The 144,179-nt window shown below is 43.8% G+C and overlaps 6 protein-coding genes across 9 annotated transcripts in view; 3 read left to right on the top strand and 3 right to left on the bottom strand.

Annotated features, from left to right (window-relative positions):
• LOC311101400 (BICD family-like cargo adapter 1) overlaps window positions 1–25,101 on the bottom strand; it is a gene marked incomplete at its 5' end in the record, with an annotated part of 37,483 nt that extends 12,382 nt beyond the window's left edge. The window contains 4 exons of the mRNA XM_084142533.1: window positions 1,083–1,229; window positions 1,599–1,718; window positions 19,048–19,263; window positions 24,850–25,101. Coding sequence (XP_083998659.1) covers window positions 1,083–1,229; window positions 1,599–1,718; window positions 19,048–19,263; window positions 24,850–25,101 — 735 coding nt within the window. The remainder of the gene's footprint in view (window positions 1–1,082; window positions 1,230–1,598; window positions 1,719–19,047; window positions 19,264–24,849) is intronic.
• A 9,624-nt stretch (window positions 25,102–34,725) lies between these two features.
• Window positions 34,726–38,592, top strand: LOC311102206 (coiled-coil-helix-coiled-coil-helix domain-containing protein 2-like). Its single transcript, XM_084143463.1, has 4 exons — window positions 34,726–34,945; window positions 35,452–35,710; window positions 35,936–36,161; window positions 38,452–38,592. The coding sequence occupies exons 1-4, from the start codon at window positions 34,896–34,898 to the stop codon at window positions 38,460–38,462; spliced, it is 546 nt and encodes a 181-aa protein (XP_083999589.1). The 5' UTR covers window positions 34,726–34,895; the 3' UTR covers window positions 38,463–38,592.
• Window positions 38,593–39,438: 846 nt separating this feature from the next.
• phkg1a (phosphorylase kinase, gamma 1a (muscle)) lies at window positions 39,439–51,764 on the top strand. The gene is made up of 10 exons (XM_084143384.1): window positions 39,439–39,696; window positions 41,290–41,432; window positions 45,969–46,147; window positions 46,742–46,796; window positions 47,032–47,097; window positions 47,373–47,536; window positions 48,315–48,405; window positions 48,966–49,119; window positions 49,970–50,095; window positions 50,326–51,764. Exons 2-10 carry the CDS (start codon window positions 41,350–41,352, stop codon window positions 50,590–50,592), a joined length of 1,185 nt encoding a protein of 394 aa, XP_083999510.1. The 5' UTR covers window positions 39,439–39,696; window positions 41,290–41,349; the 3' UTR covers window positions 50,593–51,764.
• Window positions 51,765–51,834: 70 nt separating this feature from the next.
• On the bottom strand, window positions 51,835–60,280 carry LOC311102150 (T-complex protein 1 subunit zeta). Its single transcript, XM_084143383.1, has 14 exons — window positions 60,040–60,280; window positions 59,463–59,526; window positions 59,083–59,217; window positions 58,663–58,836; window positions 55,590–55,693; window positions 55,378–55,488; window positions 54,809–54,968; window positions 54,388–54,470; window positions 54,000–54,096; window positions 53,548–53,695; window positions 52,855–52,988; window positions 52,560–52,662; window positions 52,339–52,411; window positions 51,835–52,226 (listed from the first exon to the last, which is right to left on the bottom strand). Exons 1-14 carry the CDS (start codon window positions 60,174–60,176, stop codon window positions 52,154–52,156), a joined length of 1,596 nt encoding a protein of 531 aa, XP_083999509.1. The 5' UTR covers window positions 60,177–60,280; the 3' UTR covers window positions 51,835–52,153.
• Window positions 60,281–61,473: 1,193 nt separating this feature from the next.
• On the top strand, window positions 61,474–72,269 carry LOC311101438 (phosphoserine phosphatase-like). 4 transcript variants are annotated; one of them, XM_084142583.1, is made up of 6 exons: window positions 61,474–61,555; window positions 68,110–68,253; window positions 68,440–68,574; window positions 68,801–68,946; window positions 71,008–71,156; window positions 71,652–72,269. In XM_084142583.1, exons 1-6 carry the CDS (start codon window positions 61,491–61,493, stop codon window positions 71,760–71,762), a joined length of 750 nt encoding a protein of 249 aa, XP_083998709.1. In that variant the 5' UTR covers window positions 61,474–61,490; the 3' UTR covers window positions 71,763–72,269. The 4 variants fall into 4 exon arrangements, with proteins under 4 accessions (XP_083998709.1, XP_083998710.1, XP_083998712.1 ...); XM_084142584.1 differs by having other exon boundaries at window positions 61,495–61,683; XM_084142586.1 differs by having other exon boundaries at window positions 61,501–61,555; window positions 71,008–71,209.
• Window positions 72,270–76,945: 4,676 nt separating this feature from the next.
• Window positions 76,946–89,961, bottom strand: LOC311101726 (protein NipSnap homolog 2-like). The gene is made up of 10 exons (XM_084142893.1): window positions 89,646–89,961; window positions 87,180–87,319; window positions 86,907–86,952; window positions 86,117–86,211; window positions 82,258–82,328; window positions 81,830–81,970; window positions 81,496–81,527; window positions 78,784–78,878; window positions 78,505–78,588; window positions 76,946–78,409 (listed from the first exon to the last, which is right to left on the bottom strand). Exons 1-10 carry the CDS (start codon window positions 89,765–89,767, stop codon window positions 78,345–78,347), a joined length of 891 nt encoding a protein of 296 aa, XP_083999019.1. The 5' UTR covers window positions 89,768–89,961; the 3' UTR covers window positions 76,946–78,344.
• Window positions 89,962–144,179: the final 54,218 nt, after the last annotated feature.

The following is a 144,179-nucleotide window of genomic DNA, read 5'->3' as shown; positions in this document are numbered from 1 at the left end:
ACACGCAGAGAGGGGCACACGCACATACATCCACACACATCCACACACATCCACACACACACACACACACACACACACACACACACACACACACACACAGAAAAACATACAGAGGGAAACACACACAAAGAGAGATACATAAGGTCTGGTCAGTGTCATCTAAAATCAACCACATTATGCAAACACATTGAGATTCAGACCCCATCAGTTTGTCTATTGAAAAGCAGATCTAGCGCTAGAGACACACAAGTATACATAGCATACAAATGTCATCCATCAATCACATATTACACAATATGTGCACTATATCAACATACAGTGCTATTGGAAAAGCTATGTCAAAAATGTAAACCGCCATTGAACCAGCCTGGTGCAGAAACTCCACTACGGCACATGTGTGGAATCCAGCATTACAAGTTGAAATGACATGTGACAATGGGAGGGATGAGTCTATTTTAAAGCAAAGCTTTCCATAGATCAGGGGTTCCCAAACTTTTTATCCCGCACGCACACGCGCCATGTTTATTTCTATGGGCACAAGCACTGTTCATGACACAAACTGTTCACACCTCTCTTTTTGGTGGAGAGAATTTTGCAGGTTTAAAGCTTATTTCCTGCAATTCTACATATTTTGTCATGTCTAATGTGTATTCATGTGATATTTCAGTGACAAAAACATTACAACAATATCTATGGGCAAAAAAAACTACATAAAAAAGCTGACATGGGCTAGTTGATCTGGACATTTCTGACAAGTTATAAATAGCTCTCTAAGGTATGCAATGACTGACATGACAAGAGGAACTGATGATGCACTACCCAATATCGAAATTGCCCCTTGTGCATTCTACTATTACAACTTTCAAGAGTAAGTTTAGTTCCTTTAAAAAAACATGTTTTTATTTCTTTGGGTGGGAGGGGAGGGGGAACCACTGCCATACTCAGAGAGTGGAAATTACGCTGCTGTTAAACCCCAATTACCAAAGTGTATCTCAGGGTCACTTAGGCAACTGTGCACTATTGACGTGATATTAGTGAGTAAACAAGGAGAAAGATACCAAAACTATATTCTGTGTTTTTACCTGTTGGCTCTGCTGCTGGTTGTGTTGGTCCTGTAGAGCTATGCGTGTGTGTAGGAAGGCCAGGCTGTCTCGTAGGTCTGCGTTCTCCTGACACACACTCTCCAGCCGCTCCTCTAGAGCCTGCTCTTTCTGGGACAGACGCACCACCTGGACCCACACAGGGAGCGAGATAAAGTGTGTGTGTGTTTTTGTTTAACAATCCTTGTGGGTACCAGAAGTCCTCACAAGGATAGTAAAACAAGAAAAATTCTGACAATTGGGGACATTTTGCTGGTCACCAAGAGGAAAAACGCTATTTTAGGGTTAGGGGTTTGGGGTTAAGGTTAGGCTTAGGGTTAGGGTTAGGTTAAGAGTTAAGGTTAGGGTTAGATTTAGGGTTAGGGGTTAGAGAAAATAGGATTTTGGATGGGAATCAATTATTTGTTCCCCACAAGGATAGCAATACAAAACTGTGTGTGTGTGTGTGTGTGTGTGTGTGTGTGTGTGTGTGTGTGTGTGTGTGTGTGTGTAGCCTACCTGCTCCCTCATGGCACTGAGCAGCTCCTCGTCCTGTGGTCTGTTGTGGTGGCCTCTCTGTTGAAGCTCCTGTTTCAGGGTCTGCAGCTCACTGGTCATCGCCCTCTCCACCTCCATCGCCTAGACCGCAACACAGACAGGCACCAGAGACAGGAGAGAGGTATTAGATATACATACAGAGAGACAGGAGAGAGGTATTAGATATACATACAGAGAGACAGGAGAGGGGTATTAGAAATAGTGGTGTGAAAAAGTGTTTGCCCCCTTCCTGATTTGTTATTTGTTTGCATGTTTGTCACACTTAAATGTTTCAGATCATCAAACAAATTTAAATATTAGTCAAAGATAACACAAGTAAACACAAAATGCAGTTTTGAAATGGTTGTTATTATTAAGGGAAAACAAAATCCAAACCTACCAAATCCAAACCCTGTGTGAAAAAGTGTTTGCCCCCCCTGTTATCACACAACTCAACTGTGGTTTATCACACCTGAGTTCAATTCCTCTAGCCACACCCAGGCCTGATTACTGCCACACCTGTTCTCAATCAAGGAATCACTTAAATAGGACCTGCCTGACAAAGTGAAGTAGACCAAAATATCCTCAAAAGCTAGACATCATGCTGAGATCCAAATAGATTCAGGAACAAATGAGAAAGAAAGTAATTGAGATCCATCAGTCTGGAAAAGGTTGTAAAGCCATTTCTAAAGCTTTGGGACTCCAGCGAACCACAGTGAGAGCCATTATCCACAAATGGCGAAAACATGGAACAGTGGTGAACCTTCCCAGGAGTGGCCGGCCGACTAAAATTACCCCAAGAGTGCAGCGACGACTCATCCAAGAGGTCACAAAAGACCCGACAACAACATCCAAAGAGCTGCAGGCCTCACTTGCCTCAGTTAAGGTCAGTGTTCATGACTCCACCATAAGAAAGAGACTGGGCAAAAATGGCCTGCATGGCAGAGTTCCAAGACAAACACTGCTGAGCAAAAATAACATTAAGGCTTGTCTCATTTTTGCCAGAAAACATCTTGATGATCCCCAAGACCTTTGGGAAAATACTCTGTGGACTGACGAGACAAAAGTTGAACTTTTTGGAAGGTGTGTGTCCCATTACATCTGGCGTAAAAGTAACACCGCATTTCAGAAAAAGAACATCATACCAACAGTAAAATATGGTGGTGGTAGTGTGATGGTCTGGGCCTGTTTTGCTGCTTCAGGACCTGGAAGACTTGCTGTGATAAATGGAACCATGAATTCTGCTGTCTACCAAAAAATCCTGAAGGAGAATATCCGGCTATCTGTTCATGACCTCAAGCTGAAGCGAACTTGGGTTCTGCAGCAGGACAATGATCCAAAACACACCAGCAAGTCCATCTTTGAATGGCTGAAGAAAAACAAAATGAAGACTTTGGAGTAGCCTAGTTAAAGTCCTGACCTGAATCCTATTGAGATGCTGTGGCATGACCTTAAAAAGGCAGTTCATGCTCGAAAACCCTCCAATGTGGCTGAATTACAACAATTCTGCTAAGATGAGTGGGCCAAAATTCCTCCACAGCGCTGTAAAAGACTCATTGCAAGTTATCGCAAACGCTTGATTGCAGTTGTTGCTGCTAAGGGTGGCCCAACCAGTTATTAGGTTCTAGGGGGCAATCACTTTTTCACACAGGGCCATGTGGGTTTGGATTTTAATAACAACCTTCATTTCAAAACTGCATTTTGTGTTTACTTGTGTTATCTTTGACTAATATTTAAATTTGTTTGATGAGCTGAAACATTTAAGTGTGACAAACATGCAAACAAATCAGGAAGCGGGCAAACACTTTTTCACACCACTGTACATGCAGAGAGACAGGAGAGGGGTATTAGAAATACATACAGAGAGACAGGAGAGACCAGAGAAAGAGGCACCAGGTTCAGGAGACATGAGATGAAAATACCTGAGACTAAAAATGGTAGAGACATTTAAGTTACTAGATATTAGATCCAGAGATAAATATCTAAAATAGACATAATATGAGGAAGTGTAATATAAAATCATAGATATTAAATAAGTGAATCTGTATTATTGGTTGCTGTGAGCTATGCTGAAAATGGAAAACTAAGATCACATAATACAGTCAGAGGAATGGTTATTGCCTCCAGCACATGTGCTTATGTTTTCGCCATAACAAAATAACTAGAAACTTCTCTCTGTGGGACCGTTGTTCCATTAACTACAAGATGGCATAGTAAGCAATTATTGACATATGCCTACACTACACAAAAAATTGCTATCTAGAACCTAAAAGGGTTCTTTGGCTGTCCCCATAGGATAATCCTTTGAATAACCCTTTTTGGTTCCAGGTAGAACCATTTTGGTTCCAGGTAGAAACTTTCTGAGTTCAATGTAGAACCCTTTACACAGAGGGTTCTACATGGAACCAAAAAGAGTTCTACCTGGAACCAAAAAGAGTTCTACCTGAAACCAAAAAGGGTTCTCCTATGGGGACAGCTGAAGAACCCTTTTGGAACCCTTTTTTCTAAGAGTATACCGAGAGTTTTGAGGAAAACAAAAGTTTTCTCCTTTACTAAAAAGGTTATATGCCATAGGTTTCAATGTAGAACTCATTTTGTGGGCTTGTTAAAAAACAAAATAAAAACATTTCCAAATACAAAAGCGAGAGAGACAGGAATGTATTGGCACTGTGCCAGTTCTTTGGCCCCCTAACCCTAACCCCCACCCCCAAACACACACACACACCCCTGGTCCCCCTGACTCAGCAGTATGGCGGGCCCCTGTCAGCTCCCATCACACACACACACATCACACACACACAATACAGGATGAACGGGCCACAGCAGATGGAGCGACTGGGGAATCTTGGTCTTGGCAGTGACATCACCATGCCATGTTAGGCACAAAACATTGGGGATGTTATTGGGGGGGTGGGGGAGGCTGGGTAGTTGAATGAGCATTGGAGGACAGAAACAAAAACAGGGGGCATGTAGACACACACTATAGGGGGAGTGGCAAGGATGCACGTTTGCGTCAATCAGCCCCAGAGTCCAATCCATGGCTTATCTTGGCCTGACTATGGACAATGGAGCAAGCGGCCCACTAGGAATCCACAGAGGGACGCTCCATTTGTTAGGGACACAAAATCAAACACAACCCCCCCTTGAGCTCCAAGACTTGGCCTTCCCTTGTCTAAACTGTGATGCACATAGCAGATGACTCCTACCGGAGTAGTAGACCCCAAGGGACCTCTCAGAGTGGTGGGACAAAGCATAGCATCCCCCTGGGATGGGAGGGCTCATAGATAGCAGTAGCACAAACATCATGTGAGGAACCCCCTCAATGGAAAGAGTGATAGATTTATATCTTCTACAATGATAGTTCTTCCTAGCGCCTCCCTCTCTAAGCAGTGTAACGCTGTCTGAGTCAAAGGTCAAACAAGGGTGTCTAATTTTACATAAACATAAATCAGGAGTGAGGGATATAACAGGTGCCCTCACCATGGAAATCATCCTGTTGGCCATATCCCAAAGAAAAGTGAGGGTGTTTCAGGTTACAGAGTAATTTTATTGGTGTCTAAATCTAAAGTTGAAAGCCTTAGCTAAACCCTTTGTGGTTTAATGTATTTTTCACCTGTAGAATGGCATGATTCATCACTAAAGTGATAAAAAGCAATTTTACTCACTTCCTTGTTTGAGACATGTGCACTGGTTTCTTTTCTTATGTTGGAAAAATAAATGATTTCCTTGGAGGCCTTTTCCTGTAAGTTAGATTGGACAATAACGTCATTTCTGAAAAGGTACTACCAAACAGAGAGATAGGCTACACATTTAATCAACCAAGGGTTGTTCTCATTTCCATCTTATGAAACTGTAACCGTACTCCCTTCAGAGTAACACGTTCCTTCGCCAAAAATATGTCTACATCATGTTATTTCAATGCAAGTGTTTGACTTGAGCTTCCACAGAAAATCTGTATGAAGTACACTAGAACTAACAGAAGTGAATGCTAGACTCTGGGTGAAGCATTGTTCACAGAGGAATAATTATTAGGCATTCTATGGAACAGTGAGGCCAAGATCCATCAATACTTTTGTATAATTTGCATGTTCAAGTTGAAAACTGCTGACAGGATAGAGAATCAAACAATAACAATGACACTGCCAGGCAGTCATAGATGTCTAAATACAAATTTCATCTCACACTCAACTGTATGAATAACATTTATATATACAGCAAAACCTGATAACGAACCAGTCTCTGACTGGCGAAGATCAACATAGTTTGCACACTTCCTTTACAACCGAGGTGAACAGCAACAGTAAGCATATCTAGTGGTCTCTAGAAATACACTACATGATCAAAAGTATGTGGACACCTGCTCGTCAAACATCTCATTCCAAAATCATGGGCATTAATATGGAGTTGGTCCCCCCTTTGCTGCTATAACAGCCTCCACTCTTCTGGGAAGGCATTCCACTAGATGTTGGAACATTGCTGCGGGACTTGCTTCCATTCAGCCACAAGAGCATTAGTGAGATCGGGCACTGATGTTGGGCGATTAGGCCTGGCTCGCAGTCGGCATTCCAATTCATCCCAACGGTGTTCAATGGGGTTGAGGTCAACATTGTCATGATGAAACAGGAAATGGCCTTCCCAAACTGTTGCCACAAAGTTGGAAGCACAGAATCGCCTAGAATATAATTGTATGCTGTAGCGTTAAGATTTCCCTTCACTGGAACTAAGGGGCCTAGCCCAAACCATGAAATACAGCCCCAGACCATTATTCCTCCTCCACCAAACTTTACAGTTGGCACTATGCATTGGGGCATGTAGCATTCTCCTGGCATCTGCCAAACCCAGATTCATCCGTCGGACTGCCAGATGGTGAAGCATGATTCACCACTACAGAGAACGTGTTTCCACTGCTCCAGAGTCCAATGGCGGCGAGCTTTACACCCCACCAGCCGACGCTTGGCATTGCGCATGGTGATCTTAGGCTTGTGTGCAGCTGGTCGACCATAGAAACCCATTTCATGAAGCTCCTGACGAACAGTTCTTGTGCTGACGTTGCTTCCAGAGGCAGTTTGGAACTCAGTAGTGATTGTTGCAACCGAGGACAGACGATTTTTACGCGCTATGCGCTTCAGCACTTGGCGGTCCCGTTCTGTGAACTTCTGTGGTCTACCACTTCGCAGCTGAGCCGTTGTTGCTCCTAGACGTTTCCCCTTCACAATAACAGCATTTACAGTTGACCGGGGCAGCTCTAGCAGGGCAGAAATTTGACGAACTGACTTGTTGGAAAGGTAGGCACCCTATGACGGTGTCATGTTGAAAGTCACTAAGCTCTTCAGTAAGGCCATTCTACTGCCAATGTTTGATTATGGAGATTGCATGGCTGTGTGCTCGATTTTATACACCTGTCAGCAACAGGTGTGGCTGAAATAGCCGAATCCACTAATTTGAAGGGGTGTCCACATACTTTTGTACATATAGTGTATTTATGAGCTGAAATGGATATCCGTTTTCCTGGCTGGGTGATATATCGGAGATCTCACGCTCTCAGGCTGACTGTGTGGTAACCTCCCCCCCAGATTCCTGTCATGCTCTGGCTAAGCTCACACACTACAGTTAGGCCAATCAGACCCTGGTACTATAGAACCACTTCAACCAGACATACTGTCCCACCTAGACACTGCTGTACACAGACCATATTGATATCTCTCTTTAGGTACACCGATTGTATAGTTATACAACCCCCCCCCCCCCCCCCCCCTCTCTCTCTCTCTCTCTTACACACACTCACCATGCCAGGCAGTGCTGCACACCTGGAGAGAGGGGTACCACCACCACCGTTCACTACCACGTCCGGTAAGAAGATGTCAGCGACCGGAGCGAGTGAAACACTCTTCAAACCTTTCCTCTCCGCAAGAACAGCGTCTGAAGTATTACTCTCTAGCTGTTCTTTTACGTTTACATTTCCAGAGAACTCAGAGTCACCCATGGTGGAAGCCAGCCAGTAGAATGAACCCACTTCTCTCCACTTCCTCCTCCTCCAGAACTCAGATTGAGAGATAGCTCCTGTAAATAGACCTTTTCCTGCCCATTTTGGGGGACTGTGAGTGATAAATAGAAGAGATTTCCTCTACACAGGGTGGAGTGACGGTGATGGTTCCTCTATCTGAACTGAAGACTACTGAAGAGTCAAAAGGAGGTTGTGCTTTTTTCCATTGCCTTATGTCTGTGCACTGGACTGGAGTTAGATATTCAACTTCCATGCTTACGACAGCCAGGTGGTTAGTCATGTGTTTCACTAACTGTACGTTTACGTCACAATCATAACATTCAGCAATACAAAACAACACCCTTGTTGTAAGTTGGCAGAGCACTAGTCTAGCGGCCCACTCAAGGTTGCTAGCCTAGTACACAAGAACCTGTTACTTTAGCCAATAAGTTCTACTGTACCTACTAAACTGATAAGAGACTATAAAATACCTTGTTGATCGCAACGACAAGCTTCCAGTCTTAGGTACATAATTTATAGGGATAACCCAGGACCTCACCTTTACAAACAGGTGTCGTAGTGTTAATATTAGGTATCATTGTGGATTTTTATTTATTTATTTTTATTTATTTTATTTCACCTTTATTTAACCAGGTAAGCCAGTTGAGAACAAGTTCTCATTTACAACTGCGACCTGGCCAAGATAAAGCAAAGCAGTGCGATAAAAACAACAACACAGAGTTATATATGGGGTAAACAAAACAAAGTCAAAAATACAACAGAAAATATATATACAGTGTGTGCGAATGTAGTAAATTATATATATATGGATAAACAGTTGAAGTCGGAAGTTTACATACAACTTAGCCAAATACAATTTAAACTCGGTTTTTCACAATTCCTGACATCTAATCCTAGTAAAAATTCCCTGTCTTAGGTCAGTTAGAATCACCACTTTATTTTAAGAATGTGAAATGTCAGAATAATAGTAGAGAGAATTATTTTTTTCATCTTTTATCTCTTTCATCACATTCCCAGTGGGTCAGAAGTTTACATACACTCAATTAGTATTTGGTAGCATTGCCTTTAAATTGTTTAACTTGGGTCAAACGTATCAGGTAGCCTTCCACAAGCTTCCCACAATAAGTTGGGTGAATTTTGGCCCATTCTTCCTGACAGAGCTGGTGTAACTGAGACAGGTTTGTAGGCCTCCTTGCTCGCACACACTTTTTCAGTTCTGCACACAAAATGTTCTATAGGACTGAGGTCAGGGCTTTGTGATGGCCACTCCAATACCTTGACTTTGTTGTCCTTAAGCCATTTTGCCACAACTTTGGAAGTATCCTTGGGGCCATTGTCCATTTTGAAGACCAATTTGCGACTAAGCTTTAACTTCCTGACTGATGTCTTGAGATGTTGCTTCAGTATATCCACATAATTTTCCTTCCTCATGATGCCATCTATTTTCTGAAGTGCAACAGTCCCTCCTGCAGCAAAGCACCCCCACAGCATGATGCTGCCACCCCCGTGCTTCACTGTCCACTATCGGCATATCTATTTATTGTGGCCATCGAGATGTTAGCTATTAAAATCAGATCCAATAATAATATCAGAGGATTAGAAATCCAGGGCTTAAAAACAAAGGTGTCATTGTACGCTGATGATTCATGTTTTCTTTTAAATCCACAACTAGAATCCCTCCACAATCTCATAGAGGATCTAGATACATTTTCTAACCTCTCTGGATTACAACCAAATTATGACAAATGTACTATACTACGTATCGGATCACTAAAAAATAAAAATTTTACATTACCATGTAGTTTACCAATAAAATGGTCTGATGGTGATGTGGATATACTCGGAATACATATCCCAAAGGAAATAAATGATCTCACTTCAATACATTTTAATAGAAAGTTAGCAAAAATAGATACGATCTTACTACCATGGAAAGGAAAATACCTGTCAATTTGTGGAAAAATCACCCTGATTAACTCTTTAGTATTATCCCAGTTTACCTATTTGCTTATGGTCTTGCCTACGCCTAGCGAACAGTTTTTTAAATTATATGAGAAAAAAATATAAAATTTTATTTGGAACGGCAAGCCAGACAAAATTAAAAGGGCATATTTATATAATGAATATGAATTCGGAGGACAGAAATTATTAAATATTAAAGCATTAGACCTATCACTAAAAGCTTCAGTCATACAAAAGTTATACTTAAATCCGAACTGGTTCTCAAGCAAATTAGTAAGATTGTCTCACCCAATGTTCAAGAAAGGCCTTTTTCCCTTTATTCAGATTAAAACAACTCATTTGCAGTTATTTGAAAAGGAAATCATCTCCAAAATATCATTATTTCTAAAACAAGCCATAGAAAGTTGGTTGCAATTTCAATTTAATCCTCCAGAAACGACAGAACAAATAATGCAACAAATATTGTGGTTAAATTCAAATATACTAATTGACAAAAAACCTTTATTTTTTGACAGAATGTTTAAAAAAGGTATAATCTTCGTAAATGATATCGGTAGGACTGGTGGAGTTATGTCGCACATGCAGCTAACAAAAACATATGGAAATGTCTGCTCTACCCAAAATTACAACCAAATAATTGCAGCCTTACCGCAAAAGTGGAAGAGAAAAGTGGAAGGGGGAGAAAGTAAGGAACTTGTCTGTCGGCCTTCCATTAAAGAACATAATTGGTTAAGGAAAACTGTGATAAATAAAAAAGTATATCAGTTTCACTTAAGGACCAAAGGATTGACAGCCGTCCCATATAGATTGCAAAATAGTTGGGAAGAGATTTTTGACGTACCGATTCCATGGCATAGTGTTTATGAACTGACACGCAAAACGACACCGGATTCAAAAATTAGAATCTTTCAATTTAAGTCCAGGAATGGCTAAAGGATTGCAATATTTACCTGGAGCTAACCTTGCAGATAGCATTACTGGGTGATCTGAAAAGTCATAGTCAATCGATCAATAATATAATAATACTTTTAGCAAAAAAATATATTTTTAATTCACAATCTGTAGAAGCAATGAGAATAGAAAGGTTCAGAACTTTTGTAAAACATCACAGTACGGTTGAAATATATATGGCAAATAGAAATCCTATATGGATGGTGTTAAGAGATAGATGGGAGGTATTGAATAGAGTTGAAGGATGGGACTAATAACAAATAACAACAAATAATAACAAAGATAGCTAATAATGTAAGCATACTGTGTCCATAATAAGTATATAGGTTGTATGTTGGGAGCTTTTGGGAAAGAGCACAGTTAGAAAGATATGGCATATAGAAGCAAACCGGATGGACATCATGAAAATGATTGGAGAGGTTGAGAGTAGAAGAAGTTCAGGAGCAAAATATATATATATATATATATATATATATATATATATATATATATATATATATATATATATATAATATAATTATTGTAAAATTAACTGTGTCCATAAGGTGTAGATAGTAAGTATAGACCGGAAGTAGAGGCCTGGGCATTGTTGTTCACTAATTTACTCCAAGTAGTGAAAGGATGGCGGGGTTGAAAAGCCACCCCCTTTTTCCTCCAAACATAACGATGGTCATTATGGCCAAACAGTTATATTTTTGTTTCATCAGACCAGAGGACATTTCTCCAAAAAGTACGATCTTTGTCCCCATGTGCAGTTGCAAATCGTAGTCTGGCTTTTTTATAGCGGTTTTGGAGCAGTGGCTTCTTCCTTGCTGAGCGGCCTTTCAGGTTATGTCGATATAGGACTCGTTTTACAGTGGATATAGATACTTTTGTACCTGTTTCCTCCAGCATCTTCACAAGGTCCTTTGCTGTTGTTCTGGGATTGATTTGCACTTTTCGCACCAAAGTACGTTCATCTCTAGGAGACAGAACGCGTCTCCTTCCTGAGTGGTATGACGAATGCGTGGTCCCATGGTGTTTATACTTGCGTACTATTGTTTGTACAGATGAACGTGGTACCTTCAGACATTTGGAAATTGCTCCCAAGGATGAACCAGCCTTGTGGAGGTCTACAATTATTTTTCTGAGGTCTTAGCTGATTTCTTTTGATTTTCCCATGATGTCAAGCACTGAGTTTGAAGGTAGGCCTTGAAATACATCCACAGGTACACCTCCAATTGACTCAAATTATGTCAATTAGCCTATCAGAAGCTTCTAAAGCCATGACATCATTTTTTTTTGGCAAGTCGGTTAGGACATCTACTTTGTGCATGACACAAGTCATTTTCCAACAATTGTTTACAGACAGATTATTTCCCTTATAATTCACTGTATCACAATTCCAGTGGGTCAGAAGTTAACATACACTAAGTTGATTGTGCCTTTAAACAGCTTGGAAAATTCCAGAAAATGATGTCATGGCTTTAGAAGCTTCTGATAGGCTAATTGACATAATTGAGTCAATTGGAGGTGTACCTGTGGATGTATTTCAAGGCCTACCTTCAAACTCAGTGCCTCTTTGCTTGACATCATGGGAAAATAAAATAAAATCAGCCAAGACCTCAGAAAAAAAATGTAGACCTCCACAAGTCTGGTTCATCCTTGGGGGCAATTTCCAAACACCTGAAGGTCCCACGTTCATCTGTACAAACAATAGTACGCAAGTATAAACACCATGGGACCACGCAGCCGTCGTACCTGTGATGAGTGTGATTAGAAGGAGTCAGGCGCAGGAGGGTAAATCACAGAATACAGAGTTTATTCCGTCGTACACAGTTGCGCTCTATAGCAACAACAAAATACAGGCACAGGGGAACAATCTACACCGGCAATACAAGGTACGATTAGCTCCACCGAGCTACACTCAACTCACATAAAACAATCAGCCACAAGGACAAGGGGGAAGAGGGAACACTTATACACAGACTAATGAGGGGATATGAACCAGGTGTGTGTAATTGACAAGACAAGACAAATGGAATGATTAGATATGGAGCGGCAGTGGCTAGTAAGCAGGTGACGACGAACGCCAAAGCCTGCCCGAACAAGGAGGGGAGGCAGCCTCAAAGGAAGTCGTGATAGTATCCCCCCTTTGACGGGCAGCTCCAGCAGCGCGCCGACCCCGGCCTCCGACCCCGGCCTCGGGGACGGCCAGGAGGACGCGGAGCAGGGCGAGCCAGATGGTGACGGTGGAAATCCCGCAACAGGGAGGGATCGAGGATATCCCTCACCAGGACCCAGCACCGTTCCTCCGGACCGTACCCCTCCCACTCCACGAGGTACTGAAGGCACCCCACCCAATGCCTCAAATCCAGGATGGAACGGATAGAGTACGCCTGGGCCCCCTCAATGTCCAGAGGAGGTGGAGGAACCTTCTGCACCTCAGACTCCTGGAGCAGACCAGCCACCACCGGCCTGAGGAGAGACACATGAAATGAGGGGTTAATACGGTAATCAGGGGGAAGTAATAACCTATAGGTGACCTCGTTGATTCTCCTCAGGACTTTGAACGGCCCCACAAACAGCGGGCTCAGCTTCCGGCAGGGCAAGCGGAGAGGAAGATTCCGGGTCGAGAGCGGTGACCGGGGCCTCACTGCGGTGGCGGTCAGCATTGGCCTTCTGACGACGCACGGCGCGTTGGAGGTGAACATGGGCAGCGTCCCACGTCTCCTCCACGCGCTGAAACCAGTCATCCACCGCAGGAGCCTCGGTCTGGCTCTGGTGCCACGGTGCCAGAACCGGTTGGTAACCTAAAACACATTGGAATGGCGTTAGGTTAGTAGAGGAGTGGCGGAGAGAGTTCTGGGCATATTCTGCCCATGGCAAGAACACCAACCACTCCCCCGGCCGGTCCTGGCAGTAGGAACGCAGGAACCTACCCACATCCTGATTTACCCGTTCCACCTGCCCATTAGACTCAGGGTGGAACCCAGAGGTCAGGCTGACCAAACGTTCCATGAACGCCTTCCAGACCTTGGATGTGAACTGGGGACCTCGGTCAGACACTATATCCTCTGGTACCCCATAGTGCCGGCAGATGTGTGTAAACAGGGCCGTGGGGAGACCGGGCAGAGGAAGGAGGCAGCAGGCCTTGGAAAAGCGGTCCACAACAACCAGGATGGTGGTGTTACCTTGGGAGAGGGGAAGATCAGTCAGGAAATCAACACTTAGGTGAGACCATGGTCATTGTGGAACTGGTAAAGGTTGTAACTTACCCGCTGGGAGGTGCCTAGGTGACTTACTCTGGGCGCACACCGAGCAGGAGGAGACATACACCCTCACGTCCTTAGCCAAGGTAGGCCACCAGTACTTTCCGGTCAGGCAGCGCACTTTACGACCGATACCTGGGTGACCAGAGGAGTGTGACGTGTGTGCCCAGTAGATCAGCCGATCACAGATAAGAGCAGGCACGTACCGCAGCCCAGCTGGACACTGAGGTGAAGATGGATCTGTGCGTAATGCCTGCTCTATATCCGCATCCATCGCCCATACTACCGGCGCTACGATGCAGGAGGCCGGGAGGATGGGGGTGTTGTCTCTGGGTCTCTACTCTGTGTTATACAGCCGTGACAATGCGTCTGCCTTCACGTTCTTCGTACTCGGGATGTATGACAGTGTTAAATCGAACCGGGTGAAGAATAGGGCCCACCTGGCCTGGCGAGGATTCAGCCTCCTCGCTGCCCGGATGTACTTCAGGTTATGGTTGTCCGTCCAGACGAGGAAAGGGTGTTTCGCCCCCTCGAGCCAATGCCTCCACACGGTCAAGGCTCGGACAACAGCCAACAGCTCCCGATCACCAACGTCGTAGTTCTGCTCCGTTGGGCTGAGCTTCTTAGAGAAGAAGGCACAGGGGCGGAGCTTGGGTGGCGTGCCCGAGCGTTGGGATAAGACAGCTCCTATCCCTACCTCGGACGCATCCACCTCTACTACGAACAGTAGTGATGGATCGGGGTGGGCCAGTACTGGGGCTGAGGTGAACAGACCCCGCAGTCTGCTGAAGGTCAGCCTCAGCAGACCAGGGGAGCTGGGACGGCCCACCCTTCAACAGGGATGTATTGGGAGCTGCGACCTTGCCAAAGCCCCAGATAAATCTCTGATAGTAGTTGGCGAAGCCAAGGAAGCGCTGCACCTCCTTAACCGTGGTTAGAGTCGGCCAATTACGCACAGCTGAAATGCGATCTCCCTCCATCTCCACACCTGAGGTGGTAATGCGGTATCCGAGGAAGGAGACGGACTAGTGGAAAAAAACATACACTTCTCTGCCTTGGCATAAAGGTCATTTTCCAACAGTCGGGCCAGCACTTTGTGAACCAGGGACACATGCTCGGCGCACGTAGCGGAATACACCAGGCCTCCTGTAGCTCAGTTGGTAGAGCATGGCGCTTGCAACGCCAGGGTTGTGGGTTCGATTCCCACGGGGGGCCAGTATGAAAAATGTATGCACTCACTAACTGTAAGTCGCTCTGGATAAGAGCGTCTGCTAAATGACTAAAATGTAAAATGTCATCAATGTATACCACTACACTGCGACCAAGCATGTCCGAAACACCTTGTTCACAAAGGACTGGAAGACGGATGGACCATTCATCAAACCGTAGGGCATCATCAGGAATTCATAATGCCCCGTGGTTGTGCTGAATGCTGTCCTCCACTCATCTCCCTCTCGGATACGCACCAGGTTGTACGCACTCCTGAGATCTAATTTGGTGAAGAAGCGCGCCCCATGCATTGACTCGATCACTGACGGAATGAGGGGGAGAGGATAACTAAATCTGATCATCTCCTTATTCAGTGGTTGATAATCAATGCACGGGTGCAGACTGCCGTCTTTCTTCTTCACAAAGAAGAAACTCGAGGAGGCAGGTGAAGTGACGTATATACCCCTGGCGCAGGGACTCGGTGACGTATGTTTCCATAGCCACCGTTTCAGCCTGCGACAGGGGGTACACGACTCCTGGGAGGTACAGCGTCTACCCGGGGAGGTTTATCGCGCAATCCCCCACCCGATGAGGTGGTAACTTGGTAGCCTGCGTTTTTGAGAACGTGTGCGCCAAATCGAGGTATTCGGGGGGAATGCGCACGGTGGAGGTACTGTCTGGACTTTCCACTGTGGTTGCACCAACGGAAACACCTAGACACCTACCTTGACACTCTCGCGACCACCCCGTGAGAACCCTCTGCGGCCATGAGAAGGTGGGGTTGTGGAGTGCTAACCATGGGATACCTAATACCACAGGGAAAGCAGGGGACTCAATCATTTAAAAAAATGATCTGCTCACAATGAGTCTCCTGGGTAATCATGGTGACTGGTGCAATAACTTCCTGAACAAACCCGGACCCTAATGGTCGACGATCAAGTGCTCTGATGGAATGGAATGGATAGCGGAACCAATGAAATGCCTTGACGGTGTGAGAATGCCCTGTCCATAAAGTTCCCAGCCGCGCCTGAATCGACTAGCGCCTTACACTGGAGAACTACCATGTGATCGGAAAAGTAGATGGGTAGGGTACAGTGTGCAGCAGAGGGCTCTGAACGAGTGTGGGTGTTCGATACCTGGGGTGATGCAAGAGTGCCCTGCCTGCCACCTCCAGACCCAAAAGAGCGTTGACGACAACGTGTGGTGTACTGTCCCTTCGTGCCACCAGAGTTGCACTATCGCTGTCATCCTCCGCTCTCTCGGACGGCGGCACCACCCAGCTCCATCAGCTCGGGATCCGAGTCGGCCGGTGTGGGAACGGGCTGCCAGCAGGTTGTCCAAACGGATGGCCATGTCCACCAGTTGTGTGAAGGACAACATGGTGTCCCGGCAGGCTAGCTCCCATCGGACGTCCTCCCGCAGATGGAACCGGAAATGGTCGATCAGGGCCCGCTCGTTCCACCCAGACCCCGCTGCAAGAGTCCAAAACTCCAAAGGGAAGTACTGCACGGTCCTCGTCACCCTGCCTCAGGTGGACCAGCCGCTCGCCCGCCTCTCGACCTTTGGGCGGGTGATCGAAGACAGCCCGAAAGAGGCGAGCAAACTCCCTGTAGTTCTCCAACGCGGATCCTCCTTCATTCCAAACCGCGTTGGCCCACTCCAAGGCTTTCCCCGAGAGGCAGGAAACGAGGACGGACATCTTCTCCCACTCCGATGGGGCCGGCATGATGCTGGAGAAGTAGAGCTCCAGTTGGAGGAGGAATCCTTGGCAGAGCGCCGCCGTCCCGTCGAACTCCCGTGGTCGGGATATCTGGATCCCTCCGGGTGCTGGTGTGTGGGTGGCTAGATCCCTTTTTTACATTTTAAATTTTTTAGTCATTTAGCAGACGCTCTATGCAGAGCAACTTACAGGAGCAATTAGGGTTAAGTGCCTTGCTTAAGGGCACATCGACAGATTTTTCACCTAGTCGGCTCGGGGATTAGAACCAGCGACCTTTCGGTTACTGGCACAACGCTCTTACCCACTAAGCTACCTGCCGCCCAATTGATCCGGTTGGCCAGCTGGTCTCAACAGATCGGGTCCTCTCCTCTCCAGGCGTTGGATGACCTGAAGAACTCGATCCATCGCTTCCCCCAAGCTGGCCAGCATCGTGGAATGCTCCTGGACCCGTGCCACGACTCCAGGCATGCGCTCCTCTCCCGCTGACTACATAGCGGGTGGGTGATTCTGTGATTAGAAGGAGTCAGGCGCAGGAGGGTAAATCACCGAATACAGAGTTTATTCTGTCGTACACAGTTGCGCTGTATAGCGATAACAAAATACAGGCACAGGGGAACAATCTACCCCGGCAATACAAGGACCGAGTAGCTCCACCGAGCTACACTCAACTCACATAAAACAATCACCCACAAGGACAAGGGGGCAGAAGGAACACTTATACACAGACTAATGAGGGGATAAGAACCAGGTGTGTGTAATTGATAAGACAAGACAAATGGAATGATGATATATGGAGCGGCAGTGGCTAGTAAGCCGGTGACAACGAACGCCGAAGCCTGCCCGAACAAGGAGGGGAGGCAGCCTCGGCGGAAGTTGTGACAATACCGCTCAGGAAGGAGACGCGTTCTGTCTCCTAGAGATGAACGTACTTTGGTGCGAAAAGTGCAAATCAATCCCAGAACAACAGCAAAGGACCTTGTGAAGATGCTGGAGGAAACAGGTACAAAAGTATCTATATCCACAGTAAAACGAGTCCTACATCGACATAACCTGAAAGGCCGCTCAGCAAGGAAGAAGCCACTGCTCCAAAACCGCCATAAAAAAGTCAGACTACGGTTTGCAACTGCACATGGGGACAACGATCTTACTTTTTGGAGAAATGTCCTCTGGTCTGATGAAACAAAAATAGAACTGTTTGGCCATAATGACCATCGTTATGTTTGGAGGAAAAAGGGGGTGCTTGAAAGCCGAAGAACACCATCACAACCGTGAAGAACGGGGGAGGCAGCATCATGCTGTGGGGGTGCTTTTCTGCAGGAGGGACTGATGCACTTCAGAAAATAGATGGCATCATGAGGAAGGAAAATTATGTGGATATATTGAAGCAACCTCTCAAGACCCCAATCATACTTCCAAAGTTGTGCCAAAATGGCTTAAGGACAACAAAGTCAAGGTATTGGAGTGCCATCACAAAGCCCTGAACTCAATCCTATAGAACATTTGTGGGCAGAACTGAATAAGTGTGTGTGAGCAAGGAGGCCTACAAACCTGTCTCACCAGCTCTGTCAGGAGGAATGGGCCAAAATTCACCCAACTTATTGTGGGAAGCTTGTGGAAGGCTACCCGATACTTTTGACCCAAGTTAAACAATTTAAAGGCAATGTTACCAAATACTAATTGAGTGTATGTAAACTTCTGACCCACTGGGAATCTGATTTAAAAAATAAAAGCTGAAATAAATTATTCTCTCTACTATTATTCTGACATTTCACATTCTTAAAATAAAGTGGTGATCCTAACTGACCTGAGACAGGGAATTTTTACTAGGATTAAATGTCAGGAATTGTGAAAAACTGAGTTTAAATGTATTTGGCTAAGGTGTATGTAAACTTCCGACTTCAACTGTATGTACTGCCTGTGTATTACTTACTAGATGCTATTACTATGTATTACCTAATATCTGTGGCCTTGCTTTATACAGCATTAGTCTTTGTACATTACATTTATTTTCAGTAGGTAGATTGGGTAACACCCCACCTTATCTGCTGTTGGCTCTAACCCCAGGCATAGCTTGAGTGGTTAGGTTTCACTAAAGTTAATGTGTTACAGTGGCTGTCTTTTCTTTACTTCTGCCTTAATAGAGAAATATTTTCATGTGTCACTTTATATGGCCAAAATAACAATGGGTCTTATGTACAGCATTCCTTAAAGGCTAGCGTCAAAACATTAGCCTTCTTTGCTGGGCTTATTGCTAGTGGATTAAATTAATTTAGTTTTCTTCCATTTGGTGCTTAATGAACATGACCCAGGTGTGAAGGGGTGGTAGGTACGCACGGTGCTGAGCTGTTCTCTGAGGCACTGGGTGTGTTCTGCGTGTTCCTCCTGGGCCCTGGTCTTGTCCCTGTCTGCGTCGGTCAGGGCCTGGGTCAGCCTGTCCACCTGGCCACTCAGATCCCTCACGTCTCTCTCCAGGTCCCCAACCTGGCTCACCCACCCAGACTGACACCCCTCCAGCTTCACCCGCAGATCGTGCCTGCCCTGCTCCAGCTCCTGTGGGCAACATATAACAAACAGATGGGCACAGTGAATGCATGCCAATGGGGGTCTCTTTGGTCTGTGATTAGGAGACTGATACCACTGCTACAGTGGCTTGCGAAAGTATTCACCCCCCCTTGGCATTTTTCCTATTTTGTTGCCTTACAACCTGGAATTAAAATTGATTTTTGGGGGGTTTGTATCATTTGATTTACACAACGTGCCTACCACTTTGAAGATGCAAAATATTTGTTATTGTGAAACAAACAAGAAATAAGACAAAAAAACAGAAAACTTGAGCGTGCATAACTATTCACCCCCACAAAGTCAATACTTTGTAGAGCCACCTTTTGCAGCAATTACAGCTGCAAGTCTCTTGGGTTATGTCTCTATAAGCTTGGCACATCTAGCCACTGGGATTTTTGCCCATTCTTCAAGGCAAAACTGCTCCAGCTCCTTCAAGTTGGATGGGTTCCGCTTGTGTACAGCAATCTTTAAGTCATAGCACAGATTCTCAATTGGATTGAGGTCTGGGCTTTGACTAGGCCATTCCAAGACATTTAAATGTTTCCCATTAAACCACTTGAGTGTTGCTTTAGCAGTATGCTTAGGGTCATTGTCCTACTGGAATGTGAACCTCAGTCCCAGTCTCAAATCTCTGGAAGATTGAAACAGGTTTCCCTCAAGAATTTCCCTGTATTTAGCGCCATCCATTATTCCTTCAATTCTGACCAGTTTCCCAATCCCTACCGATGAAAAAAATCTCGACAGCATGATGCTGCCACCACCATGCTTCACTGTGGGGATGGTGTTCTCGGATTGATGACAGATGTTGGGTTTGCACCAGACATAGCGTTTTCCTTGATGGCCAAAAAGCTCAATTTGAGTCTCATCTGACCAGAGTACCTTCTTCCATATGTTTGGGGAGTCTCCCACATGCCTTTTGGCAAACACCAAACATGTTTGCTTATTTTTTCATTAAGCAATGGCTTTTTTCTGGCCACTCTTCCGTAAAGCCCAGCTCTGTGGAGTGTATGGCTTAAAGTGGTCCTGTGGACAGATACTCCAATCTCCGCTGTAGAGCTTTGCAGCTCCTTCAGGGTTATCTTTGGTCTCTTTGTTGCCTCTCTGATTAATGCCCTCCAATGCCTGGTCCGTGAGTTTTGGTGGGCCCTCTCTTGGCAGGTTTGTTGTGGTGCCATATTCTTTCCATTTTTTTATAATGGATTTAATGGTGCTCCGTGGGATGTTCAAAGTTTCTGATCTTTTTTTATAACCCAACCCTGATCTGTACTTCTCCACAACTTTGTCCCTGACCTGTTTGGAGAGCTCCTTGGTCTTCATTGTGCCGCTTGCTTGGTCGTGCCCCTTGCTTAGTGGTGTTGCAGACTCTGGGGTCTTTCAGAACAGGTGTGTATATATACTGAGATCATGTGACAGATCATGTGACACTTAGATTGCACACAGGTGGACTTTATTTAACTAATTATGTGACTTCAAAAGGTAATTGGTTGCACCAAATCTTATTTAGGGGCTTCATAGCAAAGGGGGTGAATACATATGCACACACCACTTTTCCGCTATTTATTTTTTAGAATTTTTAGAAACAAGTTATTTTTGTCATTCCACTTCACCAATTTGGACTATTTTGTGTATGTCCATTACATGAAATCCAAATAAAAATCAATTTAAATTACAGGTTGTAATGCAACAAAATAGGAAAAACGCCAAGGGGGATGAATAATTTTGCAAGGCATTGTATATCATTTTAATCCATGAAATGACTGAATGAGAACATCTAAGAGTATTTGTACAGTAGCTGTTACTGAGTTATTACTGTGTACTTATTGAAGCTAGGTGATGCACACTTGGTATTTCACCAGTCGGCCAGTCTGGTACACTCCTGCTATCTTTTTATTGTATCTATAAACCCTATAGAGCACACAGCATCGAAGTCCAGACATGGTGGGTTAGACTATGACATAATCACAAATCTGTTATATACTTTATGTAAGGTAATAGAAACTATAATTATTTCATAATAGTACACCAATAAATCGGTTTGGCGACTGGCCTATATCAATATCCATGTTCTTGCACCTCTGAGGCCTAGACAGCCCTACATTAGATATATCCATCCACACAGACAGCAGTAAAACTGTCTCTGAAACATCTGTCTCCTACTGTGGATTCATCCCTGGCTGCTACAGACACTTATTGGATCTAGGAGAGCAACAGCCCTCTCTGGGAAGGTTATGTAATTCCATACAGTGTAGCAGTAAGAGAAACATTGTAAATCTGAGAGACTGGGTGATAACTGCAACTACATTACTTCATGATGGCCAGTAAATTTCAATGCTGACCTGAGGAAATATTCCTAAAGAAGAGTGATGGTCTCACATACTTATGTGGCTCTTTTTGTGGCCAATATTATACACTGAGCAAGCCAGGGATACTTATAGACGGGTATGTGAATCCTATCCAGATACAGACTGGGCATCTTATGCTTACTGTTTTTGCTACATATTCAGACCTTGTGAGAGTGAAAGGGATACAAACTGCAGATGCTGCATGAGCCATCCCTTGGAGCTTTAAGACAAACACCCTCACATACCTCTAACAAGGCCCACCAGAGACTACAAGTATACTATCTATGTTACTCTACAAGTATACTGACTATGTTACTCTACAAGTATACTGACTGTGTTACTCTACAAGTATACTGACTGTGTTACTCTACAAGTATACTGACTGTGTTACTCTACAAGTATACTGACTGTGTTACTCTACAAGTATACTGACTGTGCTCCTTTTCTTGTTCCTTTGGCGGCTACACTGACATTTTAGGCACAGACTGTGTAACACCATTCCCCTACAAATATTGGATTCGAAGTTACAGTGCCTTCAGAAAGTATTTACACCCCTTGACTTTTTCCACATTTTGTTGTGTTACAAAGTGCAACTAAAATTGATTTAATTTTAATTTTTTATCAATGATTTACACAAAATACTCTGTCATGTTAAAGTGCAAAAAATGTATGACAAATAACCTTTGGCAGCGATTACAGCTGTGAGTCTGGGTATGTCTCTAAGAGCTTTGCACACATGGATTGTATAAGCTCTGTCAGGTTGGTTGTTCATCATTGCTAGACAGCCATTTTAAAGTCTTGCCATAGATTTTCAAACCGATTTAAGTCAACACTGTAACTAGGCCACTCAGGAACATTCAATGTCGTCTTGGTAAGCAACTGTATATTTCGCCTTGTGTTTTAAGTTATTGTCCTGTTGAAAGGTGAATTTGTCTCCAGTGTTTATTGGAAAGCAGACTGAACCAGGTTTTCCTCTAGGATTTTGCCTCTGCTTAGCTCTATTCTTTTTATCATAAAAAACTCCCAATTCCTTGCCGATGACAAGCATACCCATAACATGATGCAGCCACCACCATGCTTGAAAATATGAAGAGTGGTACTCAGTGATGTGTTGGATTTTCCCCAAACATAACGCTTTGTATTCAGGACATAAAGTACATTTCTTTGCCACATTTTTTGCAGTTTTACTTTGTCTCTTATTGCAAACCGGATGCATGTTTTGGAATATTTGTGATCTGTACAGGCTTTCTTATGTTCAGTCTGTCAATTAGGTTAGTATTGTGGAGTAACTACAATGTTGTGGATCCATCCTCAGTTTTCTCCTATCAGAGACATTAAACTCTGTTACTGTTTTAAAGTCACCATTGGCCTTATGGTGAAATCCCTGGGCGGTTTCCTTCCTCTCCAGCAACTGAGTTAGGAAGGACGCCTATATAATTTTATTACACTCCAGTGAGACTCCATAGAATGAATACAGAAATGTCTCCTGCTTGTAAAAGATGTACCTCTGAAAGTGGAACCTATATGCATGTATTTTGGAGTTGTAGAGAGATTACCAGATTTTGTCAATCTATACATACTGCTGCACAGAAAATATTAGATGTACAGTTTGATATGACCCCGTGTCTCTATCTTCTTAATGCCCAGCAGGACTTTGTTCTTGATCCAGACAGAGAAAATGTGTTTATGAGTATCACACACTTTGCTAAGAAATGTATTCTCCTACTGTGGGCTTCTAATTCTTCTCCTACATTTAAAATGTGGATTGACCAGATTGTTGACTTTCTTCCTCTTGAAAAGCTCACTTATGACCTCCGCAAGAGACAGCCCAGGTTTGATAGACTCTGGTCTCCAATCCTCAATTATATTTCAAATTGGACAGAGTGAATGGGATGATTAGGGAAATTAGTGTATATACATGTTGTGTAAGGTGCTGTATAAACTAATTATTTGCTTGTTGTCTGAGCTAAAGCTGGAAATAGCTAACATGATCACATATAGTGCTGCTGCAAATTTGTTTGTTTTGTTTTATATTTTATTATATTATATTATTTATGCCTGCCACATCTGTGAATGTGAAATGTAATAAAACGTCACAAAACTTTAAATAAATAAAAATCCACTTTGATATTATGGGGTATTGTGTGGAGGCCAGTGACCGAAATTATCAATTTTATCCATTATAAATTCAGGCGGTAACACAACAAAATGTGGAAAATGTCAAGGGGTGTGAATATTTTCTGAAGGCACTGTATATACTTGTCCTCACATGGAGGGAGCCATTTATTGAATACATCTATGTGCTGTTCTAATGAGATGTCCATATTAATTGGCAACCCTGTGAGTGAAAGGGAGGGGACCGGGTGCGTGGAACTCAGGCTTATCGCACAAACACAAAAGAGCTTTTCAGAGAGCAGAGAAAGAGTGCATTGTGTGTAATAACATTGGTCTTTGTTTTACGAGGAAGCTCAGACTCAGTACATTCTTATGACATCTCCTTTGAAGAGGGACGAGCTAGCCTCTTTAGCTCATGATCACATGGCGGTAGCCCCCTAAGAATACTAGATCCATCCATCCACCTATGATATCTTAGTGAATATTATCAAAGGTGAACCTGAAGTTTGGTGAAATTGTGCTGCTTTATAATTGCCTACTTATATAGTATATTGTATTATAAATACTTGCATGATGTAAAGACTTGTTTGTTGTTGTTTCCCTTGTTTTATATGTCAACACAGCAAATAAAATAGTATTGGTCGTGTACACGTTTTGCAGATGTTATTGCAGGTGCAGCGAAATGCACCGTATATCAATGGCTGTTAACATAGTCAAAACATTGGTTGATACTGTGACTTGCTCTGTCTGGAATGATTATCAACATGCCAGAGTAGTGAGGTAGTTAGAAACCAGTATCGTACTTAACTATAATGTTATAATTCTCTCAGTGATTAATTGTCACACATTTGCAGTCACATAGTCGCCTGAGAAATGTAAAGAAAATGAGAAAAACCTAGCCTAAATAAAATAAAATAATAAACCCTTTCGAAAGAAATCTTGAACAATGGTTTACAAATTGACTCATTGCGTAGACCTACTTCTCAAGATCTAAATTTGATGCGCTTGTAAATTATGTTTTCATTAAAATGAAGATGGGAACAAGCGCGCATGACACATTCACAAACTTCATCATCTCGTACAACACAAGGGGTTTGTTTTGACACGTCTCTCTTACCTCAAGTTTGTCTGCATACTGTTCATGAAGTGTGTCGCGCTGTTCCTTCAACTGACGATTTTCCAAAAGCAATGCATTTCCCAGCTGGGCCGCCAAAAGGACGTCTTCCTCCTTTTGATTTAAAGCAGCTAAAAGTTCATTGGGGTCTTGATAATCAGATATTTCTTCCGCATCATAATCCAAATAAAAATCATCCTCCAATTCAACTTCCATCTTCTTCGGTTTTAAACTCCATTTACCAAGTCGATCCATAGCTCCTGATTTTATGGAAATAACCTAATAATAATATTTGATATTTAAAATCTAAAAACCTAACATTGTGCCATATTTGTCAACTCAGTCATTCAGTTTCATTGTAACAACTATTTAGCGGTTGCCTAAGCCCCGGTGCGCTTTACCACAGCCTATGTGCGAATGAACCTGTGGTTTGACAAGCCGGTCTCTCCAGTATGATGCGAGTCAAAGTAGACTTGTCCCCAGGGAATCCATTGCACCTTAAACCTGCGCGTCCCGACGCGGCGCTGTGCAACAGTTGCCTTTCGGAAGTATGTTTGTACCACCCTAAACATATACAATTGACACTTCAAATCAGTTACTGTCCGCTGCAATAAAAGTGTGCTAGCCTAACATTTTCATCCCAATTAGAAAATGGTTTATTATTATTATTGTCCAATAACTGACTAAATCAGATTGCTATTCAATTGGCCTAACTAATAGTCACCTATTAGATATAGAGTATTAGACATTTGTTGACCTTCCCTCTCTGTCATCTTCATGATGCCTCTGTCTCAGTCATGTTCTCTTTCATACCAGTGAGTCAGTCCTTGAACAAACGGCACCATGTGTGGACAGATCCAGAGCTAACCCCTGCTGAGTTGCAGTCCAGCCCGTGTCTGCATTGGGAACGTGTCCCGCTCCTTTGTATAAGCACTACCCTGTGGTCAGAGGTCAGCCCCAACAAGGCTTGAGGGAGCAGGGGCCAGCGGCACCACAATAAAAGACACAGCATCCTGATGCATGGCACTGCCATTGTTTCCAGGGCATCTGTACATATGCCACGGAAGGGGGGGCTCACATGGAGACTGTACATCAAGGCTTGTCTGCTCTGAAGCCTATTGTTCCCATTGTCTCTGCGCAATTCATAGGCTCCTGATTAAAGGGATTGTGCCGAAAGCGTGGCAGGGTGCCACACATGGGCCCTAAGCACTAAATAAGGGGACTCAAGGACTAGGCTATACAGAGAGGTATCACAGTATGAGGTCTGCGAGGACACACATATCCTTGCCTACTCAGAGTCAATGGTCTCTATAACAGACAGCACAATCACATTTTTTAAATCTATAACTAACTTTTATTTGAAAGCTAATGTATCCCTGTGAGGTCTCTGATATAGAAGGTTGTAAGTGATTAAGTTGGTGCTATCAGTCTTCCTTGGTTGCTGAACAGTAAATGTAAATGTAAAAATGAACAGTCTAACTAGGCTACACTAGCCTTCTGTATGAAAGATTATGAACTAAGGTTCATAATCCAAGGTTCCCTTGGAGAGTTCATCAATGAGCTTGACGCCCTGATAAATTCCTTTCCTGTGGATGGCTCACCCCTCACAGTTCTGGGTGGCTTTAACCTCCCTACGTCTGCCTTTGACTCATTTCTCTCTGCCTCCTTCTTTCCACTCCTTTCCTCTTTTGACCTCACCCTCTCACCACCCCCCCCCCTACTCACAAGGCAGGCAATACGCTTGACCTCATCTTTACTAGATCCTGTTCTTCTACTAATCTCACTGCAACTCCACTCCAAGTCTCCGACCACTACTTTGTATCCTTTTCTCTCTCGCTCTCCTCCAACACTACTCACTCTGCCCCTACTCAGATGGTAATGTGCCGTCGCAACCTTCGCTCTCTCTCTCCCGCTACTCTCTCCTCTTCCATCCTATCATCTCTTCCCTCTGCTAAATCCTTCTCCCTCCGATCTCCTGATTCTGCCTCCTCAACCCTCCTCTCCTCACTTTCTGCATCTTTTGACTCTCTATGTCCCCTATCCTCCCAGCTGGCTCGGTCCTCCCCTCCTGCTCCGTGGCTTGACGACTCATTGCGAGCTCACAGAACAGGGCTCCGGGCAGCAGAGCGGAAATTGAGGAAAACTAGACTCCCTGCGGACCTGTCATCTTTTCACTCCCTCCTCTCTAAATGTTCTTCCTCTGTTTCTGCTGCTAAAGCCACTTTATACCACTCTAAATTTCAAGCCTCTGCCTTTAACCCTAGGAAGCTCTTTGCCACCTTCTCCTCCCTGCTGAATCCTCCTCCTCCTCCCCCTCCCTCCCTGTGGATGACTTCGTCAACCATTTTGAAAAGAAGGTTAACGACATCCGATCCTCATTTATTAAGTCAAATGACACCGCTGGTCCTGCTCACACTGCCCTACCATATGCTTTGACTTCTTTCTCCCCTTTCTCTCCAGATGAAATCTTGCGACTTGTGACGGCCGGCCGCCCAACAACCTGCCCGCTTGACCCTATCCCCTCCTCTCTTCTCCAGACCTTCTCTCTATACACCAAGTCACTTGGCTCTGTCATATCCATATTTTCTCCTTTCCCCCTTCTGATAACCAGGTGGCGAATCGCATCTCTGCATGTCTGGCAGACATATCAGTGTGGATGTCGGATCACCACCTCAAGCTGAACCTCGGCAAGTCGGAGCTGCTCTTCCTCTTCGGTGACCCGATCCTGCTGGTTCATGCTCTACAACATTCGCAGAGTACGACCCTACCTTACACAGAAAGCGGCACAGGTCCTAATCCAGGCACTTGTCATCTCCCATCTGGATTACTGCAACTCACTGTTGGCTGGGCTCCCTGCCTGTGCCATTAAACCACTACAACTTATCCAGAACGCTGCAGCCCGTCTGGTGTTCAACCTTCTCAAGTTCTCTCATGTCACCCCGCTCCTCCGCACACTCCACTGGCTTCCAGTTGAAGCTCGCATCTACTACAAAACCATGGTGCTTGCCTACGGAGCTGTGAGTGGAACGGCACCTCCTTACCTTCAGCCTCTGATCAGACCCTACGCCCAAACGAGGGCACTACGTTCATCCCCCTCTGGCATGCTAGCCCCCCTACCTCTACGGAAGCACAGTTCCCGCTCAGCCCAGTCAAAGCTATTCGCTGCTCTGGCACCCCAATGGTGGAACAAGCTCCCCCACGACGCCAGGACAGCGGAGTCACTGACCACCTTCCGGAGACACTTGAAACCCTACCTCTTTAAGGAATACATGGAATAGTCTTACAGTAATCATTCTACACCCCCCCTCCCCCAGTGGTGGTTGTCCCACTGGCTATCCTAAGTTGAATGCACCAATTTGTAAGTCGCTCTGGATAAGAGCATCTGCTGAATGACTTAAATGTAAATGTAAGGACTGATCAAATCAAATCAAACTGTATTTGTCACATGAACAGGTGTAGACCTTACCGTGAAATGCTTACTTGAAAGCCCTTAACCAACAATAAAGTATTAAGAAAATAGAGTTAAGAAAATATTTACGAAATACACTAAAGTTAAAAAATTTAAATTAATGTTTAAAAAAAATAAGTTACACAGTAAAATAACAATAAGGCTATATACAGGGGGTACCGGTACCGAGTCAATGTGCGGGGGTACAGGTTAGTCGAGGTAATTTGTACATGTAGGTAGGGGTAAAGTGACTATGCATAGATAATAAACAGCGAGTAGCAGCAGTGTAAAAACAAAGCGGGGGGGGGGGGGGGGGTCAATGCAAATAGTCTGTGGGTCCATTTTATTATTTGTTCAGCAGTCTTATGGCTGTTAAGGAGCCTTTTTGGACCTAGACTTGGCGCTCCGGTATTGCTTGCCGTGCGGTAGCATTGAGAACAGTCTATTGGGTGACTTGGGTAACTTTCTTTGGGCCTTCTCTGACACCGCCTAGTATATACAGAGTTGCAATGATCATGAGAACGGTGAGGAATCAGCCCAGAACTACAGTGGGGAAAAAAAGTATTTAGTCAGCCACCAATTGTGCAAGTTCTCCCACTTAAAAAGATGAGAGGGGCCTGTAATTTTCATCATAGGTACACGTCAACTATGACAGACAAAATGAGAAAAAAAATCCAGAAAATCACATTGTAGGATGGCACCTGTTTGAACTTGTTATCAGTATAAAATTGATTTGCATTTTAATGAGGGAAATAAGTATTTGACCCCTCTGCAAAACATGACTTAGTACTTGGTGGCAAAACCCTTGTTGGCAATCACAGAGGTCAGACGTTTCTTGTAGTTGGCCACCAGGTTTGCACACATCTCAGGAGGGATTTTGTCCCACTCCTCTTTGCAGATCTTCTCCAAGTCATTAAGGTTTCGAGGCTGACATTTGGCAACTCGAACCTTCAGCTCCCTCCACAGATCTTCTATGTGATTAAGGTATGGAGACTGGCCACTCCAGGACCTTAATGTGCTTCTTCTTGAGCCACTCCTTTGTTGCCTTGTCCGTGTGTTTTGGGTCATTGTCATGCTGGAATACCCATCCACGACCCATTTTCAATGCCCTGGCTGAGGGAAGGAGGTTCTCACCCAAGATTTGACGGAACTTGCACAATTGGTGGCTGACTAAATACTTTTTTCCCCCACTGTAGTTCTGGGCTGATTCCTCACCGTTCTCATGATCATTGCAACTCCACGCGGTGAGATCTTGCATGGAGCCCCAGGCCGAGGGAGATTGACAGTTATTTTGTGTTTTTTCCATTTGCGAATAATTGCACCAACTGTTGTCACCTTTTCACCAAGCTGCTAGGCGATGGTCTTGTAGCCCATTCCAGCCTTGTGTAGGTCTACAATCTTGTCCCTGATATCCTTGGAGAGCTCTTTGGTTTTGGCCATGGTGGAGAGTTTGGAATCTGATTAATTGATTGCTTCTGTGGACAGGTGTCTTTTATACAGGTAACAAGCTGAGATTAATGTGCTCCTAATCTCAGCACGTTACCTGTATAAAAGACACATGGGAGCCAGAGATCTTTCTGATTGAGAGGGGGTCAAATACTTATTTCCCTCATTAAAATGCAAATCAATTTATAACATTTTTGACATGCGTTTTTCTGGATTTTGTTGTTGTTATTCTGTCTCTCACTGTTCAAATAAACCTACCATCAAAATAATAGACTGATCATTTCTTTGTCAGTGGGCAAACGTACAAAATCAGCAGGGGATCAAATACTTTTTTTCCTCACTGTATATAAGGTCCCACAGTTGACAGTACATGTCAGAGCAAAAACCAAGCCATGAGGTCGAAGGAATTGTCCGTAGAGCTCCGAGACAGGATTGTGTCGAGGCACAGATCTGGGGAAGGGTACCAAAAAATGTCTGCAGCATTGAAGGACCCCAAGAACACAGTGGCCTCCATCATTCTTAAATGGAAGAAGTTTGGAACCACCAATAATCTTCCTAGAGCTGTCCGCCCTGCCAAACTGAGCAATCAGAAGAGAAGGGCCTTGGTCAGGGAGGTGAACAAGAACCCAATGGTCAATCTGACAGAGCTCCAGAGTTCCTCTGTGGAGATGGGAGAACCTTCCAGAAGGACAACCATCTCTGCAGCACTCCACCAATCAGGCCTTTATGTTAGAGTGGCAAGACGGAAGCCACTCCTCAGTAAAAGGCACATGACAGCCACTTGGAGTTTGCCAAAAGGCACCCAAAGGACTCTCAGACCATGAGAAACAAGATTCTCTAGTCTGATGAAACCAAGATTTAACTCTTTGGCCTGAATGCCAAGAGTCACGTCTGGAGGAAACCTGGCACCATCCCTATGGTGAAGCATGGTGGTGGCAGCATCATGCTGTGGGGATGTTTTTCAGCAGCAGGGACTGGGAGACTAGTCAGGATCGAGGGAAAGATGAACAGAGCAAATTACAGAGAGATCCCTTATGAAAACCTGTTCCAGAGCACTCAGGACCTCAGACTGGGCGAAGGTTCACTTTCCAACAGGACAACAACCCTGAGTACACAGCCAAGACAATGCAGTAGTGGCTTCGGGACAAGTCTCTGAATGTCCTTGAGTGGCCCAAACAGAGCCCGGACTTGAACCCGATTGAACATCTCTGGAGAGACCTGAAAATAGCTGTCCAACCGCTCCCAATCCAACCTACAGAGCTTGAGAGGATCTGCAGAGAAGAATGGGAGAAACTCCCCAAATACAGGTGTGCCAAGCTTGTAGTGCCATACCCAAGAAGACTCGAGGCTGTAATCGCTGCCAAAGGTGCTTCAAAAAAGTACTGAGTAAAGGGTCTGAATACTTACGTGAATGTGATATTTCAGTTTTAGATTTTTAATAAATGTGCTAAAATTTCTAAAAACCTGTTTTTGTTTTGTCATTATGGGATATTGTGTGTAGATTGAAAAGGGAAAAAAAAACAATTTAATCAATTTTAGAATAAGGCTGTAACATAACAAAATGTGGAAAAAGTCAAGGGGTCTGAATACTTTCCGAATGCACTGTAACATAGTAAACGTAAGTCCAGGACACTCAAATTAGTATGATACAGTTGAAGTCGGAAGTTTACATACACCTTAGCCAAATACATTTAAACTCATTTTTTTTCACAATTCCTGACATTTAATCCTAGTAAAAATGCCCTGTCTTAGGTCAGTTAGGATCACCACTTTTTTTTGAGAATGTGAAATGTCAGAATAATAGTAGAGAGAATGATTTATTTCAGCTTTTGTTTCTTTCATCACATTCCTAGTGGGTCAGAAGTTTACATACACTCAATTAGTATTTGGTAGCATTGCCTTTAAATTGTTTAACTTGGGTCAAACGTTTCGGGTAGCCTTCCACAAGCTTCCCACAAGAAGTTGGGTGAATTTTGGCCCATTCCTCCTGACAGAACTGGTGTAACTGTGTCAGGTTTGTAGGCCTCCTTACTCGCACACGCTTTTTCAGTTCTGCCCACAAATTGTCTATAGGATTGAGCTCAGGGCTTTGTGATGGCCACTCCAATACCTTGACTTTGTTGTCCTTAAGCCATTTTGCCACAACTGTGGAAGTATGCTTGGGGTCATTGTCCATTTGGAAGACCCATTTGCGACCAAGCTTTAACTTCCCGACTGATGTCTTGAGTTTTGGAGCAGTGGCTTCTTCCTTGCTGAGCGGCCTTTCAGGTTATGGCAATATAGGACTCGTTTTACTGTGGATATAGATCATTTTATACCTGTTTCCTCCAGCATCTTCACAAGGTCCTTTGCTGTTGTTCTGGGATTGATTTGCACTTTTCGCACCAAAGTACGTTCATGTCTAGGAGACAGAACGCGTCTCCTTCCTGAGCGGTATGACGGCTGTGTGGTCACATGGTGTTTATACTTGCGTACTATTGTTTGTACAGATGAATGTGGTACCTTCAGGCGTTTGGAAATTGCTCCCAAGGATGAACCAGACTTGTGGAGGTCTACAATTTTTTTTCTGAGGTCTTGGCTGATTTGTTTTGATTTTCCCATGATGTCAAGCAAAAAGGCACTGTTTGAAGGTAGGCGTTGAAATACATCCACAGGTACACCTCCAATTGACTCAAATGGTGTCAATTAGCCTATCAGAAGCTTCTAAAGCCATGACATCATTTTCTGGAATTTTCCAAGCTGTTTAAAGGCACAGTCAACTTAGTATATGTAAACTTCTGACCCACTGGAATTGTGATACAATGAATTAATTATAAGTGAAATTATCTGTCTGTAAACAGTTGTTGGAAAAATTACTTGTGCCATGCACAAAGTAGATGTCCTAACCAACTTGCCAAAACTATAGTTTGTTAACAAGACATTTGTGGAGTGGTTGAAAAACAAGTTTTAATGACTCCAACCTAAGTGTATGTAAACTTCTGACTTCAACTGTATGTTACGTTTGGTATGGCTACATAAGACAGAAGGTTACTTAAGGCAAAAACTAAAGTAGGGTGGTTGGTCGGGTTGAATGGGTGGGCGTATAACGCGAACATCTAGCAACCCAAAGGTTGCGTGTTCTAATCTCATCACGGACAACTTTAGCATTTTAGCTAATTAGCAACTTTGCAACTACAGTACTTACTACATTTCAGCTACTTTACAACTACTTAGCATGTTATCTAACCCTTCCCCTAACCTTAACCCTTTCACCTAACTCCTAACCTTAACCCCTAGCATAGCTAACGTTAGCCACCTAGCTAATGTTAGCGTTAGCCACCTAGCCAAGGTTAGCCACAACAAATTGGAATTTGTAACATATCAAACGAATTGTAATTCATAATATATCCTACGAAATGGATGATGGACATTCACATATGAATACATACCATACGAAACGTAACATATCATACTAATTTCAGTCTCTCGGATTTACAATTACTATGTTACGTCTACCACTGAGTCAAGGTTGTTCCACCACCATTACGGTTCAACGTTTTATTTCATTGATTTAAAAACAAATCTTGGCCTTTAAAACAAAATCATTTTAGAGGTATACAGATGTGAATATGCAAACTACTACTTCTTCCATTTCAAGTTAATGACATTGAAAATAAAAATGCACTGTTATACCCCCCACCCCCGTTTCACACTTGCAGAAACTGAATTTCAAAGTCCAAGGGCAACATCTAGTGGAAAAAGAGAAAAACTGCATTTCCAGAACTTCAGTGGGCACTGGAATACAGATTTTTTTAGCACTCGAAAACTTTATATGCTAAAACCACATAACATACACTATATATACACAAAAGTATGTGGTCCCCCCTTCAAATTAGTGGATTTGGCTATTTCAGCCACACCAGTTGCTGACAGGTGTATAAAATCGAACACACAGCCATGCAATCTCCATAGACAAACATTAGCAGAAGAACGGCCTTACTGAAGAGCTCAGTGACTTTCAACGTGGCACCGTCATAGGATGACCCCTTTCCAACAAGTCCGTTCGTCAAATTTCAGCCCTGCTAGAGCTGCCCCGGTCAACTCTAAGTGCTGTTATTGAGAAATGGAAACGTCTAGGAGCAACAACAGCTTAGCCGTGAAGTGGTAGGCCACACAAGCTCACAGAACGGGACCACCGAGTGTAAAGTTAGCCGCCATTGGACTCTGGAGCAGTGGAAACGCGTTCTCTGGAGTGATTAATCATGCTTTACCATCTTGCAGTCCAAAGGATTAATCTGGGTTTGGCGGATCCCAGAAGAACGCTACCTGCCCGAATGCATAGTGCCAACTGTAAAGTTTGGTGGAAGATTAATAATGGTCTGGGGCTGTTTTTCATGGTTCGGGCTAGGCCCCTTAGTTCTAGTGAAGGGAAATCTTAATGCTACAGCATACAATGACATTCTAGACTATTCTGTTTCCAACTTTGTGGCAACAGTTTGGGGAAGGCCCTTTCCTGTTTCAGTGTGACAATGCCCCTTTGCACAAAGCGAGGTCCATACAGAAATGGTTTGTCGAGTTCGGTGTGGAAGAACTTGACTGGCCTGCACAGAGCCCAGACCTCAACCCCATCGAACACCTTTGGGATGAATTGGAACACTGACTGCGAGCCAGGCCTAATCGCCCAACATCAGTGCCCGACCTCACTAATGCTCTTGTGGCTGAATGGAAGCAAGTCCCCACAGCAATGTACCAACATCTAGTGAAAATGTTCCCAGAAGAGTGGAAGCTGTCATAGCAGCAAAGTGGGGACAAACTCCATATTAATGCCCATGATTTTGGAATGAGATGTTCGACGAGCATACTTTTGGTCATGTAGTGTATTTCAGAGGATACTTAGTGTCATGTACTAGCTTTACATACCGTAACGTTTTTTGGCACGGAGTCATGATTATAAAAGGGTACATATTACAAAAGATTCAAAGCGATTCGTCTTCTCACCGGAAGTTACACGCACAATAGATGATGTAACACGGTAGAAACTTCTGGAACACCAGTCCTTTTCATTCCTACGAAGGTCGATTAGACACAGACACATTAGCTACTGTACTGAGTCGCTTTCTTCAAATACGAAGGAGTTTTCTTGTTATATTTCACTAGCTAGCTTTATCAATTGAAAATGCCAAGAGGAAGCAGAAGCCGGACGTCAAGGATGGCCCCTCCAGCCAGGTATGCAAATTGACAAAATCATGACATTAATAACGCATTGACAGCTAGCTACATTAGCTAGTTAACTTAGCATCAAGCAAGCTGCCTGACTTTACTTGCATCCTTTCCCAGTGTTTCCTCAGTCAATATGTAATGCTTGTTAAACGGTGTCTCTTTCAAGGGTGTTATGATAGTCAGCTAACGTTAGCTAGGTAACAAATTGCTAGCTAGCTATAAATATGGTATTTGTAAGCTAGCTAGGTTGCTAGACACTTCTGGTTCTGCTAATGACGTTAGGTGAAACTGATAATAATAATAATAATAAGATAAGAAGGAACTAAATGTACTGAATAGATATATCTGGTAGGCTAATCTTTACACTACACTAATTTACTTTGTTCTATGTTACTGAATTGGCCCAGAATAACTGAGGTTGATGCTGTTAATGGATCAAATTCAAGTTCTTCATTGACACATGATTGAGTTGACACTTGATTGCTCATCTCTCTCTCTTTCTATCAAACCAGGATGGCCCCACCTCCCATGGCCAGGGCTTCACCCCCTCCATCCTACGCCCCAGTGCCCGCCCGTGCCCCTCCGTCCGCTATGGCAGCCCCAGCCGCCGCTGCTCCCCGGCAGCCAGGTATGTTTGCGCAGATGGCCACCACAGCCGCTGGGGTAGCTGTTGGCTCAGCTGCAGGGCACATGATCGGCCACGCAATGACCGGAGGAATGGGTGGGGGTGGAGGAAGCCAGGAGGCTGCCAAGCCTGATGTTACCTACCAGGTAGGTGACCACAGCTTAATCACAGTAGGTGACAGGGCCATGATATTGAATTGGCTTTGTGTCATGTAGCCTAGTTAGTAGTGGTAGTGATGAGAGTATGAGCAAGACAGAGAGAGAGGATAAGCCATGGAGGATTATACCCTGTGCCAGTCCTTAAAGAAAGGGCATCTAAACAGTTGAGAATAACATCAACACTAACCTCAAATGCTTTATTATGTTTCTCAGGAGCAGCCCCAGCAGTACCAGCAGCAGTATCAACAGCCACCTCCCATGTACCAGCCAGCCCAGTATCAGCAGCAGCCCCAGTCTATGTTCCAGCAGGAGCCTGCCCCTCAGCAGGGAACCTGCTCCTACGAACTCAAGCAGTTTATTGAGTGTGCACAGACCCAGAGCGACCTGAAACTCTGTGAGGGCTTCAGCGAGGTGCTCAAGCAGTGCAAGTTCTCTAATGGTGAGTTTAAAAGTGTGTGTATGTGTGTTAATACAATCTTAGCTGTTACTGGAAATATTTGTGAAAAAGAGGGTGCTTTATGTGTCCCTGAAATTTTTAAATAATGAAGTTGTATCATGACTTGTATGCATTCATTAGATTTGATCAGTTGACTTGTTGCCTATCCCTTGACTTCCCTGGTGTCACCTTTTGGAATAGGATTAAGATTAGGTTTTATGGCAGCGAGTGTTCTTCAGTCTGGTTCCTGGATAGTGTTCTGTAGGTGTGTGGCATTCATTCAATTAGGTCTCCTGAGTCAACTGAGCTAATTTGTTGAAAGCCCCACAAAGCGTAGCTCGGCCCACTTTAAAGTGGAACTGACAGAGTTTTAGCGACATGAAATCGTATTAAAATCTGTTCATATACACCCCAGGAAGAATTACTGCTTTTTTATTAATTTTTTTGCATTTTCTGACAAGCGAGCACTTAGGTCATTTTCATAAATTCATAGAATGTTTGGGAATGACGTAGAGTAAGGCATTTGTCAAAATTCTATAGAAATAAGAGTGGGAAAGCTGCCATGCGTTTGGACAATTTAATAGACACTGCACTAAATAAAACGTAATAAAAACATCTGTCTTGTCCAGGACTGGACTTTACGCAGACCGGTGCGCCATAGCCAATCAGAGCTACTATAGTTCTATATGCAAATAAGCCATTTGCCACACGGACCTGCCATCATTCACTTTTAACCTTACTGTGTGTTTACAGGCAGTAGCAACAGCATAACTTTATATCATTAGAACGCAGTAGCCAAAAGCTACAAAATACACCTGAATGGATTTCTGCAAATATTTAAATACCACGGGAGTCCTCTTACATTTGGGAACTTTACAGTCCTATTGATCAAACAACCATGAAAAGGTAGGCTCTCTCTCCCTCAGTTGCCTATGCACATCAACAACAACAAGATCAACAACTGTTAGCCAGAGCGAGATTAGCAAAAATGTAACAAGGGAACAGTAGATAAACCCTCTCAAACTTTTTCAGCTTGTAGTTGGCCGTCAAAAATTGCACTGATAAACGATGGGGAATAGTAGCCTGCTCGCCCTTCTGCAACTTGCCTGCCAATGCATGCTTGTCCCAACCCACGTTTTGACAACTGAATGGGAACTTGCCTGCCTGCCCATTTGATTGATGCGAAATACGTTTGATTGACAACTAAGAGATATGGTAACTGTGGATTACAGTTAAGTTCAGCATAGGTAGCGAAGTGATTCACATCTTGCTAGCTAACCAAATGACACCTGCATATCTAGCTGTAGCCACAGAAAAACGATATGGGGGGTAAAAAGTTGTCCACTCCTCCAATGACATAACATCCTCCTAGCAGCTAGCCAGCTAACACTAGGCTCCGTGTTTTTAGTTTGGTAAATAAATAGCTACATAAATAGATAAGCTAGCCTATTAGCCACATTATGACTGACTTGTGATCATTGCACTTGCTAGTTTCATTGTATTAACATTCCCAGCCTTAGTTAGATTTGTCAGTTTTTGTCCAAAATTGAGTTTTAAAACTGAAACAGCGCATCCCGAATGCCTGAAGGAAGCAAACAATGTACTGTACCAGGCCAGTTGTGATTTACAACCTGATAGCAATATTTGTTGGACTACCAAGAAATGTATGGTGAATTATATTAACCATGCATTGAACTGCATCCATCTATTCTTCCAACAATGCCTTCTCTACGTCATTTAATTTTGAGTAAAATAGAACCTATTTTTAAAACCTCTTCTAAAGTTGGTTTTGTAGCATAAACTGGGAAAAATACTATGATTCTGTTTGTTTCATATCTGCAAAGTAGTTCAAACAACTGTCAGTTCCACTTTAATGTATATCCTCAGAGATGCTCATAATAGTTACGGGGGCCCACTCAATATTCTTGGCCCCCAAGTTCTTTAACCACAAATGTATGCAATACACTGAGTGGCCGTAGGGTGATGTAGCACTATGCGACATTAAATCATGAAATGTGTAGCAGCTCATGCCAGGCGCTCACACTTTTGATTTCACTGTGAGTAAGGACTGCCCCCCATTTCCGGTGAGGGCGTTGCTGGTTAAAAAAAGCTTACAAAAAAGTTTCCCTAATGTTGTGCCGGAGCTGGTTTTAGTGGTAGTGCTGCTGCCACACATGGCCCCTGGAGTCCCTCTCCTCTACATCCCCATCTCAATGACCACTGCATCTGTCAATTAAAAACTACAAAAAACATACAATTTTCCAAAATGTAATATTTTATTTTTCCTCCACAGGGATGTCCTGAGAGGGAGACGAACAACCCCATCAATGCTGAACAGACAACATACACACAATACTACTAAACAGTCATTTGTTTTGGCAGTTGATCAAATAACTGTTAATCATGTATGGACAATAAAAGCATTTCTCATGTTGATGCTGTGAAGCTTGTAATAACAGTCTTATGTATATGTTTATATTTTTGGGTTTGTTGCAAGTTGTTTAATTTGAAATAAATTACACGTTTGATTGGCTTTAGTGCTTAAACCTGGGGTGTATTCATTACGTCTTGCAACAAACTGTTTACATTTAAGAACCAAATGGAAGCAAATGAAACTGGGAGAGACCTACCTGAATTTGTCCAATAGAAACTCGTTTTAGTTGCAAAACATTTTCTGTTTGTTGGAAACGGTTTGCTACAGAATCGGTGTAATGAATACACCCCTGTTGTAAATTAACTTCATCCCTAGGCTCAGCCGGCTGGGGATGAGATTAGTTATAAATCTACTTGAAGTATTTTAAAGGTGATATTCCCTCATAGCCTGGTTAAACCAGACTGAAAATAGCAAGTGAAATCAGTTAGGATGCCAGGCTAACTCCCTCATAGATCACAATGTAAACTTCATTGTTGGTAGATATTCCCTTGGTCCACCCATTTCCATCATATCTGGATTAGGGTTGTACAATCGCAATTTGCTTGTAACAAGCATAGGATCTAATAAAGCTCATTTGAATCACATTAAAGAATCTTGGTATCTCTTGTTCTCTCATCCCTGATGGCTTTCTTGCACCCAGTGATTAATGTGATGCAGTATTACATAAATTGGATCATCCTTTTGGAACATTTTAAGTAACACTATTCTAGAGCAAGAAGCACATGCAGTTATTTGTATGCCGTTTCTTTATTATTGAAGGGCTACTACTACAGTACATTTATATATATGGTTTATTTATGTAACACCTGTTATGCCCATTCTATTATATGAGACGGATTACCTGTTGCATGCAAACTATTAGCTGGGGGGTAAACGTGCAGTGATCTAGCTGGAGAGGAATCGTTTTGAATGGGGGGTTGCGGTCACTGATTAGAATGTAAAAGGGGGTGTTATTTCATGAATATGAAGAAGATATGTGTACACGTGTAGAGGGCCTGTGCTCTTCAACTAGCACAGATTTATTTTTGGCATCTGACATTAGCATTCACCCTTTTGCTATGCTAACACAGTCCACCATGAAGACTGACCAGCTGTGTTGATATCGTAAGTGAGCCAGTTGCTCGTTTGTTCCTTATTTTATATGAAGTGTTTGGATTATGATGGATTTAACTGCATTGTAAGGACTAAACACGCATTGATTGATACGGTGAGTGTTGATCGTGGGAATTTCGTGTTTGTTCAACTTGACAAGACCGCGATTTAAAAGGTCATAGTGATAGGAGCAATATGTACTACAGCAGTTGAGGCTGATATAAGATTTGTTTCCAAAATGAATTGCGATTCAATCGGTTAATTTGTAACAATGCTGGAAATTGTGTAACAGGATGATGATGCTCGACCCCACTCGGAACAGAACAATCCCACAAAATGCAATGCTCGCATGCATGCATTGTGATGATGACAGATGAATTCTATCTAGGAATGGTTACATTTATTATTAGTCCATAAAATCCATTAAAAATAAAAATCTGGAATATATTTGGCACTATTTTGGAATACTTTTAACAAAACTTTAATCATTATATAATGTCGCGTTTATTCACGTGCTACTCTGAACTAGGAAACTCAGAAATGTCCGACTTACTAACTGCTTGAAGCGGCACGTGTATAACTACAACCAGTTAGCAAGTCACACATTTCCGAGTTTCCTAGTTCCGACTAGCACGTGAACGCGGCATAATGCGTAGGCTAAATCAATATATATATATATATATATATGGGTTTAGCCTTGATATATATATATATATATATATGGGTTTATGAATAACCTAGTGTGATGTGAAATAGCCTAGATATATCTATTATTATATTCTGTCACACGTTGTTCTTTCCCTCTGGTCATAGCCTCCTGAGTGGCGCAGTGGTCTAAGGCGCCGCATCGCAGTGCTAACTGTGCCACTAGAGATCCTGGTTCGAATCCAGGCTCTGTCGCAGCCGGCTGCGACCGGGAGACTCATGGGCGGCGCACAATTGGCCCAGCGTCGTCCAGGGTAGGGGAGGGAATGGCCGGCAGGGATGTAGCTCAGTTGATAGAGCACGGCGTTTGCAACGCCAGGGTTGTGGGTTCGATTCCCACGGGGGGCCAGTATAAAAAAAAATAAAAAATGTATTCACTAACTGTAAGTCGCTCTGGATAAGAGCGTCTGCTAAATGACTAAAATGTAAATAGTCATGGCTCCCTGCGGAGGGGGCCGGGGGCGGGGCTTCTAAATGTCATTACATAGGCAGTATTTAAGCCAGTTCAACATGGCATCTGCATCTCTATCCCGGGTCCCTCTGTTCTGTTTATTAGACATATCCAGCCCCTACCATTTAAAGGGTCCATTTGCAGTGTGCACATGCCTCCTGTCCCTCTTGTGTGTTGAAATATAATTAATTATACAACCATTGTCAAACAATTGGGCTACTGTCACCAAAAACCTACATCAATTGTCTCCTATGTGCTTGTCTATATTGCTGTTAGAGTTTAGAATGGAATTACATTTTTACTTTAAATTTCATACATTTAACTGTGTTAGATTTTACTAATTTATTACATTTTTTGTTAAAAGGGCAATCAACTTCACAAATGCAGCTCAGTTCAATGAGAAAGTGAGTTTGCCCTGTATATGACCTGTTGTGTTTTTTTGTTCCCAGCTTGTTGTCAGCAGCAGCAGTACAGTAGTCTAGTTGCCTTGGATAACCAGTCACGCCTACATGACCAAAGAGGATGAGATCCCGGATTGGGTGGGAGCTCAGGAGTTCTATGGCAAATATGACCCCAAGGAGATCCTGGGAAGGTATGGTATCATTTGTATGTCATATGGGATTGTTTACATGAACCTCGCATGAGGTAAAAAGAACATGAACCCATTTTCTATTCATTCACTGCATAGAAATAGCCTGGCCCCAGATCTGTTTGTGCTGTATACCCATAACAAACTTGCATGTCAAATCATAAATGTTTGGCAATGCATCACAATGACCATATGAGTTGGCTATACAGCCCAAAATGATCTGGGACCAGACTAGAAAATAAATAATAATAAACAGAAACTCTAAACACACACCAACCTCCCCTCAGTCTAGACTGGTTATGGAAGGGAGTTGGGGTTCTGTGAACTCACTATTAAACCCTGTCATCAGGGACATCCTTTGTGTTGTGTCACTGTGTGCTGTTTGTTAGTCAAGTGAGGTATGCCATTACGTAACTAAACTATGCATTGTTGAGCCGGGAGGCGTTCATTTGAGGACAAAGGTTTTGGCACTGAACACTACTAGTGATTGGTCAGCTCGTAGAGTCATTATGTCATCCCACTCGGATTCACACAGGGGGTCACTTATGTGATAAAGAAATGGCGTTATTTTCAAATTAAATTGTATTTCACATGCGCCGAATACAACAGGTGTAGACCTTACTGTGAAATGCTTCCTTACAAGCCCTTAACCAACAATGCAGTTCAATAAATATTTACTAAATAAACTAAAGTAAAAAATAAAATACAATAAAAAGTAACACAATAAAATAACAATACCGAGGCTACAGTCAGGTCCATAAATATTTGGACATTGACCAAGTTATTATTAATTTAGTTGTCTACCACAGCATTATGGAGTTGAAATTAAATAATGAATATGAGCTGAAAGTGCAGACTTTCAGCTTTCATTTGAGCGTATTTACATCCAAATCAGGTGAACGGTGTAGGAATTACAGCACTTTTTATATGTGCTCATGATGCGAAGCATACCACCTCATCTGTGAAGCATGGTGGAGGTAGTGTTATGGCATGGGCATGTATGGCTGCCAATGGAACTGGTTCTCTTGTATTTATTGATGATGTGACTGCTGACAAAAGCAGCAGGATGAATTCTGAAGTGTTTAGGGCTATATTATCTACTCAGATTCAGCCAAATGCTTCAAAACTCATTGGATAGCGCTTCACAGTGCAGATGGACAATGACCCGAAGCATACTGCGAAAGCAACCCAATACTTTTTTAAGGCAAAGAAGTGGAATGATCTGCAATGGCCAAGTCAATCACCTGACCTGAATCCAATTGAGCATGCATTCACTTGCTGAAGGCAAAACTGAAGGAAAAACACCCCAAGAACAAGCAGGAACTGAAGGCAGCTGCAGTAAAGGCCTGGCAGAGCATTACCAGGGAAGAAACCCAGCATCTGGTGATGTCTATGGGTTCCAGACTTCAGGCCGTCATTGACTGCAAAGGATTTGCAACCAAGTATTAAAACTCACAATTTAATGTATGATTATGTTAGTTTGTCCAATTACTTTTGAGCCCCTAAAATTGGGGGGCTATGTATAAAAATAGTTGTAATTCCTACACGGTTCATACAATAATTTTGACAAAACCCTTAAATTAAAGATGAAAGTCTACACTTAAAGCACACCTTGATTGTTTCCTTTCAAATCCATTGTGGTGGCATACAGAGCCAAAATGATGCAAATTGTGTCACTGTCCAAATACTTATGGACCTGACTGTATATACAGTGGGTACCGGTACCGAGTCAATGTGCGGGGGTACAGGTTAGTCGAGGTAATTTGTACATGTAGGTAGGGGTAACGTGACTATGCATAGATAATAGACAGCGAGTAGCAGCAGTGTAAAAACAAAGGGTGGGGGGGGTCAATGTAAATAGTCCGGGTGGCCATTTGACTAATTGTTCAGCAGTCTTATGGCTTGGGGGTAGAAGCTGTTAAGGAGCCTTTTGGACCTAGACTTGGCGCTCCGGTACCGCTTGCCGTGCAGTAGCAGAGAGAACAGTCTATGACTTGCGTGACTGGAGTCTTTGACAATTTTTTGGGCCTTCCTCTGACACCGCCTGGTATATAGGTCCTGGATGGCAGGAAGCTTGGCCCCATTTACTGGGCTGTATGCATGACCCTCTGTAGCGCCTTATGGTTGGATGCCAAGCAGTTGCCATACCAGGCTGTGATGCAACCGGTCAGGATGCTCTCGATGGTGCAGCTGTATAACTTTTTGAGGATCTGGGAACCCATGCCAAATCTTTTCAGTCTCCTGGATGGGGGGGAAAAGGTGTTGTCATGCCCTCTTCACGACTGTCTTGGTGTGTTTGGACCATGATAGTTTGTTGGTGATGTGGACACCAAGGAACTTGAAACTCTCGACCTGCTCCACTGCAGCCCCGTCAATGTGAATGGGGGCGTGTTCGGCCCTCCTTTTCCTGTAGTCCACGATCATCTCCTTTGTCTTGCTCACGTTGAGGGAGAGGTTGTTGTCCTGGCACCACACTGCCAGATCTCTGACCTCCTCCCTATAGGCTGTCTCATCATTGTCTGTGATCAGGCCTACCGTCGTTGTGTCGTCAGCAAACTTAATGATGTTGTTGGAGTCGTGCTTGGCCACGCAGTCGTGGGTGAACAGGGAGTACAGGAGGGGACTAAGCACGCACCCCTGAGGGCCCCCGTGTTGAGGATCAGCGTGGCAGATGTGTTGTTACCTACCCTTACCACCTGGGGGTGGCCCATCAGGAAGTCCAGGATCCAGTTGCAAAGGGAGGTGTTTAGTCCCAGGGTCCTTAGCTTAGTGATGAGCTTTGTGGGCACTATGGTGTTGAACACTGAGCTGTAGTCAATGAACAGCATTCTCATATAGGTGTTCCTTTTGTCCAGGTGGGAAAGGGCAGTATGGAGTGCTATTGAGATTGCGTCATCTGTGGACCTGTTGGGGCGGTATGCGAATTGGAGTGGGTGTAGGGTTTCCCGGATGGTGGTGTTGATGTGAGCCATGACCAGCCTTTCAAAGCACTTCATGGCTACCGACGTGAGTGCTACAGGGCGGCAGTCATTTAGGCAGGTTACCTTCAGTTTCTTGGACACAGGGACTATGGTGTTCTGCTTGAAAGATGTAGGTATTACAGACTCGGTCAGGGAGAGGTTGAAAATGTCAGTGAAGACACTTGCCAGTTGGTCCGCGCATGCTCTGAGTACACGTCCTGGTAATCCGTCTGGCCCCGCGGCCTTGTGAATGTTGACCTGTTTAAAGGTCTTGCTCACATCGGCTACGGAGAGCGTGATCACACAGTTGTCTGGAACAGCTGGTGCTCTCATGCATGCTTCAGTGTTGCTTGCCACGAAGCGAGCATAAAAGGCATTTAGCTCGTCTGTTAGGCTCGCGTCACTGGGCAGCTCACAGCTGGGTTTCCCTTTGTAGTCCGTAAAAGCCCTGCCACATCCGACGAGCGTCAGAGCCGGTGTAGTAGGATTCAATCTTAGTCCTGTATTGACGCTTTGCCTGTTATTTTTTTTAGCCATTGTTTCTCACGAGTCTCACATAACTTTAAGCAAGATAGAACAGATCAAAGAGGAGACAATTCATCGTAGTCATGTACTTGCTTTTGTGGTCTAATGCAGCGTTATGTCATTATATGGGTAGGGGAGGGATAGGGGAGGGAATGGCCGGCAGGGATGTAGCTCAGTTGGTAGAGCATGGCGTTTGCAACGCCAGGGTTGTGGGTTCGTTTCCCACAGGGGGGCCAGTATGAAAAATAAATAAATCATGTATGCACTCACTAACTGTAAGTCGCACTGGATAAGAGCATCTGCTAAATGACTAAAATGAAAATGTAAATATGGAGTATAGGCCTACTTGCAAAGTGCAGAGGGTTCTCAAAAAGAAAATGGTAAGGATGAACATGTTTTTGAGGTTGCCTTAATATATAAAGCTGTGCTTCAAATATTTTATCTGATAGGGATAGACAATCAGTCTCAGCCTTTTGAGATTTTAGCTCTAGGATATGTTCTGCATTAGATACACATTGTGTCCTGTATTGGTTTATTTAGGCTGGTATTACATCCTATATAATCTCTCGTGGACAGATGCACCTAACATATATGGTAGTAAAATAAACTGTAGTAGCATCTGTCGACAGACTGTGGGATGCGATGACCAACAAGGAACTTTGTTCGGGTACGCAGATTTTTCTGTCACTTATCATTTGGACAAATCAGGATTTCGCATCTTTCGAATTTCGGAAGTGGATGGGACATTTTGCCCATAGACTTGCCCGAAACATGCTGAGTTTCCATTTAGAGAAATGGAGACTTCGCTAGTCTCGTTAGTACATTTTCTAATTATAGTACATCCTATAGAGTGATGATCAGAGGGTTGTGGGTTCAAATCCCTGGTGGGGCACATTGCCATTGTTTCTTTGTTATGGAACAAATCTAACAAGATAAGTTCCACTTGAGTATTCAGCTGTACAAATAAAAACTTGAAATGTGTGTGATGTAATTTACTACCTACCTAGATAAGACGCTGTTTGTTGACGTTTGTTTTTCTGTCCTTGTGCCTCAGGGGGGTGAGTAGCGTTGTGCGACGTTGTATTCATAAACAAACCCAACAGGACTATGCGGTCAAAATCATCGACGTCACTCCTTCTGACAAGATCTCGGCTGCAGAGATCGAGGAGATCAAAGATGCCACCGTGAAAGAGATTGATATTCTCAAGAAAGTATATGGAATGGACAACATCAGTAAGCAAAATAACACCATATTACGTACATTATTGACACTTTAATGGAACTTAAGGTATATAACAACAAAACTACTTGAAAAAGCTTGAGGAAGAAACTCACACATCCATCTAGCCTATTCCTGGAATAGGCTTAATCTAGGTTCAGAAAATTAGCTCTATAAAAACATTATTCACACATCTTGTGGAGTACATTGCCATGAATCTCTGGATTTCTGAAGTTTAACAATAACTTTGTTCAAAGGTTACTCGGTTATGTCTATGCATCCTAGAGGGTTGGACAACTTTAGCATTTGCTCTCCTCTACTGCTCCATAACCATATTGACTGCACATCACTTGTTTAGCTAGAAAAGGTCAAATTGATAATATATATTTTGTGTAACTCTATGGCTGCGATTACACAGGCAGCCCAAGTATGATATTTTTTCCCCACATTGGTTTTTCGACCAATCACATCAGATCTTTTCACATCATATCTTTTTCAGAGCTGATCTGATTTGTCAAAATACCATTTAGTGAAAAAATATCAGAATTGGGCTACCTGTTCTTCTGTTTGTAGACATGCCTCATAACAGGTATATTATCTCTCCACAGTCCAGCTGAAGGACTGCTATGAGTCCAAAGCCTTCTTCTTCCTGGTGTTTGACCTGTAAGTATCCAGACAGACTCTCCAGCATACAATCACGTAATCTGTCAATTTCCTAACAAGGAATCATATAAATCTTTATTTAACATTTAAAAAACACGTTCCAATCAAGATACGAGGAAGAGTGACATTTTTTATGCACTGATGATTTTGTCAGTGATTATACAGAATACATTTGACTCAACACTTTCTGGCCCTCAGGATGTATGCATAACAATATAATCTGTCTCTCTCCCAGGATGAAGAGAGGAGAGCTGTTTGACTACCTCACAGAAAAAGTAACTCTGAGTGAGAAAGAGACCAGGTCAGAAACTCTACCTCACACACATTCATTCACTATCTTATTGTCGTACATCTGGGTTTGATCAAATCCTCTCTCCTCAAAAATGTATATCTGGACAAGACTGTTTGGGGTTGAGGGGTTCATTTGAGGGACATTGAGAGATTTGCTGTGTGAGTGGTTTAGAATTTGAGTGATTTGGGGCTAGTTGGTTTGGCCCCTATGAGAAGAGTATTGTATGTTTAGGGAGTGTGAGAGATTTAGATCAGAAGGGACAACATTTCCCTATTTCCCTGTAGGAAGATCATGCGTGCCCTGCTGGAGGTGGTTAAGTTTCTCCACGACCAGAACATCATCCACAGAGACCTGAAGCCTGAGAATATCCTGCTGGACGACAACATGGACATCAAGCTCACTGACTTCGGCTTCTCCCTGCAGATTGAGCCCGGACAGACACTCAACGGTTAGTTAGTAGTTTCTATCGACAGATGTGGGGTCTACGACTGGCAAAGAAAATCTAGTTAATTACTGTACCACTCAATCTCATTCTGACTTAATGAGCAGTGAAATCATTGTAGAAGATCGACGGAATCTCCCATTTCCAATATGGCTGCCTCTGTTCCAATGTCCATACTGGCATACCACGTAGAATGAAGCATTAAAGCGGAAGGTAATGAGCGCTACATACTGGCTGCTCAGTCAGTGGAAAGAAGCCTCATGTTTTGAACGCTGTGGCACTAAGTTAGAACACTAGCTGTCAGTGCTACGCAGAGGAACCTTTTCTATCTAGTCAACGCCCCTAAGTCCTCGTCCACAACCCACTCCCCTTCCGTCCTGTCCCTGTCGTTAGCTCAAGCAAAGGTTAAGATGCAACAGGACACTTGCTGAGCTATTTGCAGTTCCCAAATCATTAGGAGCATGTGTTGACCTTTCAAAGGGCGACGCTGTGACTTCTCAGCATGCACAGAATTTCAGACTAGGAACTGCAGTCAGTTTTTTGTGGAAAAATACAATCCCACACTTATACATTTGTCAACAAATACTATATAGGTTCAGGTTGAATGATATACATGCAAAGAACATTCAATTACTGTATCAGCTTGAGAATGATGCTAAATGTATTGTATTTTTACTGTATGTAGTGTATGTTTTCATGTACATTTATTGTACTCATAATTATGAGAATATTAATTATTACTAATTCACCTAGCAATGCCCCCTCTATCTGTTTTCTACGCCAGAGGTGTGTGGGACCCCAGGCTATCTGGCTCCTGAGATCATTGAGTGCTCCATGGACCCCAACCACAGGGGATACGGGACTGCAGTCGACATGTGAGTACTCAGATTACACACAACTACCCATTCACCTTTCCATCTACCCGCTGGATACCAGATCATGGTTAAATACTGTACATAAAGCTTCTCTGTCCTCCCACTATTAGAGGGATGCGACACCATTCTTCCATGAGAAATGCCATCATTTGGTGTTTTGTTGATGGTGGTGGAAACGTGGTCTCAGGCTCTATTGGTTTGCGATCTGGTGACTGAGACGGCCATGGCATATGGTTTACATCGTTTTCATGCAAATCAAACCATTCAGTGACCACTCGTGCCCTGTGGATGGGGGTATTGTAATCCTTTGTAGGCATAGCCATGGTAGCCAAAATAATGGCCGGCCCAGCATTTTTATACATGACCCTAAGCATGATGGGATGTTAATTGCTTAATTAATTCAGAAACCACACCTGTGTGGAAGCACCTGCTTTCAATATACTTTGTATCCCTCATTTACTTGTGTTTCCATTATATTGGCAGTTACCTGAATATTATATGGTCAAATAAAGTCCTAGAAAAAGTGTCACTATAATCCTGATGATTTATTGTGATTCCAGATGGAGTTCAGGGGTGATCTTGTACACCCTGCTGGCTGGATCCCCTCCTTTCTGGCACAGAAAACAGATGATGATGCTTCGTATGATCCTAGCTGGGAACTACGACTTCTCCTCTCCTGAATGGGACGACCGGTCCGACACTATCAAAGACCTAGTGCGTTTGGAATGATACAAACACTATAGCTTCAAAACATGGTTAAAACTATACTTCTGATCTAATGGATAGTCAGCTGCATCCTAACACATTCAGTATGTGTGCCACATGGGAATAAAACCCACCACAACCCTGGTGTTGCCAGCATTATACTCCAACTAACCGAGCCATTCTACCCTTGTCAGCACAAGTTGGCCATTTGCCTTAAAGAAAACCTTGATAAAGCTTTACCACTGTTCTTATTGGGCCGGTGGGCTCTGTGACATGTCACATAAACAACAGTGCACCGTATGGTATGGCATAACACACACATCACCTGTATTATCGTATCAGTTTCCTGCACATGTAGAGAGACGTGCTTTTAGAGAATAGACCTGTATTTCAATATACTGAGGGGTATGTACTTGCTTTTGTGGCCTAATGCAGCGTTATGTCATTATATGGAGTATAGGCCTACTTGCAAAGTGCAGAGGGTTTCAAAAAGAAAATGGTAAAGATGAACATGTTTTGACACACATCACAGGCTGGGAGCAGCGCAGGGGCTGCTGCCGAGCAGCGCCCCTGGAGCACAACGGGTAGTGCCTTGCTCAAGGGCAGAACGGCGGTAAGTTGTATACGGGATATTGAAGCCGGTAACCTTCGGCTGCCGGCTCACTCCTTGCAGATTTCCTCGCTGGCAGCTCGGGGGTTCGAATCCTCCGGTTACCGGCCTGCCCTTTAACCTCGAGGCTGCTACCTCCCCCTAATTTGAGAATGCCTACATTTCTCCAGCCCCATCCTTCAACTGTCGGAATGACTACTTTTTTTGGGGGGGGGATCCTTTAATGTTGCCTCACGTCTCCCTGTTCAGATCTCCAGGATGTTGGTGGTAAACCCAGATCAGCGTTACACAGCCCAAGACTGCCTGAACCACCCCTTCTTCCAGCAGTATGTGGTGGCTGAAGTACGACACTTCACCCCCAAGAGGAGGTTCAAGGTAAGAGCAGCAACACTATACAAAGATTCCCATGTGATGTCACCATGGTTGGGGATCTATGTTTATGAGTTCAGAAATCCTCATGGAAAATGAGTTTTCTGAATGTCAATATCGAAACTGACTGGGATCGATGGCAATATGATACTGTAATAGTCATAGGTAAAATAAATCATAAGTCTACTGATGTACATAGAACCAACAAATTATTTCCCTCATCCTCATGTCACCAGGTCGTCTGCATGACAGTGCTGGCTGTGATGCGCATCTACTGTAATTACCGCCGCGCCAAGCCTATCACCAAGGAGGTGATCAAGAGCGACCCGTACGCCATCAAGCCCATCCGCAAGCTAATCGACGCCTGTGCCTTCAAGATCTATGGCCACTGGGTCAAGAAGGGCCAGACCCAGAACAGAGCCGCCCTGTTTGAGAACACTCCCAAGGCCATCCTGCTGTCCATGGCGGCAGAGCCCGAGGACTCCTCCATGCACTCCTGGTAATGATGATGCTGTTTGTTTCTCAGTCCAGGTCCTAAGAGGAGGGAGGTGGGACTCTACATAAGCATGCCATCTGTCCCAATTATCTATCCTTTTTAAATCCAATGTTTTTAAAATGTGTGGGGAGGTGTGTACGGCTGCACACATCTGGAGAAAGGACAGAATTGGGCTGGTATGTCGTTGGGCTCGGCTCAGGATTTCACTCCATCGGTCTTAATTGGGCTGATTGAAGCGTGGGTGTGACGCAATAACAAAAAAACACTTTGGGTTGGACACTTTAGAGATGTAGCATGAGATATAGCTTGTTTTTTGTATCAAAAAGGAGGGGGGTTGGGGGTGAAAATCCATGCCAATGGATTGCAGCTATTTGTCGCTTGACTGGTATGTCTTTTAAACCAGTGGTTCTCATACCTCCCTCGGGGACCCCCAGCCGTTCCATGTATTTGATCTATTCCAGAGCTAGCAAACCTGATTCAACTCATCACTAAATCAAGCCCTTGAATATGTGAGCTTGTTTAGAGCTACAACAAAATTGTGATACGTCTCGGGGTACCCGAGGAGAGATTTAAGAACCACTGTTTTAAACTATGGATTGATTTTAACGAAGACGTGGGAAATATCCTAGAACTATACCCTCCAAGACCTGCACTGAGGAATATTGGTCTGCTGTGTTTAGTACGGAACAAATAGCTAGACCACATCCACAGTGAAATGTTACAATCACTTTTCTAGGGCTTATACAGTATTGCAGGTCTCAAAGTTAAAAGATGGAAATAAGAGCATACATCCAGGCTGTCCATTCTAGTATATAGATTTGTGTTCTGAAATATTGCACCCTACTGAATTATTCCTAGATGCGGTGTTAAAAAGGTAATTTCAACCGTATAATAATGAGCCTCAAACTCAGCACAAATTCCATATGCATACAGTGTTATGTAAAAGACTGCATTGCTCTGCATGCAAAGCTTCTTAGTGCTAGTGATTCTCCCCTTCGCTCAGTATGTGCAATGAACCCTGCATACTTGAACTGGCATGTACTAAGACGTGCATTTTTTTGGGACATACATTGTGGGTTATACTGTACTTGGTCATGTACTGTAAACTGTTTAAGGGAGAGTGAACTAAAATTGTACGCTAACGTTTTGATGAATTGTATTTATTAAATCTGAACCTGATTGATTGATGTATGCTGATTGGTGCAAAATGTATAACTCATAAGACTGATTATAATGAGCTGCAAACTCATCAGAGCCAAGCTACAGGTTTATTACATACTAAGAGTGAGGTTTATACATTCTTGGTATGATCCATAACAAAAAACAAAAACACATTTGTGGGAGGGAAATTAACTCATTTGTGGGATGAAAGTCTCCATCCATGTATAATACGACAGAACGGACATATCAACAAGCAGGGGAACAAGAGCATTCTCCAATCACCACCTAGGATGAGAACCTAATACTGGTCCATTTATTCCCCTAGTTATTCTACGAGGTTGCTCTAATAACTAGTATCTGAAGTGGTAGTCATCCACAAGAGCTCATCTCTGTCATCGGTTCTGACCTTAGCCCTTCAGGGATGACATGCCTGCTCTCATGATCTCATCCACCAACAGGATGTTGCTGGCTATTACCGTGCTGTGGACAGAAAACAAATAAATCAATAACAGTTTAATCCAAAGGGTCATTGAATCTTAAATCTAAAGGGTTGTACTGATTTGAGATATTAAAAAGGGTGTGTTGTTCTTACCATGAGTGAAGGAGTTGTTTCTTAACACTGTAGTTATCCCAAACCCCAGCTTCTGAAGCGACCATTGGTTCACCTAAAGAAAAATAATTGGTCAATTTAAAGTGAATTTTAATATTTTTAGTTTTGACATAGGAAATGGGTATGATGTGCCATGCAATTGGATGTGAAATAAATCCCTATCCTCAGTTTGAGATTTTAAGAAAAAACTTTAAATTGCATACCAGAACTCAGGTCCACTCCAACCAGCTGACCACTCTCTTTGTACTCTGTCTGGAGTTTGACCAGGGTCTCCATTGGATCATACCCAGAGTTCTGGGCTAGTACCTGGAGAGAAAGAAACAGTCAGTTAGCAGTATATAGCAATAGCTCTGAGACTTTTCTTAACTAAAAGCTGGATATCCTTCATTGTCAGAGTTATATAGACGTTATATCAATACAATGCTAAAGCACGGAAGGCATTGACAAAAATAAGAAAAAAAATTAAATAACAACCTTCGTTTAAGACTCATTACATACCTTAGGGATGATGAGGAGGGCATCAGCGAAAGCCTGCACACCCAGCTGAGCCCGGCCCTTCACTGAGGGTTTGTGCTTTATCAGAGCATCATGCACAGCTACCTCAAAGGCCCCGGCCCCTGACACCACGCAGCCTGCAAAGTCAACACTGGGGTCAGACTGAACAACAGCTGACTGGCTGATAAGCAGTACTGAAGAGCTCAGTCAGAAACAAACAGATTTCAAAAATGTATTATTATACACACAAATTAAGTGTTTTGAGGCAGAGTAGAGTTTGAAAATGTTAATGGATGCCCCCTGACCGCAGACTTCTCAACATTCCATAGGAAAGACTTTACAGTGGACCGTTCCTGAAGAGTTTTAGTATGCACTTAAATTTGCTACTTGTATTCACTTCTCCATGGAGTAGGTGAGGCACAGGACAGCACTCACCTTTAGTTAGGAAGAAGTGAAAGGATGCTTTTGCATGGTGTCTGATTGCATCTACTACTGACAGAGTAACACAGAATTCATCCATGCCTACAAATCTATTCCAGCATCGTTACAGAATCAGTCCCATCTTGATAAAACCAAAAACTCCCCCACTCAATATCATCTGATAGTAGAGCCTAACAGAGCTGGATTCAAATAGTTGCTGAGTTTGATTAATCCTGCCTAGAGTGTCAGATGAACTTCCATTGCAGCAGTACGTACCGTCCTCGATGGCGTTCTTGACGGCCCTGAGCCCATCCCTGACTGCGTCTTTGATCTGGGTCAGGGTGTGTTTGTTGGGTCCCTTCACCAGCAGGGTCACTGACCGGGGGTTCCCACACTTCTCTATGAATGTGTACTTCTCCTCACCCTGTAAAGGGTGAGAAACCACTACATTACATATTTAACTTCATGATAAAGCACAATATTACATATTTGACCTTCATGACGTCTTATACATATTTTTACCAAATCATAGATTTTCATAGTATTGGACAGAGACAAGGCAAGCTGATAGGCCCCTTTTGTATCCTTACTTAGTGGGGTGAATGTGGGTAGTGATTCCACCCACCCACACAACACGAGGAATTCTGTTGCAAATGTTTTGGAAACTGGTACAGACCATTTGACGGTTTGTCCTGGTCTAGAGGTAAAGACCCAGCACGTTAACTCACCAGGGTGTGTTCATAGACCAGACCAGCCTGGCCCAGGCATTCTGGAGTGAGGTCTTCAAAAGAGTTCATGGCGATACCTCCACAGGCCAGGGTGAGTCTGGGGGGCGGGTAAAAGGGTCAGCAAGACACACTGTAAATTATTACAGTCACACACACAGACTACATTGTATTCACTCCTCCACTGAGTAGGTGAGGCACAGGACAGCACTCACATTTAGTAAAGTAGGAATGAAAATATGCTTTTGCATAGTGTCTGACTGATTTTACTACTGACAAGAGTAACACAGAATTCGTCCATGCCCAAGTGTCTCTCCGAAATGCACTGTTCAAGCTTGTAAACGAACAAAGAATAAGGCAGGCTATATATATATATATATATTTTTTTTACCTTTCCATGTTCCTCCTCTTGGTCCTACGCAGAGCTACAATCCCCTCTTTGGCCAGACTATCCAGGGAATATGGGTCAATGCCCTGTAAGGAGCAACATTTTTATTGTGATATTTAACGAACCCAATTAAAATCATCTTTAATATGCTGCAACACTGAATGTACTGGTCTGCTGAATACATGTGGAGGAGAATGCAGCTCCTCCAATGCAGAGGTTACAGACCACACTTTACTGTAGCACAGAGTAAAATCCAGGGGAGCTACAAAGAAAGCACACAAGGGTGTTCACTGTGCCGTCAGACACTTCTGCTTAATAAGTTAGTATTGCCTGAGAGTCTAAACATAATTTCCTTTGATAGCTCACAGTTCACATTTCCAAAATAATGTATTAACTGGCGAAAAAGGTAACTTCCTAGTCATACCTTCTGGTTGAGGACCACAAAGCCCTTGTTGTTATCAGAACACACTGCATTCTTGAGCTCGATGATCTTCTTAACACGCTCCTCGATGAACTTCCTCTCAGCAGCCACCAGCTTCTCCCTCTCGCCAGCACTCTTGTAGAAGAAGCCAGAGTTCACCTCGCTGAAAGTAAAGCAGGGGTTTATGTGAACTGACTGTTTATAAATCCATGCTCTTTTCACAAACTGATGAGGACACTCCATTAGGAAAGTATACAACATAGGCGGTCACACTACAAGCCCCTTTCCTGTAGTAGTTACATCCTATAATATTGACTTTCCAATTACCAAAACTCATTCATGCTTAAAGAGCTTTGCGCCTCATCTCTGAAATAAACTAAACTGCAGTACTTGCATTCACTTCTCCATGGAGTAGGTGAGGCAAAGGACAGCACTCACCCTTAGTAAAGAAGTAGTGAAAGGATGTTTTTGCACAGTGTCTACTACTGACAGTAACACAGAATTCACCCATGCCTACAAATCTATTCCAGCTAGAAAAAGCCAAAAGATAGCTGCGCTAATGTTATACTGACGTTTTCTCATATTCCAAAGAGGCATTGCAAGTGAGCACGAAGGCGTCCTCCACCCGTTTCTTCATGTCTGGATGACGGGCGCCGTGGTCCAACACCAGGCCTCGGATCAGCCTAAGGAGCGGACAAAGGGCATAATGTTGGACACAATTCGAATGTACGCATTGTCAGTGACTGAGTGTGACTGTATGAGGGAGAGAGATATGTACACTCACTGTGTGTCGCTGTCAGTCTTATGCTTCATCTCCATGATCTCCACCATGAACAGGTCAATAGGCTCATTGGGTCTGTGGATAGCCAGCACAGCATCCACCACAGCCTGAAAAATATCCCCAAAGTGAGGGGAGTGAAGTTATTAGATGTGGTGATCATACAGTTGAATGACAAGTACAGCTAGTACCGTATTGCTTGATTAAGCTTGTCTGGCGTAATGGAACCCATGGAAGAGCCCCCCAGAAAAGTCCCACACCAGCCAGGCTCAAGTAAATGCTTTAAGTCAGGGATGGGCAACTCCAGTCCTCGGGGGCCTGATTGGCGTCACACTTTTGCCCCAGCCCACACACTGACTCCAATAGACCAACTAGTCATGATATTCAGTTTAGAATGCAATTAGTTTAAAATCAGCTGTGTTTGCTAGGGGTGGGGGAAAAGTGTGACACCACTCCGGCCTGAGGACTAGAGTAGCCCATCCCTGCTCTTTACTACCAAAAGTATGTGGACACCTTCTCGTCGAAAATCTCATTCCAAAATCATGGGCATTAATATGGAGTTGGTCCCCCTTTGCCGCTATAACAGCCTCCACTCTTCTGGGAAGGCTTTCCACTAGATGTTGGAACATTGCTGCGGGGACTTGCTTCCATTCAGCCACAAGAGCATTAGTGAGGTTGGGCACTGATGTTGGGCGATTAGGCCTGGCTCGCAGTCGGCGTTCCAATTAATCCCAAAGGTGTTCGATGGGGTTGAGGTCAGGGCTCTCTGCAGGCCAGTCACGTTCTCCCACACCGATGTATGGACCTCGCTTTGTGCACAGGGGCATTGTCATGCTGAAACAGGAAAGGGCCTTCCCCAAACTGTGGGCACAAAGTTTGAAGCACAAAATCATCTAGAATAATGTCATTGTACGCTGTAGCGTTAAGATTTCCCTTCACTGGAACTAAGGGACCTAGCCCAAACCATGAAAGCCCCAAACCATTATTCCTCCTCCACCAAATGTTACAGTTGGCACTATGCATTGGGGCAGGTAGCGTTCTCCTGGCATCCGCCAAACCCAGATTTGTCTGTTGGACTGCCAGGTGGTGAAGCGGGATTCATCACGCCAGAGAACGCGTTTCTATTGCTCCAGAGTCCAATGGCAGGGAGCTTTACACCACTCCAGTTGACGCTTGGCATTGCGCATGGTGATCTTAGGCTTATGAAGCTCCCGAGGAACAGTTCTTGTGCTGACGTTGCTTCCAGAGGCAGGTTGGAACTCGGTTGTGAGTGTTGCAACTGGCAGACTATTTTTTACACGCTTCAGCACTTGGCGGTCCCGTTCTGTGAGCTTGTGTGGCCTACCACTTCGCAGCGGAGCCGTTCATGCTCGTAGAAGTTTCCACTTCACTATAACAGCACTTACAGTTGACCGGGGCAGCTCTAGCAGAGCATAAATTTGACAAACGTTTGTATATATAGTGTAAGTATTTGAAAGATTTCAAATTATACAAAAATATAAATGCAACATGAAGTGTTGGTCCCACGTTTCATGAGCTGAACTAATATCCCAGAAATGTTCCATTAAGCACAAAAAGCTTATTTCTCTCAAATGTTATGCACAAATGTTTACATCCCTGTTAGTGAGCATTTTTCCTTTGCCAAGAGAATCCATCTACCTGACAGTTGTGGCATATCAAGAAGCAGATTAAAACAGCATGGTCATTACACAGGTGTACCTTGTGCTCAGGACAATAAAAGGCCATTCAAATGTACAGTTTTGTCACAACACAATGCCACAGATGTCTCAAGTTGAGGGAGCATGCAATTGGCATGCTGACTGCAGGAATGTCCACCAGAGCTGTTGCCAGAGAATTTAATGTACATTTCTCTATCATAAGCCACCTCCAACATCGTTTTAGAGAATTTGGCAGTACATCCAACCGGCCTGAACAGCAGACCACGTGTAACCACGGCAGCCCAGGACCTCCACATCCGGCTTCTTGACCTGCAAGATCATCTGAGACCAGCCACACGGACAGCTGATGAAACTGTGGGTTTACACAACTTAAGAATTTCTGCACAAACTGTCAGAAACAGTCTCAGGGAAGCTCATCTGCATGCTCGTTGTCCTCACCAGGGTCTTGACCTGACTGCAGTTCGGTGTCGTAATCGACTCCAGTGGGCAAATGCTCACCTTCAATTGCCACTGGCATGTTGGAGAAATGTGCTCTTCACAGAAAAATCCAGGTTTCAACTGTACCGGGCAGATGGCCGTTGTATGGGCGAGCGATTTGCTGATGTCAACGTTGTGAACAGAGTTCCCCATGTTGGCGGTGGGGTTGTGTTATGGGCAGGCATAAGCTACGGACAACAAACACAATTGCATTTTATGGACAGCAATTTGAATGCACATAGACACTGTGACGAGATCCTGAAGCCCATTGTCGTGCCATTCATCCGCCGCCATCACCTCAATGTTTCAGCAAGATAATGCACGGCCCCATGTTGCAAGGATCTGTACACAATTCCTGGAAGCTGAAAATGTTCCAGTTCTTCCATGGCCTGCATACTCAGACATGTCACCCATTGAGCATGTTTGGGATGCTCTGGATCGACGTGTACAACAGCGTGTTCCAGTTCACGCCAATATCCAGCCACTTCGCACAGCCATTGAAGGGGAGTGGGACAACATTCCAAAGGCCACAATCAACAGCCTGATCAACTCTATGTGAAGATGTGTCGCGCTGCACGAGCCAAATGGTGGTCACACCAGATACTGACTGCTTTTCTTATCCACGCCCCTACCTTTTTTCTTCTTCTCCCAAGGTATCTGTGAAGAACATATGCATATCTGTATTCCCAGTCATGTGAAATCAATAGATTAGGGCCTAATGAATTAATTTCAATTTACTAATTTCTTTATATGAACGGTGACTCAGTAAAATCTTTGAAATTGTTGCTTTTATATTTTTGTTCAGTGTATTTGAACCCAAGTCTGGACAAGTGCTTTCTTGATGACCAATAAAGTAACATGAGCCAGATTCAAGAACTCTCCAAACCACAACTCACAACAAACAGTCACACACACACTTCTACCTCTGTGAGGAGATCAGCCAGCTCGGCGTGGACCTTGGTCCTGAGGGAGGTGCGGGCCACGTGGATGAGGGTCTCTCTGTCCATCTCTCTGGTCACCTTCATCTCCTCCAATACCTCCAGAGCTTTCTCCTTGGCTGCCTCAAAACCTTCTGCTATTATCCGTGGGTGGAGACCCTTTTTGGGTGCAAAGTAAAAAATAAAAAAAGGTTGGGAAAAAACACAGGAATAGGGGGTTGACTAATGGTACTGGGATGCAGATTCTGCAACCTGCTTTAGATGCACCGATTCTACATTTATCAATTAAATAATTAAGTCATCACACAACCTTGCTAAAATGAAAGGTCTTTATGAAAATCCATTATTTTAACTAGGAAACTATTTCAATTACATGTTGGGGGCGTCCGCCAAACCAAATCTCACCTCTGACACATAGAGGTCTGCTTGTTTCAGGAGCTCCCCAATGATGAGCACATTGGATGTTGTACCGTCACCTGTGATGTCATCCTGTGCCGTAGCCACTTTGGCAATCAAGGATGCTGTCGGATGCTGGATTTGCTGATTGAAGACAAGACATAAGTGTCAAAGCAAGACTATAAGGCAATATATCTCACAATTAGTAAGGTTACAGATGTTAGATTAAATGTACTGGTCTGCTGAATACATGTGGAGGAGAATGCAACTCCTCCAATGCAGAGGTTACAGACAACACTTTACTGTAGCACAGTAAAATCCATGGGAGCTACAAAAAAAGCACACATGGGCGTTAACTGTACATCAATCTCATGGGATATTTATCTTACCATTTCGTGCAACAAGACATTACCATCTTTGGTCAGCTTTATGTCACCAGCCCCTGATACAAGCCTGCAAACAAGCACACAAAAATAATTTGTTAGAGGCTCACCAAATGTTTGAATATGTGACGTTAATGCATGACTAGATGAATTGTACAGTAATGTATCTAAATCACGAGTATAGCTAGAAGACAATGTCAATGAGACTAGTTGTATATAAACTGATAGCTTTTCAGTAAGTCTCCAAAGGGTTTAGGTGTCTGCTGATTATCCTTTCTAGCTAATAACATTGATTGGTCAAATAATCCAGTGCCCATTGTAAAACCACTCCCTGATGATAATCCAGCTAGCTAAATTATAGCTAGCTAACGGTAGCTACGTATTTAGGAGGTGGCTAGGAAATCCAGCACTATCTATCAAGCTAACATAGTTTCTTAGAGAAACTACTGCGTACAAATGGATCTGACAAAATAAACATATCTAATACCATAAATGGTCTACTGGCTGCCAGGATACCACGATGTTAGCTAAACTAGCAGCAGTAGCATGCTAACTGCTAGCGAGCATGGCCAATTGCACTCACATTTTCATTGTTCCTTTTGGTCCCAAATTACTTTTGAGCACATCCTGAAGACCCCGAGCAGCACTGATATTTACTGCAAGAGCGGCCTGAGCACGGGCTACCTCAGCTTTCGGGTTTAATGCCTTTATAGCAGTCATGGTGTAAACATTTGCTATTCAGTTAATCCACGCTGTAGAATTTACTGTAAAGGCTAACGCTAAACTAAGAAAGGCCGGTTTCTGGAACTCTCTGGGCTTCACGTGCGGAAATTGACATTGCTCCCGCCTTACTGTCGTCTTATTGGCTAGATGTTAGACGGAAATCCAAATGACCCTGTGTAATTGGTGGAACAATAGGTAATTCAAATACGGAAAAGGCGGAGTCAACCTATTTGTTCACGAGGTTCAATTTGGCGCTGAGCGGCGCAAATTCACTGATCTTTATATTACACATCTGTGCAAGCTCAGCTGTTTAGAAGTGGATGTGATTTATAAATTAGATCAAAAGTGCCCTACCATCATGAGCAACCACCTTGTATGAAAGGAAATATTATTAATATGGACATAAATAGCAAATGTAGATGTAAAATTAGATTTGTCATTTGTCTCACTGTCAAATAGACAATGCATTTGGGGGTGGCATAGCCATCTCGAGACAACTCCGATATATAGTGTTTTTTCTCAAAGTTGCCGGGATGTCACGTGTCCTACTTATATCAGTACACTCGTAACAATTTAAGCATTACGAAACTTATATTTGATCAAATAAACCTCACGTAGCAAATAAGCCATACATTTTTGTTGTTGACCAAATTCGACACTCTCACTGACCTCCATACTAAAACTCCTTGCTTAGTGGGCGAAGCAACGAAAAAACGCCACCTGCTGGACATATTTTCCGCCGAGTTGGGCATCTCGCTTCCTCTACCCCTCTGAGGTTACGTAAAAGCAGAGATGTTAGAGAAAGGAGGAGAGAGGAATCCAATGTTCAATGAATGTAGGAACGTATAACGCCGCACCCAGCTGCCTGTCGAAGCTAATCGTCACGCAATCCCTTCTCAAAATCAGGGTATGAAACGTGCATATTTTCCTCGAAAGTACATAATGTCGCGATTCCAAATCTATACAATATTACAGATAGCAAGTTAATTATCTCACATCTTGGAAAATATTTGTAATGTTGTACTTCTTGTTGACGAAATACATGCTAATGTTGGGTTTTTGAGCTAGTGCCCTATTGACTCCCATTCACTCCTTGAAGGAAAGCTCTCCTTGTCCCAAAATCGCCCAGAGTGCACCGCGCGGCCCACTGAAGTAGCATGGGCATCGTACATAATGGCCGATTATACGATTTCAATTTAGTTTCCCATCTCCTCAAAAGTGTCTCTGGTAAAAGCAAACAGTAGTGGGCGGTCTCAAGTGGCGGCTTTCTTTTGATTCGCTCAGCTTTATCTTCCTCACTGAACCTATTGAATGCATCTGCGAAGTCGGCCAATGCTGAAACCGTGGACAGTGCCATATCAACGCTTTAGTAACCAGTAAGTAAGAACATTTTACACAAACGTGTTTTTTTATTGAAGAAAGTAGACTTAGCTTGCAGGACCAGCACATGCCAAAAAGACATATGAAGAGTAACATTTAACACCATCAAAGACACTTTGCACAGGTAATACTGATGTATATATTGTCCTTAAATTGATACATTATGTAACGCATTGCATGATTTCAAATGAACTCTATTGTTTTTCTCTGTCATGCCGACCCTGCACAAATGCATCGTAGTAGAAACTCAAGCTTGCAATGGCATTCATCACCTTTTGCGCGCATGCCGGGCACTTTTTCGCGAGGAGAGGGTGACGCAACATTAATTCGGTGTAATTTTTAACAATAGAATAGAAATGTTAGTTTTGGGCTCGTTAAATCATCAGATTTTCTATCGCATGCTTGAGCTGATCACTGTCGTGTAATCAAACTTGTCTGTACATGAGTAAAATAACTACTAACTGTGTATCTTTATGAAGGCACATTTATTGCTAACTTCACGTTGCTTCACATTACAAGCCACATGAGAAAGAGTAATGCTTTCCTCGTGAACCTCTACATCCCCCAGGCCCTCATTAGCATATGGTCAATCAGGATGCAATATGCAAATAACACCACATCTCCCCTTTTCAGAGAACAAAGGGTAGAATGCCTTTGTCTCAAAAGATCTCAAGTGATTATTCTGCCCTTATGTCGTTAGGTCTCTTCCTGCCTCTTCCTTCAACATAGTCATGAACGTAAAACTTTAACCCAAAATGCATCTCTCATTTCTTTTAACACAAATCTATCCTGCTGGTAAGTTAGAACTGTAACAACTTGACAGCTGTTGTTTTGTCTTTTTTATTTTATTTTTTACTTTGAGTTCAGTCTTTTGTTCCTGTTGTGCTGACTTATAAATACAGTCTTTGAGGTTTAACTATTGCTCGCCCAGACCTTGTTCTGGGTGTAGCAGGTACATCCAGGATTACCTTGGGTGTTGGTGGTTCTGGCAATGTGGTGTGTCGGAGTGGTGAAGACACTTGAATCTTCTCATGCGTAGCGTTCTTGTTCTCAGGTCCATCCATAGGGATGAGGTGATGTCTGTTCCTGCGGACAGACCCGTGGGGAACTTCCACCATGTAGGATCGTGGTGCTGCATGTTCTCTCAGCACTGTTCCTGTGACTTTTGAGTCAGTCACCCACACCTGTTTTCCAGTTGGGAGTCTGCTGAGGTCGCTGACTCTGTGACGTTTGTTGAAGCGTTGCTGATCCGCACCCCTTCTCATTTTCCTTTGAGCTGACCACAGCTGTGTTTGGTAGTGATGCGTCTAGCAGCGATGGGAGTATTGACACTGTGGTACGAAGCTGTCATCCCATCAGCAGTTGTGCCGGGCTGAAGCCATTCTGGAGCGGAGTTGACTGATAGGCCAGAAAAGCAAGGTAAGGGTCAGCTGCTTTCTTGAGGAGGTTCTTCACCATCTGAACGGCGCGTTCCGCCTCTCCGTTACTTTGTGGGAACTTTGGACCGCTGGTGACATGGCAAAATCCATACTCTGCAGCGAAGTCGGAAAGGGGTCTTCCGGAGAACTGAGGCCCATTGTCCATAACCAGGACCTCAGGTACCCCATGGCAGGACTTCAGATGAACTACGACGTCTGCAGACTTTGTTAGTGACAGGTTTGCGATTTCCACACACCTTGAGAAGTAGTCCACCACTAGCAGGTAGGTGGTGCTTTTCAGAGTGAACAAGTCCACTCCCAGTCTTTGCCATGGTCTATCAGGAAGTTGTGATGGTATGAGTGGTTCTGTGTGGTTTGTGTGCTCTTTGATGCATGTCCTGCAGTTAAGCACAAGTTAGTTCAGTTGCTGGCTGAGTCCAGGCCTCCACACAGCCTGTTGTGCGCGTTCTGTGCACTTGACCACACCTTGATGACCCTTGTGCAGCTTAGTGAGGACATCATTTCGTAAGGCTGATGGAATGACAAGTCTTGTTCCTTTCAACAGAAGACCGTTGTGCACTGTGAGAAAAGCGCGTTCTGCCCAGTACAGTTTCAGCAGTCCTTCGCATCCGTTGAACTCTGACCATTCTTCCTGACACATTGTCATGACTTTTGAGCACACACTGTCGGCTTTCAGTTGTTCTCTCAGATTGTCCACGTAGGAAACACTCGCTAGAAGCTGTTCCATGATGGCATCCACATATGTATTTGTGCTCTCCATGAGCTCCTTTTCTGCAGCAGTAGCTTTGGCTTTGACTGGCGCACGTGACAGCGTGTCTGCAGTCCACAAACTCTTTCCAGGGACATGAGCAATCGTGTAGGAGTATCTCATAAGTCCCATCCTGAAGCGTTGGATTCGTGGGGGAAGGGTGTCCAAGGGTTGGTTCCCCAGAAGGCTCGGGAGCGGTTTGTGATCAGTTTCCAGCTGAAAGTGTTGACCAATGAGAAAGTCTCTGAAGTTTTCACATGCCCATGTCAGCCCCAGAGCTTATTTTCCCACTTGAGCGTATCTCAGCTTGGTCGGTGTGAGAGACCAGGAAGCGTAGGCAACGGGTCTCCATTCCATGCTCTTCTTCTGCAACAGCACTCCTCCTAGTCCGTAGGAAGACTCATCGGCTGACACCTTGATCTCTTTGTTTGGGTCGTACAGGGCTAGCACGGGTGTGGATGTCAGCTCCTCCTTCAGCTCTTTGAAGGCGCTGACTTGGTTGGCCCCCCAGTACCAGTGGGTTTTCTTTGAGAGTAGGTCTCTGAGAGGTTTGTCCTTTTCTGCTAACTGAGGGATGAACTTTCCCAGTTGGTTCACCATTCCTAGAAAACTCTGTAGCTCGCTGACGTTGGATGGCTCCGCCATCTTCTTGACAGTCTTTGTCGGGTCGGGCTGTACTCCTTTGTCCGAGATAATGTGGCCCAGGAACTTCACTTCCTCCTTTTGACAGGTCACATTTGTCCATGTTCAGAGTTAAGCCGGCTTTTTCCATCTTCTGCAATGTGGCATGAAGTCTTACATCATGCTCCTCCTGAGTTTGGGCCCCAGACCAACACATCATCCATGTGACAGACCACACCTTCCAGGCCTTCAGTGACCTCTGTCAGTATTCTGTTCTGGAAGTGTTCAGGTGCTGAAGCGATGCCAAAAGGCAGATGGTTGAAGTAGTAAAGTCCGAATGGTGTGATGAAGGTTGTTAGCTTAACTGACTCCTCAGCTAGCGGGATCTGCCAGAAGCCCATGTTCGCATCAAGCTTGCTGAAGATCTTTACCCCGGCTAGTGAGCCAAGGGTCTGTTCGACAGTGGGAAGTATGTATTTTTCTCTACACTGACTCATTGAGACTGATGAAATCGACATATCCGCACGTCACCATTCTTCTTTGGGACAACCACCATGCCGGCGCACCAGTCCATGGGCTCCTCCACTCTGGTGACAACCTTGGACCTTGAGCTCTTTCTTGACTTTTGGCAGCAATGTCAGAGGAATCCGTTGTGGAGTGAGTAGGGCTCTGCGCCGGGTTTCAGCTTGATGGGATATGGTTGTTGTACTGTGTCAAGACCGCTGCACAGCTTTCGATAGCTTTCTTTCAGTGTCTGTAAATCAATGCTGTCGAGCAACTTGCTCAAGCTTTGTGATAGCTGGTCTGCCTAGTAAAGCTGTGTGTAGATCTCTGATGACATACACGTCCTCCAGTGTGTCCTTTTTCTCCCTTTTGTAGAACCGTACTTGCAACGGCGGTCACGTCCAGCGGCACTCTTCCTGGTCCTAGCAGAGGTTTTATTGGTTTTTGCAGAGCTGGCTTGCTGGTTCCTGCAAAAATGTGATTGAACACATTGTCTGGGATAACAGTCACATCGGCACCAGTGTCTATTTTGAATTTCACATTTCTGTTCATCACTTGAATGTCAATCATCCATGGGTCACCTTCTGCTGTTATTGTTCCTAAGAAAATGGTATCATCCTCTTCTTGAACCTCGTTTACGGCTCTTAATGACACACACACTTTGGTAATGTCCTTTTTTCCCGACAGGAGTGACACACTACTTAATTAGCTGCACACTGTGCTCTTGGATGTGCAGGGATTTTGCCACAGTTTCGACACTGACTGCTTTTTGTCATTAGCATTTTCATGGCTAGCTTTCTCACGCTGGAATTTCTGTATCCACTGGCTGCCTTTCTGCATAACTCTATCCACTGGCTGCCTTTCTGCATAACTCTATCCACTGGCTGCCTTTCTGCATAACTCTATCCACTGAGCATGCCTCTTGTTGTTACTGTGTGACCTCGCAGGCAACTTTGCTGCTTTTTCATTTCTTCAGTTTGCCTTAATCTCAATTTCGCTATCTAGCGTGAGATCTTGATCTAGCTGCATACGTTCTGTAGACGCATGTTGGGTTAGCAGACATGCGACTAGCCTGTCTCTCTAATTAGTTCATCGTGCAAAAGTCCATAGTTGCAATACTCTGCTAGGGCATATAAGGCTGTGACAAAAGAATCCACTGTTTCATTTCCCCCCTGTCTCCGCATGTTAAATTGGGCTCTCTCATAGATCATGTTATTTTTCACAATAAAGAATGCATGAAATCCGTCTCTTATTTGTCCATACTGTTTTTGCTGGAGTTCGTTTAGGTTTAGACCCCTCAAAACGCCATCTGCTTCGTCGCCCATACAGTACATGAGAGTGTTTACTTGGTTCTCCTCGGTAGATGTGTGAAGATTACTCGCCTGGCGAAAGTGCTTAAACCTCCTAATCCATTTGGTCCATTATTGAGGTTTTAAAAAATCCAACGGGTCTGGCGGCTGTATGCTAAATGTAGCACTTGGGCCTGTATATGGGAGTATCTGTGCCCCTACCGCTGCACCTTGCACGGGCGGCTGGCCTCTTCCCACTGCTGCCGGTGGCTGCTGCACTTCTCCGTCGATGTCTTCCATGCTGATTAGCCTCCTCGATTTTCTTCCCAAAACTTTTCAACCAGGTACTGTAAGCTAAACTCTGTTAGTAAATACACTTGTTCCAGTCCACTTCTGACACCATGTCGTGTAATCAAACGTGTCTGTACGTGAGTAAAATAACTACTAGCGGTGTATCTTTATGAAGGCACATTTATTGCTAACTTCACGTTTCTTCACATTACAAGCCACATGAGAGAGCGGCGCTTTCCTCATGAACCCCTACATTCCCCAGGCCCTCATTAGCATATGGCCAACCAGGATACAATATGCAAATAACACCACAATCACATTATCTTATTTTTCATCTCCTTTGGCCACATTTTCAGCCGGGTCTCAGACTAGACATAACATAGTAAATGAAAATCCTGGAAACTCAAATGAGTATGGTCTGTTACGTTTGGGATGGTTACATAAGACAGAAGGTTACTTTAGGCAAAACGAAAGGAGGGTGATTGGTCAGAATGGGTGGGCGTATAACGTGAATGTCTAGCAACCCAACGGTTGTGTGTTCGAATCTCATCCCGGAAAACGTAAGCATTTTAGCAACTTTTCAACTACTTAGTACTTTTTAGCAAATTTGTAACTGCATATCATGTTAGCTAACCCTTCCCCTAACTCCTAACCAATGTTCCCTAAAAAAAATTCATCACTGAGTAAATTTCAGGTCTGCTGAGTGCAAACTCGAACGTTGTGAAAGTTCTGTGCAACTTCCGGCACGCGTTTACTGTGAACACTGGGGCTGTACCCGCTTTAGGTTAGTGGTCAACTAGGCTACTGTGGCTACTTGATCATAAGGAAGGCCTACCAGAGTGGCCTACCATAAAAAAACAATGGAGAAAATGCATCCCATAACATTTTAACATGGAAATAGCTGTCCTATCATTCAGCCTACAGTAACAGCCAATGTGTGGTGTTCATGTTTTGAAAAAAACATGCAGGGCTTGACATTAACCTATTTAAACACTTGTCCTTCAGGCAAGGAGGCGACTGAATGTTGTTGTTTGATGCAGCTATTTGTGCACATTTGTACATATCCTTTGCTAGTTAGTGAGTTATTAGCCCAGTTATAGATCATTTGTAGTCAGCAATGGGGGAGTGATTGCTTCCTACAAGAGCTTTGATCTCAAAACAAGGACATCTACTCACAACCGCTGATGCTGTAAAAACAGTCCAGTTCAAAGTGAATGACACAGATCCATATATGGCAATGTCTATTTGCATATAGGTCTACTGCAGCTCTGATTGTTAATGGCACACCGGTCTGTGTAGAGTACATGCCTGAGTCGTGCCTGTCAATGCAATAGAATCCTACTCTGATGCGTCTGCCTACAACAAAATCTCTTGTATAGTTAGTCTTGTATGTTGCATTGAAAGTGGCTAATGTTGTGTTGATTCAATCACAATTCCTACAGTAAAGGGAAACGTTGATAGTGTTAACTAATGGGAAAAACTCTAGAAAGTTGAGTGAAGTTCAATCTCGTGCTTCTCTGTCTACTATTAACAAATTGAATTATTTGTCCGATGCACTCATCACTTTCATATACACTCATCCTGTCCAAATAGAAATGACCACTGTCAGTTAAACAATCCAATTATGTTTTTGTCTCTCCTGCGTGCTTTTGTTTCAGCATAATGACAACTTTATCACAGACAAAGGAAATCTTCCGGAGAGCAGACGCTGTGTGCTTCGACGTGGACAGCACTATTATCAGAGAAGAAGGCATTGATGAGCTAGCCAAATTCTGCGGGGTTGGAGATGCTGTCACAGAAATGTAGGTTGTGTAGCAATTTGTAATGATTTTAAGTGTGCTGAAAAGCATGTTCTTCTCTCCTCTCTTTACCTAGGCCCATCTACATTCCCCTGTACATTTCCCTGTGCCATCATTTTCTACATGTTATTTTCTAAATGTTTCATTCTCAACATATTTGTTGAGTACATTGAGTTTCTCTCATTTCAGGACTCGCAAGGCGATGGGGGGGTCAGTGACTTTTAAAACCGCTCTGACGGACCGCCTGTCCATCATCCGATGCTCGAGGGAACAAGTGAACAAACTGATAACTGACCACCCTCCCCAGTTGACGGCAGGTATTAAGTAAGTGGTTGTTGATTTCAATTGTTCAATCTTTTTTCCACTCAACACTATTTGATTATTAGCAAAGGCTATGGTAATTTTATTATCATTCTCACATAAAATGGTTGAACTTCAAGTAGTCTCTTCAAGCGGGGTGTCTAACCTCAAGTTGCACAATCGCTTATGAAACATGTACTAATTTCTGCATGTTGTAGAATAAATGGACACATTTTTGTCCATTGTCCAGGGAGCTTGTTGATAGTCTGCACCAGCGCAACGTGAAGGTGTTCCTGATCTCTGGCGGTTTCCGCTGTATCGTGGAGCATGTCGCCACTCAACTCAACATTCCCCTCCATCACGTTTATGCCAACCGCCTCAAGTTCTACTTCAATGGTAAGAGCAGATCAGAGCAGTATCAGAATCACCTCGCACACTGTGGCAGGGATGCACTGTGGTTGATGACAGTATGATCATTAATGTTAGAATATTATTGGATGTTTTGGTTTGATGACTGGAAGCAAAAACGGGTGGCCATCTTATTACTCCAGTATCCCTGCACATTGTACATTTGGTATTGGCACTGACTCTGTATATAGCTTCCTCTCTTATTTCTTGATTCTCGTTTTCTTTATTTTATATATACAGTGGGGGGGAAAAAGTATTTAGTCACCCACCAATTGTGCAAGTTCTCCCACTTAAAAAGATGAGAGAGGCCTGTAATTTTCATCATAGGTACACGTCAACTATGACAGACAAATTGAGAGAAGAAAATCACAATGTAGGATTTTTTATGAATTTATTTGCAAATTATGGTGGAAAATAAGTATTTGGTCACCTACAAACAAGCAAGATTTCTGGCTCTCACAGACCTGTAACTTCTTCTTTAAGAGGCTCCTCTGTCCTCCACTCGTTACCTGTATTAATGGCACCTGTTTGATCTTGTTATCAGTATAAAAGACACCTGTCCACAACCTCAAACAGTCACACTCCAAACTCCACTATGGCCAAGACCAAAGAGCTGTCAAAGGACACCCGAAACAAAATTGTAGACCTGCACCAGGCTGGGAAGACTGAATCTGCAATAGGTAAGCAGCTTGGTTTGAAGAAATCAACTGTGGGAGCAATTATTAGGAAATGGAAGACATACAAGACCACTGATAATCTCCCTCGATCTGGGGCTCCACGCAAGATCTCACCCCGTGGGGTCAAAATGATCACAAGAACGGTGAGCAAAAATCCCAGAACCACACGGGGGGACCTAGTGAATGACCTGCAGAGAGCTGGGACCAAAGTAACAAAGCCTACCATCAGTAACACACTACGCCGCCAGGGACTCAAATCCTGCAGTGCCAGACGTGTCCCCCTGCTTAAGCCAGTACATGTCCAGGCCCGTCTGAAGTTTGCTAGAGTGCATTTGGATGATCCAGAAGAGGATTGGGAGAATGTCATATGGTCAGATGAAACCAAAATAGAACTTTTTGGTAAAAACTCAACTCGTCATGTTTGGAGGACAAAGAATGCTGAGTTGCATCCAAAGAACACCATACCTACTGTGAAGCATGGGGGTGGAAACATCATGCTTTGGGGCTGTTTTTCTGCAAAGGGACCAGGACGATTGATCCGTGTAAAGGAAAGAATGAATGGGGCCATGTATCGTGTGAGATTTTGAGTGTGAACCTCCTTCCATCAGCAAGGGCATTGAAGATGAAATGTGGCTGGGTCTTTCAGCATGACAATGATCCCAAACACACCGCCCGGGCAACGAAGGAGTGGCTTCGTAAGAAGCATTTCAAGGTCCTGGAGTGGCCTAGCCAGTCTCCAGATCTCAACCCCATAGAACATCTTTGGAGGGAGTTGAAAGTCTGTGTTGCCCAGCGACAGCCCCAAAACATCACTGCTCTAGAGGAGATCTGCATGGAGGAATGGGCCAAAATACCAGCAACAGTGTGTGAAAACCTTGTGAAGACTTACAGAAAACGTTTGACCTGTGTCATTGCCAACAAAGGGTATATAACAAAGTATTGAGAAACTTTTGTTTTTGACCAAATACTTATTTTCCACCATAATTTGCAAATAAATTCATTAAAAATCCTACAATGTGATTTTCTGGATTTTTTTCCTCATTTTGTCTGTCATAGTTGACGTGTACCTATGATGAAAATTACAGGCCTCTCTCATCTTTTTACGTGGGAGAACTTGCACAATTGGTGGCTGACTAAATACTTTTTTCCCCCACTGTGTGTGTATATATATTTGTATTAGTTATACTATTTTGATATTGATTACTGCACTGTTGGGTAGAGCTTGCAAGTGAAGCATTTTACTGTACTCGTGCATGTGACAATAAAACTTGGAACTGGACTTTAGAGGGCTGGTTTCAACCAAGCAAGCAGTAGATTGGCATCTACAGGGAGGAATCCTTTACTAATTCAAACCGTAATATTTTCCTCCTAGGTGAGTACGCTGGCTTTGACGAGACCCAGCCCACATCTGAGAGTAATGGGAAGGGGAAGGTGATCAGCATGCTCAAGGAAAAGCACGGCTTCAAGAACGTGGTGATGATCGGTGATGGAGCCACAGACCTGGAGGCCTGTCCCCCTGCAGTATGTGTTGTCTTGTCAATACACTAGAAGACCGGTGACGAGCTGTTATTTATGTAATCTCCGGCTTTCTGTCATAGAATACTTTATTGTCCATTTTGTGAAGGAAATTTCTATTTTTTCTCTGCTCCCAACACCCTTAGACACCACAGAAACACATGTTAGGTGGACCACAGAGTCAACAGCAGTGCTTTGCCTCTAGGGGAGTTATGGGGTTTTAAGCGCCTTTTTCAAAGGCACAATTTCAGGGGTGTATTCACTAGGAACCAAACAGAAGCAACCAGATTGAACCGGGGAGGAACCTACCTGAATTTGTCCAATAGAAACTAGTTTCCATTGCAAAACATTTTGCTACAGTCTGTGACTAATGAATACATCCCAATACTAGATTGTCAGGTGTTAAAAGCAGCTATAATGTAAAGTAACACTGGAATAATGGACACTGGATGTCTTTTGACTTTTAAACAATTATCCTCACCACATTGTTTTGTTTTTCAGAATGCATTCATTGGATTTGGTGGAAACGTGGTCAGGCAACAAGTAAAGGAGAGAAGTTTGTGGTACGTCACAAGTTTTGGAGAGCTGCTAAAAGAACTGGAGAAGATTTAACAAGGAAATACCATACAAACCTGAACCCTCTTACAACTATTGTTACTAATGCTAACATCAATGTTTTATTTTCACCTAATGGTGTGCCTTTTATGGTTTTAACTAGTGCACAATATTTTTTTATTTCCAGTCAATAGATTTAAAAATAAATTGTAATACATGTTTACACTACAATAGTGTCCTCTTGGGTTTGACCCTTGTTGATTTTTATACTAGAGAATACTAAAAAAAAATCTGGTTAACCAAATTTTATCCTTTTTGGAGGGTTTTGAGCAGGGTTGGAGTCGACTCGATTTCAACTCAGTATTTTAGTTTAATTCCTGAATTGAAACCAATCCTGGATTTGTGTGTTTTTAAACTGCACTTTTGTGGTTTTGTCCTCACGTCAAAGCTTTTGTGGGAAGGGTAATAAAACTACTGCATTTTACAATATGTGCCATTAAATGTGCATTTATAGATGTAATACTTTTGCTGTTGACACTAATAATAGTAAAAAGTGTAAAATGCAGTTCTGAGTATGTGTGGTCATTTACTTGTTCATTTTCTTTGTGTCAACAGCACAACAGCCTCTGATGGTATCATCCACTAAACAATGACATAGCCCACACAGTGAGCTCAAAGTACTGGGACAGTGACACATTATTTTGTTGTCACTTTGGATTTGAAATGATACAATGACTAAAGTGCAGACTAACAGCTTTAATTTGAGGGTATGTTCATCCATATCGGGTGAACCGTTTAGAAATTAAAGCACTTTTTGTATGTTTTCCCCCCATTTTAGGGGACCAAAAGTATTGGGACAAATACACTTTGTGTATTAAAGTAGTCAAAAGTTTTTTCTAAACACTTCTACATTAATGTGAATGCTACCATGCTTAATGATGAGTGAGAAAGTTAGAGGCACAAATATCATACCCCCAAGACATGCTAACCCAGCGGTTCCCAAACTAGGGGTCGCCTGATATGAAAATGGGGTCGCAAGAGAATTTCAAAAATTCTGAATAAAATGTATACAGTGTATACAAAAATATATATATATATATATTGTCTTTGTAATTCAAAATCATTGTAATGTGGTTATCCTTAAATCTAAATGAAAATGATTCAAATCTAAAAGATAAAATTCAACCAGAGATCGCCCTTAGATAATGAGAAAAGATTGCACTTGAATCATTCCCACAGGGAATGTCTAGGCCTGCTATGCTCCACACACTATTGTAGAGACTGATATTACCGGCCGCAATTGATATGGTGAAAACAATGTGTGGGGAGGCAGAGGCACAGAAACCTGCGTCAATACCTTTGTCAGATAACACTGTTAAATAAATAATTTATGCTAACTCCTGAGTGGCGCAGTTAAAAATCCTACAATGTGATTTTCTGGAGAAAAAAAATCTCATTTTGTCTGTCATAGTTGACGTGTACCTATGATGAAAATTACAGGCCTCTCTCATCTTTTTAAGTGGGAGAACTTGCACAATTGGTGGCTGACTAAATACTTTTTTTCCCCACTGTATGCTTACTGACGTTATTGTGTATTTCACATTTTCAAATCTTATTTCTCGTTTTTCTGTTTTTTCTAGTAATACATTGTTATTGCAGTGTTGGGCTTTGAGTTTGCAAGAAAGGAATTTCACTGTACTTGTGCATGTGACATTAACTTGAAACTTGAATTCCAACTCGGGAACTTGGGCCTCTTTCTAGAGCTCTGACCTGAAGATCACTGACGTCATGATTTGACCTCGTATTTTTCGGAGTTCCCAGTTGTGTTGAAAACACCATCAAAAACTGATGGTAGGCTACCTTTCGCCAGCTCATATCTGTGTGAAGCTGGATTCAGTGCTCTCTTCTGCCTTAAAACAAAATAACGATCCAGGTTGGATGTGACAGCAGAGATGAGATGGCATTGTCGACCACGCCCCCTGACTTTGAGAAGCTCCAACGCGACATGCATCAAGCCACACCCATCTCATTAGTGCTGGTGAGATAAGAGACATGTCAGACTAATTTGCAATTGACTGTCATAGCCCCACATTAAAAGTATGTGATGGTGAGTTGAGAAGACAATCAGAAATAATGTTGGAATATTTTTCAATCGACTGCCATAGCCCCAAAGAAAAAAGTAAAATATTGGCTCTTAATTACATACTTTTTTTCACATGGGTGGGGTCACAAGAATTTTCAGATATCAAAATATGGTCGTAGGCCAAAAAGGTATGGGAACCTGATATAGAAATTAAAATATATACAGGTTAAAAGTAATGACTAAATGTTCCACCCTTAAATAGAGTTGTGAAATGTTCTTGTTTTAAGTATGATTAGTACTTTCTTAGTAGTGACTAATTATTACACTCCGAAACTGTGTGAAATGTGTTAGAATCATAAGACTACTACCTAGTAATGTGTGAGCGTAGGGCAAGTTGAGATTACATTGTGTTACTATTTAGCAATGTGAGTAGGAGTTAGGCCAGACAACAAAGAAGGAGAACTGTTAGGCTTGGAAGAGAGTATGAAACATGTTGCAGGATATTGTGAGGACGGTGATAACTAAAGAATACAGCCTGCCCGAGCAAGGAGTAGACTATGATAAGAACATGTGTGTGTGACCTGATGGTCAGGAGAGCAGAGGAAAATCACATGAGCTAAACCCAGGTTTGAGCTTACAAGATGTGTACAGTGGAAAAATACAGCCCGCCTAAAGCGGGGTGGGATTTTTGTATGACGTGTGTGTATAAAATATCTGAAATTGTGATAACAGAATTATCTGAATAAAGACGACCTGACTGTTGCAGACTGGAGCTCTGTCCGTTTCTTGATCCAAAAGCCTTACAACCTTTTGGGAGACGCACAAAGACACTGAAATAGTTAGTTAATACATTATCTTAACAGAACCCCTGTGCTAACCTCTCACCATTACAGAATATGTTTCTAAACACTTCTACATTTTTTGGGGGGTATGATATTTGTGTCCAACTCTCACTCATCATTAATTATTATTTATTCAGGATTATCCGTAATCATGGTAGCATCCACATTAATGTAGAAGTGTTTAGAAACATATTATATTCTTATTTACAATCAAAGTGACTCCAAAATGACACAATATATTATTTACCATTCATTTCTATTGGGCAAAAAATAATCTGAAACACAACCAAAGCAAACAGCAAATGCATTCAACAAGTACAGTGGGGAAAAAAAGTATTTAGTCAGCCACCAATTGTGCAAGTTCTCCCACTTAAAAAGATGAGAGAGGCCTGTAATTTTCATCATAGGTACACGTCAACTATGACAGACAAAATGAGAAAAAAAAATCCAGAAAATCACATTGTAGGATTTTTAATGAATTTATTTGCAAATTATGGTGGAAAATAAGTATTTGGTCAAAAACAAAAGTTTCTCAATACTTTGTTATATACCCTTTGTTGGCAATGACACAGGTCAAACGTTTTCTGTAAGTCTTCACAAGGTTTTCACACACTGTTGCTGGTATTTTGGCCCATTCCTCCATGCAGATCTCCTCTAGAGCAGTGATGTTTTGGGGCTGTCGCTGGGCAACACGGACTTTCAACTCCTTCCAAAGATTTTCTATGGGGTTGAGATCTGGAGACTGGCTAGGCCACTCCAGGACCTTGAAATGCTTCTTACAAAGCCACTCCTTCGTTGCCCGGGCGGTGTGTTTGGGATCATTGTCATGCTGAAAGACCCAGCCACGTTTCATCTTCAATGCCCTTGCTGATGGAAGGAGGTTTTCACTCAAAATCTCACGATACATGGCCCCATTCATTCTTTCCTTTACACGGATCAGTCGTCCTGGTCCCTTTGCAGAAAAACAGCCCCAAAGCATGATGTTTCCACCCCCATGCTTCACAGTAGGTATGGTGTTCTTTGGATGCAACTCAGCATTCTTTGTCCTCCAAACACGACGAGTTGAGTTTTTACCAAAATGTTATATTTTGGTTTCATCTGACCATATGACATTCTCCCAATCCTCTTCTGGATCATCCAAATGCACTCTAGCAAACTTCAGACGGGCCTGGACATGTACTGGCTTAAGCAGGGGGACACGTCTGGCACTGCAGGATTTGAGTCCCTGGCGGCGTAGTGTGTTACTGATGGTAGGCTTTGTTACTTTGGTCCCAGCTCTCTGCAGGTCATTCACTAGGTCCCCCCGTGTGGTTCTGGGATTTTTGCTCACTGTTCTTGTGATCATTTTGACCCCACGGGGTGAGATCTTGCGTGGAGCCCCAGATCGAGGGAGATTATCAGTGGTCTTGTATGTCTTCCATTTCCTAATAATTGCTCCCACAGTTGATTTCTTCAAACCAAGCTGCTTACCTATTGCAGATTCAGTCTTCCCAGCCTGGTGCAGGTCTACAATTTTGTTTCTGGTGTCCTTTGACAGCTCTTTGGTCTTGGCCATAGTGGAGTTTGGAGTGTGACTGTTTGAGGTTATGGACAGGTGTCTTTTATACTGATAACAAGTTCAAACAGGTGCCATTAATACAGGTAACGAGTGGGAGGACAGAGGAGCATCTTAAAGAAGAAGTTACAGGTCTGTGAGAGCCAGAAATCTTGCTTGTTTGTAGGTGACCAAATACTTATTTTCCACCATAATTTGCAAATCAATTCATAAAAAATCCTACAATGTGATTTTCTGGATTTTTTTTCTCTCAGTTTGTCTGTCATAGTTGACGTGTACCTATGATGAAAATTACAGGCCTCTCATCTTTTTAAGTGGGAGAACTTGCACAATTGGTGGCTGACTAAATACTTTTTTTCCCCACTGTATGTAGAGTCACATGCTTGATGTAATCATTGCGTGCTAGGAATATGGGACCAAATACTAAACTTTTGACTACTTTAATACACATAAGTGAATTTGTCCCAATACTTTTGGTCCCCTAAAATGGGGGGACATTGTACAAAAAGTGTAATTTCTATACGCTTCACTCGATATGGATGAAAATACCCTCAAATTAGTCTGCACTTTAACCTTATATTCATATTATTTCAAATCCAAAGTGCAGTAGTACAGAGCCAAAACAACCAAAATGTGTCACTATCCCAATACTTTTGGAGCTCACTGTAACTCACACACACACACACACACACATCCATCCATCTTGTACTGGCTAGCACATAGTCCGGCAACAAAGGGCAGCATTACCACATAGTTTCTCTTTGAATAACTTTATTTATGTGCTGACATTCTTGCCACCTTTGTCATAAATACCCTGTAAATCATGGAATAAAACTAGGATGAGTTTCATTTCAGTACATCGGTAGTTGTACCTGGGCACAGAAATGTTCCATGATAGTACTAGACCAGTGGTTTACAGAATAGGCTATTCATTATGCCCAACCGGAAACATGTTAATTCTGATAAAACATGTCTTGAAGAACTGGACATGCAGTATTTTCTCCACGAAGGTAAAACAAGCCATGTTCACTAAACCAGTACAATAAAAACACATCAAGCTTATTGCAGATGATGGGAAATAAACGGGGAGAGAATGCCCACGATTGCAATCAATACAATTACTTGAAAAAATTCAGAAGACATTTAGGGTTAAAATATGCATGACTTTAGCTCTGTATTCATACCAGTTCTCACATAAATCAAAGTTTATTTGTCGCGTACAGAGATGAGCAGATGTTAAAGCAGGTGCAGCAAAATGCTTGTGTTTCTAGCTCCAACAATGCAGTAAATGTCTAACAGTACAATACACAAATGATTCCAAGAAATAATGTTCACGCTCAATGCCTCCACTTTATAAAGGTTAAATAATTGACCATTTAGTAGATATTCTCTCCGTTGACAAAATACAGTAGCAATTCACTTTTACCATTTGGACTGTCTTTCTACCACTCCGATTGAATCAGTAACATCATTTCTTAGATCAGATTTCACCCAAAAGCTTAATTTTGCAATGTAACAATGTGATTCATATTCTTATTCAATATTTACATTAAATAAACGAAATAACCGCTAAATCACACATTGTGCATCTATAGTGATTTTTTGTCAAGTCGTGCCATAGTTGCCCAATGTATTAGCTAAATTCTTATTCACTGCAAACAGAACACACTGCTAGGATAGCTCTCTTTTCAAAACAGCACTTTGGTTGGTTCTAAAAATAGACTAGATCAGCTGTGGCAATGTGACCAGTGTTAATATGACCCAGTATGTTGGACATCAGTTCTCCACCCAACCACTATCAGGAGGTTTCAATATGCTGATTTTGCCCATCCTGTCTCCCAAGAACAAAAAAGTAGTTGTGAGCTCTCATGCCATTGCCTTACAGTTCTTCTAATTATGGAAAGAGTATTTTAGCTAACAGATTCAAGATGGGATATGATGATACTTTAACCTCCAGTGTCTCAGTGATGTTTTTTAAGTACCAAATATAGTTTGCTGGTGCAAAGTCAGAAATGGGTAAAGTAAAAGACAAACCAATTCAGAGGGAGGTTAGTTGGCAACATTAACAAGAGGTTGAGACCACGGCAGTGAGATTTTGGACTTTGTTACATTTAAAACAGGTGACGCTTGGCGTTCGGCCTTCTGTGTTCTCTCATAGGTTACTGCAGCGGGGAAGCCTTCATTGGGATCATGATTCTGGAGTCCATATGCTGAATGAGAGGAACTGAAACAGAGATACATGATCAGATGAGAGTTCAAAGTATTTCATATTGTGCACACTATGTGAAAGTAGACTTCATAACAACTGATTTTGCTCACCTGTATAATACACAACCTCATCCCAACCCTCATGTTGCCAAGCTGCGTTCCTTGTGGCTTCTCTGGCCTCAAGGTCTTTGTAAGCTGAAATCAACAATGAAACACTGTATTATAAAATGAATGTTAGTCTTCTTTTAGAAAAAGAATAACAGCCTTGTCTATAAGAGAGCCTAAAAGCCTAGTATGAGACGCTACATGAATGTTAGATCTGTGTGAATGAACGAGAGTAGAGGGGAGGAAAGGAGAGAAGAGAGATACAGCTGGTCTGCCTGGCCTCACCCCAGAGGTGGTGCACCATGTAGAGGTTTCCGATCTGGGAGAAGAATCCTCCCACAGCCTCACTGTTGTGCTGGCGGTAGCCAATAGCTCTGGCCCTTGGGAAAACAATGGGCCAATCAAAACATCAGTCACAACACTTCCCCACAACCAATGCTTCATCTTCTTCACATTGACTCAAGGCCACCCCATGCAGATGATTATTTTTTATATCCATTTAACCTTTATTTATACAGGTATTCAATTAAGAACATATTCTTATTTGTCATGATGACCTGTCAAAGAGGCGAGCATTATACAATTATAATGGGCTACTGTCCATGTGGTGTCTCAACCACTGATGATCATTTGAACAACTCATTTGATTATTCATACGGTTTGATTGAACTTGCTTGAAAACTATCATTCCAGTTTGGCAGAACCGGTTGGCTATACAGACAGTAGCTGTGCAGTGCCAGGATTAGTTGGATTGGACGTACTCATGCATCGAGACCGCTAATTGTATAGTGTGGGGTTGGAGACATTTCATTATTGGCTCTGAACCATTCCCATTAGTCATCGTATATACAATCATATAAATTACAATCATGTACAGTTATTTTGATTAGCCAAATCATACTGACTTAATTCACGTTGTCAGCATTTCATGTCGTTTTAACAATGTGGCATGACTTTTTAAAAAACATTTTCGCAAATTAGAATGAGTAATTCTGATCAATTACTGAATCAAATAATCACAAATTAAACTTATTTTGGCAGACAAGTTTGAAGAATTCAGAACAATTAATGTATATTGAATATTGAATATTTGTCATAAAGAAACAAATGTGTTTTCAACATAAACCTGAGAGAATGGAATCGTCCAGGCTCATATGCTCCTGTTGAAAGTAAACAACTAAATTAAATCTGAAAATAGCAAGGACAGCTGTAGACTCTCCCTTCAAGTTCTGTGCACTCTGGAATCTAACAATAGAGTATCAAAATTCAGTCTCTCAGTGGAATAGCTCTTATTAATGAGAAAATGGGGAAGGAAGTTTCAAGCGAAAAATAAGCTACAGTGGGGAGAACAAGTATTTGATACACTGCCGATTTTGCAGGTTTTCCTACTTACAAAGCATGTAGAGGTCTGTAATTTTTATCATAGGTACACTTCAACTGTGAGAGACGGAATCTAAAACAAACATCCAGAAAATCACATTGTATGATTTTTAAGTAATTCATTTGCATTTTATTGCATGACATAAGTATTTGATCGCCTACCAACCAGTAAGAATTCCGGCTCTCACAGACCTGTTAGTTTTTCTTTAAGAAGCCCTCCTGTTCTCCACTCATTACCTGTATTAACTGCACCTGTTTGAACTCGTTACCTGTATAAAATACACCTGTCCACACACTCAATCAAACAGACTCCAACATCTCCACAATGGCCAAGACCAGAGAGCTGTGTAAGGACATCAGTGATACAATTGTAGACCTGCACAAGGCTGGGATGGGCTACAGGACAATAGGCAAGCAGCTTGGTGAGAAGGCAACAACTGTTGGCGCAATTATTCGAAAATGGAAGAAGTTCAAGATGACGGTCAATCACCCTCGGTCTGGGGCTCCATGCAAGATCTCACCTCATGGGGCATCAATGATCATGAGGAAGGTGAGGGATCAGCACAGAACTACACGGCAGGACCTGGTCAATGACCTGAAGAGAGCTGGGACCACAGTCTCAAAGAAAACCATTAGTAACACACTACGCCGTCATGGATTAAAATCCTGCAGCGCACGCAAGGTCCCCCTGCTCAAGCCAGCGCATGTCCAGGCCCGTCTGAAGTTTGCCAATGACCATCTGGATGATCCAGAGGAGGAATGGGAGAAGGTCATGTGGTCTGATGAGACAAAAATAGAACTTTTTGGTCTAAACTCCACTCGCCGTGTTTGGAGGAAGAATAAGGATGAGTACAACCCCAAGAACACCATCCCAACCGTGAAGCATGGAGGTGGAAACATCATTCTTTGGGGATCCTTTTCTGCAAAGGGGACAGGACGACTGCACCGTATTGAGGGGAGGATGGATGGGGCCATGTATCGCGAGATCTTGGCCAACAACCTCCTTCCCTCAGTAAGAGCATTGAAGATGGGTCGTGGCTAGGTCTTCCAGCATGACAACGACCCGAAACACACAGCCAGGGCAACTAAGGAGTGGCTCCGTAAGAAGCATCTCAAGGTCCTGGAGTGCCCTGCCAGTCTCCAGACCTGAACCCAATAGAAAATGTTTGGAAGGAGCTGAAAGTCCGTATTGCCCAGCGACAGCCCCGTAACCTGAAGGATCTGGAGAAGGTCTGTATGGAGGAGTGGGCCAAAATCCCTGCTGCAGTGTGTGCAAACCTGGTCAAGAACTACAGGAAACGTATGATCTCTGTAATTGCAAACAAAGGTTTCTGTACCAAATATTAAGTTCTGCGCTTCAGATGTATCAAATACTTATGTCATGCAATAAAATGCAAATTAATTACTTAAAAATCATACAATGTGATTTTCTGGATTTTTGTTTTAGATTCCGTCTCTCACAGTTGAAGTGTACCTATGATAAAAATTACAGACCTCTACATGCTTTGTAAGTAGGAAAACCTGCAAAATCGGCAGTGTATCAAATACTTGTTCTCCCCACTGTATATGCTGTAATTAAAGATGATGAGTAATTCAAATGTAATCAGGTTGCCTTACCAGTAATTACCCCACTCAATCATGGTGCCAGGCTGAAAAAAGAAAACATGAGAAAAAAGTTTTTGTATTTCACAGGAATATCAAAGTGTGACAATTTCCTACAAGATTCAAAATGACTCATAATGGCCCTTTCACATGGATTGCAATATAGGCCTACATTTACGAGCATAATGTTTGCATAGTACCTACACAAACTCTCCAATGTTTATGTCAACAATTGCCCACCCTTTGCATCATCTGGTGGTGATTAATATCTGTTCAGCAATGTAGCACCCTCCCAAACTAAACACCTAGTAGTGCTTTGGTTAATGAGGTTAAGTCACTCAGTACTCACTCTGAGCTGGTAGGACCTGAGCTCGTAGATGTTGGGTCCCTTCCTGGGGATGGGCTCATTCCAAAAGCTGAACTCCAGGAGCAGTTGGTTCCTACGAGACAACAGCATCTTTCCTCTCTCCTCCCGGTACTTCATGAACTCCTGTGTCAACCTCACATCAATAAGCACATCTGATACCTCACTGTCTATCTAGAGAGGGGTTCATTAGCTGTAGATTATAAACTAGGGGTTATAGTAGGGCTGGAGCAAAAGCCAGCACACCCAGTAGCTCTTCAGGAGGAAGGTTGGCCACCAGGTATATGAGTTAAAGTGACAGGCAACCTCAGACAATACTAGCATATGAAGCTATATTCAAGACTACTATATTAAAAGTGAAGGCTTCTAGGTGCTGCCGGGGAGGAAATTACAGTATTGGAACAGTTTGTTACCTTGTTCTGCCTGAGTTTGCTCATGACCTCGGTCAGAGCTGGGTACCCTCCTCTATACCGCCACATATGGACTGGAAAAACACACACACAACAGCCATTATTTGCAAAGCAATAATAGGCATATTCAGAGACATACACTACCGGTCAAAAGTTACACCTACTCATTCAAGGATTTTTCTTTATTTTTTTTCTATTTTCTACATTGTAGAATAATAGTGAAGACATCAAAACTATGAAATAACACATATGGAATCATGTAGTAACCAAAAAAGTGTTAAACAAATCAAAATATGTTTTATATTTGAGATTCTTCAAATAGCCACCCTTTGCCTTGATGACAGCTTTGCACACTCTTGGCATTCTCTCAACCAGCTTCATGAGTTAGTCACCTGGAATGCATTTCAATTAACAGGTGTGCCTTCTTAAAGGTTAATTTGTGGAATTTATTTCCTTCTTAATGCATTTGAGCCAATCAGTTGTGTTGTGACAAGGTAGGGGGGTATACAGAAGATAGCCCTATTTGGTAAAAAACCAAGTCCATATTATGTCAAGAACAGCTCAAATAAGCAAAGAGAAATGACAGTGCATCATTACTTTAAGACATGAAGGTCAGTCAATACAGAAAATGTCAAGAACTTGTAAAGTTTCTTCAAGTGCAGTCGCAAAAACCATCAAGCACTATGATGAAACTGGCTCTCATGAGGACCACCACAGGAATGGAAGACCCAGAGTTACCTCTGCTGCAGAGGATAAGTTTATTAGAGTTACCAGCCTCAGAAATTGCAGCCCAAATAAATGCTTCACTGAGTTCAAGTAACAGACATCTCAACATCAACTGTTCAGAGGAGACTGTGTGAATCAGGCCTTCATGGTCGAATTGCTGCAAAGAAACCACTACTAAAGGACACCAATAATAAGAAGAGACTTGCTTGGGCCAAGAACCACGAGCAATGGACATTAGACCAGTGGAAATGTGTCCCCCGACCTCAACCAATTTGAGATGGTTTGGGATGAGTCGGACGGCAGAGTGAAGGAAAAGCAGCCAATAAGTGCTCAGCATATGTGGGAACTCATTCAAGACTGTTGGAAAAGCATTCCAGGTGAAGCTGGTTGAGAGAATGCCAAGAGTGTGCAATGCTGTCATCAAGGCCAAGGGTGGCTATTTGAAGAATCTGATTTGTTTAACACTTTTTTGGTTACTTTTTCATAGTTTTGATGTCTTCACTATTATTCTACAATGTAGAAAATAGTAAAAAGAAAAAAAAAAACATTGAATGAGTAGGTGTTCTAAAACTTTTGACCGGTAGTGTATCCATAATCCTTCTGATAAGTGTATGGGCATTATTTCAGTAATGCAGTAATGCAAAACCAACAGCCAGGGAACTATTGGCAACATGTGTAGACATGAGATGTGTAGGCTAGGGTTAGGCAACACTAATCACGGTTTTCAATTTCGGTTATTTAGGTTGATTGCTGTAACAACACAGAATAAACAATTAATACAAGTCCCATGATACTAGTAGTGACTGTCCATTACTGCTTATCCCTTAATAACCATTTATTCACATGACTTTACTTGAATACATTATTTCAGTTGTTGTGTATATTACATTTGATGACTTTATTATTTAATTCCAAGTCAACATCTCCTCTCTATAGAGCTGCTGCCTATGCTTTGACAAAATCCCTATTTTGTAGTTCTTCAAAGTAAACAAGGCATACTTTTATGACTGCTGAATATCAACTATTAATCACTTAGGTCATGTATTTTTAGGTAGAGATACCTCGCGAAGCAACAGCTGCCATCTACAGTGAGGGAAAAAAGTATTTGATCCCCTGCTGATTTTGTACGTTAGCCCACTGACAAAGAAATGATCAGTCTATACTTTTAATGGTAGGTTTATTTGAACAGTGAGAGACAGAATAACAACAACAAAAATCCAGAAAAACGCATGTAAAAAAAGTTATAAATTGATTAGCATTTTAATGAGGGAAATAAGTATTTGACCCCCTCTCAATCAGAAAGATTTCTGGCTCCCAGGTGTCTTTTATACAGGTAACGAGCTGAGATTAGGAGCACACTCTTAAAGGGAGTGCTCCTAATCTCAGCTTGTTACCTGTATAAAAGACACCTGTCCATAGAAGCAATCAGTCAATCAGATTCCAAACTCTCCACCATGGCCAAGACCAAAGAGCTCTCCAAGGATGTCAGGGACAAGATTGTAGACCTACACAAGGCTGGAATAGGCTACAAGACCATCGCAAAGCAGCTTGGTGAGAAGATGACAACAGTTGGTGCGATTATTCGCAAATGGAAGAAACACAAAAGTACTGTCAATCTCCCTCGGCCTGGGGCTCCATGCAAGAGCTCACCTCGTGGGGTTGCAATGATCATGAGAACGGTGAGGAATCAGCCCAGAACTACACGGGAGGATCTTGTCAATGATGTCAAGGCAGCTGGGACCATAGTCACCAAGAAAACAATTGGTAACACACTACGCCGTGAAGGACTGAAATCCTGCAGCGCCCGCAAGGTCCCCCTGCTCAAGAAAGCACCTATACATGCACGTCTGAAGTTTGCCAATGAACATCTGAATGATTCAGTGGAGAACTGGGTGAAAGTGTTGTGGTCAGATGAGACCAAAATGGAGCTCTTTGGCATCAACTCAACTCGCCGTGTTTGGAGGAGGAGGAATGCTGCCTATGACCCCAAGAACACCATCCCCACTGTCAAACATGGAGGTGGAAACATTATGCTTTGGGGGTGTTTTTCTGCTAAGGGGACAGGACAACTTCACCGCATCAAAGGGACGATGGACGGGGCCATGTACCGTCAAATCTCCTTCCCTCAGCCAGGGCATTGAAAATGGGTCGTGGATGGGTATTCCAGCATGACAATGACCCAAAACACACGGCCAAGGCAACAAAGGAGTGGCTCAAGAAGAAGCACATTAAGGTCCTGGAGTGGCCTAGCCAGTCTCCTGACTTTAATCCCATAGAAAATCTGTGAAGGGAGCTGAAGGTTCGAGTTGCCAAACGTCAGCCTCGAAACCTTAATGACTTGGAGAAGATCTGCAAAGAGGAGTGGAACAAAATCCCTCCTGAGATGTGTGCAAACCTGGGACCAACTACAAGAAACGCCTGACCTCTGATTGCCAACAAGGGTTTTGCCACCAAGTACTAAGCCATGTTTTGCAGAGGGGTCAAATACTTATTTCCCTCATTAAAATGCAAATCAATTTATAAAATTTTTGACATGCGTTTTTCTGGATTTTGTTGTTGTTATTCTGTCTCTCACTGTTCAAATAAACCTACCATTCAAATTATAGACTGATAATTTCTTTGTCAGTGGGCAAACGTACAAAATCAGCAGGGGATCAAATACTTTTTTCCCTCACTGTATATCCCTTCATGATCGCACATTCTCTCTTCTGTAGCAGGCGTAAAAGAAACACAGACCGGCCAAGTATATGCACAATGGATTATGGTCATTGTAGTTAATTACCACGCTTTATGCGCTAAACTATGTACATTATTGGCCTGTTGGAAACTAAATGGAATTTAAATAATTGAACCAACGTCGGTCAATTAGTTGTTTAAAAAACAAACAATAACCTACATTTCGGTTAATCGCTCAGCACTAATGTTTGTAGGCTTTTGTTATTATTGCCAGGTGGGTGTAACACCAACTTCATTGAATCATCATCTCACTAGGAAAATGTGCGAAACTGGTTCAATGAAGCCCACTTCTCCTGAACTAAGTTTGCCTATCCCTGCAGGTGTGCCAATTCGAAGTGAATGTGCAGTTCAACTAGACTAGAAAGTAGAGGAGTGTGTGCTCTGCTGCCAGCATTCTTACCAGCCTGGTCCTGCTCTCCATACCAGGTGTTCCAGGTACCCACCAGCTCACAGGGATAGTACTTATCATTATGGATAGATGGCAGGGTCTCCTCACTGTCAAGGGAAAGCAATAACAAACACATATTCTACCAGGGAGCCTAGCGGTTAAGAGCGTTTGGGCAGTAACCGAAAGGCCGCTGGTTCGAATCCCCGAGGCGGCAAGCTGGAAAAATATGCCGTTCTGCCCGAGCCCTTGAATCTCTGATTCAGAGGGGTTGGGTTACATGTGGAAGACAGATTTAGGTTGAATGCATTCAGTTGTGCAACTGACTGTGTCTAAACCAGTTGTGCAGATTCTACGATAAGTAAAAGGGTATTATGACTGATCTTCTTAAGTATGAGCATAGATAAATTATTCTACACAGTGTTGCCATACCATTGTGTCACAGGAATAGAACTGAATACATTTTGTCTAAACTCTGCCCTTATGGAAAAACCACATGAATTTCACATGATCTTATGTGAAGGTAATGTGATAACATGTGGCAACATGTGATAACATGAAACGACACATGTGAAAACGTGATCGCATGTGAAATGTTCCAAAAGGACATGTTTTCACGTGCACAACCCACTGGTGACACTAGCTGTGCAGTCATAATATCACCACTACTACTGTTGACCTTATATCACACATACTCAACAACCAAATGAAACAATAATTTGGGACGATACTACCCTCAGTAAGGCTACTACTTGAGGGGCTTTAGGTATAAAGGCCTAGACTGAACAAGGTCCATATTACTTACCAAAGCTGGTTGTAGGCATCCAGGCACTCTGGTTTCACGTTATGGACTGTAACAGAACAATCTCTATTAGACATAGTGCCCTCTGTGTTGGAAGGGGTTAAATTGGTCAAACTTTACATTACAGTCAAGGTCCGTAAGTACAGTGAAACAAGTATTGTAATTACTCATTTCTACACTATACTTACTTCTTACACTATGGTTATTACACTGCACTCAAAACTCTGAAATATAAAAAGAATTGAAGTGAACAAGTTACAGTAAAGCACAACTTACACTGGATTTTGTAGAGGTTGCTTTCCTCATTCTTGGTAAGCAAGTGGGAGTGGGCATCCTTTCTGGGATCAACTTTACGCACAAATAGCGATTTGAACCAGCTATCTTCACGATTCCTATGGTTTGATGCTGACAACCCCCTGGAGAAAAAATACAGATGGTAGTGTGAATACATATGTGAACAGAGACATCTTCTGAAGTGAGTGACTCATCTATTCCTGCAGCAAAGGATTTCACTGCTGAGTAGTGAGCTGAAGTCAGATCTGTCCATGGATGCATCCCACATTTCTCTGCAGGTGAATTATGACAGAAAGGTCTAGCTAAGAATAATAACAGTAACACATGCACTGTATGATGTTGTTGCCTAAGCTACCTACACACAATGTTTGAGAAAATGCACACTGGTTTCCTACATGCAGTACCAGTTCTTGCATTACCCTGGCTGTTTCCGAAGTAAACAACAAGCAGTGACAGTTACAGCTAGCCACAGACTACCACTGCTGCTGCACAAGTATTAAAATAAAAATGATGTATCATTGGCTAATGTTGACATTATAAGGTAAAGAAATGCCGATATAGTAACATAGTAATGTCACGCAAAATACATTTACATTTACATTTTAGTCATTTAGCAGACGCTCTTATCCAGAGCGACTTACAGTTAGTGAGTGCATACATTTTTATTTTTTATACTGGAATCGAACCCACAACCCTGGCGTTGCAAATGCCATGCTCTACCAACTGAGCTACATCCCTGCCGGCCATTCCCTCCCCTACCCTGGACGACGCGGGGCCAATTGTGTGCCGCCCCATGGGTCTCCCGGTCGCGGCTGGCTACGAAAGAGCCTGGATTCGAACCAGGATCTCTAGTGGCACAGCTAGGACTGCAGTGCCTTCGACCACTGCGCCACTCAGGAACACCCAGTAAGCTACACTCCATATACAAAAGTATTTGGACACCCCTTCAAATTAGTGGATTCAGCTATTTCAGCCACACCCGTTGCTGACAGGTGTATAAAATCGAGCACACAGCCATGCAATCTCCATAGACAAACATTGGCAGTAGAATGGCCTTACTGAAGAGCTCAGTGACTTTCAACGTGGCACCATCATAGTCAGTTCATCATATGTCTGCCCTGCTAGAGCTGCCCCGGTCAACTGTAAGTGCTGTTGTTGTGAAGTGGAAACGTCTAGGAGCAACAACGCGAAGTGGTAGGCCACACAAGCTCACAGAACAGGACTGCCGAGTGCTGAGGCAAGTAAATATCATCTGTCCAACACTCACTACCAAGTTCCAAACTGACTTTGGAAGCAATGTCAGCACAAGAACTGTTCGTCGGGAGCTTCATGAAATGGGTTTCCATGGCCAAGCAGCCACACACAAGCCTAAGATCACCATGCGCAATGCCAAGCGTGTAAAGCTTGTCACCATTGGACTCTGGAGCAGTGGAAACACGTTCTCTGGAGTGATGAATCACGCTTCACCATCTGGCAGGCCGACGGACTAATCTGGGTTTGGCAGATGCCAGGAGAACGCTACCTGCATAGTGGCAACTGTAAAGATTGGTGGAGGAGGAATAATGGTCTGGGGCTGTTTTTTTTGGTTCGGGCTAGGCCCCTTTGTTCCAGTGAAGGGAAATCTTAACGCTACAGCATACGATAACAATCTAGACGATTCTGTGCTTCCAACTTTGTGACAACAGTTTGGAGAAGGCCCTTTTCCTGTTTCAGCATGACAATGCCTCTGTGCACAAAGTGAGGTCCATACAGAAATGGTTTGTCGAGATCGGTGTGGAAGAACTAGACTGGCCTGCACAGAGCCCTGACCTCAACCCCATCAAACACCTTTGGGATGAATTGGAACACTGACTGCGAGCCAGGCCTAATCGCCCAACATTGGTGCTCAACCTCACTAATGCTCTTGAGGTTGAATGGAAGCAAGTCCCCGCAGCAATGTTCCAACATCTAGTGTAAAGCCTTCCCAGAAGATTAGAGGCTGTTATAGCAGTAAAGGGGGGGACAAACTCCATATTAATGCCCATGATTTTGGAATGAGATGTTCGAGCAGGTGTCCACATACTTTTGGTCATGTAGTGTATATTCACAACCGTAGCACTAGCTTTATAATAATGACCTTGAGCAAGTGTTATAATAATTCCCTATTAGACAGACAAGTACACTAGTAACTGGATACGCCGTGCATTACCTTTAACAGTTTAACCATTTTAGAATAGCTCAAATTAGAAGTTTCACTAATTTGTAGCTTTTCAAATCTACTACAGGCCAATAGTTGACTAGCTAGCTATTTATGCTAGCTTGCTAACAGTCATTTGTTCAGGTTCACTCCTGCACACTTGCAGCATAGACGAGTCAGTGGGAACCCCTATTCTCCAAAATCGTCAATGGAACAAAAGTCAGAACACCAACGCTTTAAATCCTAAACGTGCAAAGTAATAATAGTCACACCTGCTTAAAACGACGATCTGTCCTGTCGACTGTGCCGTATTTTTAGCCTGATTCAGGCCATTGCCAAATCTCTGAAGGACTCGGGTCGCCATTTTCCATTGATAACACTGGAGCGTATTCATTACGCCGATTCGGTTGCAAAACGTTTCTTAAACGGAAGCAAACGGGAAGGGACCTATTTCAATTTGTTCAAAAGAAACTCTTGTTTTGCTCTGTTTGCTTCCGTTTGGTTCTTAAACGATAAATGGTTTCCGTAATGAATACACCCCTGTCCTATGCAAAAACACAGTGGAGGCTGTGAGCGTACAATGTAGCCACCAGGTGGTAGTAAAACACCAACAAATGAATGGTGTGAACAGGGGAGGACCACTTGCCCTCGGTACAAGCTTTGTTACAGTTTTTACATGCAAACTTGAAAAGGAGCCTGGTATGTGTGTTCCTCTTCTTTGTAGACTTCACATTTTGTTGTTCTTGCTCTGGAAGACTTTATTCATGCAATCTAACATATTTGATGACTGTTCTAAATTCCCATGCCTCGAAGACAGCCTACATCAGTTGACGGGATGACGTTCTCTACATGTCAAACTCAAGGCAAGTGTACCGGATCCGGAACAACCTCTGACTAAAACCAGAGAGGAAGATATGTAGCCAGATAGCTGCCAAAAGGTTGAATGTATGTATCATTAGGATCATAAGAAAAGCCATGCGCGAAAAATGGCAAACACCATGTTACGATTACAAACTAACATTTTAGGCTTGAACAAATCTTGTGTTGCAATATTGACGTACAATAATACAGTGGGGAAAAAAGTATTTAGTCAGCCACCAATTGTGCAAGTTCTCCCACTTAAAAAGATGAGAGAGGCCTGTAATTTTTCATCATAGGTACACGTCAACAATGACAGACAAAATGAGGAAAAAAAATCCAGAAAATCACATTGTAGGATTGTTAATGAATTTATTTGCAAATTATGGTGGAAAATAAGTATTTGGTCAATAACAAAAGTTTCTCAATACTTTGTTATATACCCTTTGTTGGCAATGACACAGGTCAAACGTTTTCTGTAAGTCTTCACAAGGTTTTCACACACTGTTGCTGGTATTTTGGCCCATTCCTCCATGCAGATCTCCTCTAGAGCAGTGATGTTTTGGGGCTGTCGCTGGGCAACACAGACTTTCAACTCCCTCCAAAGATTTTCTATGGGGTTGAGATCTGGAGACTGGCTAGGCCACTCCAGGACCTTGAAATGCTTCTTACGAAGCCACTCCTTCGTTGCCCGGGCGGTGTGTTTGGGATCATTGTCATGCTGAAAGACCCAGCCACGTTTCATCTTCAATGCCCTTGCTGATGGAAGGAGGTTTTCACTCAAAATCTCACGATACATGGCCCCATTCATTCTTTCCTTTACACGGATCAGTCGTCCTGGTCCCTTTGCAGAAAAACAGCCCCAAAGCATGATGTTTCCACCCCCATGCTTCACAGTAGGTATGGTGTTCTTTGGATGCAACTCAGCATTCTTTGTCCTCCAAACACGACGAGTTGAGTTTTTACCAAAAAGTTATATTTTGGTTTCATCTGACCATATGACATTCTCCCAATCCTCTTCTGGATCATCCAAATGCACTCTAGCAAACTTCAGACGGGCCTGGACATGTACTGGCTTAAGCAGGGGGACACGTCTGGCACTGCAGGATTTGAGTCCCTGGCGGCGTAGTGTGTTACTGATGGTAGGCTTTGTTACTTTGGTCCCAGCTCTCTGCAGGTCATTCACTAGGTCCCCCCGTGTGGTTCTGGGATTTTTGCTCACCGTTCTTGTGATCATTTTGACCCCACGGGGTGAGATCTTGCGTGGAGCCCCAGATCGAGGGAGATTATCAGTGGTCTTGTCTGTCTTCCATTTCCTAATAATTGCTCCCACAGTTGATTTCTTCAAACCAAGCTGCTTACCTATTGCAGATTCAGTCTTCCCAGCCTGGTGCAGGTCTACAATTTTGTTTCTGGTGTCCTTTGACAGCTCTTTGGTCTTGGCCATAGTGGAGTTTGGAGTGTGACTGTTTGAGGTTGTGGACAGGTGTCTTTTATACTGATAACAAGTTCAAACAGGTGCCATTAATACAGGTAACGAGTGGAGGACAGAGGAGCCTCTTAAAGAAGAAGTTACAGGTCTGTGAGAGCCAGAAATCTTGCTTGTTTGTAGGTGACCAAATACTTATTTTCCACCATAATTTGCAAATAAATTCATAAAAAATCCTACAATGTGATTTTCTGGATTCTCTTTCTCTAATGTCTGTCATAGTTGACGTGTACCTATGATGAAAATTACAGGCCTCTCTCATCTTTTTAAGTGGGAGAACTTGCACAATTGGTGGCTGACTAAATACTTTTTTCCCCCACTGTACCTTTCAGAGTTTGGCCGTTTAATCTCACCAACAACAAAGAACGTACACCAAACGGCCTTTGAGGAGGGCTACGCGAATATGCCTAACACAGTATAAAAAAACGGAAGTCAGGGAAACCGGAAAGAGGTATCCTGCACGTTTTCAAGTTAAAAGTCTCCATTCTCTATTACTCCTCAGTTGAGTTTACTTCACATTTAGGTAGCTAATGTAATGGATTTGTTTGCTAGGTGTATCTCCAAAGCATTGGCATATCTCTGGGTAACGTGGACATCTCCATGCATGCACCTTATAAAAATATGACTAATTCAATATTGCACCATCCCATTCTCTGGGCTCTGTCTGCAATCATAACCAGTAGTATATACCTGGAATAATGAACCATAGAATAATAATAGATGTTTGGTGAATCTACGAATTATGTATGCCCACTGGAGTCTTTGCCACTCAAAATATTTTTTTATAGAATATTTTGACATTTATTTAATCACTCAAAATCTTGCCAAAGCATATTCTGTAGGAGGGGTTAAAATGAATTAGAAATAATTTGACATGATTTATATGAATTGGCTCTGAAATGAACAAGGGAGAGGTTAAATATAGGCTAAGTCTGGCATAAGCTAAGCTTATTCCCACTCTTTATAATAACTCTGTTGCAGTGGTTTTAGGTAGTCTCCATAAAGGCTATTCCCTCCATCGCGACACTGCTGCCCAGTTGAAGAGCTTGTGATCTCCATGCAGCACCACAGCATCATGCGCCTTCGGAAAAGCACCCCTCAGCCTCAGAAAATGCCCTTCTGGAAGCATGCAGCCATAGAGTCATTATACCCTAATGTAGGCCTATTTGCCTACTAGCCAAATAAAGTGCAGAGCATGCATGATGCGTGCAACTCATCATTCCAACATATTTGAACATTTAATTCATCCTTCATTCAGTTAAGTCAGTCAGTATGTCATCCGTTCTGTCATTTGTCTGAGTTGCAATAGGAACTAAATCAAAGAGAATAGAACAGTCTTATTCATTTGTTTATTGAAATCCATGTGTGTATTCAAAATTATCTAAATTCTCTGAAGTTATTTAGCCTATCACCACAGTAGCCCCATGCCGCTATAAAAATAAATAATGCAATTATATGGCCATTGAATAACACACAACAGCATGGCATATTTAGATAGTGGAATAGGCCTAGCCTAAATCATATTTACTTTCTATTTTGCAGTTATTCTAGACAAGGATCTGTGTCTTTATAGTATAATTCTCACACAAGTAATTTGCTGAAGGCCCAAGCCTATACTACACCATCTAGTGGTATAACGTCGTTATCGAATGCCGTTCTTTGTTTTGGAAATGAAAGTATTCAGACCCTTTACTCAGTACTTTGTTGAAGCACGGTTGGCAGCGATTGCAGCCTTCTTGGCACAAGCTTGGCACACCTGTATTTTGGGAGTTTCTCCCATTCTTCTCTGCAGATCCTCTCAAGGACTGTCAGGTTGGATGGGGAGCGACGCTGCACAGCTATTTTCAGGTCTCTACAGAGATGTTCGATCGGGTTCAAGTCCGGGCTCTAGCTGGGCCACTCAAGGACATTCAGAGAAGCCACTCCTGCGTTGTCTTGGCTGTGTGCTTAGGGTCATTGTCCTTTGCTCCGTTCATATTTCCATCGATCCTGACTAGTCTCCCCGTCCCTGCCGCTGAAAAACATCCCCACAGCATGATGCTGCCACCACCATGCTTCACCGTAGGGATGGTGCCAGGTTTCCTCCAGACGTGACACTTGGCATTCAGGCCAAAGAGTTCAATCTTGGTTTCATCAGACCAGAGAATCTTGTTTCTCATTGTCTTAGAGTCCTTTAGGGGCCTTTTGGCAAACTCCAAGCGGGCTGTCATGTGCCTTTTACTGAGGAGTGGCTTCCGTCTGGCCACTCTAACATAAAGGCCTGATTGGTGGAGTGCTGCAGAGATGGTTGTCCTTCTGGAAGGTTCTCCCATCTCCACAGAAGAATTCTAGAGCTCTGTCAGAGTGACCATCAGGTTCTTGGTCACCTCCCTGACCAAGGCCCTTCTCCCCCGATTGCTCAGTTTGGCCGGCCGGCCAGCTCTAGGAAGAGTCTTGGTGGTTCCAAACTTCTTCCATTTAAGAATGATGGCGGCCACTGTGTTCTTGGGGACCTTTAATGCTGCAGACATTTTTTGGTACCCTTTCCCAGATCTGTGCCTTGACACAATCCTGTCTCGGAGCTCTTCGGACAATTCCTTCGACTTCATGGCTTGGTTTTTGCTCTGACATGCACTGACAACTGTGGGACCTTATATAGACAGGTGTGTGCCTTTCCAAATAATGTCCATTCAATTGAATTTACCACAGGTGGACTCCAATCAAGTTGTAGAAACATCTCAAGGATGATCAATTGAAACAGGATGCACCTGAGCTCAATATTGAGTCTCATAGCAAAGTGATTGTTTTTTCTAAAAACCTGTTTTCGCTTTGTCATTATGGGGTATTGTGTGTAGATGGATGAGGGGAAAAAAATATTGTATCCATTTTACAATAAGGCTGTAAAGTAAACAAAATGTGGAAAATTGATAAAACATTTTTTTAAATATAATGCTCTGATCCGGTGGAAACATCATAAAATAGGCTTCTTATCCCTTGCGCAAAATAGCCTACAGCAGTGTCTGTCTGTCTGGAGCTCACTGGCACTGGAAACTCAAAGGGCCCAGAATATTTTCTACAATGTTGCAAGTTTGCTAGCAGGAGCTTGCCAGACCAAGTTAATACAATAGTTGATACAATGTTTCAAGTTCCTTGCAGACAGGCCATGCATAGCCAATGTGATTTATAGGATATTTATTTTATTTTCTACCTGCAGGCTGCAATGTTTTTATTTGTTGGCTTTATGTAGCCTATTTTTACATATTGGCAATGGCAATAGAAGTTACTTTTAGATTTGTATAATTTTCATTTAGATAGAATTTTGATTAACCACATAACATTGATTTTGAGATATGAAGACTTTATTATAAATGAAATTAAACTGTTCCACGAAAATGTGCATATGAAAATTATAACTGCCACGCAGATCAGTAGAAATGGTACGATAACTTGGCACTCCAAATGGAAAATGTTGCCGACTGCTGGTGTAGCCTATTACCGGCAACTTCAGGAGCATAATGCCAGAATCTGCTAAAGCCAGCAGCGTGCAGCCGGAGGTGGGTCGGGAACAAGGTTTTTTTCTTCTGGTTAGGCCATTTTGATCTCTGGCGCCCTCTTTAGTAATTTGTGTGTCTTAACAAGCTCAGTTGCCTACATATAGTTGATTTTATTCAAACATAGGGTGTGTCTATTTATGGACAAATACACGTTTTAAAATGTTGACCAATGATTGGTCGAAAGAACAGAAGATTTTGTTTAGTCAGGGACAGCCCTAATATATATATATTTTCTTTCTTTCTCTCTCTCTCTCTCTCTCTCTCTCTCTCTCTCGCTCTCTCTCTCTCTCTCTCTCTCTCTCTCTCTCAAATATACACTACCAGTCAAAAGTTTGGACACCTACTCATTCAAGGGTTTTTCTTTATTTTGCTATTTTCTACATTGTAGAATAATAGTGAAGACATAAAAACTATGAAATAACACACATGGAATCATGTCGTAACCAAAAAAGGGTTAAACATTATGAAAAATATTTTATATTTGAGATTCTTCAAATAGCCACCCTTTGCCTTGATGACAGCTTTGCACACTCTTGAACTCTTTGGCCTGAATGCCAAGTGTCACGTCTGGAGGAAACCTGGCACCATCCCTACGGTGAAGCATGGTGGTTGAAGCATCATGCTGTGGGGATGTTGTTCAGTGGCAGGGACTGGGAGACTAGTCAGGATCGAGGGAAAGATGAACGGAGCAAAGTACAGAGAGATCCTTGATGAAAACCTGTTCCAGAGTACTCTGGCCCTCAGACTGGGGTGAAGGTTCACCTTCCAAAAGGACAACAACCCTAAGCACACAGCCAAGACAACGCAGGAGTGGCTTCGGGACAAGTCTCTGAATTACCTTGAGTGGCCCAGCTAGAGCCCGGACTTGAACCCGATCGAACATCTCTGTAGAGACCTGGAAATAGCTGTGCAGCGTCGCTCCCCATCCAAACTGACAGTCCTTGAGAGGATCTGCAGAGAAGAATGGGAGAAACTCCCCAAATACAGGTGTGCCAAGCTTGTAGCGTCATACCCAAGAAGGCTGTAATCGCTACCAACCGTGCTTCAACAAAGTACTGAGGAAAGGGTCTGAATACTTATGTAAATGTGATATTCATTTTTATTTTTACATATATAAATAGTAACTGAATGCCTTGATGCCTGTCTGCCTACTTTATATAGCAAGTCACGGCTACATAACTCAAAGTCTGAAGGAGTGAACCGTTTTACATCAATTCACCTGTAGTTATATAGTCACGTGTAAGTTATACCTGTAGTAAGCTATAGCTACTGAAGTGTGACTAAAACTACACAGATATTCTCATTTAGCTTGACTAATAGAAGGTTGACTAACTCATGATCCTGCTACCTTTTCTGCATTTTCATTCCATCATGTTGGCCAGGCCCAGGGTTAGATGGAGTCATCATCTGTCACTCACATACCTAAAGAAAGAAATATAAGGTTAGGTTTTGAAGTTGCAATGATTGAGAAAATTCAAATAATTAGTTAAAGTGTCAAGGGAAATCATATTTCAGCCATATCAAATGTATGTAGCCAGTGCGTCTCTCTAGTCCAGGGATATCAACCTGGGGTCCCAGACACGGCAAGTGCCGCTGGCTTTTGGTAAACTTTCTTGACTTGGACATACATTTTTGCCAACACATGGCTAACCTTTGTTTAACCAGCTAAACAGCTGCAATTAGCGAAAATGTGTTTGGAGTTACCTTTCTGGCTAATAGGCGATGTTGGAGTTCAGTTTACACTTCCTCTTCCAATTGTAATGTGGGGAGGCCAAAATATTGAAAAACGATCTACCAAATGTATTCATTTTAAAATGTTGATTATTTCTCCTTGCCGTTATTATTCACCTGATGATAAGACAAGACATTGGGTCCTTGGGCAAGAAAAGGTTGAAGACCCCTGCTCTAATCTATTCTAGTGACCACAACCCCAGTGATGTGGCTTGTGCTGGGTAGCCGGCTATCTCAGGACAAGTTGCAAAGGTTTGTTCAATCTTTTCCAAATCAGCTATCTAGCCTATAAACTTTACCAAATTGTTGTCTTTACAAGGTTGCAAAATTAGTTTAAAACGGTTCAGTCCCTTTTTCTATTAGCACACGCTGTCTCCATGACAAAATGTGAAGGAACATTAATTTGGTTTGATGTGGGCGTTCAAATGAAGGTCAGTCACATGATGTTGAGTGGGTAGCGGGAAAGTATGGCATCTAGCCTTCCTGTGAAGGGTGGACTGGCCAGTTCACATTTATAGTTTTGATTTGGTTTTAGCACAGATTATCCATTATATTGACCAGCTACTCAAGTGGCCTCTCTAACAATGAAAATAATGTAATCAAAAATGGAAGCCAGTTTGCGCTGTTCTGTGAAGGGAGTAGTACACAGCGTTGTACGAGATCATCAGTTTCTTGGCAATTTCTCGAATGGAATAGCCTTCATTTCTCAGAACAAGAATAGACTGACGAGTTTCAGAAGAAAGTTATTTGTTTCTGGCATTTTTGAAGCTGTAATCGAACCCACAATTGCTGATGCTCCAGATACTCAACTAGTCTCAAGAAGGCCAGTTTTATTGCTTCTTTAATCAGCTGTGCTAACATAATTGGGTTTTCTAATGATCAATTAGCCTTTTAAAATGATAAACTTGGATTAGCAAACACAACGTGCCATTGGAAAACAGGACTGATGGTTGCTGATAATGGGCCTCTGTACGCCTATGTAGATATTACATAAAAAATCAGCCGCTTCCAGCTACAATAGCCATTTACAACATTAACAATGTCTACACTGTATTTCTGACCAATTTGATGTTATTTTAATGGATGAAAAAATAGCTTTTCTTTCTAAATCAAGGACATTTCTAAGTGACCCCAAACTTTTGAACGGTAGTGTGTATATATACTGTATGCTGCATAACCACACTGACAGTACACATTCCCAGTTGTTCCTAGTTTCGGAAATCCCAGACCTATGGCAACAGCAGACAACTCTCCCTGCAAATCACAAGTTTGGGTAGGCGGGGCTTAAAATGAGAGTAACATGACAGAGACGGACCAAATGCGGCCCATGCACTCCCCGCTTCTCCTTCACCCAAATTCAGATAGCTGATGTCCTGAAAGAGCTGCTAAATATGGACCCCTACAAATCAGCTGGGCTAGACAATCTGGACCCTTTCTTTGTAAAATTAGCCGCCGAAATTGTCGCAACCCCTATTACTAGCCTGTTCAACATCTCTTTCGTATCGTCTGAGATCCCCAGAGATTGGAAAGCTGCCGCGGTCATCCCCCTCTTCAAAGAGGGTGACACTCTAGATCCAAACTGTTACAGACCTATATCCATCCTGCCCTTCCTTTCGAAAGTATTTGAAAGCCAAGTTAACAAACAGATCAACGACCATTTCAAATCCCACTGTACCTTCTCCGCTATGCAATCTGGTTTCCGAGCTGGTCATGGGTGCACCTCAGCCACGCTCAAGATCCTAAACGATATAATAACCGCGATCGATAAAAGACAGTACTGTGCAGCCGTCTTCATCGACTTGGCCAAGGCTTTTGACTCTGTCAATCACCGCATTCTTATTGGCAGACTAAATAGCCTTGGTTTCTCAAATGACTGCCTCGCCTGGTTCACCAACTACTTCTCAGATAGAGTTCAATGTGTCAAATCAGAGGGCCTGTTGTCTGGACCTCTGGCAGTCTCTATGGGGGTGCCACAGGGTTCAATTCTCGGGCCGACTCTATTCTCTGTGTATATCAATGATGTCGCTCTTGCTGCTGGTGACTGCTGGTGACTCTCAGATCCACCTCTATGCAGACGACACCATTTTGTATACATCTGGCTCTTCATTGGACACTGTGTTAACAAACCTCCAAACGAGCTTCAATGCCATACAACACTCCTTCCGTGGCCTCCAACTGCTCTTAAAGGCTAGTAAAACTAAATGCATGCTCTTCAATCGAACGCTGCTTGCACCTGCCCGCCCGACTAGAATCACTACTCTCTGCGGGTCTGACTTAGAATATGTGGACAACTACAAATACCTAGGTGTCTGGTTAGACCGTAAACTCTCCTTCCAGACTCACATTAAGCATCTCCAATCCAAAGTTAAATCTAGAATCGGCTTCCTATTTCGAAACAAAGCCTCCTTCACTCATGCTGCTAAACATACCCTCGTAAAACTGACTATCCTACCGATCCTTGACTTCGGCGATGTCATTTACAAAATAGCTTCCAACACTCTACTCAGAAAATTGGATGTAGTCTATCACAGTGCCATCCGTTTTGTCACCAAAGCCCCATATACTACCCACCATTGTGACCTGTATGCTCTCATTGGCTGGCCCTCACTACATATTTGTCGCCAAACCCACTGGCTCCAGGTCATCTATAAATCACTTCTAGGCAAATCCCTGCCTTATCTTAGATCATTGGTCACCATAGCAACACCCACCCGTAGTATGCTTTCCAGCAGGTATATCTCACTGGTCATCCCCAAAGCCAAAACCTCCTTTGGCCGCCATTCCTTCCAGTTCTCTGCTGCAAATGTGTCAGCGCGTGCTGTAGGTGGGTGCAGTGGTGGAATCAAACGCAGGACACAGACGGATAGTCCAACAGACTTTAGTGATCGCCAAACACGGCAATAGGTCAACTCTTGCCCGAAGGCGAAATACGCACGAAGGCGAACAAAACAAAAGCGCACAAACAGGTGCGTAAATACTCCAACAGTGGAGGGAAGCTCAACCGAGCGAAATACAGGAATCACGCCCTATACACGAATGACAAAAATCAATAACACACAACACTAGACACACACAACGAGAAACTTATAGAACACTAATTAGGCTAAACAAGAACAGGTGTGACAACAAACAGACAAAAGCAAACGAACATGAAACATACAACGGTGGCAGCTAGTATTCCGGAGACAACGAACGCCGAAGCCTGCCCGAACAAGGGAGAGAGGCAGCCTCGGCCGAAACCGTGACAGTACCCCCCCCCTTGACGCGCGGCTCCAGACGTGCGCCGACTCCGGCCTCGGGGACGACCCGGAGGACGCGGAGCAGGGTGCGTCGGGTGCCCACGATGGAATTCCGTCAGGAGAGACGGGTCCAAGATGTCTCTCCTCGGCACCCAGCACCGCTCCTCCGGACCGTACCCCTCCCACTCCACTAGATACTGGAGACCCCCCATCCGACGTCTCGAATCCAAGATGGACCTCACAGTGTACGCTGGTGCCCCCTCGATGTCCAATGGGGGCGGAGGAGTCTCCCTGATCTCACTTTCTTGGAGTGGGCCAGCTACCACCGGCCTGAGAAGGGACACATGGAACGAGGGGTTAATACTTTTATATTCAACAGGCAGTTGTAATTTGTAACACACCTCGTTCAACCTTCCCAGGACTTTAAATGGCCCTACAAACCGCCGACCCAGTTTCCGACAGGGCAGGCGGAGGGGCAGGTTTCTGGTAGAGAGCCAGACTCGATCACCAGGTGCGTACACCGGTCCCTCACTGCGGTGGAGATCGGCGCTCGCCTTATGACGTCGGAGGGCCCGCTGCAGGTGGACGTGTGCAGCGTTCCATGTCTCCTCCGAGCGCCGCGCCCACTCATCCACCGCAGGAGCCTCGATCTGGCTCTGCTGCCAAGGTGCCAGAACCGGCTGGTAACCCAGCACACATTGAAAAGGGGTTAGGTTAGTGGAGGAATGGCGTAGGGAATTCTGGGCCATCTCGGCCCAGGGAACGTACCTTGCCCACTCCTCCGGCCGGTCCTGGCAGTATATTCTAAGAAACCTACCCACATCCTGGTTCACGCGTTCCACCTGCCCATTACTCTCCGGGTGGTAACCCGAGGTGAGGCTCACCGAGACCCCCAACCGCTCCATAAAGGCTCTCCAGACCCTGGAGGTAAATTGGGGACCCCGATCAGACACAATATCCTTGGGTACCCCGTAGTGCCGGAACACATGGGTGAATAGTGCTTCGGCGGTTTGCAGGGCAGTAGGAAGGCCCGGCATGGGGAGCAAACGACAGGCCTTAGAAAACCGGTCCACAACGACCAGTATAGTGGTGTTCCCCTGTGAAGGAGGAAGGTCAGTAATGAAATCCACCGAGAGGTGAGACCATGGTCGTTGTGGAACGGGCAGGGGTAGTAACTTACCCCTAGGCAGATGTCTAGGCGCCTTACACTGGGCGCACACCGAGCAGGAGGAAACAAAAACCCTCACATCCTTCGCCAACGTGGGCCACCAGTACTTGGCACTAAGACAGTGCACTGTCCGGCCGATACCAGGATGTCCAGAGGAGGGTGACGTGTGAGCCCAATAGATCAATCGATCCCGAACCTCGAGCGGAACGTACTTCCGACCCTCAGGGCATTGCGGTGGACTAGGGTCGGTGCGTAACGCCCGCTCGAGTTCAGCATCGACCTCCCACACTACCGGTGCCACCAGACACGACTCCGGCAGTATGGGAGTGGGCTCCACGGACCTCTCCTCCGTGTCATACCGCCGAGACAGCGCATCTGCCTTACCGTTCTGTGACCCAGGGATGTACGTGATCTTAAATGTAAACCTGGTCAAGAACATATTCCATCTTGCCTGGCGAGGGTTCAGCCTCCTCGCTGCCCGGATGTACTCCAGGTTACGGTGGTCCGTCAAAATGAGGAAAGGGTGTTGAGCCCCCTCAAGCCAGTGCCTCCACACCTTTAGGGCCTGTACCACGGCTAACAGCTCCCTGTCCCCTACGTCATAGTTCCGCTCCGCCGGACTGAGCTTCTTAGAATAAAAAGCACAGGGGCGGAGTTTAGGTGGCGCGCCAGACCGTTGTGAAAGCACGGCTCCTAGACCGGCCTCTGACGCGTCCACCTCTACCTGGAACGGCAAAGAGGGATCCGGATGCGCCAGCACCGGGGCCGAGGTAAACAGGTCCTTCAGCCTCCCAAACGCCCTGTCCGCCTCGGCCGACCACTGCAGACGCACCGGACCCCCCTTCAAAAGAGACGTGATGGGAGCTGCCACCTGTCCAAAACCCCGGATAAACCTCCTGTAGTAATTTGCAAACCCCAAAAACTGCTGCACCTCCTTCACAGTGGTTGGTGTTTGCCAATTACGCACGGCCGACACCCGGTCTACCTCCATCTTCACCCCTGACGCAGACAACTGATACCCCAAAAAGGAGACCGACTCCTGGAAAAACAGACACTTCTCTGCCTTAACATACAGGTCGTGCTCCACCAGCCTCCGCAACACTCGGCGCACCAGGGCCACATGCTCGACACGGGTAGGCGAGTACATGAGAATGTCATCTATGTACACAACCACCCCCTGCCCCTGCATGTCCCTGAAGATCTCATCCACGAATGATTGGAAAACTGACGGAGCGTTCATCAACCCGTATGGCATGACCAGATACTCGTAATGGCCCGAGGTGGTACTAAAGGCTGTCTTCCATTCATCGCCCTCCCTGATGCGCACCAAGTTGTACGCGCTCCTGAGATCTAATTTAGTGAAGAAGCGCGCCCCATGCAATGACTCAGTCATGGTCGCAATCAGCGGGAGTGGATAACTGTACTTCACCGTAATCTGATTGAGACCACGGTAATCGATGCACGGGCGCAAACCACCATCCTTCTTCTTCACAAAAAATAAACTCGAGGACGCAGGGGAAGTGGAAGGCCGTATGTATCCTTGTCTCAGAGATTCGTCTATGTAGGTCTCCATAGCTTTTTTCTCCTCTTGAGACAGAGGATACACATGGCTCCGTGGGAGCGCAGCTCCTGCCTGGAGGTCTATCGCACAATCTCCCTGCCTATGGGGCGGCAACTGCGTCGCCCTCGACTTACTAAACGCAATAGCCAAATCCCCATACTCAGGGGGAACGTGCAATGCGGGCACCTGGTTTGGACTCTCCACCGAGGTAGCCCCTACGGAAACGCCTAAACATCTACCCACACACTGGGCAGACCACTCCATCAGAGCCCTCTCCTGCCACGAAATAGATGGGTTATGGGTACTCAACCAGGGCATGCCCAGCACCACCGGATACGCAGGAGAGTCAATCAGAAATAGCTGAATCATCTCCTGATGACCCCCCTGCGCACACATCCTAAGTGGCGCAGTGACCTCCCTGATCAAGCCCGCACCCAACGGACGACTATCTAGGGCATGAACGGGGAAAGGGACATCAACAGGAAGAAGGGGAATCCCTAAAGCTAAACAAAACTTCTTATCAATAAAATTCCCAGCCACGCCTGAATCTACCAGCGCCTTATGCTGGGAATGAGGTGCTACCTGTGGAAAACGCACAGGTATACAGAAATGTGCAACAGAGAGCTCTGGGTGAGTGGGGCGCCTACTCACCTGGAAGGAATCCCCAGTGCGGAACCTGTCGTCCTCTCCCCTAGGAGGCCATCCCCAGCACCTAGCCGCGGTGTGTCCTCCCCGACCACAGTTGGTGCAGGGGATGGACCCCCTAGTAAGCCGACCCCTCCTCTCTCTAGCGCCAGCGCCCCCGAGCTCCATGGGGCACGGCTCGGAGGCGCTGGAGGGTGAAATGGACGGACCCCCCTCGGGACGTCCGCGGGTAGCTAGCAGGTTATCCAGCCTGATGGACATGTCGACCAACTGGTCAAACGTGAGGCTGGTGTCCCTACAGGCCAGCTCCCGACGGACGTCCTCTCGTAGACTACATCTGTAGTGATCGACGAGAGCCCGATCATTCCACCCTGCATCTGCCGCTAGAGTACGGAATTCGAGGGCGAACTCCTGAGCACTCCTCCTCCCCTGCCGGAGGAAGACCAGACGCTCCCCCGCCGCTTTCCCCTCCGGGGGATGGTCAAACACCGCCCTGAAGCGGCGGGAGAACTCCTCGTAGGTTATGGTGTCCGCGTCGATCCTCCTCCACTCCGCGTTGGCCCATTCCAACGCCTTCCCGGACAGGCAGGAGATCAGGGCGGACACGCTCTCATGTCCCGAGGGCGCCGGGTGCACGGTGGCCAGGTACAGCTCCACCTGGAGAAGGAAACCCTGGCACCCAGCCGCGGTTCCATCGTAAGCCCTCGGGAGCGAGAGTCGGACTCCTCGGGGTTCCGGTGCGGGAATAGGCTGACTGGCCGATGGTGCTGGCAGGGCGGGTGGCGGTGGAGGCGTCCCCCAGCCTCGGATGGTGGTGATCACCTCCTGCAGTGCGGTCCCCATCTGCAGGATCTGGTCACCTTGTTCCCGGACCCTGTCCTCCAGCGTCGCCTGGGCTGCTGCGGCTCCTGCTGATTCCATTTTAAAGGGTGTGTTATTCTGTCAGCGCGTGCTGTAGGTGGGTGCAGTGGTGGAATCAAACGCAGGACACAGACGGATAGTCCAACAGACTTTAGTGATCGCCAAACACGGCAATAGGTCAACTCTTGCCCGAAGGCGAAATACGCACGAAGGCGAACAAAACAAAAGCGCACAAACAGGTGCGTAAATACTCCAACAGTGGAGGGAAGCTCAACCGAGCGAAATACAGGAATCACGCCCTATACACGAATGACAAAAATCAATAACACACAACACTAGACACACACAACGAGAAACTTATAGAACACTAATTAGGCTAAACAAGAACAGGTGTGACAACAAACAGACAAAAGCAAACGAACATGAAACATACAACGGTGGCAGCTAGTATTCCGGAGACAACGAACGCCGAAGCCTGCCCGAACAAGGGAGAGAGGCAGCCTCGGACGAAACCGTGACAAAATGACTGGAACGAACTGCAAAAATCTCTGAAGCTGGAGACACTTATCTCCCTCACTAACTTTAAGCATCGGTTGTCAGAGCAGCTTACCGATCACTGCACCTGTACACAGCCCATCTGTAATTAGCCCACCCAACTACCTCATCCCCATATTGTTATTTACGTTGTTATTTATTTTGCTCATTTGCACCCCAGTATCTCTATTTGCACATAATCTTCTGCACATCTATCACTCCAGTGTTAATACTAAATTGAAATTATTTTTGCACTATGGCCTATGTATTGCCTTACCTCCATAACGTACTACATTTGCACACACTGTATATAGATTTTCTATTGTGTTATTGACTGTACGTTTTGTTTATTCCATATGTACCTCTGTGTTTTTTTTTTTTTTTTTTTATGTAGCTAGGCCCAAGACGCTATGCCCAAGATGATCTAGCTTCTTAAAGTATTTCTGGTTAGGATAATTATAGCCACAGCCAGTCAGTGGTTGAAAGCTTGTAACGCTAAAGTTAGCTGTCATGGTACATGCAAAAAACAACTCACGTGTGAAATACACTCATCGAAAATATCCTTTCTGAACTCCATGTAGCTAGCTACCAATTTGTGTCCGGTGAGGATGTTTACGCCAGGGCACAAATGGATAAGGCTCTGGATGTATTTCCTGCGCGTCTATTTCCGCCTAGCCCAACCAACGCTTTTACCTGTGCAGACGTGTATGCTGGAACACTGTTAATGTGGGAGGCAAGTTGTCTGCCTAGGGATACTAAGTTTGTCCCTAGTTTTTGGGAAACATGCATTAACTTCTTATCAAAGCTACCTCAACTTTGTAGTGAACAGTTTTGACTCCTGAGCATAAAAAAAAATATTCTCTATTCTGGTTCTTTCGAACGAGTCGCAACCTTTTATGGTCACTTGGTTTGTAGAATTAAGTGAAGAAATGGGAGGTGTTTGAGTCCAGGCATTCTGGCGGTTGTAATTCTTGGCACATGGCACCAGTGGCCTCAATCATGGTCCTGGCAGAGGCCAAAGGCAGCTCACAGCTGGGCATGAGGGCCCACTGAGCCCTCCCAAAACATGGAGGCTTCTCCACAAGCCTGTGAACAGTTAGGCCTAGGCTACCTCTTTCTCTGAGTGGAATATGTTTTCAGTATTCAGTGAAATGCTCTCAATGCAATAAAAAGAACACACAAAAAAACAAAATATTTCATTTGGATAAAAATGATTCCAGTTTGTATTTCTTCTACCATTCATGTTTTGTTGGATAGTAATGATCTATTTTCACCTTTTTAAATATCTGTTGTTTTGGGCGGCTGTGGGAGAAATGCAAAAGAGACCCTGTAGTCTGACTGTGAATTGTTTTAGGAACCTTATGGTTGCTTTCAAGTTCACTCTAGCCTTGGTACTCGCAGTAGATCTTAGCTGATGGTTGTGTTTTCAAATCTCATGACTGAATGCCGCAAATGATGGAAAACTCTATCAGTATGATTCTGCTTTACAATGCCAAAAGGAAATGAGCAATGGATTGTCTGTTAAGACTGTTTACAGAAAATGGAAAGTGAGATGGTGTCAAGGTCATGTAAACATTCAGCACACATATTTTTGTTTTTATGTTTGAGAGTATTTTACCTTCCCCAAACACTAAACAGCTTTAAAATTGAGCTGTAGAGGGTGTTGGAAGCATGTCTGCTTGTGGTTTTCTTTCTGTATGAGAGATTTGATCTGGATTCTAGAATGCCTGTCTATTATTCTAATATGTTATTTGATGGTTTTTGGAGTGTCTTGTGAGTACGATCAGGGATTTTCGGCTTTACTTCCTGGATAGGTTACAGTATTTCCTCTTTGTCGCATGTCTTGTGTTCAAATGTTGGTTTGTATAGAATGGAGTAATGACTGTACACTGCACAAATCCAAAGGGGAAGGTGCTGAGACACTGGCCAAATTGGTTTAATGATGATGCATAACTCATTTATTGGGCATTTGTTATTTTTCAAAATGTGTGAGTTAAAGTAGTTTACGCCTTCTTTAGTTTTATGTTACATGTAGGCCTATGCTAGTTCAAACATTTAATTTGTGCAGAAATGTTCTCATTATGCCATTGTTTTGTTTTAGGAAAGTTTTTTGTGTCAATCTCATGATGTATAAAAACATCTGTGATGAATTACAATAATCAGTACTGTACATAAAAACATGCTGGTTTCTGTAAACTTCTGCCATCGTCTATTTGGATATGTTGCAAAATAAGTTGACCTAAATCTATGTTCTCTTGTTGATGGGGTCCTATAGCAATACTGCATATGGATATCACCACAGGAGACAATTGCAAGATTTAGGCTAGGCGGGTGAATTAAAATGTTCCCAGACCCTATTGCTATATGTACAGTAGGCCTTTCCCTATAGAGAATCCCAATGTTAGCAGCTCAAGCTTATGGGCTTAAACTGAAACGCTGGAAGCCATGATGCTCTCTGAACATCCAAACACTGCTTCGTCTTAATGCAAACAGAATAAATAAGGACTGTAATTGCTCAAAGCAGCCCTTAGCTCCAATTCTGCATTTGAAAAACTGTGACAGAACATTCTGGAAAATTCATCGGACAGTGCCCTGGACAGCAATATAGCCAATTGTCACGCCCTGGCTCTGGGGACTATGTTATGTTGAGCCAGGGTGTGTAAGTCTATGTTTTGTATATCTATGTTGGCCTGAGTGACTCCCAATCAGAGGCAACGAGTGTCAGCTGGTTGTCTCTGATTGGGAGCCATATTTAACTATCGGTCTTTTCACTTTGTGTTGTGGTTTCTTGTTCCTTTTGGTTTGTGTGTATCGAAGGACTTCACGTTTCGTTCGTTGTTTTGATCGGGTGATCTGTTTAATAAATAATATGTACGCATTCAACGCTGCGCATTGGTCCTCCTCCTTAAGCGAACGTGACACCAATAATACTGATTTGGAAGATGATCTTTATAAAAGTGATGCTGAATGCCAACCCACTTCCTCCCTTCTTCAGAATAGTTTTCACAAATTGCATAGGCTTGTATCTTGGTTAGGCATCAGCATTCAGCAGCACACAATACTAAGTCCAAAGCTGGTCATTCCACTGCATTATTGGATTATAACAGAGTGAAAAGCAAATACACATTCCAGTTGAGTTTCCTTTCCTCTGTGTGGCGATGCAGAGAACCTAACACTGAGCTGAGGTATATTCAGTCAGACATGCTGCATTTTTGCTGTGAAGTCATATTTTTGTTTGTTTGGTATCAGCTGCTTCAGTACAGTACAGTACATCCTTTTCTGGAGGTGTTGGTTGAAGAGCCCTGTTCCGAATTTTGTAGATAAGGTCAAGTGAAGGGGGAAAGAGTGGAGTGGGCATGGCATGGGTGGTGGAAAAGGATGGACAGATGAACCAGATTAATTCATCATGTGAAGAAAGACAAAAAAGGAGGGACCAGGAGAAGAAGATTTTGTGTTCTCTGCTTTAGAAGAATGCTTACCACCCCTGGAATTCAGCATGACTCTTTAGAGGGATTTGTTTTTAATCCAGAGATATAAATCATAAGTGAATGCATCAAAGGCAGACTTTTTGGCCAGAGCTGCCTCGGTTCAGGCAAAATATGGAAATGTCTGGACTAAATAGAAGATTGGGCCGCTTGGCTAACATTGTGCTAACACTTGCCTGGGATCTATGTTTAGGTGTTCTTTTAGTCACGTGGTTGTGCATTTTGCTGTCAAACATTCGCAAACAGTAAATGTCTGTTGGCTCAATAATTTACAATGTCAGTGCAGTTGCCTGTTTCTGTATTTGAAGACACTACCCAGACAGACAATATGTGACCTTGCAGCAGCTTTTGTGTTACAAGGCCACCAGAGTGGTGTACTACAAATCTATATAGAGGTTAACTCTGAGTTCAACTCGGGATAACCGTTGACACGAAAGTGGCTCACCCTTTAGCCAGGTACAGTGCATTCGGAAAGTATTCAAACCCCTTTACTTTTTCCACATTTTGTTACGTTACAGCCTTATTCTAAAATGGATTAAATAGTTTATTTCCCTCATCAATTTACACACAATGCCCCATAATGACAAAGCAAAACCAGTTTATTTAATTTTTTGCAAATCAACAAAAGAAAACCCAGAAAATAGACATTTACATAAGTATTCAGACCTTTCACTCAGTACTTTGTTGAAGAACCTTTGGCAGCGATTACAGCCTCGAGTCTTCTTGGGTACAGCCTCGAGTCTTCTTGGGTATGATGCCAAAGGTGCTTCAACAAAGTACTGAGTAAAGGGTCTGAATACTTATGTAAATGTGATATTTCAGTTGTTTCTTTTTATAAATTTGCAAAATGTGGAAAAGGTCAAGGGGTCTGAATACTTTCCGAATGCACTGTCCCCTTCTATTTTTCAACATTTTGTTACATTACAGCCTAATTCTAAAATGGATTAAATGGTTTTTTCCCCCTTATCAATCTACACACAATACCCCATAATGACAAAGCAAAAACAGGGTTTTAGAAATCTTTGCAAATGTATTAAAAATAAATAACTGAAATATCACATTTACATAAGTATTCAGACCCTTTACTCAGTACTTTATTGAAGCACCTTTGGCAGTGATTACAGCCTTGAGTCTTCTTGGGTATGACGCTACAAGCTTGGCACACCTGTATTTGGGGAGTTTCTCCCATTCTTTGCTGCAGATCCTCTCAAGCTCTGTCAGGTTGGATGGGGAGTGTCGCAGCACAGCTATTTTCAGGTCTCTCCAGAGATGTTCGATCGGGTTCAAGTGCGGGCTCTGGCTGGGCCACTCAAGGACATTCAGAGACTTGTCCCGAAGCCACTGCTGCGTTGTCTTGGCTGTGTACTTAGGGTTGTTGTCTTGTTTGAAAGTGAACCTTCGCCCCAGTCTGAGGTCCTGAGCACTCTGGAGCAGGTTTTCATCAATGATCTCTCTGTACTTTGCTCCATTCATCTTTCCCTCTATCCTGACTAGTCTCCCAGTCCCTGCTGCAGAAAAACATCCCCACAGCACGATGCTGCCACCCCCATGCTTCACCATAGGGATGGTGCCAGGTTACCTCCAGATGTGATGCTTGGCATTCAGGCCAAAAGTTCAATCTTGGTTTCATCAGACCAGAGAATCTTGTTTCTCATGGTCTGAGAGTCCTTTAGTTCCTTTTGGCAAACTCCAAGCGGGCTGTCATGTGCCTTTTACGGAGGAGTGGCTTCTGTCTGGCCACTCTAACATAAATGCCTGATTGGTGGAGTGCTGCAGAGATGGTTGTCCTTCTGGAAGGTTCTTCCATCTCCACAGAGAAACTCTGGTACTCTGTCAGAGTGACCATCGGGTTCTTGGTCACCTCCCTGACCAAGGCCCTTCTCCCCCGATTGCTCAGTTTGGCCAGGCGGCCAGCTCTAGGAAGCGTCTTGGTGGTTCTAAACTTCTTCCATTTAAGAATGATGGAGGCCACTGTGTTCTTGGGGACCTTCAATGCAGAAATGTTTTGGTACCCTTCCACATATCTGTGCCTCGACACAATCCTGTCTTGGAGCTCTACGGACAATTATTTCGACCTCATGGCTTGGTTTTTGCTCTGACATGCATTGTCAATTGTGGGACCTTTTATAGACAGGTGTGTGCCTTTCCAAATCATGTCCAATCAATTGAATTTACCACAGGTGGACATAGAAACATCTGAAGGATGATCAATGGAAACAGGATGCACCTGAGCTCCGTTTCTAGTCTCATAGCAAAGGGTCTGAATACTTACCTAAATAAGGTATTTCTGTTGTTCATTTTTAATAAATTTGCAAAAATTCCTAAAAACCTGTTTTCACTTTGTAATTATGGGTTATTGTGTGTAGAGTGATGAGGGAAATAAATAATGTAATCCATTCTTGAATAAGGCTGTAACGTAACAAAATGTGGAAAAAGGGAAGGGGCCTGAACACTTTCTGAATGCGCTCTACATTTACATGGCAACGAATCTTTCAGAACTAACCTGCTCCGGGGCAGGCTAACTCAGGGCTAACTCCATTTATCTTGACTGAAGTGTCTGAGCTGCAAGTTGAAGACCAATCAAATTAGATTCCCTCCCTCTCGCAAAGAGTGTGTCATCATCCCTTCATCCTCCGGACCATATTTGAGGAAGATGACTGATTTAAATATTTCATTAATCAAATGTTCTTGTGTGTTAATTGTAATATTCAAATATACTGAACAAAAATATAAACGCAACATGCAACAATTTCAATGATTTTACTGAGTCACAGTTCATATAAGAAAATCTCCCAATTTAAATATATGAATTAGGCCCTAATCTATGGATTTCACATGACTGGGAATACAGATATGCCTCTGTTGGTCACAGATACCTTAAAAAAAAGGTAGAGGAGTGGATCAGAGATTTGACCACCTTTTGCCTCATGCAGCGCGACACATCTCCTTTGCATAGAGTTGATTGTGGCCTGTGGAATGTTGTCCCACTCCTCTTCAATGGCTGTGCGAAGTTGCTGGATATTGGCGGGAACTGAAACGCGCTGTCGTACACATCGATCCAGAGCATCCCAAACATGCTCAATGGGTGACATGTCTGGTGAGTATGTAGAATTGTGTACAGACCCTTGCGACATGGGGCAGTGCATTATCATGCTGAAACACGAGGTGATGGCGGCAGATAAATGGCACAACAATGGTCCTCAGGATCTCGTCACGGTATCTCTGTGCATTCAAATTGCCATTGATAAAATGCAATTGTGTTCGTTGTCCGTAGTTTATGGCTGCCCATACCATAACCCTACCACCACCATGGAGCACTCTGTACACAACGTTGACATCAGCAAACCGCTTGCCCACACAATGCCATATAAGTTGTCTGTGGTTGAGAGGCCGGTTGGACGTATTGCCAAATTCTCTAAAACAATGTTGGAGGCGGCTTATGGTAGAGAAATTAACATTAGATTATCTGGCAACAGCTCTGGTGGACATTCCTGCAGTCAGCATGCCAATCCCTCAAAACTTGAGACATCTGTGGCATTGTGTTGTGTGACAAAACTGCACATTTTAGAGTGGCCTTTTATTGCCCCAGCACAAGGTGCACCTGTGTCATGCTGTTTAATCAGCTTCTTGATATGCCCACACCTGTCATTTGGATGGATTATCTTGGCAAAGAAGAAATGCTCACTAACAGGGATGTAAACACATTTGTGTACAGAATTTGAGAGAAAAAAGCTTTTTGTGCATCTGTACAATTTCTGGGATTTTTTATTTCAGCTCATGAAACAGAGACAAACACTTTTCTTGTTCAGTTTTATATTTTGTTCAGTATACATACCACACAACACATTTAGTAATGACAGGATGCATTTGAAACTTTTGTATGACTTAATACATAATTTTATCGATAAGAGTGTGGAAAAATTGACTTGTGCATTGATAAGCACACCAAAGCACACCAAATAAACAATATGTGTAAGAAAGACAGCACTTCTAATAGCCCATTTCACACCATACCCTGCTGAATTCGCATGGTAACTTTTATTTTCAGCAAAAATGAAAATGTGGCACTGACTAACAAATGGATTGATGTTTCAGCATTGTCTCAATTAAGAGTTTGGCGTTTGACTAGCCATGTGCGACATTAACGCATAGTTACAAGATCGGCTCGAGTAAGCGGTGGGTGCACAATGAATATCTACCTTCCTAACATGGATGAAGCCTGAGCTGGAATGTGAAGCTAACTGAAGCTAGCTAATTTCAGAAAAGCCTGAGTACATCTAGATATATCCTTAGTATACCCTTCTGTTGTTAAATTTAGGAATCTTGATCATGTCTGATAATGGAGGGAGGCATCCCGCCGTCCCATCAGCAGAAGGTTAGGGGTGACAGGGTTGGGGTCAGCTACCCATGGGGCGGCACACAATTGGCCCAGCGTCGTCCAGGGTAGGGGAGGGAATGGCCGGCAGGGATGTAGCTCAGTTGGTAGAGCATGGCGTTTGTAACGCCAGTGTTGTGGGTTCGTTTCCCACGGGGGGCCAGTATAAAAAATTATGTATGCACTCACTAACTGTAAGTCGCTCTGGATAAGAGCGTCTGCTAAATGACTAAAATGTAAATGTAAAATGTAATCCAGCTCTTCTGAGTGACACCAGTTCTTTATAATAGCAGAGTAAATGCTGCCTTAGCTATTCATCCAACCAATGTAGCAGAGTGTTTGAAACCTGATAGCCCATATGGTGCTGTCGTTCTCCAACTGTGCCTGGGTTCTCCAAAGAATGTTGTGGAACACCAAAAGTAAAATCCTGTCCAGTCCCATTCCTCCAAAATGGAATAGACAGATTCCAAGAGTCTGGACTCTGCTTGTGCCAGCAGCCTCACACTCTAAGATGAAAATGCTTTGGACCGGCTGAGACAGTGAAAATAATAAAACATTTCATGATTTTCTTATTTTACTAAGATGTGCATGTGCACACATACACGTAACACAGAGAAGCTCAACCCTTGTCCTTTTTTGTGGAAAACGCTGCTCTTGTCATGTCATTTGATATTAACAGTGAGCATGTGGCCTAGGTGAGGTGGACATAGCAGATTATGGACGTAAAGCTGTGAGCCAAAGTGTAGGAGAGAGTTGGGTACGTTGTAATATATCTTAACGTCCAGGAGGGGGAAGGAGGGAGGCATCCCGCCGTCCCATCAGCAGAAGGTTAGGGGTGACAGGGTTGGGGTCAGCTACATCCGAGGAGACCTATCTGAGTGGCTTAGAGTTCACAACTGGGGTCCAGAGCCACAGGATGCAGCACATTAGGGCCTAGGTCCTCTGCCCTGTAGAGCCGGCCCCTACATGGATAAGCCCAGCTGTCTTGGCGTGTTTTGGGGACAGAGAGGAGAGACGGCTGAAGGAGAGAACAGACTCACCAGCATGCAGGAGCTTGTAATCCTCAGGGACACAGTCCTGCTGCACATTACTGAGCAGGACCATCTCAGTGCCAGAGTGGGAGGAAGCAGGCAAGTGTCCTCATCCGCAGTGAAGATGCCCTTCATACTCTTCAAGGTACACTACCTCGGAGGGAGGCAGCGGCGTAACAGGCCAAGTGTCTGTGGGCTGGGTGAGGAACGTAGGGTCCATGCTCCACCGCCCAGGCAGGGAGAGCTCTCTCAGAGTTTTACCCCTGGGGATTTAATCGACAGGATTGTTAGTAGTGGCCACGTATCCCCAGGAGCACCCAGCTCCTGGATTTTTCTTCACGGGTACCCACAAAGGTCTTATACCTGCAGGACTCTGAGCTAAGCCAGGTGAGCACAGTAGTGAAGTCAGACCATAAAGTGATCTGCCCCAGGGGCACAGACAGCTCCTTACACAGAGTGTCAGAGAGCTGTGCCCCAGTGAGAGCTGTACTCAGCTTGAGACGTGGCATGGTGAGCTGCTTCTTTGGAGACACGCTGGATCTCACCTGCAGGAAGGAGATGTGTGTTTGTGGCCCTGCTCATCCATGACACACAGGTAGGCCACAGAGCCGTAGGCCCTCTCGAAGGCATCACAAAAAAGATCATCAGGGGTAATATTTAAGTCAACACTGGGGGGTTTGTAGCAGCGTGGCATGGTAATATCCATCAGGTGGGGTAGTTCCTGCTCCCAGGACCACCACACAGAGAGTTTGGACATTTCTGTGTCATTTTGTGTATCAGTTCATAAACCATGTGCCATGGAATCAATATTTTGGTATACTTTTTTATTCATCACAATTTTCTTTAACCAATTTTGGTCTTCAATGCAGGGCTGACAGAGAAGTTCCTTACTTTCTCCCCCTTCCACTTGCCTCTTCCATTTTTGCGGTAATGCTGCAATTAGTTGGTTGTAATGTTAGCTGCATGTGTGGCATAACTCCACCAGTCCTATTTATGATATTATTTACAAAGATTATACCTTTAAAAAAAATATATATATTTGAGTTTAACCATAATATTTCTTGCAATATTTGTTCTGTCTTTTCTGTTGAATGAAACTGAAATTGCAACCAACTTTCTATGGCTTGTTTAAACAAATTCGATTATTTTGGAGATTATTTCATTTTCAAATAACCGAAAGTGAGAGGCTGTAGTCTGAATAAAGGGGAAAAGGCCATTCTTGAACACGGGGTGAGCCATTCTTACTAATCTGCTAGAGAAACATTTTCAATTAAGTATAGCTTTTGTATGACTGAAACCTTTAGTGAGAGGTCTAATGCATTACTTTTTAATAATTTCTGCCCTCAGAAAATATTCAGTATATAAATATGCCCATTTAATCTTGTCTGGCTTGCCGTTACAAATAAAATTGAAAATGTTTGCTTATATAATTTAAAAAACAAGTCGTTAAGTGTAGGCAGGGCCATAAGCAAATAGGTAATCTGGGATATGACTAAAGAGGTAATCAGGGTGATTTTTCCACAAATAGACAGGTGTTTACCTTTCCATGGTAGCAAGATCTTATCTATTTTTGCTAACTTTCTATTAAAATGTATTGTAGTGAGATAATTTCCTTCTTTCGGGATATGAATACCGAGTATGTCCACTTCATCCTCAGACCATTTTATTGGTAAACTACACTGTAATATAAAAATAGTAGGTTTACATACACCTTAGCCAAATACATTTAAACTATTTTTTTCACAATTTCTGACATTTAATCCTAGTAAAAATTCCCTGTCTTAGGTCAGTTAGGATCACCACTTTAATTTAAGAATGTGAAATGTCAGAATAACAGTAGAGAGAATGATTTATTTCAGCTTTTATTTCTTTCATCACATTCCCAGTGGGTCAGAAGTTTACATACACTCAATTAGTATTTGGTAGCATTGCCTTTAAATTGTTTAACTTGGGTCAAACGTTTCGGGTAGCCTTCCACAAGCTTCCCACAATAAGTTGGGTGAATTTTGTCCCATTCCTCCTGACAGAGCTGGTGTAACTGAGTCAGGTTTTTAGGCCTCCTTGCTCGCACACGCTTTTTCAGTTATGCCCACACATTTTCTATAGGATTGAGGTCAGGGCTTTGTGATGGCCACTCCAATACCTTGACTTTGTTGTCCTTAAGCCATTTTGCCACAACTGTGGAAGTATGCTTGGGGTCATTGTCCATTTGGAAGACCCATTTGCGACCAAGCTTTAACTTCCTGACTGATGTCTTGAAATGTTGCTTCAATATATCCACATAATTTTCCTTCCTCATGATGCCATCTATTTTGTGAAGTGCACCAGTCCCTCTTGCAGCAAAGCACCCCCAAAGCATGATGCTGCCACCCCCGTGCTTTATGGTTGGGATGGTGTTCTTCGGCTTGCAAGGTACCCCCTTTTTCCTCCAAACATAACGATGGTCATTATGGCCAAAAAGTTATATTTTTGTTTCATCAGACCAGAGACATTTCTCCAAAAAGTACGATCTTTGTCCCCATGCGCAGTTGCAAACCGTAGTCTGGCTTTTTTATGGCGGTTTTGGAGCAGTGGCTTCTTCCTTGCTGAGCGGCCTTTCAGGTTATGTCGAAATAGGACTAGTTTTACTGTGGATATAGATACTTTTGTACCTGTTTCCTCCAGCATCTTCACAAGGTCCTTTGCTGTTGTTCTGGGATTAATTTGCACTTTTCGCACCAAAGTACATTCATGTCTAGGAGACAGAACGCGTCTCCTTCCTGAGCGGTATGAGATCAGAAGCTTCTAAAGCCATGACATCATTTTCTGGAATTTTCCAAGCTGTTTAAAGGCACAGTCAACTTAGTGTATGTAAACTTCTGACCCATTGGAATTGTGATGCAGTGAATTATAAGTGAAATAATCTGTCTGTAAACAGTTGTTGGAAACATTACTTGTGCCATGCACAAAGTAGATGTCCTAACCGACTTGCCAAAACTATAGTTTGTTAACAAGACATTTGTGGAGTGGTTGAAAAACAAGTTTTAATGACTCCAAACTAAGTGTATGTAAACTTCTGACTTCAACTGTAGTATCATAATTTGGTTGTAATCCAGAGAGGTTAGAAAAATGATCTAGATCCTCTATGAGGCTGTGGAGGGCTCCAAATTGTGGATTTAGAAGAAAACATGAACTCCAATTTTTTTTATGGACTCGATCTTTATATTTACCACCTAGGTCCTGTTTCAATAATAGTGAAATCAGACCTTCTTTTTGAGTAATCTACAATTTGTATAGGTAATAACGGTCCTCTGAGTATATCAAAAAAGGTTTGGTATACCTCAACTGGTATGCCATCCAGCCCTGGAGTTTTCCTGTACAGCTGTTAATTTTACATTATTAATAGAAAAAAATCCTTACAATTAACTTCGGTTAGTGGCGATAGAGGAGACTGAAACAAGTACATATGCTTAAAGTACTTTGTTTCAGCCTCCTGAGTGGCGCAGCGGTCTAAGGCACTGCATCACAGTGCTAGAGGCATCACTACAGACCTGGGTCGATCCCAGGCTGTGTCGCAGCTGGCCGCGACCAGGAGACCTATGAGGCGGCGCACAATTGGCCCAGCGTCGTCCGGGTTAGGGGAGGGTTTGGCCGGCCGGGATGTCCTTGTCACATCGCGCTCTAGCGATTCCTTGTGACGGGCCGGTCGCATGCACTCTAATTTCGGTCGCCAGTTGTATGTTGTTTCTTCCAACACATTGGTGCGGCTGGCTTCCGGGTTAAGTGAGCAGTGTGTCAAGAAGCAGTGCGGCTTGGCAGGGTCGTGTTTCGGAGAACGCATGGCTCTCGACCTTCACCTCTCCCGAGTCCGTACAGGAGTTGCAGACTCTGGAAAGTTTCAGTAAATTATTTTTGGTAGCATTTCTATGTTGAAGATTAAAAAAGAATTTGGTGCATTTTCCCCATATTCCATCCAGTTCGCTCTATGTTTTATTATATATTACACTTGATCTTTCTTGAATAAGTTCTTCCAGTTCTTTTGGGTTTTCCTCTAACTTATTCTGCGCCTCTATGGTACAGTTTTTATTGCTATCAATCTGTACACTTAGTCCCTCTATTTCCTTTGTTAATATGAACTATTTTGACCTAAATTGCTTTTTTATTAAAGATGAGTATTGAATTGCATGGCCTCTAAAGTCACATTTAAAAGTGTCCCAAACAATAAGGGGATCTGCGGTACCTATGTTATGTCGGAAAAAGTACCTTATAAATTATTCTGTCCTGGTTAAAAACAAGATGTGATCCAATAGGCTTTCATAAAATTCCCAAAATCCTCGCCCACGTAGAAATTCTGTAAGAGCAATGTACACTACCGTTCAAAAGTTTGGGGTCACTTCGAAATGTCCTTGTTTTCCATGAAAACATACATGAAATGAGTTTGAATAGGAAATATAGCAAAATGCATAGGAAATGTAGTCATTGACAAGGTTAGAAATAATGATTTTTAATATAAATAATAATTGTGTCCTTCAAACTTTGCTTCGTCAAAGAATCCTCCATTTGCAGCAACTACAGCCTTGCAGACCTTTGTCATTCTAGTTGTCAATTTGTTGAGGTCATCTGAAGAGATTTCACCCCATGCTTCCTGAAGCACCTCCCACAAGTTGGATTGGCTTGATGGGCACTTCTTACGTACCATACGGTCAAGCTGCTCCCACAACAGCTCAATAGGGTTGAGATCCGGTGACTGTGCTGGCCACTCCATTATAGACAGAATACCAGCTGACTGCTTCTTCCCTAAATAGTTATTGCATAGTTTGGAGCTGTGCTTTGGGTCATTGTCCTGTTGTAGGAGGAAATTGGCTCCAATCAAGCGCCATCCACAGGGTATGGCATGGCGTTGCAAAATGGAGCGATAGCCTTCCTTCTTCAAGATCCCTTTTACCCTGTACAAATCTCCCACTGTACCACCACCAAAGCTCCCCAGACCATCACATTGCCTCCACCATGCATGACAGATGGCATCAAGCACTCCTCCAGCATCTTTTCATTTGGTCTGCGTCTCACAAATGTCCTTTGTGATCCGAACACCTCAAACTTCGATTAGTCTGTCCATAACATGTTTTTCCAATCTTCCTCTGTCCAGTGTCTGTGTTCTTTTGCCCATCTTAATCTTTTTATTGGCCAGTCTGAGATATTACTTTTTCTTTGCAACTCTGCCTAGAAGGTCAGCATCACGGAGTCGCCTCTTCACTGTTGACGTTGAGACTGGTGTTTTGTGGGTACTATTTAATGAAGATGCCAGTTGAGGACCTGTGAGGCGTCTGTTTCTCAAACTAGACACTAATGTATTTGTCCTCTTGCTCAGTTGTGCACCGGGGCCTCCCACTCGTCTTTCTATTCTGGTTAGAGCTAGTTTGCACTGTTCTGTGAAGGGAGTAGTACACAGCGTTGTACGAGATCTTCAGTTTCTTGGCAATTTCTCGCATGGAATAGCCTTCATTTCTCTGAACAAGAATAGACTGACGAGTTTCAGAAGAAAGTTATTTGTTTCTGGCCATTTTGAGCCTGTAATCGAACCCACAATTGCTGATGCTCCAGATACTCAGCTAGTCTCAAGAAGGCCAGTTTTATTGCTTCTTTAATCAGCACAACGGTTTTCAGCTGTGCTAACATAATTGCAAAAGGGTTTTCTAATGATCAACTTGGATTAGCAAACACAACGTGCCATTGGAACACAGGACTGATGGTTGCTGATAATGGGCCTCTGTACGCCTATGTAGATATTCCATAAAAAATCAGCAGTTTCCAGCTACAATAGCCATTTACAACATTAACAATGTCTACGCTGTATTTCTGATCAATTTTATGTTGTTTTAATGGCCATAAAATGGCTTTTCTTTCGTAAACAAGGACATTCCTAAGTGACCCCATGATTTTGAACGGTAGTGTATATGCCAATTATTTGATGGTCCGACTGCATTCTGTCCTCTATCAACACTTTTAAAACTTTTGGTGCCAGCGAGAATGACATAAGAAAGTAGTCAAGATGACTAGCTTGATTGAGCCTCCGCCATGTATATCTCACTAGGTCAGGATATTTCAGCCTCCATATATCCACCAGTTCCAATATAGTTGCTTGCGAAAGTATTCACGCCCCTTGGCATTTTTCCTATTTTGTTGCCTTACAACCTGGAATTAAAATGGATTTTTTTGGGGGGGGGGTTATCATTTGATGTACACAACATGCCTACCACTTTGAAGAGTATTCAGACCCCTTGACTTTTTCCACATTTTGTTATGTTGCAGCCTTATTCTAAAATTGATTAAATTGTTTTTTTTCCTCATCAATCTACACAAAATACCCCATAATGACCATGCAAAAACAGTTTTGTTGAAATTATTTGCAATCTATTAAAAATAAAAAACTTAGTGGTCCTATGGACAGATACTCCAATCTCCGCTGTGGAGCTTTGCAGCTCCTTCTGGGTTATCTTTGGTCTCTTTGTTGCCTTTCTGATTAATGCTCTCCTTGCCTGGTCCGTGAGTTTTGGTGGGCGGCCCTCTCTTGGCAGGTTTGTTGTGGTGCCATATTCTTTCAATTTTTTAATAATGGATTTAATGGTGCTCCGTGGGATGTTCAAAGTTTCTGATATTTTTTATAACCCAACCCTGATCTGTACTTCTCCACAACTTTGTCCCTGACCTGTTTGGAGAGCTCCTTGGTCTTCATGGTGCCGCTTGCTTGGTGGTGCCCCTTGCTTAGTGGTGTTGCAGACTCTGGGGCCTTTCAGAACAGGTGTACATATACTGAGATCATGTGACAGATCGTGTGACACTTAGATTGCACACAGGTGGACTTTATTTAACTAATTATGTGACTTCTGAAGGTAATTGGTTGCACCAGATCTTATTTAGGGGCGTCATTGCAAAGGGGGCGAATACATATGCACGCAGCACTTTTCCGTTATTTATTTTTTTGAATTTTTTGAAACAAGTAATTTTTTGAATTTCACTTCACCAATTTGGACTATTTTGTGTATGTCCATTACATGAAATCCAAATAAAAAAACATTTAAATTACAGGTTGTAATGCAACAAAATAGGAAAAACGCCAAGGGGGATGAATATTTTTGCAAGGCACTGTATACCCATGATATTCGTGATTTCCTTAAGTGCACGAGGGTGCTAGTTTGTAGTGTGATTTCCTTTACGGTCCATTGAGGTTTTTTAAAACCGTATTATAATCTCCCACCATAATAATAGAGTCTTGTATTGCTTGTAGATGTAATAAATTATTATATATATTTTCAAAGAAGTGTGGATCATCATTATCTGGACCGTATAGATTAATGAGACAAATCTGTTTATGGTCAAATAACATATTTCGAAGAATCCATCTACCTGGCGGATCTGTCTGGACAATTTGCACATTTGGATCAAAATTATTGTTAATTAATATCATCACCCCTTTTGAGTTTCTTTGCCCATGGGAGAAGTATATTCCATCCCCAGTCCTTTTTCCACGCAACTTCATCTAAAATGAATGAGTTTCCTGTAAACAATAGATAGAGTGCATTTGGAAAATATTCAGAACCCTTGAGTTTTTCCACATTTTGTTAATGTGACGATGACGCTAGGAGTCGAGAAGCAGGTGCAGGTGGTAAGTTTAATAAAACAATGAACATGGAATGATACAAAACAGGAGTAGCGTCTGGACATGAAAAACAATCAATACTGCCTGGTGAATGAACCTAAGGGAGTGACAGATATAGGGGAAGTAATCAGTGAAGTGATTGAGTCCAGGTGAGTCTCATGATGAGGCGCAGGTGCACGTAATGATGGTTGTCAGAGCCAGTGATTAGTAAACCGGCGACGTCTAGCGCCGAAGAGGTGGAGCAGGAGTAGACGTGACAGTACCCCCACCTGACACCCGGCTCCAGTTGCAGGACGACGCCGGCCAGGGGGACGGCCCCGAAGGCGAGGAGCGGGCCGGTCTGGGCGGCGAAGGTGGAAATCATGGATGATGTAGGCATCCAGAATGTCCTCCACCGGAACCCAACACCGCTTCTCTGGACCATACCTCTCCCAGTCCATCAGGTACTGGAGCCGACCCCCACGACGTCGGGTGTCCAGTAGGGATCTGACGGCGTAGGCGGGACCTCCCTCGATGTCCAGGGGGGGCAGAGGGGTGTCGTGGGGGACAGCCTCAGCCAGGGGACCAGGAACCACCAGCCTGAGAAGGGAGACATGAAAGGAAGTTGAGATACGGTAGTCACTGAGGAGCTGTAATCTATACATCACCTCGTTGACACTCCAGAGAACCTTGAACGACCCCATAAACCGGAGGTTCCTGGTAGAGAGCCAGACACGATCACCAGGATGGAACACGGGAGTCTCACTCCTTCTGACGGTGGACAGCGCGCTGGAGTCTCACGTGGGCGTTGCTCCACTATTCATCTGCGCACCTGAACCACTCATCCACGGCAGGAGCTTCGGTCTGGCCCGGGGTCCACGGAGCCAGGGCCGGCTGATAACCCAGAACACATTGGAAGGGAGTCAGCCCGGTGGAGGAGTGACGTAATGTATTCTGGGCGTACTCCGCCCGTGGAAGGAATCGGGCCCACTCGGGTCCTGGCAGTGACTCCTCAGGAACCTCCCCAGCTCCTGATTCATCCTTTCCACCTACCCGTTAGACTGAGACCTATACCCGGAAGTGAGGCTGACCGTGACCCCAAGCTTCTCCATGAAGGCTCTCCATACCCGTGATGTGAATTGGGGGCCACGGTCGGAGACAATGTCCTCCGGAATGCCATAATGCCAGAAGACCTGCTGGAACAGTGCCTCAGCGACCTGGAGAGCAGTAGGGAGACCAGAAAGAGGGATGAAACGACAGGATTTGGAGAATGTATCCACAACCACCAAAATGGTGGTGAAACCGTCAGAGGAGGGGAGATCAGTGACAAAATCAATGGATAGATCAGACCAGGGTTGCTGAGGCATGGGAAGGGGAAGGAGTTTCCCTGCTGGAGTGTGTCAGGGGGGATTTAGTTTGAGCACATACGGAACAGGAGTTGACATAGCGAATAACGTCCTGCGCCAAGGTGGGCCACCAATACTTCTCGGAGATGGATTGAGAAAGTACGAGTAATACCTGGATGTCCAGCAACGACAGCTGTGTGCGCCCAGGTCAGCAGCCAATCCCTTATCCCTGTGGGAACGTAGATGCGCTCAGGAGGACAGGTAATGGGTGCGGGTTCCCTCTCCAGAGCCTGGCGAATGTCCACATCCATGTCCCAGACCACAGGAGCTACGACTAGAGAGGAAGGAATTATGGGTGCATTCAGGACAGGACCCTCTCCCGAATCGTAAAGACAGGACAGGGCATCAGCTTTGGTGTTCTTTGAACCTGGGCGATAGGTCAGCGTGAAGTCAAATCTAGTAAAGAAACGGGCCCACCTTGCTTGGCACGGGTTCAGCCGCCTCGCTGTCCGTATGTACTCCAGGTTCCGATGGTCGGTGAGGATGACGAATGGGTCCTTGGCGCCCACTCCTCTAATGCCAACTTCACCGCCAGGAACACTCGATCGCCGACGTCATTATTAATCTCTGCAGGAGACAGTTTCTTAGAGTAATATGCACAAGGGTAAATATTTTGTGGATTACATGCCGTTGAGGCAGGACAGCCCCCACGCCCATCTCCACCACAAAGGGTAGCATAGGATCTGGGTGTTTGAGCAATGGGGTGGAGGTGAAACGTCCCTTCAGTAGGCAGAAAGCCTTGTCAGCTGCTGGACTACACACCAACCTACAGGGACCACCCTTGAGGAGAGAGGTAAGAGGAGAGGCGATGGAGCTAAAGTTCCTGTTGAAACAGCGTTAGAAGTTGGCAAACCCCAAAAACCATTACAACCCCTTTATGGTGGTTGGGACTGGCCATGACCTGACCTGACCGCATCTACCTTCTTAACGTCCATCATCACTCCTTGCAGGCTGATCTGGCAGCCTAGATAGGAGACAGCTTCCTGATGAAATTGGCACTTCTCTGCCTTGACATATAGTTGGTTGGCCAGAAGGTGTTCCAGGACTACTCGGACGTGGGCGATGTGATCCACCAAGGTGGCCGAGTAATAATAATAAAAAATAATAATAATATGCCATTTAGCAGACGCTTTTATCCAAAGCGACTTACAGTCATGTGTGCATACATTTTTACATATGAGTGGTCCCGGGGATCGAACCCACTACCCTGGCGTTACAAGTGCCATGCTCTACCAATTGAGCTACAGAGGACCATACAAGAGTAGACCAGGATGTCGTCGATATACACGACCATCTGGCGTCCCAGCATGTCCCTGAACACCTCGTTGACGAATGCCTGGAACACTGACGGAGCATTGGCTAAGCCAAAAGGCATCACCAAATACTCGTAGTGACCAGACATTGTGCTGAAAGCTGTTTTCCATTCATCCCCCTCACGGATGCAGATGAGATTGTAAGCACTCCGCAGGTCCAATTTGGTAAAGAACTGGGCCCAGCGGAGCTGTTCAATGGCTGCTGGCACAAATGGGAGAGGGTAACGGAACTTGGTGGTGATCTCATTCAGTCCTCTATAATCAATACAAGGGCGTAATCCTCCATCCTTCTTAGCCACGAAGAAGAAACCTGCAGACGCAGGAGAGGTGGCCGTGCGGATGAAACCTTGTTGGAGCGCCTCATGGATGTACTCTTCCATGGCCTTGGTTTCAGCCACTGACAGAAGGTAGATGCGTCTGCGCGGGGGCGCAGAGCCTGCAAGCAGGTCGATGGCACAGTCCCAGGGGTGATGAGGAGGGAGACAGGTGGCGCAGGTTTCAACCACAGGACTCTCAGCTGATGTGGAACCACAGGGGAGGGGAAAGCAGGTCCTCCGGCATTCGGGTGCCCAGTCCGTGATTTTCATCCTCGACCATGAGATGGTGGGGTTACGGCATTGGAGCCATGGGAGGCCGAGGATGATCTTGTGAGCTGGTGCACTAGTGATGAAAAAGGGAATGTTCTCCTGATGGATGGACTCCATGGTGAGGGTGAGTGGTGTGGTGATGTGTGTGATGGTCCCGGATCCTAGTGACCGATTATCAAGGGTATGAACCGGAAACGGAGAGGAGAGTGGGTATGAGGTGATGTTAAGAGAGGAGGCAAGGGTCTGGTCAATAAAGTTTCCCACGCCACCGGAATCCACTAGTGCTGTAGAAACAGTACATGAGGGACAGTCAGCTAGTGACTGACACTAAAAAGTGTTTGGCAGAAAGTGATGAAGAGGGGATACTCACACCTGCCCCAGGAGGTGGAAGATCACGTGAATCCCCAGTTAGGACGTACCTGACACTGCTGGAGCTGGTGCCCTCCTTGACCACAAGCCCCAGCTGTCTGCGTCACTCCGCCGCGGGGAGGCATGTGACCCCTACCTCCATGGGTTCTTGCTCTGATACAGAGTGTTCACTGAGGGAGGGAGAGAAGCGATGAGGGTACCGATGCTCCTGAAGTAGGTTATCCAGACGGATGGCCATTGTGATGAGTGCGTCAAAGGAGAGGTTGTCGTCTCAACATGCCAGCGCCGGCTCATTCCATCCGCTGGATGCTGCTATTATCCAGAAGGTGAGCGCATACTCGGCAGCGGTCTGGTCATCCTGCCGTAGTTGCAATAGGTGCTCACCCCCCTCTCTGCCCTCCTATGGATGATCGAGGATACCTCTGAACAGAGCCATGAACTCATCATACGAATCCAGCTCCTCCTCTCCTCTCTCCCAGACGGCCGTGGCCCATTCCAACGCCCGCCCAGTCAGCAGAGAAATAACCGTGGCAACCTTGGACCTCTCAGTGGTGGGGACTCCCGTCTGGTGCGCAAAATAGAGGGAGCACTGTAGTAGGAAGCCATAACATTTAGATGGGGTTCCGTCATATTTATCCGGGAGGGACAAACGGGCATCGCTGACCTGGGCGGGCTGCTGAATGGACTGGTGTGCTGGCTCTCTGGGTCGACTGGTGGCAGAGTATCCTCCTCTAGTTGAAGGCAACACCTCTCAGGTATGTTCGAGACATTGACTGCTGCGAAGAACCTCTTCCATAGCCATCCCCAGTTGCGCCAGCTGGTCGTGGTGTTGACGAAGTAGGTATCCCTGTTCGTCGACCGTCTGGGAGATGTCGTGATTTCCTGCTGCTTCCACTTGTTGAGGCAGCATTGTGTAATGATGACGCTGGGAGTCGAGAAGCAGGTGCAGGTGGTAAGTTTTTCTTAAAACAATGAACATGGAACAATACAAAACAGGAGTACCGTCTGGACATGAAACTCATAATCAATACTGCGTGGGGAATGAACCAAAGGGAGTGACAGATATAGGGGAAGTAATCAGTGAAGTGATGGGGTCCAGGTGAGTCTCATTATGAGGCACAGGTGCGCGTAATGATGGTTGTCAGAGCCAGTGATTAGTAAACCGGTGACGTCGAGCGCCGGAGAGGGGGAGCGGGAGTACACGTGACAGTTACGTTACAGCCTTATTCTAAAATGTATTACTTTATTTTTCCCCTCATCAATCTACACAGAATACCGCATAATGACAAAGCAAAAACAGGTTTTTAGAAATTTGTGCAATTTATTAAAAATAAAACCCAGAAATACCTTATTTACATAAGTATTCAGACCCTTTTCTATGAGACTCGAAATTGAGCTCAGGTGCATCCTGTTTCCATTGATCATCCTTGAGATGTTTCTACAATTCAATTGATTGGACATGATTTTAATAGGCACACACCTGTCTAGACAAGGTCCCACAGTTGACAGTGCATGTCAGAGCAAAAACCAAGCCATGTCGAAGGAATTGTCCGTCGAGCTCCAAGACAGGATTGTGTCGAGGCACAGATCTGGGGAAGGGTACTAAAACATTTCTGCAGCATTGAATGCCCCCCAGAAACACAGTGGGCAACTTCTTCCATTCTTGAATGGAAGAAGTTTGGAACCACCAAGACTCTTCCTAGAGCTGGCCGCCTGGCCAAATTGAACAATCGGGGGAGAAGGGCCTTGGTCAGGGGGGTGACCAAGAACCCGATGGTCACTCTGACAGAGCTCCAGAGTTCCTCTGTCGAGATGGGACAACCTTCCAGAAGGACAACCATCTCTGCAGCACTCCACCAATCAGGCCTTTATGGTAGAGTGGCCAGACGGAAGCCACACCTCAGTAAAACGCACATGACAGCCTGCTTGAAGTTTGTCAAAAGGAACTAAAGGACTCTCAGACCATGAGAAACAAGATTCTCTGGTCTGATGAAACCAAGACTGAACTCTTTGGCCTGAAAGTCAAGCTTCACATCTGGAGGAAACCTGGCACCATGCCTACGGTGAAAAATGGTGGTGGCAGCATTATGCTGTGGGGATGTTTTTCAGCGACAGGGACGGGGAGACTAGTCAGGATCGATGGAAATATGAACGGAGCAAAGGACAATGACCCTAAGCACACAGCCAAGACAACGCAGGAGTGGCTTCTCTGAATGTCCTTGAGTGGCCCAGCTAGAGCCCGGACTTGAACCCGATCGAACATCTCTGGAGAGACCTGAAAATAGCTATGCAGCGACGCTCCCCTTCCATCCTGAAAGAGCTTGAGAGGATCTGCAGAGAAGAATGGGAGAAACTCCCCAAATACAAGTTTGCCAAGCTTGTAGCGTCATACCCAAGAAGATCGAGGCTGTAATCTCTGCCAAAGATGATTCAACAAAGTACTGAGTAAAGGTGTGGTGTGCGTTTTTGTGTTTGAAAAAGTGTAGAGTTAAGTGAGTGAGATAGGAAATGGTTGCATATCCCAGAACCAACGTGTGTCTGTGAGCAGGGGTTGTGAGAGAGAGCTTTCAATTTTGTGCAGATGAGGGATATACATTTTAAAATATAGTATACATCTAATCTATTTTTTTATTGTCCTATCATGATGGAACGATCCCCAACCCTATATCCTAGACACCCACCTGAGCGACCCATACACCAAAGAGAAGTCCCCATCTGTTTTATGGACCTGCTGTGAGTTGCCTATATGCAGCCAAAACAGAAAAATAAATGCGGTCAGAGACCTACTTGAGCAGTACCGCCCCCTCAAGATTCTGAGCCTGCCTGGCAGGGTTGGTCCTACAAAGCCAGAGCCCCCTGATGGGAGAGCATAATATACAAGGAAATTCTCAAAGCTGCTAATGAGAACCTTGACGACCTTGTACCTAGCCGGTGGGGATTCCGGTGGGTTACCCCCACCCAGGTAGTGGCAGTGCTGGCAACATTGGCTGCAGTAACCCATGGGGAGGGGGTCACACTCGGACAATCAGAGAGGGGGCTTATTATTGTGGCCCAGGTGGCACAAAATAATCAAAGGTCTGACTGCACGGAGATGCTTGGGGAAATTGGTTACAACGGGGGACCAGAGTGTTTGTGTCTCAGGTGAAGAGGGTGGATCTGATCTCCATCACCTAGGACTTGACATAGATTAAATACATGAATCAAATCTCACATTGTTGTCAATTTTTGCTCAATCTTGCATGCTTTCTCAAACAGCTGTAACTGTATATGCATTCGTAAATCAGGTCCTTTCTTGAGTTGGGCTCTGGGATGTAACAACCGTTGAGCATCTGATCTTATGGTTGATTGTGGAGGAAAGGGGTTGAGTGTGTTAGAGTATGTGCGTGTGTGTTTATCCTACATCTGTTGCAGGGGGTAAGGATGTTAGGGAGAATATAGGATGAACCACAATAATTGTTTGCCAAAATTATAATTGCTTGTCAAAATTGTAATGTAATACAATGGCAATCCGGGTTATAGGTTAAAATCCTACGCATGAACTGCCGACATTATTAAGCATATTAATTGATAATGATGGAAAATAAGATATGCAAGATATTTGAATAGATTATTATTTTTAAATAGCTATATATATATATATTTTGAGGTGAGAGCAATGGAAATGCTTTTGGCGGTTGACCTGCTTCTGTTTTGTGGGTGGCACTGTATGCTGTTTTCGATGGATGGGTCCTGGCCTCTCGGGGGCCTAGGGATCCGGGGGGACTGGGGTGGTATGCCGATCACTGGGATGACGGCCCAAATTTGGGATGGGGAGGGGCTTTAGCGATGGAATTAGTGGAGAACAATTGGAGGGTTACTTAGTAGCAATGCAAATATCATGGTACAGCTACAGTGAGGGAAAAAAGTATTTGATCCCCTGCTGATTTTGTACGTTTGCCCACTGACAAAGAAATGATCAGTCTATAATTTTAATGGTATGTTTATTTGAACAGTGAGAGACAGAATAACAACAAAAAAATCCAGAAAAACGCATTTGTCAAAAATGTTATGAAGTGATTTGCATTTTAATGAGGGAAATAAGTATTTGACCCCTCTGCAAAACATGACTTAGTACATGGTGGCAAAACCCTTGTTGGCAATCACAGAGGTCATACGTTTCTTGTAGTTGGCCACCGGGTTTGCACACATCTCAGGAGGGATTTTGTTCCACTCCTCTTTGCAGATCTTCTCCAAGTCATTAAGGTTTCGAGGCTGACGTTTGGCAACTCGAACCTTCAGCTCCCTCCACAGATTTTCTATGAGATTAAGGTCTGGAGACTGGCTAGGCCACTCCAGGACCTTAATGTGCTTCTTCTTGAGCCACTCCTTTGTTGCCTTGTCCGTGTGTTTTGGGTCATTGTTATGCTGGAATACCCATCCACGACCCTTTTGACGGTACATGGCCCCGTCCATCGTCCCTTTGATGCGGTGAAGTTGTCCTGTCCCCTTAGCAGAAAAACACCCCCAAAGCATAATGTTTCCACCTCCATGTTTGATGGTGGGGATGGTGTTCTTGGGGTCATAGGCAGCATTCCTCCTCCTCCAAACACGGCGAGTTGAGTTGATACCAAAGAGCTCGATTTTGGTCTCATCTGACCACAACACTTTCACCCAGTTCTCCTCTGAATCATTCAGATGTTCATTGGCAAACTTCAGACGGGCCTGTATATGTGCTTTCTTGAGCAGGGGGACATTGCGGGCGCTGCTGGATTTCAGTCCTTCCCGGCATAGTGTGTTACCAATTGTTTTCTTGGTGACTATGGTCCCAGCAGCCTTGAGATCATTGACAAGATCCTCCCGTGTAGTTCTGGGCTGATTCCTCACCGTTCTCATGATCATTGCAACTCCACAAGGTGAGATCTTGCATGGAGCCCCAGGCAGAGGGAGATTGACAGTTATTTTGTGTTTCTTCCATTTGCGAATAATCACACCAACTGTTGTCACCTTCTCACCAAGCTGTTTGGCGATGGTCTTGTAGCCCATTCCAGCCTTGTGTAGGTCTACAATATTGTCCCTGACATCCTTGGAGAGCTCTTTGGTCTTGGCCATGGTGGAGAGTTTGGAATCTGATTGATTGATTGCTTCTTTGGACAGGTGTCTTTTATACAGGTAACAAACTGGGATTAGGAGCGCTCCTAATCTCAGCTCGTTACCTGTATAAAAGACACCTGGGAGCCAGAAATCTTTCTGATTGAGAGGGGGTCAAATACTTATTTCCCTCATTTAAAATGCAAATCAATTTATAACATTTTTGACATGCGTTTTTCTGGATTTCTTTGTTGTTATTCTGTCTCTCACTGTTCAAATAAACCTACCATTAAAATTATAGACTGATAATTTCTTTGTCAGTGGGCAAACGTACAAAATCAGCAGGGGATCAAATACTTTTTTCCCTCACTGTATTTATATAATGAATATGAATTCGGAGGACAGAAATGATTAAACATTAAAGCATTAGACCTATCACTAAAAGCTTCAGTCATACAAAAGTTATACTTAAATCCGAAGTGGTTCTCTAGCAAATTAATAAAATTGTCTCACCCAATCTTCAAGAATGGCCTTTTTCCCTTTCAGATTACAACCTCTCACTTTCAGTTATTTGAAAAGGAAATAATCTCCCAAATATCACTATTTCTAAAACAAGCCATAGAAAATTGGTTGCAATTTCAATTTAATCCTCCAGAAACGACAGAACAAATAATGCAACAAATATTATGGTTAAACTCAAATATACTAATTGATAAAAAAAACATTTCTTTTGACAAAATGTTTAAAAAAGGTATAATCTTCGTAAATGTTATCATCGGTAGGACTGGTGGAGTTATGTCGCACATGCAGCTAACAAAAACATATGGAAATGTCTGTTTAAATTACAACAAAATAATTGCAGCATTACCGCAAAAATGGAAGAGGAAAGTGGAAGGGGGGAAAAGTAAGGAACTTGTCTGTTGGCCTTGCATTAAAGAACATAATTGGTTAAAGAAAACTGTGATGAATGGGATGTAGCTCAGTTGGTAGAGCATGGCGTTTGCAACGCCAGGGTTGTGGGTTCGATAAAATAATGTATGCGCTAACTGTAAGTCGCTCTGGATAAGAGCGTCTGCTAAATGACTAAAATGTAAATGTAATAAATAAAAATGTATATCAGTTTCATTTAAGGACCAAAGGATTGACAGCCTCCCATATAGATTGCAAAATAGTTGGGAAGAGATATTTTGACGTACCGATTCCATGCCATAGTGTTTATGAACTGATACGCAAAACGACGCCGGATTCAAAACTTAGAATTGTTCAATTTAAATTACTATATACAATTCTTGCTACCAATAGAATGTTATTTATATGGGGAATACAATCTTCCCAGCTCTGCAGATTTTGCTGCGAAGAGACAGAATCATTAGATCATTTGTTTTGGTACTGTCCATTTGTAGCTTGTTTTTGGACACAGGTCCAGGAATGGCTAAAGGATTGCAATATTTACCTGGAGCTAACCCTGCAGATAGCAATACTGGGTGATCTGAAAAGTCATAGTCAATCGATCAATAATATAATAATACTTTGATCAACATTTTTTATTTTTAATTTACAATCTGTAGAATCAATGAGAATAGAAAGGCGCAGAACTTTTGTAAAACATCACAGTACAGTTGAAAAATATATGGCAAATAGAAATCCAATATGGATGGTGTTAAGAGATAGATGGGTGGTGTTGAATGGAGTTGAAGGATGGGACTAATAACAACCAACAACAACTAATGGCAACAAGATAACTAATAATGTAAGCATACTGTCTCCATAATAGGTATATAGGTTATTGGTTGAGCGCTTTTGTGAAAGAGCACAGTTAGAAAGATATGACATGTAGAAGCCAACCGGATGGACATCATGAAAATGATCGGAGAGGTTGAGGGTAGAGGAAGTTCAGGAATAAAAACAAACAAAATAGAATTCTTGTAAAATTGACTGTGTCCATAAAATGTATATAGTATGTATAAGCTGCAAGTAGAGGCCTAAGCATTGTTGTTCACTAGTTTACTCCAATTAGGGAAGGGGTGGTGGGTTTGGAATGTAATAAAGGTAAATATATATTTATTTTTTTAAAGGATATGTATGTATGTATGTATGTATGTATGTATGTATATATATATATATATATATACACACACACAGTGGGGAAAAAAAGTATTTAGTCAGCCACCAATTGTGCAAGTTCTCCCACTTAAAAAGATGAGAGAGGCCTGTAATTTTCATCATAGGTACACGTCAACTATGACAGACAAAATGAGAAAATCACATTGTAGGATTTTTAATGAATTTATTTGCAAATTATGGTGGAAAATAAGTATTTGGTCAATAACAAAAGTTTCTCAATACTTTGTTATATACCCTTTGTTGGCAATGACACAGGTCAAACGTTTTCTGTAAGTCTTCACAAGGTTTTCACACACTGTTGCTGGTATTTTGGCCCATTTCTCCATGCAGATCTCCTCTAGAGCAGTGATGTTTTGGGGCTGTCGCTGGGCAACACGGACTTTCAACTCCCTCCAAAGATTTTCAATGGGGTTGAGATATGGAGACTGGCTAGGCCACTCCAGGACCTTGAAATGCTTCTTACGAAGCCACTCCTTCGTTGCCCGGGCGGTGTGTTTGGGATCATTGTCATGGTGAAAGACCCAGCCACGTTTCATCTTCAATGCCCTTGCTGATGGAAGGAGGTTTTCACTCAAAATCTCACGATACATGGCCCCATTCATTCTTTCCTTTCCACGGATCAGTCGTCCTGGTCCCTTTGCAGAAAAACAGCCCCAAAGCATGATGTTTCCACCCCCATGCTTCACAGTAGGTATGGTGTTCTTTGGATGCAACTCAGCATTCTTTGTCCTCCAAACACGACGAGTTGAGTTTTTACCAAAAAGTTCTATTTTGGTTTCATCTGACCATATGACATTCTCCCAATCCTCTTCTGGATCATCCAAATGCACTCTAGCAAACTTCAGACGGGCCTGGACATGTACTGGCTTAAGCAGGGGGACACGTCTTGCACTGCAGGATTTGAGTCCCTGGCGGCGTAGTGTGTTACTGATGGTAGGCTTTGTTACTTTGGTCCCAGCCCTCTGCAGGTCATTCACTAGGTCCCCCCGTGTGGTTCTGGGATTTTTGCTCACCGTTCTTGTGATCATTTTGACCCCACGGGGTGAGATCTTGCGTGGAGCCCCAGATCGAGGGAGATTATCAGTGGTCTTGTATGTCTTCCATTTCCTAATAATTGCTCCCACAGTTGATTTCTTCAAACCAAGCTGCTTACCTATTGCAGATTCAGTCTTCCCAGCCTGGTGCAGGTCTACAATTTTGTTTCTGGTGTCCTTTGACAGCTCTTTGGTCTTGGCCATAGTGGAGTTTGGAGTGTGACTGTTTGAGGTTGTGGACAGGTGTCTTTTATACTGATAACAAGTTCAAACAGGTGCCATTAATACAGGTAACGAGTGGAGGACAGAGGAGCCTCTTAAAGAAGAAGTTACAGGTCTGTGAGAGCCAGAAATCTTGCTTGTTTGTAGGTGACCAAATACTTATTTTCCACCATAATTTGCAAATAAATTCATAAAAGATCCTACAATGTGATTTTCTGGATTTTTTTTCGTCAATTTGTCTGTCATAGTTGACGTGTACCTATGATGAAAATTACAGGCCTCTCATCTTTTTAAGTGGGAGAACTTGCACAATTGGTGGCTGACTAAATAATTGTTTTCCCCACTGTATATATATATATATATATATATATATATATATATATATATATATATATATATACACACACACACAGTATCTCACAAAAGTGAGTACACCCCTCACATTTTTGTAAATATTTGAGTATATCTTTTCATGTGACAACACTGAAGAAATGACACTTTGCTACAATGTAAAGTAGTGAGTGTACAGCTTGTATAACAGTGTAAATTTGCTGTCCCCTCAAAATAACACAACACACAGCCAATAATGTCTAAACCGCTGGCAACAAAAGTGAGTACACCCCTAAGTGAAAATGTCCACATTGGGCCCAAAGTGTCAATATTTTGTGTGGCCACCATCATTTTCCAGCACTGCCTTAACCCTCTTGGGCATGGAGTTCACCAGAGCTTCACAGGTTGCCACTGGAGTCCTCTTCCACTCCTCCATGACGACATCACGGAGCTGGTGGATGTTAGAGACCTTGCACTCCTCCACCTTCCGTTTGAGGATGCCCCACAGATGCTCAATAGGGTTTAGGTCTGGAGACATGCTTGGCCAGTCCATCACCTTTACCCTCAGCTTCTTTAGCAAGGCAGTGGTCGTCTTGGAGGTGTGTTTGGGGTCGTTATCATGTTGGAATACCGCCCTGCGGCCCAGTCTCCGAAGGGAGGGGATCATGCTCTGCTTCAGAATGTCACAGTACATGTTGGCATTCATGGTTCCCTCAATAAACTGTAGCTCCCCAGTGCCGGCAGCACTCATGCAGCCCCAGACCATGACACTCCCACCACCATGCTTGACTGAAGGCAAGACACACTTGTCTTTGTACTCCTCACCTGGTTGCCGCCACACACGCTTGACACCATCTGAACCAAATAAGTTTATCTTGGTCTCATCAGACCACAGGACATGGTTCCAGTAATCCATGTCCTTAGTCTGCTTGTCTTCAGCAAACTGTTTGCGGGCTTTCTTGTGCATCATTTTCAGAACAGTCTTCCTTCTGGAACGACAGCCATGCAGACCAATTTGATGCAGTGTGCGGCGTATGGTCTGAGCACTGACAGGCTGACCCCCCACCCCTTCAACCTCTGCAGCAATGCTGGCAGCACTCATACGTCTATTTCCCAAAGACAACCTCTGGATATGACGCTGAGCACGTGCACTCAACTTCTTTGGTCGACCATGGCGAGGCCTGTTCTGAGTGGAACCTGTCCTGTTAAACTGCTGTATGGTCTTGGCCACCGTGCTGCAGCTCAGTTTCAGGGTCTTAGCAATCTTCTTATAGCCCAGGCCATCTTTATGTAGAGCAACAATTATTTTTTTCAGATCCTCAGAGAGTTCTTTGCCATGAGGTGCCATGTTGAACTTCCAGTGACCAGTATGAGGGAGTGTGAGAGCGATGACACCAAATTTAACACACCTGCTCCCCATTCACACCTGAGACCTTGTAACACTAACGAGTCACATGACACCGGGGAGGGAAAATGGCTAATTGGGCCCAATTTGGACATTTTCACTTAGGGGTGTACTCACTTTTGTTGCCAGCAGTTTAGACATGAATGGCTGTGTGTTGAGTTATTTTGAGGGGACAGCAAATTTACACTGTTATACAAGCTGTTCATTCACTACATTACATTGTAGCAAAGTGTCATTTCTTCAGCGTTGTCACATGAAAATATATACTCAAATATTTACAAAAATGTGAGGGGTGTACTCACTTTTGTGAGATACTGTATCTCCTATTAGAGCGACAATGCAACGCCCAGAGTATTCTTAATAGAGGAATTCTTTCACGCCCCCCCCAAAGCCACAAATCCAACATCACTCTCACAAGTAATTACACTGGGAAGGAAAAAGACCATCCGAGAGAGGATTTACTTATACCCTGGTGAGAGCATGGGCTGGGCTGGCTGTCCAATCACAACCCAGAAGCCCTGCATGCTCAGGGCCTGGATGGGTGAGGCACATGGCTACTCTCTGATTGGCTAGGCCACAATCTAGCAATCTCTCACATGATGGGCGAGACCATCCTCACGCCTCTTGGTTATGGAAAACATATTTCACAGCGGTTTAGATGGTATTCTCTACAGTATACTTTTTTTTACCCCCTTTTTCGTGGTATCCAACTGGTAGTTACGATCTTGTCTCATCTTTGCAACTCCCCAACGGACTCCGAAGAGGCGACGGTCGAGATCCATGCGTCTTCCAAAACACGACCCTGCCAAGCCGCACTGCTTCTTGACACACTGCTCGCTTAACCTGGAAGCACCAATGTGTCGGAGGAAACACCGTCCAACTGACGAATGCTTGCAGGTACCCAGCCCACCACAAGGAGTCGCTAGAGCACGAAGAACAAACCCTCCCCTAACCCAGACGACGCTGGGTCAATTGTGCACTGCCCCATGGGTTTCCCGGTCACGGCCGGTTGTGACACAGCCTGGGATCAAACCCAAGGCTGTAGTGGCACCTCAGCACTGCGATGCAGTGCCTTAGACCGCTGCGCCACTCGGGAGCCCTATTCTCTACAGTATACTTGCTGGTTTTGTCACATAAACAATTAGAATTTTAGCAACCAGGAAATGGTGGAGCGATTTCTACATAGTGCACCTTTAACGTCCAGGAGGAGGAATTCTTTACACTCCCCTACAAATTCCATGAAATGAATGCTTTACTTATTGACTCATATTTGACTGAGCCTAAGGTGGGTGAGGGAGTGAGGCAGATTTCCCATGATGCAAGCTGTTTTTCCCAGGCTTCGTTTCCCTCTCTTTTGATGAGGCACCTGTCTCATTAGCCTAGAGACGTTTATATGTCCAGGAACGAAGGTTGTTAAAGAGTATGAGTACAAGCAAAACTCATCAAAAAGGGACCATCGCACTCTCCCAGTGGCTTGGCTACTATGCAAAACTCCCCTGGCTTTCATTATAATTCACCTGTATTTGGAATGTTTCAAAGGTTCAAATTATATAACGGATGGCCCTTTGTCAGACCCCTGCCAGAGTTTTAAATAACTTATAAAATTATGTCTCTGTGGAATACATAAACACACTGACACACAGAATAAAACCTTTTCTCATGAAGTACCCTATCACAGTAATATGATTCAACACATTTATGCTGTTCAATTTGGCAGTTTCAAATAACTCGAGCAACTTTGTATTGCAGCCACACACACACAAAGGTCATGGTTTGTTCTGGAAATGAAAAGCTAAGCTATGTGATAAAAACAGATAAAAAGTTTGTGGTCATACGCACATCCTTAAAAACATAGGTGATAGGCTAATAAAGAATAACACTGTTAAAGCTCCCAATTCTCTCAAGGCCCGCACACTGTTAAAGCTCCCAAAATGGATATGATCAGAAACATACACTCATTGGCCAGTTTATTAGGTTCCCCGTTCACGAAAAATGAGTGACCTATGTGACTTTCAGCATGGTATGATCATCGGCGCCGGATCCAGTATCTCTGAAACGTCTGCCCTCCTGGGCTTTTCACGCATGACAGTGTCTAGGGTTTACCGAGAATGGTGCAAAAAACAATTCATCCAGTCAGCGGCAGTCCTGTGGGTGAAAACAGCTTGTTGATGAGAGAGGTCGAAGGAGAATGGCAAAAATCGTACAAGCTAACAGGTGGGCCAACAACAGACAAATAACGGCACAGTACAACAGTGGTGTGCAGAACGACATCTCGGAACGCACAACTTGTCGATCCTTGTCACGGATGAGCTATTGCAGCAGACGACCACACCGGGTTCCACTCCTATCAGCTAAAAACAAGAAGAAGCAGTACAACAGTGGTGTGCAGAACGAAGCGGCCACTCGATCACCAACACTGGACAACACTGGTGGCGGTGGTGTACTGGTGTGGGGAATATTTTCCTGGCACACATTAGGTCCCTTAATACCAATTGAGCAATGAACATTTCTGACACCTTATAGAATCCATGCCCCGAAGAATTCTGGCTGTTCTGGAAGCAAAGGGAGTACTAGATGGGTGTACCCAATAAACTAACCACTGAGTGTATTTCTAAGTTTAATCTAAGTAGCCTACTGATATTATGTGTCAAAACTTTAGGTGGCTAGCCGGATATGCCCTTTGCTGAACTTGTTTTTTCTCCATCACTCTTGTTGTTTGCTTAGCAACTGAAGAGATGCATCATTCTCTACCTCTTGTGGGGATTGTGTTTTGTGGTTGAAATGACTAAGCAGGCAAGGAGCAGAGGTAAGGTTATGGGCGATGCTGCTATGGAGAAAACTATCCAGTGTTGAAAAAATATATTTGTGTAACATTGGGTGAGTCATTGTATTTATTTGTACAATTCTTTTTATGAAGCCTAATGAATACTCCCTGAGGGATGTTGTCTGGATTTTATAGACGTTTGCAGAGATGCTATCATTCCTCTGAATAGCCTTTCCATGGTTCATTTTCTAAACCGATTTACATGGATTTGGGATCAATTTATTGAGGGGACGTGGTATAAATGGAGTGAATTAATTCAAATCAGAAATATTTACTGCACCAGGATTTACATGGAATTATATCATTCATTTTATTCAAATCTCCTTCTCAATCTTTAAGTTTCTGAGTTCAACGGATGTCTCCAGATCTTGCCTCCAAATAGCGACAGCTGTGAAAACAGCTGATACAATAACTCCTCCACAAGAGCACAAGAACATCTGGACTGCTATCTATCAAGAGGTGCAAAAAAACGGTCATTGCTGAAGTCTCTTGTCCCCCCCACACATGCCCTGGGTGGATCTTGGGAAAATTGGACAACTCCAAGTCCAAATGTCTCTTGGCTGTCTTTGCACTTTCCCTATCCTTTCTGTTTTCTTTGTTTTCTTTGCTTTGGTTCACATGATGACTGTTATCGCCTCCCCAAAAAACGGCTGTCAGAGTTGCGAGAGTGCTGGGGACAAAATATTTCAGGATTGTCTTTTTGTGTTCATCAGATAGGGGGACTAACTGAAGACATTGCTTTTGAATGTTTTATTACATGATTGAAACCAGTTGAGATTGGCATCAAGATCTCAAAACAAGTTATATTTTCCAGTTCCTACATGGATTATAAGGCTAAGAAAATGTGTTGATATTTATTGATATAGTTCTGTTAGTAATAACCTAACCAGCTTTAAACTTTCTCTTGGTTAGCTACCTGGTCTGCTGGTTTTTATTTTAGCACTTCATTACTTTCAACGGGCGTGATTATTTTTGATGAAAGTCCTCTCACCTCCCACGTTCCAACAATGAATCAGTTCCTTCAGCAAACTCTCAACCAGCAACTTATTCACACATGGATTTCCCAGTAACAAGGAAAACTCAACAGACCGTGCATCCCTCCACAACCTGCTTGGCAATGCCCACCTCTGCTGTGAAGTCTTAAGAGCATAAGTACAGGTGATGATCATCTATTGAGAGGTAATTGCTCAATAGCCTGTGGTCGTCTGGTGATGCATTGCAGCTGGAGTGCCGTGCAGCTGCCCTCGTGTATGTATTGGCTAAACCCAATGTAATTCCCCATTTTCCAGAAAATAAGTATTCTACGCCTCATTACTGACTGGACTTCATGTTTGTTCAATGAATGTCACCTGGAAAATTATCTAACAAAAGTAGTACCTGTTAAGAAAATGAAATACTGAGCTGTTTGGGTCCAGTCATGTGAGATACATAAGACAATTCGTATGCTTTACCTCATGAGACATGTTTTGAAGTGTAAACATTTGTTGATGTTATGTAGTAATACATTTATAGTGAGAATTTGCTTTGAATCAAATAAAATTGTATTTGTCACATGCGCCAAATACAACAGGTGTAGACCTTACAGTGAAATGCTTAATTACAAGCCTTTAACCAACAATGCAGTTTTAAGAAAAATAAGTGTTAGGTAAAAAATAGATAAGTAAAAAATAAGAGCAGCAGTAAAATAACAGTAGTGAGGCTATATACAGCGGGTACCGGTACAGAGTCAATGTGTGGGGGCACAGGTTAGTCGAGGTAATATGTACATGTAGGTAGAGTTAAAGTGACTATGCATAGATAATAAACAGAAAGTGGCAGCAGCGTAAAAGAGGGGGTGGGGTGGGGGGGGGGGGGGGGGTAGAGAGACAATGCAAATAGTCCGGGTAGCCATTTGATTAGCTGTTCAGGAGTCTTATGGCTTGGGGGTAGAAGCTGTTAAGAAGCCTTTTGGACCTAGACTTGGCACCGCTTGGGATCTGAGGACCCATGCCAAATATTTTCAGTCTCCTGAGGGGGAATAGGCTTTGTCGTGCCATCTTCACGACTGTCTTGGTGTGTTTGGACCATGATCGTTTGTTGGTGATGTGGACACCAGGTAACTCTCAACCTGCTCCACTACATCCCCATCGATGAGAATGGGGGCATGTTTGGTCCTCCTTTTCCTGAAGTCCACAATCATCTCCTTTGTCTTGATCACATTGAGGGAGAGGTTGTTATCCTGGCACCACATGGCCAGGTCTCTGACCTCCTCCCTATAGGCTGTCTCATCATTGTTGGTGATCAGGCCTACCACTGTTGTGTCATCGGCAAACTTAATGATGGTGTTGGAGTCGTGCCTGGCCATGCAGTCATGGGTGAACAGGGAGTACAGGAGGGGACTGAGCACTCACCCCTGAGGAGCCCCCGTGTTGCGGATCAGCGTGGCAGATGTGTTGTTACCTACCCTTACCATCTGGGGGCGTCCCATCAGGATGTCCAGGATCCAGTTGCAGAGGGAGGGGTTTAGTCCCAGGGTCCTTAGCTTAGTGATGAGCTTTGAGGGCACTATGGTGTTGAATGCTAAGCTGTAGTCAATTGATAGCATTCTCACGTAGGTGTTCCTTTTGTCCAGGTGGGAAAGTGTGGAGTGCAATAGAGATTGCATCATCTGTGTATCTGTTGGGGCGGTATGCAAATTGGAGTGGGTCTAGGGTTTCTGGGATAATGGTGTTGATGTGAGCCATGACCAGCCTTTCAAAGCATGGCTACAGACTTGAGTGCTACGGGTCTGTAGTCATTTAGGCAGGTTACCTTAGTGTTCTTGGGCACAGGGACTATGGTGGTCTGCTTGAAACATGTTGGTAATTTAGACTCAGTCAGGAACAGGTTGAAAATGTCAGTGAAGACACTTGCAAGTTGGTCAGCGCATACTCGTAGTACACGTCCAGGTAATCCGTCTGTGTGAATGTGAATGTTGACCTGTTTAAAGGTCTTACTCACATCGGCTACGGAGAGCGTGATCACGCAGTCGTCCAAAACAGCTCATGCTTTCATGCATGCTTCAGTGTTGCTTGCCTCGAAGCAAGCATAGAAGTAATTTAGCTCGTCTGGTAGGCTTGTGTCACTGGGCAGCTCGCGGCTGTGCTTCCCTTTGTAATCTGTAATAATTTGCAAGCCCTGCCACATCCGACGAGCGTCGGAGCCGGTGTAGAACGATTCAATCTTAGTCCTGAATTGACACTTTGCCTGTTTGATGGTTCGTCGGAGGGCATAGCGGGATTTCTTATAAGCGTCCGGGTTAGAGTCCCGCTCCTTGAAAGCGGCAGCTCTACCCTTTAGCTCAGTGCGGATGTTGCCTGTAATTCATGGCTTCTGGTTGGGGTGTGTACGTACGGTCACTGTGGGGACGACGTCATCAATGCACTTATTGATGAAGCCAGTGACTGATGTGGTGTACTCCTCAATGCCATCGGAAGAATCTCGGAACATATTCCAGTGTGTGCTAGCAAAAATAGTCCTACACAGTGCCTTAAAAAAGTATTCATCCCCCTTGGCGTTCTTCCTATTTGGTTACATTACAACCTGTAATTTTTATTTGGATTTCATGTAATGGACATACACAAAATAGTCCAAATTGGTGAAGTGAAATAAAAAAAATAACTTGTTTCAAAAAATTCTGAAAAATAAATAATGGAAATGTGGTGCGTGCATCTGTATTCACCCCCTTTGCTATGAAGCCCCTAAATAAGATAATTAGTTAAATAAAGTCCATCTATGTGCAATCTAAGTGTCACATGATCTGTCACATGATCTCAGTATATATACACCTGTTCTGAATGGCCCCTGAATCTGCATCACCACTAAGCAAGGGGAACCACAAAGCAAGCTGCACCATGAAGACCAAGGAGCTCTCCAAACAGGTCAGGGACAAAGTTGTGGAGAAGTACAGATCAGGGTTGGGTTATAAAAACATATCCGAAACTTTGAACATCCCACGGAACACCATTAAATCCATTATGAAAAAAATTGAAAGAATATGGCACCACAACAAACCTGCCAAGAGAGGGCCGCCCACCAAAATTCACAGACCAGGCAAGGAGGGCATTAATCAGAGAAGCAACAAAGAGACCAAAGATAACCCTGAAGGAGCTGCAAAGCTCCACAGCAGAGATTGGAGTATCTGTCCATAGGACCACTTTAAACCTTACACTCCACAGAGCTGGGCTTTACGGAAGAGTGGCCAGAAAAAAGCCATTGTTTAAAGAAAAAAATAAGCAAACACGTTTGGTGTTCGCCAAAATGCATGTGGGAGACTCCCCAAACATATGGAAGAAGGTACTCTGGTCAGATGAGACTAAAATTGAGCTTTTTGGCCATCAAGGAAAACGCTATGTCTGGCGCAAACCCAACACCGCTCATCACCTCGAGAACACCATCCCCACAGTGAAGCATGGTGGTGGAAGCATCATGCTGTGGGGATGTTTTTCCATCGGCAGGGACTGGGAAACTGGTCAGAATTGAAGGAATGATGGATGGCGCTAAATACGGAATGATGGATGGCGCAAACTCTCCACCATGGCCAAGACCAAAGAGCTCTCCAAGGATGTCAGGACAAGATTGTAGACCTACACAAGGCTGGAATGGGCTACAAGACCATTGCCAAGCAGCTTGGTGAGAAGGTGACAACAGTTGGTGCGATTATTCGCAAATGGAAGAAACACAAAATAACTGTCAATCTCCCTCGGCCTGGGGCTCCATGCAAGATCTCACCTCGTGGAGTTGCAATGATCATGAGAACGGTGAGGAATCAGCCCAGAACTACACAGGAGGATCTTGTCAATGATCTCAAGGCAGTTGGGACCATAGTCACCAAGAAAACAATTGGTAACACACTACGCCGTGAAGGACTGAAATCCTTCAGCGCCCGCAAGGCCCCCCTGCTCAAGAAAGCACATATACAGGGCCGTCTGAAGTTTGCCAATGAACATCTGAATGATTCAGAGGAGAACTGGGTGAAAGTGTTGTGGTCAGATGAGACCAAAATCGAGCTCTTTGGCATCAACTCAACTCGCCGTGTTTGGAGGAGGAGGAATGCTGCCTATGACAAGAACACCATCCCCACTGTCAAACATTGAGGTGGAAACATTATGCTTTGGGGGTGTTTTTCTGCTAAGGGGACAGGACAACTTCACCGCATCAAAGGGACGATGGACGGGGCCATGTACCGTCAAATCATGGGTGAGAACCTCCTTCCCTCAGCCAGGGCATTGAAAATGGGTCGTGGATGGGTATTCCAGCATGACAATGACCCAAAACACACGGCCAAGGCAACAAAGGAGTGGCTCAAGAAGAAGCACATTAAGGTCCTGGAGTAGCCAGTCTCCAGACCTTAATCCCATAGAAAATCTGTGGAGGGAGCTGAAGGTTCGAGTTGCCAAACGTCAGCCTCGAAACCTTAATGACTTGGAGAAGATCTGCAAAGAGGAGTGGGACAAAATCCCTCCTGAGATGTGTGCAAACCTGGTGGCCAACTACAAGAAATGTCTGACCTCTGTGATTGCCAACAAGTGTTTTGCCACCAAGTACTAAGTCATGTTTTGCAGAGGGGTCAAATACTTATTTCCCTCATTAAAATGCAAATCAATTTATAAAATTTTTGACATGCGTTTTTTCTGGATTTCTTTGTTGTTATTCTGTCTCTCACCATTCAAATATACCTACCATTAAAATTATAGACTGATCATGTCTTTGTCAGTGGGCAAACATACAAAATCAGCAGGGGATCAAATACTTTTTTCCCCTCACTGTAGGCCTGTGACCTATTAGTGTTATTACACGACCAAAAAAAGAAATAAGAATCCATAAATATGTCTCTGTACTGTATATCTGTGATATATCACTCTGTGTTGCATTGTGCCATCTGTATCTCTTTAGCTCTATAGCTAATGACATCATTGTCATGCCAACTTTGCAAGCCTTCCAGAAGCACAGGAGCATAAATAACTTGGTAATTACCATAGA

This window comes from Coregonus lavaretus (assembly GCF_964263955.1).
Source record: "Coregonus lavaretus genome assembly, chromosome: 26".
NCBI lineage: Eukaryota > Metazoa > Chordata > Actinopteri > Salmoniformes > Salmonidae > Coregonus > Coregonus lavaretus.
Note: the sequence above shows the minus strand (reverse complement) of the source record. Positions and strands in the feature narration are given on the sequence as shown.

Excerpts from the sequence above, each read along its gene's own strand:
- LOC311101726 (XM_084142893.1), bottom strand. The coding sequence starts at position 89,767 with ATGAATACGCTCCAGTGTTATCAATGGAAAATGGCGACCCGAGTCCTT. Across the intron at positions 78,879-81,495 it reads ATTGAGTGGGGTAATTACTG|GGCCAGAGCTATTGGCTACC; the intron begins GTAAGGCAACCT and ends TGTTTTCCCAAG. Across the intron at positions 78,589-78,783 it reads CATGGTGCACCACCTCTGGG|CTTACAAAGACCTTGAGGCC; the intron begins GTGAGGCCAGGC and ends TGTTGATTTCAG.
- phkg1a (XM_084143384.1), top strand. The coding sequence starts at position 41,350 with ATGACCAAAGAGGATGAGATCCCGGATTGGGTGGGAGCTCAGGAGTTC. Across the intron at positions 41,433-45,968 it reads CCCAAGGAGATCCTGGGAAG|GGGGGTGAGTAGCGTTGTGC; the intron begins GTATGGTATCAT and ends CTTGTGCCTCAG. Across the intron at positions 47,537-48,314 it reads GCCCGGACAGACACTCAACG|AGGTGTGTGGGACCCCAGGC; the intron begins GTTAGTTAGTAG and ends TTTCTACGCCAG.
- LOC311101438 (XM_084142583.1), top strand. The coding sequence starts at position 61,491 with ATGCATCTGCGAAGTCGGCCAATGCTGAAACCGTGGACAGTGCCATAT. Across the intron at positions 61,556-68,109 it reads TATCAACGCTTTAGTAACCA|CATAATGACAACTTTATCAC; the intron begins GTAAGTAAGAAC and ends CTTTTGTTTCAG. Across the intron at positions 71,157-71,651 it reads TGGAGGCCTGTCCCCCTGCA|AATGCATTCATTGGATTTGG; the intron begins GTATGTGTTGTC and ends TTTGTTTTTCAG.
- LOC311102150 (XM_084143383.1), bottom strand. The coding sequence starts at position 60,176 with ATGACTGCTATAAAGGCATTAAACCCGAAAGCTGAGGTAGCCCGTGCT. Across the intron at positions 59,527-60,039 it reads CCAAAAGGAACAATGAAAAT|GCTTGTATCAGGGGCTGGTG; the intron begins GTGAGTGCAATT and ends GCTTGTTTGCAG. Across the intron at positions 52,412-52,559 it reads TGGAGTGGACCTGAGTTCTG|GTGAACCAATGGTCGCTTCA; the intron begins GTATGCAATTTA and ends ATTTTTCTTTAG.
- LOC311102206 (XM_084143463.1), top strand. The coding sequence starts at position 34,896 with ATGCCAAGAGGAAGCAGAAGCCGGACGTCAAGGATGGCCCCTCCAGCC. Across the intron at positions 34,946-35,451 it reads AGGATGGCCCCTCCAGCCAG|GATGGCCCCACCTCCCATGG; the intron begins GTATGCAAATTG and ends CTATCAAACCAG. Across the intron at positions 35,711-35,935 it reads AGCCTGATGTTACCTACCAG|GAGCAGCCCCAGCAGTACCA; the intron begins GTAGGTGACCAC and ends TATGTTTCTCAG.